This window comes from Primulina eburnea, chromosome 16 (genome assembly GCF_022965805.1).
Source record: "Primulina eburnea isolate SZY01 chromosome 16, ASM2296580v1, whole genome shotgun sequence".
Taxonomy (NCBI): domain Eukaryota; kingdom Viridiplantae; phylum Streptophyta; class Magnoliopsida; order Lamiales; family Gesneriaceae; genus Primulina; species Primulina eburnea.
In genome coordinates, this window is record NC_133116.1 from 10,450,162 (window position 1) to 10,585,436 (window position 135,275).

The 135,275-nt window shown below is 37.0% G+C and overlaps 7 protein-coding genes and 3 pseudogenes across 9 annotated transcripts in view; all 10 read left to right on the forward strand.

Annotated features, from left to right (window-relative positions):
- LOC140817221 (PP2A regulatory subunit TAP46-like) overlaps positions 1-1,331 on the forward strand; it is a 1,924-nt gene extending 593 nt beyond the window's left edge. The window contains exons 3-7 of the mRNA XM_073176866.1: positions 1-36; positions 135-234; positions 340-506; positions 1,120-1,155; positions 1,251-1,331. The exon at positions 1-36 is cut by the window's left edge and continues 51 nt beyond it. Of these exons, the coding sequence (XP_073032967.1) occupies positions 1-36; positions 135-234; positions 340-506; positions 1,120-1,155; positions 1,251-1,331 (420 nt within the window). The remainder of the gene's footprint in view (positions 37-134; positions 235-339; positions 507-1,119; positions 1,156-1,250) is intronic.
- A 3,113-nt stretch (positions 1,332-4,444) lies between these two features.
- Positions 4,445-22,288, forward strand: LOC140817222 (PP2A regulatory subunit TAP46-like; annotated as a pseudogene).
- A 17,886-nt stretch (positions 22,289-40,174) lies between these two features.
- On the forward strand, positions 40,175-77,926 carry LOC140817548 (PP2A regulatory subunit TAP46-like). Its single transcript, XM_073177302.1, has 10 exons — positions 40,175-40,274; positions 40,375-40,497; positions 40,713-40,799; positions 40,898-40,993; positions 57,818-57,826; positions 75,761-75,922; positions 76,536-76,571; positions 76,658-76,729; positions 77,102-77,382; positions 77,485-77,926. The coding sequence occupies exons 1-10, from the start codon at positions 40,194-40,196 to the stop codon at positions 77,732-77,734; spliced, it is 1,197 nt and encodes a 398-aa protein (XP_073033403.1). The 5' UTR covers positions 40,175-40,193; the 3' UTR covers positions 77,735-77,926.
- On the forward strand, positions 63,326-73,575 carry LOC140817549 (uncharacterized). The gene is made up of 6 exons (XM_073177303.1): positions 63,326-63,538; positions 71,514-71,690; positions 71,757-71,864; positions 71,946-72,009; positions 72,101-72,199; positions 73,400-73,575. Exons 1-6 carry the CDS (start codon positions 63,357-63,359, stop codon positions 73,496-73,498), a joined length of 729 nt encoding a protein of 242 aa, XP_073033404.1. The 5' UTR covers positions 63,326-63,356; the 3' UTR covers positions 73,499-73,575.
- Positions 77,927-78,935: 1,009 nt separating the features above from the next.
- Positions 78,936-81,401, forward strand: LOC140816015 (phytolongin Phyl2.1-like; annotated as a pseudogene).
- Positions 81,402-83,701: 2,300 nt separating this feature from the next.
- Positions 83,702-86,588, forward strand: LOC140816016 (nicotinamide/nicotinic acid mononucleotide adenylyltransferase-like; annotated as a pseudogene).
- Positions 86,589-88,978: 2,390 nt separating this feature from the next.
- Positions 88,979-98,140, forward strand: LOC140815866 (lysine-specific demethylase JMJ27-like). 2 transcript variants are annotated; one of them, XM_073174867.1, is made up of 11 exons: positions 88,979-90,185; positions 91,274-91,401; positions 91,668-91,767; positions 91,873-92,005; positions 92,088-92,157; positions 92,568-93,279; positions 93,557-93,886; positions 94,570-95,118; positions 95,196-95,268; positions 95,347-95,432; positions 97,975-98,140. In XM_073174867.1, exons 1-11 carry the CDS (start codon positions 89,124-89,126, stop codon positions 97,996-97,998), a joined length of 3,267 nt encoding a protein of 1,088 aa, XP_073030968.1. In that variant the 5' UTR covers positions 88,979-89,123; the 3' UTR covers positions 97,999-98,140. The 2 variants fall into 2 exon arrangements, with proteins under 2 accessions (XP_073030968.1, XP_073030967.1); XM_073174866.1 differs by lacking the exon at positions 97,975-98,140 and adding an exon at positions 97,719-97,907.
- Positions 98,141-99,581: 1,441 nt separating this feature from the next.
- LOC140817309 (E3 ubiquitin-protein ligase SINAT3-like) lies at positions 99,582-101,985 on the forward strand. 2 transcript variants are annotated; one of them, XM_073176951.1, is made up of 3 exons: positions 99,582-100,370; positions 101,155-101,632; positions 101,717-101,985. In XM_073176951.1, exons 1-2 carry the CDS (start codon positions 100,161-100,163, stop codon positions 101,596-101,598), a joined length of 654 nt encoding a protein of 217 aa, XP_073033052.1. In that variant the 5' UTR covers positions 99,582-100,160; the 3' UTR covers positions 101,599-101,632; positions 101,717-101,985. The 2 variants fall into 2 exon arrangements, with proteins under 2 accessions (XP_073033052.1, XP_073033051.1); XM_073176950.1 differs by having other exon boundaries at positions 101,155-101,985.
- A 7,466-nt stretch (positions 101,986-109,451) lies between these two features.
- On the forward strand, positions 109,452-110,591 carry LOC140816017 (probable pectinesterase/pectinesterase inhibitor 61). Its single transcript, XM_073175081.1, has one exon. The coding sequence runs from the start codon at positions 109,689-109,691 to the stop codon at positions 110,589-110,591; it is 903 nt and encodes a 300-aa protein (XP_073031182.1). The 5' UTR covers positions 109,452-109,688.
- Positions 110,592-110,821: 230 nt separating this feature from the next.
- LOC140817183 (prefoldin subunit 5) lies at positions 110,822-113,359 on the forward strand. Its single transcript, XM_073176820.1, has 3 exons — positions 110,822-111,184; positions 112,518-112,595; positions 113,027-113,359. Exons 1-3 carry the CDS (start codon positions 110,894-110,896, stop codon positions 113,108-113,110), a joined length of 453 nt encoding a protein of 150 aa, XP_073032921.1. The 5' UTR covers positions 110,822-110,893; the 3' UTR covers positions 113,111-113,359.
- The last annotated feature ends 21,916 nt before the right edge of the window (positions 113,360-135,275 follow it).

The following is a 135,275-nucleotide window of genomic DNA, read 5'->3' on the forward strand; positions in this document are numbered from 1 at the left end:
ATTCAGATTCTTAAAGCTTCACTAGCCAAGCTAAAGGTACTAGTTTTAGATTTTGGTCACACGATAAGGCAATGTGCTCAAGGAAGCTATTGATAATTTTTTGAATGTCGAATTTTCATTTGGCCATATTCTAGGAATTTATTCCATTTTGTGAAGCTATCGAACTAGTACCAGAACATGAACTGGAATCATCTATGCAATCAAGGAGCAATTCATCTGCTGATCAAAGAGCTAATTAAGAAGGTTGGCATTATTCCTCGGACATGTTTCATTGAACTTCATAATTCCATTTGTTGAATAAGTGACAGTACTCCTCTGCATCTAATACTAGGGATTTATTTCAGATTGCTCGGTTAAAACGCACAAAAGCGGCCGAGTCAAAATTGCTTGAAATAAAGGAACGGAAGGAACGTCGTGGGCGCTCAATTAGAGCATCTGCACTATCTACTCCCATTGAGAGGGGGGAACAAGATTTAGAGGATGATGACGGAGAAGAGGAAAGGGAAGTAAGTTGTTTATTGAGAATTCATTTAATTAATGTGATGTTCTTTATAGAACAGGTTTCTAGCGTGAGTTACAATATGTCTCCTGGCTCTCCTTAATGCCAAAAGCACATAATATACAATTTTATGATGCACATTTCACTGCTGCTTGTAATTAGAATACATGTGGCCAATCTATGTAGCTGCTCTGAATCGTGATAAAGAGGAAGAATTCACCATTTTATGGTCGTAATAACTTGAACAGACATATCTGGACTGGGAATTCACCTCTATTTAACACCAGCACTTTCTTGTTGGCTTTAAGGCTTATTTTTTGCTGGTCATTTATTTTTCCTCTGTGTCAGTATTATGGGGAAAATTCACCCTCGCAATTGCCTATGTCACCATCTGATACGTGCTTTTCTATTCTATTTTGAAGCATAAACATGTTAAATTGTTTGTTAGAACACATTTTTCCCTGATTGTTGTCAAAATTGTTGAAATCAATGCCCTAATTCTAAAAGGCATCCCTCAATGACACTGCTCAATTAAGAACCATTGTTTTGATTTGTTCCTCCCCTTCCCTCCATACCATTGCATGGATCATAATGATGATTGTTTGGTTACATGCCTGCAGGCATGGATAACCACCATCTCCTTGGCACTATGTAAGGTTGGTCTGGATGTTTCTGATATTTGGAGACTGTCCTTTGTATTTTTAACTTCTTTCTCTTGTTTCCTTGGTACTTACTCACATGCCTATAACAGTCGTTTGATCTGTCAGAGATGCTTAAGAAAGAGGAAGAAATGCTCTTAGATCGGCAACGGGTTTTGCGTTCCCGTCGCTAATATAGCGACGGGTTTTCTTTAACCGTCGCTATATAGCGAAGGTTTGGGCAAAACAATCGCTTATTAAATTAAGCGACGGTTTTCTTACACTGTCGCTATATAGCGACGTTTTTTTATTAAAACCGTCGTCTATTAAATTAAGCGACGGTTTATGAAAATTTGTCGCTATAATAGCGACGGTAGGATACAAGACCGTCGCACGTGGGGACGTGTAAAATACACGTCGCACAAAATGGCGATGGGTTTGTGGAACAGTCGCAATAATAGCAACGGTGTATTGTAAACCGTCGCTAATATAGCGACGCCTTTAATAAGACCGTCGCTATTATAGCGACGGGTTTAATTAAATCGTCGCTTAATTTAATATGCGACGGTTCTAATAAAAACCGTCGCTATATAGCGACGGGATATAAAAACCGTCGCTATTTGAGCAACTGTTTTACTAAAACCGTCGCTAATCCTTCCGTTTTTTTGCAGTGGGTGTACATTTTTCCAGGGACTAAAATCTACTCCTGATTTCTGAGACTTAATTCCTCTATTTTGCACAAAGGATATAATTGTAGATATGATTATCAGTTGATGAAGTGTTATGCGTTGCTTTAAAAAAATTAATTATTCACTAATCACTTGAATATAAATTTTAATATGGTACAAGCTCTAATTGTTCAGACCATTGCTAATCAGCGATACAAAAACATAAAGAGTGTTCTCAGTAAATCTGTTTTTTTTTTTTAAAAAAAAAGGAGAAACAGAATGTGCACCTAAATTTGAGGGGTTTTTTTAAAAAATAATTTAATTTTAAAAAACTTTTTCAAAAATAATTTAAAAAAAAAACATTTGCAAAACTAATGTAATCCGCGCTCACGAAGCGCAGACGCTGCTCAAGTGGAGGAGCGTCCGCGCTCCGTAAGCACAGACGATGGTCCATGTCAACAACATATTATTTTAGCGACGGAATTTATAAAAACACCGTCGCTAATTGCCAACGGTTTTTTATACCGTCGCTAGTTTAGCGACGGTTATTAAACCGTCGCTGTAATTGAATCAGCGACGGTTATTAAACTGTCGCTGATTAGCGACGGTCTTAAAACTGTCGCTAAATGCACATAAAACCGTCGCTAAAAGCGCATAATTTCATTAGAGAATTTGCGTGCTGCGAAAAACCATTTTTGTTGTAGTGAGACAGATCTAAAAACAGACAAAAAATTCATCAAGAAATAGGGGTGTTCATCGGTCGGTTTTTTTCTCTATCTTCACTAGGCACTAGGGGTATTCATCGGTCGGTTCGGTTTGGTTTTTCTATCAAAATGGTTATTAATCCGAACCATTTTTCTTCAGTTCGGTTCAATTTTCTATCAAAATGGTTCGGTTATTTCGGTCGGTTAATTAGATTTTGATATTATTATTTAAATTAATAATATAAATATATTGTAAAATATAATATGTTAACTTTCTACATGTTTTCTTAGTAAAAGCTTTAAAGATAAGGTCTAAATTAATTAAGAAAACAACAGCAAACTAAAAATTATTCAAAATAGTTCTTCATTCACTAAATATCATATCAAATTAAATAATATAAATAAAAATATAAAAAAATTTATTAATTTAATGAAATTTAGGTTTTGATATATATAATCCGAAATCGAACATAATAAGCTTCGGTTTTAGTATTTATATCCGAATTACAAAATTCAAAATCGAACCGACCGATGAACACCCCTATTTATTGATGAATTTTTTGTCTATTTTTTATTATGTCTTCACTACAACAAAAATGGCTTTTCGCAGCGCGCAAATTCTCTAATGAAATAATGCGTTTTTAGCGACGATTTTATGCGCTTTTAGCGATGGTTTTATGCGCTTTTAGCGACCGTTTGAAAACCGTCGCTAATTGGCGACGGTGTGATAACCGTCGCTGATGCAATTACAGCGACGGTTTATTAACTGTCGCTAAATTAGCGACGGTGTCTAAAATCGTCGGCAATGAGCGACGGTTTTATTATGAATTCCGTCGCGCACAAACATATTGTGAGAGACATTAAATTTTTGTGACATGTTCATTGATGTTTGAAATATCAAAATTATATTTACAAAAATGAGTTGTTATCATCCTTCTTGTCTATTCATATACTTTGATTTCTTTTGTTAGTCTCTCGATGTAATCATCTATCCAGCTATCTTGTGAATTAAATTGATTATCATATTTAAATATCTTTAAAACTCGAAGTTACAAAATTCATAAATACATCAACTAAATTCTCAAGTAAAAAATGTTATATCTATTGAAATCCTATCTACATTGACAAGTTTTCAAAGCTCTTTGATGACACTAATATTTTAAATGCTCTTACCGATTATTTAATGGTTCATATTACAACTAATATTTATTGATGTTAGCGTCAACTATATCAATAAGTGAGGCACCCTTACAACTACTACCCTGATTTATTTATTGATGTTCTTTTTTCGAATTTATGATAACAAATTTATGGAGTAGATCTATGATTAAATTTTAATATGAACAAATACGTTATGTCCAATTTGAGACTTGTTATCAAAATTCTCCTATTTTAATACCAACTCAATATTTTCCTTAACTATTTTCAATTTTATAAATTCTTTGTTTTTCCATTTTTTTTTTACTTTGTTAAGCATAATGTCACCTTGAAATAGACTACAAATATAAAAGTAAATAAAAAATTACTATAACCAAAATATTATGGCTTTTAAAATTAAATTATTAAATAAGACCTAAAAAAATATGAACATATGATTAATTGATCTTGAGATAAATATAAATGCTTATATGTTGGACTACAGAGCTGGGTAAGACACCTCAAGAATTGAGGTGCCGCCCTTACTTATATATATATAAACACATTAAAATCCCCAAATAGTACTTGGGTTTATTTTATCAAAAGCCTAGCACATTTAGAATGCAACCACAACGGAAATGCGATGGGCCTAGGCCCAAACGAATGAGATAAAGCTTCTCTTTAAATCCACCTAGGGCTTCTCATATTCACGGCACCATAGTAAAATAGAATAGATAGAAATTTTCGTATTCAATTTCAGAACTTGAGTGACAAAACCTAATCAGCTTTGTGGAATTGCAGATGGAGGATATTACGTTGCCGATTCTATTCGAGCAGGCTCAAAAGATTCACCAAATCGCCTCCGATTCTTCAATCGAACAGGTTTTACAGTGACTGTGTATTAGATGTGTGTTATATACTGCTATCTTTTCCTTTGAGTATTATTTCATGTATATGTTTCATTTTTAATAATTATTGTCAGAAAATGTGAGAAACGGTTGCGAGCTTTTGAGGAAATGCGAGGATATGATTGGAAAGTTGGGGTTATTTTCATCTAATGAGACGAAGGATGATATCAGTACTAACAACCTCAAATATCTTCTTGTAGGTGTTGTTCTGGTTTTGTTTTCCGCTTTAATCTTTAAACTCACTTTCTTGCAAATGTGATAAAAAAACGTGAGCTGATTTTCGTTTCTGTGATAATCTGATGCATTGGTCGTGTCTGAAAGTTATCATTTAAAAGTATTTAACTCATGGTCTTAGATGCAGGTTCCATATTATCTCGGTGAGCTAACAGAAAAAAATTCACAGGAGAACCGGATTCAGATTCTTAAAGCTTCACTAGCCAAGCTAAAGGTACTAGTTTTAGATTTTGGTCACACGATAAGGCAATGTGCTCAAGGAAGCTATTGATAATTTTTTGAATGTCGAATTTTCATTTGGCCATATTCTAGGAATTTATTTCATTTTGTGAAGCTATGGAGCTAGTACCAGAAGATGAACTGGAATCGTCTATGCAATCAAGGAGCAATTCATCTGCTGATCAAAGAGCTAATTAAGAAGGTTGGCATTATTCCTCGGACATGTTTCATTGAACTTCATAATTCCATTTGTTGAATAAGTGACAGTACTCCTCTGCATCTAATACTTGGGATTTATTTCAGATTGCTCGGTTCAAATGCACAAAAGCGGCCGAGTCAAAATTGCTTGAAATAAAGGAATGGAAGGAACGTCGTGGGCGCTCAACTAGAGCATCTGCACTATCTACTCCCATAGAGAGGGGGAACAAGATTTAGAGGATGATGACGGAGAAGAGGAAAGGGAAGTAAGTTGTTTATTGAGAATTCATTTAATTAATGTGATGTTCTTTATAGAATAGGTTTCTAGCGTGAGTGACACTGTGTCTCCTGGCTCTCCTTAATGCCAAAAGCACATAATATACAATTTTATGATGCACATTTCACTGCTGCTTGTAATTAGAATACATGTGGCCAATCTATGTAGCTGCTCTGAATCATGATAAAGAGGAAGAATTCACCATTTTATGGTCGTAATAACTTGAACATACATATCTGGACTGAGAATTCACCTCTATTTAACACCAGCACTTTCTTGTTGGCTTTAAGGCTTATTTTTTGCTGGTCATTTATTTTTCCTCTGTGTCAGTATTATGAGGAAAATTCACCCTCGCAATTGCCTATGTCACCATCTGATACGTGCTTTTCTATTCTATTTTGAAGCATAAACATGTTAAATTGTTTGTTATAACACATTTTTCCCTGATTGTTGTCAAAATTGTTGAAATCAATGCGCTAATTCTAAAAGGCATCTCTCAATGACACTGCTCAATTAAGAACCATTGTTTTGATTTGTTCCTCCCCTTCCCTCCATACCATTGCATGGATCATAATGATGATTGTTTGGTTACATGCCTGCAGGCATGGATAACCACCATCTCCTTGGCACTATGTATGGTTGGTCTGGATGTTTCTGATCTTTGGAGACTGTCCTTTGTATTTTTAACTTCTTTCTCTTGTTTCCTTGGTACTTACTCACATGCCTATAACAGTCGTTTGATCTGTCGGAGATGCTTAAGAAAGAGGAAGAAATGCTCTTAGATCAAGAACGGGTTTTTTGTTCCCGTCGTTAATATAGCGACGGGTTTTCTTTAACCGTCGCTATATAGCGACGGTTTGGGCAAAACAATCGCTTATTAAATTAAGCGACGGTTTTCTTACACTGTCGCTATATAGCGACGTTTTTTATTAAAACCGTCGTCTATTAAATTAAGCGACGGTTTATGAAAATTTATCGCTATAATAGCGACGGTAGGATACAAGACCGTCGCACGTCGTGACGTGTGAAATACACGTCGCACAAAATGGCGACGGGTTTGTGTAATAGTCGCAATAATAGCAACGGTGTATTGTAAACCGTCGCTAATATAGCGACGCCTTTAATAAGACCGTCGCTATTATAATGACGGGTTTAATTAAACCCTCACTTAATTTAATATGCGACGGTTCTAATAAAAACCGTCGCTATATAGCGACGGGATATAAAAACCGTCGCTATTTGAGCAACGGTTTTACTAAAACCGTCGCTAATCCTTCTGTTTTTTTTTTTTTTGCAGTGGGTGTACATTTTTCCAGGGACTAAAATCTACTCTTGATTTCTGAGACTTAATTCCTCTATTTTGCACAAAGGATATAATTGTAGATATGATTATCAGTTGATGAAGTGTTATGCGTTGCTTTAAAAAAATTAATTATTTACTAATCACTTGAATATAAATTTTACTATGGTACAAGCTCTAATTGTTCAGACCATTGCTAATAAGCGATACAAAAACATAAAGAGTGTTCTCAGTAAATTTGTTTTTTTTAAAAAAAAAAAGGAGAAACAGAATGTGCACCTAAATTTGAGGGGTTTTTTTAAAAAATAATTTAATTTTAAAAAACTTTTTCAAAAATAATTTTTAAAAAAAACATTTGCAAACCTAATGTAATCCGCGCTCACGGAGCGCGGACGCTGCTCACCTGGAGGAGCGTCCGCTCTCCGTCAGCACGGACGATGGTCCATGTCAGCAACATATTATTTTAGCGACGGAATTTATAAAAAAACCGTCGCTAATTGTCGACGGTTTTTTATACCGTCGCTAGTTTAGCGACGGTTATTAAATCGTCGCTGTAATTGAATTAGCGACGGTTATTAAACCGTCGCTGATTAGCGACGGTCTTAAAACTGTCGCTAAATGCACATAAAACCGTCGCTAAAATCGCATAATTTCGTTAGAGAATTTGCCTGTTGCGAAAAGCCATTTTTGTTGTTCATCGGTCGGTTTTTTTCTCAATCTTCACTAGGCACTAGGGGTATTCATCGGCCGGTTCGGTTTGGTTTTTCTATCAAAATGGTTATTAATCCGAACCATTTTTCTTCAGTTCGGTTCGATTTTCTATCAAAATGGTTCGGTTATTTTTGTCGGTTAATTAGATTTTGATATAATTATTTAAATTAATAATATAAATATATTGTAAAATATAATATGTTAACTTTCTACATGTTTTCTTAGTAAAAGCTTTAAAGATAAGGTCTAAATTAATTAAGAAAACAACAGCAAACTAAAAATTATTTAAAATAGTTCTTCATTCACTAAATATCATATCAAATTATGGAATATAAATCAAAATATAAAAAAATTTATTAATTTAATGAAATTTCGGTTTTGATATATATAATCCGAAATCGAACCTAATAAGCTTCTGTTTTAATATTTATATCCGAATTACAAAATTCAAAATCCAACCGACCGATGAACACCCCTATTTATTGATAAATTTTTTGTCTATTTTTTATTATGTCTTCACTACAACAAAAATGTCTTTTCGCAGCGCGCAAATTCTCTAATGAAATTATGCGCTTTTAGCGACGGTTTTATGCGCTTTTAGCGACGGTTTGAAAACCGTCGCTAATTGGCGACTGTGTGATAACCGTCGCTGATGCAATTACAACGACGGTTTAATAACTGTCGCTAAATGAGCGACGGTGTCTAAAACCGTCGGCAATTAGCGACGGTTTTATTATGAATTCCATCGCGCACAAACATATTGTGAGAAACATTAAATTTTTGTTACATGTTCATTGATGTTTGAAATATCAAAATTATATTTACAAAAATGAGTTGTTATCATCCTTCTTGTCTATTCATATACTTTGATTTCTTTTGTTAGTCTCTCGATGTAATCATCTATTCAGCTATCTTGTGAATTAAATTGATTATCATATTTAAATATCTTAAAAACTCGAAGTTACAAAATTCATAAATACATCAACTAAATTCTAAAGTAAAAAATGTTATATCTATTGAAATCCTATCTACATTAACGAGTTTTCAAAGCTCTTTGATGACACTAATATTTTAAATGCTCTTACCGATTGTTTAATGGTTCATATTACAACTAATATTTTAGTTAAAGTTGTCACGTTCGTAAAACCATTAGCTTCAACTATATCATTAAGTGAGGCACCCTTACAACTACTACCCCGATTTATTTATTGATGTTCTTTTTTCGAATTTATGATAACAAATTTATGGAGTAGATCTATGATTAAATTTTAAGATGAACAAATACGTTATGTCCAATTTGAGACTTGTTATTAAAATTCTCCTATTTTAATACCAACTCAATATTTTCCTTAACTATTTTCAATTTTATAAATTCTTTGTTTTTCCATATTTTTTTTACTTTGTTAAGCATAATGTCAACTTGAAATAGACTACAAATATAAAAGTAAATAAAAAATTACTATAACCAAAATATTATGGCTTTTAAAATTAAATTATTAAATAAGACCTAAACAAATATGAACATATGATTAATTGATCTTGAGATAAATATAAATGCTTATATGTTGGACTACAGAGCTGGGTAAGACACCTCAAGAATTGAGGTGCCGCCCTTACCTATATATATATAAACACATTACATTCCCCAAATAGTACTTGGGTTTTTTTTTTTTATCAAAAGCCTAGCCCATTTAGAATGCAACCACAATGGAAATGCGATGGGCCTAGGCCCAAACGAATGAGAGAAAGCTTTTCTTTAAATCCACCTAGGGTTTCTCATATTCACGGCACTCTAGTAAAATAGAATAGATAGAAATTCGCGTATTCAATTTCAGAACTTGAGTGACAAAACCTAATCAGCTTTGTGGAATTACAGACGGAGGACATTACGTTGCCGATTCTATTCGAGCAGGCTCAAAAGATTCACCAAATCGCCTCTGATTCTTCAATCGAACAGGTTTTAGAGTGACTGTGTATTAGATGTGTGTTATATTCTATAACGGTCCTAAAACTCCTTGCTTGAAAATTTGCGGAAAAATTAAAAAATTTCTTTTTAAAAGAACTTAAATGACCTCATTCATAAAATCAACTGATAAATCGAGTTCAATGTTTAAAATCTAGTAGCGGAAGAAAATAAAGTTTTGCCAAAAATAACAATTTAAAGAATATCCAACAACTGATAAAAATGTTTGAGCATAAAATGGCAACTGCTGAAACTGAGGTCCTCGGGTGCCACTACTGCCGACCCAAGCTGGCTCACTGGTCCCCGCCCTCGGCCCCCTGCTCATCAGTACCTACAACAATCAAGTCTAGTGAGCCTAAAGACTCAGCATGCATATATCGCAGGTAACGAGTAAAATCTGAAGTAAAATATGCATGGGATAAAATATCATGTCATGAGGCATGCTGAAAATAATCTGTACTGAGCAATTATATTACGTGCATAACTGAACTGAAAATCACAGTAAAAATATTTGCTCCTTGGAGCCCTGTACTGAAATAACTGGTAAAATTTTCTGTTGAGATTATGGTGTACGCCTGTGGCCCCTGCACTAAGCTGAACTGATCGGTAACTGGCTACCGGGGAGTCTGAAACTGAACTGAGCTGGCCGGTCACTGGCGACCGGGTGGTACCAAACTGAACTGAGCGGTCACTGGCGACCGTATAAAATAATACTCCCACATAGTGAATGAACCACAAGCCATATCGCTTAAATTTCAAAATAATCATTTTCTATTTAATGCACGTAAAATAATTAACTGGCATAATGAAAATTCCTGTAATTTTACCAACTGAATTATATTGGATCGTCCCCAGGCTTGCTGCAACCTAACGGTGTCATGTAAATATGCAATATATTTTTCTTGACCAAATTATGCAATTAAGTTTGAAAATGCGACAATCACGTCCAACGTCTTCGTATTTAATCATGACCCCGAACCGACCCGAACCAACACTGAACCAACGTGACGTCATGATTAAAATACGCCTAAAATTATGAATTTATGCTCCTAATATGATGAGGGTCGAAATCTAGGTGAATGGAGGCCAAAACATGAAACGCTCTTTCGAGTGTCAATTTGGCACATCGCACCGTAAATTCTCGTACGACCTCAAAAATGATCCAAATCACGAACGGTCAAAAACATGACCTTTCTAACTCAATGGGGCACTGTCCAGTCCAAGGCCATAGGCTAAAATCCAACCGAGAACTCGAACGAGCCACCGAACCGACACAGCAAGTTTCTGTCCCAAAAATAAAGCAACTTTGCTTGGCTTGCTTGCGTCATTTGCAAGGCTAATGGCCATTGGGGCTTGAACCACCGACCAAAACCTCTCCAAAACGTCCCAAGGAATGATTTGAATCATGGATAAGGGCCCTAGGCCAGCCACAATCCGCATCACACCATAACTCAACCGAAACTCCAACCGAGAACCAACGTGCATGCGTGTGTAGTGTTTTGCATTGATCGATGTCTTGCGTCGTTCCAGTGGCCATTTGATTGACCATGGCACGATCTAGACATCTAGGAGCATGGTATGAACTGTGGCTAAGGGCCATAGGCCAACCAATATTCATACCAAGCAACCCAAAACCGAAACCGTATGCTGAAAAATGGAAGGGGCCGAAGGGATATAGGGGCTGTTCTTGATGTTTTGATTAAAAACCGAGGAGCCATGGACCAAGCCACCAAAAGGGCAACTTAGTCACGTCTTAGACATGCTAGGGGAGTGATCTAACCATGGCTATAGGCCCTTGGGGCAGCCAAGATCAGATCCTTCCTCCTTGCCAACAAGCTGAATTTCGAAACTCAAATGGACCAAATGAGAAGTTGCTGTCCATTTCTGAATTTCCAGCAACCATGGACTTGAACGAATGGACCAATCTGATCCTAATGAATCCTATTACGTGTATGGATGTCGCCTTGGGATCCTGGAGTCGAACTATCACCTGAAACTAACAAACAAAGAAAAACGTGAAGCTTGCCAAGGAGTATAAAAAATTCTGCATGCATTTATTTTCTGAAAATTCTATCATGTTTCGGTTTTATGCACAAAAAGATGATCATGTAACGTTAAATAGATGATAATAGGACTTGATTGAGGTTTTGAAAGGATCTAGACATGCCTTGGTTATCGTTTGAAATAGAAACGAAAAGAAGAGACGAGACGGCGCGGAGGAGACGGAGTTGCTTGCTTTTCTTCCTTCCTAAGCTCTCGATTTTCTCTCTTTTTTATTTTCTAGCTATGCCTCACGACTTTCTAATCTGAAATGGGTCTGAATTTTCTAAATAATGGAGGGGTGATAGTGGTTAAGAGGGTGAGGAGAAGGGGTGCACAAAATAAGGGAGGATCAAGACCAAGTCTTCTCATTTGAATTTTGAATTCTAGTTTGATATCAACTCTTCTTGGGTGATTCTAGAATGGTGTATTGGCCGATTATATCCATCCTAATCTAGACTAGGATCATGCTAATTAATTAATAATGGAGGTTGATAGATAATTAGAATTATTAGCATGCTAAAAGATGGCAAAGAATTGGTCAAGGGTGAGTTGGCAAGAAATTGTTTGATCTTCTAGGGGGGGTGGTCGAAATCTTCAATTAAAATGGATGGGGAGGGTTATTTATCTAGTCAACTAATAATCCTTAAAAGCCTTACTAATACTTTAATTAATTTAGTGAGCTAACCCCTTAATTATGCAACTTAAATGGGCTTATTTCTTAATCACTTCAAGCAACTTAAATTAAATCCTCAAAGCTCCCTTTTTAACTTAAATGAACTTACTTGCTAGCTAAATTAACTTCTGGAAATATTTCTCGAATCTTAAATTCTATCTCAAAACTCCAACTCCAATCCGGCCTCACTGAAATAACTGAAATGCTAAAAAATCAAACTACTAAACTGAAATAATAAAATAATTAACTTCAAAGAAATGCATTTAAAATAATCATGCAATGAAGTCAATTAAATTTAAAAATCTAGAATTATGCATGGCTTATACGTAGACTGATTTACGGGTTCTACAATCCTTTCCCCCTTAAAAGAAATTTCGTCCTCGAAATTAGAACTCACCGAATAACTCTGGGTAACGATCTCTCATCTCCGGCTCAGACTCCCACGTAGCTTCCTCCTCAGAATGGTTGAGCCATTTGACTTTGACTCGCTTAACCAGCCTGTTACGAAGCTTCTTCTCCTGCCGGTCTAGGATCTGCACTGGTCTCTCCTCATAAGACAAGTTCGGAGTAAGTTGCAACGGCTCAAAGTTCAGCACATGCGAAGGATTTGCCATGTACTTTCTTAGCATGGAGACGTGGAACACAATGTGTACTCCGGCCAGATTCGGCGGAAGAGCCACACGATAAGCTAGCGTTCCAACTCTGTCAAGGATCTCAAACGATCCAATGAATCTCAGACCGAGCTTCCCTTTCTTGCCAAATCTCATGACACCCTTCATAGGTGCCACTTTCACAAAGACATGATCTCCCACTGCAAACTCTAAATCTCTCCTCCGCTGATCGGCATAACTTTTCTGTCGGCTCTGAGCAGTCCTCATCCTATCACGGATCTTGACTACTACATCTGCTGCCTGCTGAACAATCTCGGGACCCAACTCTGCTCTCTCTCCTACTTCATCTCAATGAACAGGAGATCTGCACTTGCGGCCATACATTGCTTCATACGGAGCCATACCAATAGAAGACTGGAAACTGTTGTTATAGGTGAACTCTACCAATGGTAAGTTCGACTCCCAACTCCCTGAGAAGTCAATCACACAAGCACGGAGAAGATCCTCCAAAATCTGAATGACTCGCTCTGACTGTCCATCTGTCTGCGGATGGAAATCTGTGCTAAACAGCAACTTCGTACCCATGGTCGAATGTAAACTCTTCCAAAAGGAGGAACTAAATATGGGGTCTCTGTCAGATACAATCGAAATTGGAATACCATGAAGTCGGACTATCTCCCGGATATATAACTCTGCATACTGAACCATGGTGAAAGTCGTCTTAATAGGCAAGAAGTGCGCTGATTTGGTAAGACGATCTACAATCACCCAGATGGCATTCGATCCTCTGGCTGACCTCGGCAATCCGGTCACAAAGTCCATGGTAACATTCTCCCACTTTCACTCGGGAATGGGAAGAGGCTTGAGCAAACCTGCTGGTCTTTGATGCTCGGCCTTCACTAACTGACAAGTCAAGCACTCGGATACAAAACGCCTGATGTCCTTCTTCATCCCAGGCCACCAGTACAATAGCTGCAGATCTTGGTACATCTTGGTAATCCCAGGGTGAATAGAGTACGGCGACATATGGGCCTCTGATAAGATGTCTGCTCAGATAGCATCACTGCTAGGAACCCATATCCTGTCTCGGTATCTCACAATACCGTCGCTGACTCTATACAAGACACTGCCCTTGGCTTCATTTCTCTTCTTCCACTGTGCTAATTGCTCATCTGCTGACTGATCACTGCGAATACGGTCAAGAAGAGAGGACTGAATGGTCAAGGTAGATAGACGAGGAACTCTACCTTGAGGATATGACTCTAGATCAAACCTCTGCATCTCAATCTGAAGAGGTTTCTGAATCGTCAAATGAGCCATCACTGCGACTTTTCTGCTCAGTGCATCTGCAACTACATTAGCTTTACCCGGGTGGTAGCTAATGTCACAGTCGTAGTCTTTCACAAGCTCCAACCAACGCCTCTGACGCATGTTCAGCTCCTTCTGCGTAAAGAAATACTTGAGGCTCTTGTGGTCGGTAAAGATCTGGCATTTCTCTCCATACAAATAATGCCTCCAAATCTTCAAGGCAAAAACTACTGCGGCCAACTCTAGATCATGGGTGGGGTAATTCTTCTCATGGACCTTCAGCTGTCGAGAAGCATATGCTATCACTTTCCCATGCTGCATCAATACTGTGCCAAGACCGAGCTTCGAAGCATCGGTATAAAGGACAAACTCGCCGGGCCCTGATGGCATGGCCAATACTGGTGCGGAGATAAGAGCTTGCTTCAAAGTATCGAAGCTCTTCTGATAGTCATCGCTCCACACAAACTTCACATTCTTCTTTGTCAATGACGTGAGTGGAACGACAATGGAGGAGAATCCCTGAATGAACTTCCTGTAATATCCTGCTAGCCCCAGAAAACTGCGGATCTCGGATGCATTTTGCGGCACAACCCAATCTCTGACTACAGCGACTTTCGCTGGGTCTACCTCAATGCCACTATTAGAAACAATGTGGCCTAAGAACGCCACCTTCTCTAACCAGAATTCGCACTTACTGAACTTTGTGAATAACTTGTGCTTCTGCAAGGTCTGCAGCACTGTGGTCAGATGTTTGCTGTGATCCTCCTGATTCTTGGAGTAGACGAGGATGTCGTCTATGAATACTATCACAAACTGGTCAAGATACGGCTGAAATACGCGATTCATGAGATCCATGAAGATCGCTGACGCATTCGTCAGACCGAACGGCATCACAAGGAACTCGTAGTGACCATAACGAGTCCTGAAAGATGTCTTCGAGACATCAGCATCTCTCACCCTTAACTGATGATAACCAGAACGCAGATCTATCTTGGAGAAAATCGAAGCTCCCTGCAACTGGTCAAACAGATCCTCAATCCTCGGCAGTAGGTACTTGTTCTTCACTGTAACCCTGTTCAACTCCCGGTAGTCAATACAAAGCCTCATAGAGCCGTCTTTCTTCTTAACAAATAAGACTGGCGCGCCCCAAGGTGAAAAACTCGGGCGAATGAACTCCTTGTCCAGAAGTTCTTGTATCTGCTTCTTAAGCTCTGCCATCTCTGTCAGTGCTAATCGGTACGGCGCTTTGGAGATCGGAGCCGTACCTGGCATAAGCTCAATGGAAAACTCCACCTCTCTCTCGGGTGGCATACCAGAGACGTCTTCGAGAAAAACATCTAGGAAATCTCGGACAATCGGAACATCTGAGGCTGACTGGTTGGGTTTATCGGGGACAGATAAAAAGGTCGCTAGAAATGCCCGACACCCTCTATGCATGAGCTTCCTAGCCTGAACATAAGGAATAATGCGCGGTAAAAGAAAGTACCTGTCCGGCTCAAATAAGAACTGCGCCATTCCAGGCGGTCGGACAAGAACAGATCTCCGCTGGAAGTCTATCAACACTCTGTTCCTCAATAGCCAGTCCATCCCTAGGATGATGTCAAATTCTGGCATCGGTAGCACAATCAGGTCTGCATAAACAAGATTACCGTGCAGCTCCATATCTATATCTCGGATAACATTGGTAGCTGCCATCTCCTCGCCTGACGGAAACACTACTGAAAGGCTATGTCTAGCCCAATGGTCTTGATCTTGAGAAAGTTTGCAAAGACCTCCGAAATAAACGAGTGAGTGGCCCCTGAATCTATCAAGGCCTTGGTAGCGGAACCAGATATAAAAATTCTCCTTGAAAGGTCGGAACTCTAAGTTGAATCCAATAGCTACAAGAACTAAACTTATAGACATGCAAAGGTCAAAGGTCTTCTAACTTAATTCCCCAGAAATAAATATGAGTAGAGCATGCGATCCTATAACCGTTCTAAGTTCAAAAATATTAATCCCGATCCCCAAAACGCTGAAATTCGAATAAAATCTTAATGCTTAAAGGTACCTGTCAACAACATAGTCTCCGGGTTTGTTTCCGCGGCATGGAGAGCAAAAACTCTGCCTTGAGTAGGCAGATTTCTCTGAGGGCAATGCAGCAACATGTGGTCTGGGCTGCCACACTTAAAACACTTTCCTGAGCCAGACTTACACGCTCCAGGATGGCGGCGTGAGCACCTGGGGAAAACTGGGTGCTCAAAAGTCCTCAAGGCTGGGCGTCCATGCTGCTGCTGCTGCTGGCCTCTGTTTCTCGGCGGTCCGTGAAAAGGCCTCTTATTCTGCTGCTGATGCTGATGAGGAGGAGGGCGGTGCGGTGCCTGGACTGGGCGCTTGCCCTGGCGATCCCTCTCGATATCCCGCAGATCCTGCTCTGCGGCTAAGGCCATGGAGACGGCAATCTCATAATTAGCAGGGTCAGACACCCTAACATCCCGGCGCAAGATCGGCTGTAAACCCACCAGGAAATGCATCAACTTGGCCCTGGCATCATTCGCAATCAGGGGCACAAAGTGACAGCCCCTCTCGAACTTACGGATGAACTCCGTAACCGTCATATCCCCTTGTCTCAGGCTCATGAACTCGATGGTCAACCTGGTGCGAACTTCCTCCGCAAAATACTTGGAGTAGAAAACCTCCGTAAAGCGTACCCAAGTAAGTGTAGCCAAGTTCAGGGCTACTGCTGCTCCTTCCCACTATAAGCGGGCATCTCCAGTGAACAGATAGGTGGCGCATCTAACTCTGTCTGCATCTCCAAGCTCCATAAACTCGAAGATGACCTCGAGGGATTTGATCCATCCCTCAGCAATCATGGGTTCCGACGTCCCAGAAAACTCCTTCGGACGCATTTTCATAAACATCTCATAAACAGCCTCGGGCCCTGTCGGCCTGGCTGCGGCTGCGGCTGCGGCTGTGGCTGCGGCATGGTTCCCCGCAAACTGTGCGAAGAACTGCGTCATCCCAGCTAGCATCTGGGCATGCATATCCGGTGGAGGTGGAGGAGGAGGAGGAGGAGGAGGAGGTGCCTGCCTCTCCTGTCCCTGATCATCATCGTCCTCGCGACGGTGCTCGCCACCACCTCTCGGGCGTCCAACTTGACGTCTAGGGGGCATACTGTTCCAACATAACCCATAATTCCATAATTTCTTTTAAATGAACACTGAAATACTGAAAATCTGATCGAAACTATTTCATGGAAGCATGCTGTCAAAATAATTCGTGCTTTAAATAAAATGCTGAAATGTAAAACTTACAGACCGAAGACGTGACTTCGTGAGCTTCTCGTGGTCAGTAGTATTGTAACCCTTTACAAGAACATAGGCTCTGATACCAGCTATAACGGCCCTAAAACTCCTTGCTTGAAAATTTGCGGAAAAATTAAAAATTTTCTTTTTAAAAGAACTTAAATGGCCTCATTCATAAAATCAACTGATAAATCGAGTTCAATGTTTAAAATCTAGCAGCGGAAGAAAATAAAGTTTTGCCAAAAATAACAATTTAAAGAATATCCAACAACTGATAAAAATGTTTGAGCATAAAATGGCAACTGCTAAAACTGAGGTCCTCGGGTGCCACTACTGTCGACCCAAGCTGGCTCACTAGTCCCCGCCCTCGGCCCCCTGCTCATCAGTACCTACAACAATCAAGTCTAGTGAGCCTAAAGACTCAGCATGCATATATCGCAGGTAACGAGTAAAATCTGAAGTAAAATATGCATGGGATAAAATATCATGTCATGAGGCATGCTGAAAATAATCTGTACTGAGCAATTATAATACGTGCATAACTGAACTGAAAATCACAGTAAAAATATGTGCTCCTTGGAGTCTTGTACTGAAATAACTGGTAAAATTTTCTGTTGAGATTATGGTCTACGCCTGTGGCCCCTGCACTAAGCTGAACTGATCGGTAACTGGCTACCGGGGAGTCTGAAACTGAACTGAGCTGGCCGGTCACTGGCGACCGGGTGGTACCAAACTGAACTGAGCGGTCACTGGCGACCGTATAAAATAATAATCCCACATAGTGAATGAACCACAAGCCATATCGCATAAATCTCAAAATAATCATTTTCTATTTAATGCACGTAAAATAATTAACTGGCATAATGAAAATTCCTGTAATTTTACCAACTGGATTGGATTGGATCGTCCCCAGGCTTGCTGCAACCTAACGGTGTCATGTAAATATGCAATATATTTTTCTTGACCAAATTATGCAATTAAGTTTGAAAATGCGACAATCACGTCCAAAGTCTTCGTATTTAATCATGACCTCGAACCAACCCGAACCAACACTGAACCAACGTGACGTCATGATTAAAATACGCCTAAAATTATGAATTTATGCTCCTAATATGATGAGGGTCGAAATCTAGGTGAATGGAGGCCAAAACATGAAACGCTCTTTCGAGAGTCAATTTGGCACATCGCACCGTAAATTCTCGTATGACCTCAAAATTGATCCAAATCACAAACGGTCAAAAACATGACCTTTCTAACTCAATGGGGCACTGTCCAGTCCAATGCCATAGGCTAAAAGCCAACCGAGAACTCGAACGAGCCACCGAACCGACACAGCAAGTTGCTGTCCCAAAAATACAGCAACCTTGCTTGGCTTGCTTGCGTCGTTTGCAAGGCTAATGGCCATTGGGGCTTGAACCACCGACCAAAACCTCTCCACAACGTCCCAAGGAATGATTTGAGCCATGGATAAGGGCCCTAGGCCAGCCACAATCCGCATCACACCATAACTCAACCGAAACTCCAACCGAGAACCAACGTGCATGCGTGTGTAGTGTTTTGCATTGATCGATGTCTTGCGTCGTTCCAGTGGCCATTTGATTGACCATGGCACGATCTAGACATCTAGGAGCATGGTATTAACCGTGGCTAAGGGCCATAGGCCAACCAAGATCCATACCAAGCAACCCAAAACCGAAACCGTATGCTGAAAAATGGAAGGGGCCGAAGGGATATATGGGCTGTTCTTGATGTTTTGATTAAAAACCGAGGAGCCATGGACCAAACCACCAAAAGGGTGACTTAGTCACGTCTTAGACATGCAAGGGGAGTGATCTAACCATGGCTATAGGCCCTTGGGGCAGCCAAGATCAGATCCTTCCTCCTTGCCAACAAGCTGAATTTCGAAACTCAAATGGACCAAATGAGAAGTTGCTGTCCATTTCTGAATTTTCAGCAACCATGGACTTTAATGAACGGACCAATCTGATCCTAATGTATCCTATTACGTGTATGGATGTCGCCTTGGGAGCCTGGAGTCGAACCAATCACCTGAAACTCACAAACAAAGAAAAACGTGAAGCTTGCCAAGGAGTATAAAAAATTCTGCATGCATTTCTTTTCTGAAAATTCTGTCATGTTTCGGTTTATGCACAAAAAGATGATCATGTCACGTTAAATAGATGATAATAGGACTTGATTGAGGTTTTGAAAGGATCTAGACATGCCTTGGTTATCGTTTGAAATATAAACGAAAAGAAGAGACGAGACGGCGCGGAGGAGACGGAGTTGCTTGCTTTTCTTCCTTCCTAAGCTCTCGATTTTCTCTTCTTTTTTTTTTCTAGCTATGCCTCACGACTTTCTAATCTGAAATGGGTCTGAATTTTCGAAATAATGGAGGGGTGATAGTGGTTAAGAGGGTGAGGAGAAGGGGTGAACAAAATAAGGGAGAATCAAGACCAAGTCTTCTCATTTGAATTTTGAATTCTAGTTTGATATCAACTCTTCTTGGGTGCTTCTAGAATGGTGTAGTGGCCGATTATATCCATCCTAATCTAGACTAGGATCATGCTAATTAATTAATAAATGGAGGTTGATAGATAATTAGAATTATTAGCATGCTAAAAGATAGCAAAGAATTGGTCAAGGGTGAGTTGGCAAGGAATTGTTAGATCTTCTAGGGGGTGGTCGAAATCTTCAATTAAAATGGATGGGGAGGGTTGTTTATCTAGTCAACTAATAATCCTTAAAAGCATTACTAATCCTTTAATTAATTTAGTGAGCTAACCCCTTAATTATGCAACTTAAATGAGCTTATTTCTTAATCACTTCAAGCAACTTAAATTAAATCCTCAAACCTCCCTTTTTAACTTAAATGAACTTACTTGCTAGCTAAATTAACTTCTGGAAATATTTCTCGAATCTTAAATTCTATCTCAAAACTCCAACTCCAGTCCGGCCTCACTGAAATAACTGAAATGCTAAAAAATAAAACTATTGAACTGAAATAATAAAATAATTAACTTCAAAGAAATGCATTTAAAATAATCATGCAATGAAGTCAATTAAATTTTAAAAATCTAGAATTATGCATGGCTTATACGTAGACTGATTTACGGGTTCTACATATTCTGCTATCTTTTCCTTTGAGTATTATTTCATGTATATGTTTCATTTTTAATAATTATTGTCAGGAAACTGTGAGAAACGGTTGCGAGCTTTTGAGGAAATGCGAGGATATGATTGGAAAGTTGGGGTTATTTTCATCTAATGAGACGAAGGATGATATCAGTACTAACAACCTCAAATATCTTCTTGTAGGTGTTGAATATTTTTTTAATCTTCATGAAAGGCAAAGTGATCTAAATTGATGAATGTTCTGGTTTTGTTTTCCGCTTTAATCTTTAAACTCACTTTCTTGCAAATGTGATAAAAAAAAACGTGAGCTGATTTTCGTTTCTGTGATCATCTGATGTATTGGTCGTGTCTAAAAGTTATCATTTAAAAGTATTTAACTCATGGTCTTTGATGCAGGTTCCATATTATCTCGGTGAGCTAACAGAAAAAAATTCACAGGAGAACCGGATTCAGATTCTTAAAGCTTCACTAGCCAAGCTAAAGTTACTAGTTTTAGATTTTGGTCACACGATAAGGCAATGTGCTCAAGGAAGCTATTGATAATTTTTTGAATGTCGAATTTTCATTTGGCAATATTCTAGGAATTTATTTCATTTTGTGAAGCTATGGAGCTAGTACCAGAAGATGAACTGGAATCATCTATGCAATCAAGGAGCAATTCATCTGCTGATCAAAGAGCTAATTAAGAAGGTTGGCATTCTTCCTCGGACATGTTTCATTGAACTTCGTAGTTCCATTTGTTGAATAAGTGACAGTACTCCTCTGCATCTAATACTTGGGATTTATTTCAGATTGCTCGGTTCAAACGCACAAAAGCGGCCGAGTCAAAATTGCTTGAAATAAAGGAACGGAAGGAACGTCGTGGGCGCTCAACTAGAGCATTTGCACTATCTACTCCCATAGAGAGGGGGGAACAAGATTTAGAGGATGATGACGGAGAAGAGGAAAGGGAAGTAAGTTGTTTATTGAGAATTCATTTAATTAATGTGATGTTCTTTATAGAATAGGTTTCAAGCGTGAGTTACACTGTGTCTCCTGGCTCTCCTTAATTCCAAAAGCACATAATATACAATTTTATGATGCACATTTCACTGCTGCTTGTAATAAGAATACATGTGGCCGATCTATGTAGTTGCTCTGAATCATGATAAAGAGGAAGAATTCACAATTTTATGGTCGTAATAACTTGAACAAACATATCTGGACTGAGAATTCACCTCTATTTAACACCAGCACTTTCTTGTTGGCTTTAAGGCTTATTTTTTGCTGGTCATTTATTTTTCCTCTGTGTCAGTATTATGAGGAAAATTCACCCTCGCAATTGCCTATGTCACCATCTGATACGTGCTTTTCTATTCTATTTTGAAGCATAAACATGTTAAATTGTTTGTTATAACACATTTTTCCCTGATTGTCGTCAAAATTGTTGAAATCAATGCGTTAATTCTAAAAGGCATCCCTCAATGACACTGCTCAATTAAGAACCATTGTTTTGATTTGTTCCTCCCCTTCCTTCCATACCAGTGCATGGATCATAATGATGATTGTTTGGTTACATGCCTGCAGGCATAGATAACCACCATCTCCTTGGCACTATATAAGGTTGGTCTGGATGTTTCTGATCTTTGGAGACTGTCCTTTGTATTTTTAACTTCTTTCTCTAGTTTCCTTGGTACTTAATCACTTGCCTATAACAGTCGTTTGATCTGTCGGAGATGCTTAAGAAAGAGGAAGAAATGCTCTTAGATGGGCAACGGGTTTTGCGTTCCCGTCGCTAATATAGCGACGGGTTTTCTTTAGCCGTCGCTATATAGCGACGGTTTGGACAAAACAATCGCTTATTAAATTAAGCGACGATTTTCTTACACTGTCGCTATATAGCGACGTTTTTTTATTAAAATCGTCTTCTATTAAATTAAGAGACGGTTAATGAAAATTTGTCGCTATAATAGCGACGGTAGGATACAAGACCGTCGCACGTGGTGACGTGTAAAATACACGTCGCACAAAGGCGACGTGTTTGTTGAACAGTCGCAATAATAGCCACGGTGTATTGTAAACCGACGGCCTTAATAAGACCGTCGCTATTATAGCGACGGGTTTAATTAAACCGTCGCTTAATTTAATATGCGACGGTTTTAATAAAAACCGTCGCTATATATAAACCGTCGCTATTTGAGCAACGGTTTTACTAAAACCGTCGCTAATCCTTCCGTTTTTTTACAGTGGGTGTACATTTTTCGAGGGACTAAAATATACTCCCGATTTTTGAGACTTAATTCCTCTATTTTGCACAAAGGATATAATTGTAGATATGATTATCAGTGGATGAAGTGTTATGCGTTGCTTTAAAAAAATTAATTTTTTACTAATCACTTGAATATAAATTTTAATATGGTACAAGCTCTAATTGTTCAGACCATTGCTAATCAGCGATACAAAAACATAAAGAGTGTTCTCAGTAAATCTGTTTTTTTTTTAAAAAAAAAGGAGAAACAGAATGTGCACCTAAATTTGAGGGGTTTTTTTAAAAAATAATTTAATTTTAAAAAACTTTTTCAAAAATAATTTTAAAAAAAAACATTTGCAAAACTAATGTAATCCGTGCTCACGAAGCGCGGACGCTGTTCACGTGGTGGAGCGTCCACGCTCCGTCAGCATTGACGATGGTCCATGTCAGCAACATATTATTTTAGCGACGGAATTTATAAAAAAACCTTCGCTGATTGCCGACCGTTTTTTATACCGTCGCTAGTTTAGCAACGGTTATTAAACCGTCGCTGTAATTGAATCAGCGACGGTTATTAAACTGTCGCTGATTAGTGACGGTCTTAAAACTGTCGCTAAATGCACATAAAATCGTCGCTAAAAGTGCATAATTTCATTAGAGAATTTGCGTGCTGCGAAAAGCCATTTTTGTTGTAGTGAAGACAGATCAAAAAACAGACAAAAAATTCATCAAGAAATATGGGTGTTCATCGGTCGGCTTTTTTCTCTATCTTCACAAGGCACTAGGGGTGTTCATTGGTCGGTTCGGTTTGGTTTGGTTTTTCTATCAAAATGGTTATTAATCCGAACCATTTTTTTTCAGTTCGGTTCGATTTTCTATCAAAATTGTTCGGTTATTTCGGTCGTTTAATTAGATTTTGATATAATTATTTAAATTAATAATATAAATATATTGTAAAATATAATATGTTAACTTTCTACATGTTTTCTTAGTAAAAGCTTTAAAGATAAGGTCTAAATTAATTAAGAAAACAACAGCAAACTAAAAATTATTCAAAATGGTTCTTCATTCACTAAATATCATATCAAATTATATAATATAAATAAAAATATAAAAAAAATTATTAATTTAATGAAATTTCGGTTTTGATATATATAATCCGAAATCGAACCTAATAAGCTTCGGTTTTAATATTTATATCCGAATTACAAAATTCAAAATCGAACCGACCGATGAACACCCCTATTTATTGATGAATTTTTTGTCTATTTTTTATTATGTTTTCACTACAACAAAAATGGCTTTTCGCAGCGCGCAAATTCTCTAATGAAATTATGGGCTTTTAGCGACGGTTTTATCCGTTTTTAGTGACGGTTTTATGCGCTTTTAGTGACGATTTGAAAATCGTCGCTAATTGGCAATGGTGTGATAACCGTCGCTGATGCAATTACAGTGACGGTTTAATAATCGTCGCTAAATTAGCGACGGTGTCTAAAACCGTCGCCAATTAGCGACGGTTTTATTATGAATTCCGTCACGCACAAACATATTGTGAGAGACATTAAATTTTTGTGACATGTTCATTGATGTTTGAAATATCAAAATTATATTTACAAAAATGAGTTGTTATCATCCTTCTTGTCTATTCATATACTTTGATTTCTTTTGTTAGTCTCTCGATGTAATCATCTATTCAACTATCTTGTGAATTAAATTGATTATCATATTTAAATATCTTAAAAACTCGAAGTTACAAAATTCCTAAATACATCAACTAAATTCTCAAGTAAAAAATGTTATATCTATTGAAATCCTATCTACATTAACGAGTTTTCAAAGCTCTTTGATGACACTAATATTTTAAATGCTCTTACCGATTGTTTAATGGTTCATATTACAACTAATATTTTAGTTAAAGTTGTCACCTTCGTAAAACCATTAGCGTCAACTATATCATTAAGTGAGGCACCCTTACAACTACTACCCTGATTTATTTATTGATGTTCTTTTTTCGAATTTATGATAACAAATTTATGGAGTAGATCTATGATTAAATTTTAAGATGAAAAAATACGTTATGTACAATTTGAGACTTGTTATTAAAATTCTCCTATTTTAATACCAACTCAATATTTTCCTTAACTATTTTCAATTTTATAAATTCTTTGTTTTTCCATATTTTTTTTACTTTATTAAGCATAATGTCAACTTGAAATAGACTACAAATATAAAAGTAAATAAAAAATTACTATAACCAAAATTTTATGGCTTTTAAAATTAAATTATTAAATTTATATGTTGGACTACAGAGCTGTGTAAGACACCTCAAGAATTGAGGTGCCGCCCTTACTTATATATATATAAACACATTACAATCCCCAAATAGTACTTGGGTTTTTTTTATCAAAAGCCTAGCCCATTTAGAATGCAACCACAACGGAAATGCGATGGGCCTAGGCCCAAACGAATGAGAGAAAGCTTCTCTTTAAATCCACCTAGGGCTTCTCATATTCACGGCACCCTAGTAAAATAGAATAGATAGAAATTTGCGTATTCAATTTCAGAACTTGAGTGACAAAACCTAATCAGCTTTGTGGAATTGCAGATGGAGGATATTACGTTGCCGATTCTATTCGAGCAGGCTCAAAAGATTCACCAAATCGCCTCCGATTCTTCAATCAAACAGGTTTTACCGTGGCTGTGTATTAGATGTGTGTTATATTCTACTATCTTTTCCTTTGAGTATTATTTCATGTATATGTTTCATTTTTAATAATTATTGTCAGAAAATGTGAGAGACGGTTGCGAGCTTTTGAGGAAATGCGAGGATATGATTGGAAAGTTGGGGTTATTTTCATCTAATGAGACGAAGGATGATATCAGTACTAACAACCTCAAATATCTTCTTGTAGGTGTTGTTCTGGTTTTGTTTTCCGCTTTAATCTTTAAACTCACTTTCTTGCAAATGTGATAAAAAAACGTGAGCTGATTTTCGTTTCTGTGATAATCTGATGTATTGGTCGTGTCTGAAAGTTATCATTTAAAAGTATTTAACTCATGGTCTTTGATGCAGGTTCCATATTATCTCGGTGAGCTAACAGAAAAAAATTCACAGGAGAACCGGATTCAGATTCTTAAAGCTTCACTAGCCAAGCTAAAGGTACTAGTTTTAGATTTTGGTCACACGATAAGGCAATGTGCTCAAAGAAGCTATTGATAATTTTTTGAATGTCGAATTTTCAATCGGCCATATTCTAGGAATTTATTTCATTTTGTGAAGCTATGGAGCTAGTACCAGAAGATGAGCTGGAATCATCTATGCAATCAAGGAGCAATTCATCTGCTGATCAAAGAGCTAATTAAGAAGGTTGGCATTCTTCCTCGGACATGTTTCATTGAACTTCCTAGTTCCATTTGTTGAATAAGTGACAGTACTCCTCTGCATCTAATACTTGGGGTTTATTTCAGATTGCTCGGTTCAAACGCACAAAAGCGGCCGAGTCAAAATTGCTTGAAATAAAGGAACTGAAGGAACGTCGTGGGCGCTCAACTAGAGCATCTGCACTATCTACTCCCATAGAGAGGGGGAACAAGATTTAGAGGATGATGACGGAGAAGAGGAAAGGGAAGTAAGTTGTTTATTGAGAATTCATTTAATTAATGTGATGTTCTTTATAGAATAGGTTTCTAGCGTGAGTTACACTGTGTCTCCTGGCTCTTCTTAATGCCAAAAGCACATAATATACAATTTTATGATGCACATTTCACTGCTGCTTGTAATTAGAATACATGTGGCCAATCTATGTAGCTGCTCTGAATCATGATAAAGAGGAAGAATTCACCATTTTATGGCCGTAATAACTTGAATAGACATATCTGGACTGAGAATTCACCTCTATTTAACACCAGCACTTTCTTGTTGGCTTTAAGGCTTATTTTTTGCTGGTCATTTATTTTTCCTCTGTGTCAGTATTATGAGGAAAATTCACCCTCGCAATTGCCTATGTCACCATCTGATACGTGCTTTTCTATTCTATTTTGAAGCATAAACATGTTAAATTGTTTGTTATAACACATTTTTCCCTGATTGTTGTCAAAATTGTTGAAATCAATGCGCTAATTCTAAAAGGCATCCCTCAATGACACTGCTCAATTAAGAACCATTGTTTTGATTTGTTCCTCCCCTTCCCTCCATACCATTGCATGGATCATAATGATGATTGTTTGGTGTACATTTTTCCAGGGACTAAAATCTACTCCTGATTTCTGAGACTTAATTCCTCTATTTTGCACAAAGGATATAATTGTAGATATGATTATCAGTTGATAAAGTGTTATGCGTTGCTTTAAAAAAATTTATTATTTACTAATCATTTGAATATAAATTTTAATATGGTACAAGCTCTAATTGTTCAGACCATTGCTAATCAGCGATACAAAAACATAAAGAGTGTTCTCAGTAAATCTGTTTTTTTTTTAAAAAAAAAAAGGAGAAACAGAATGTGCACCTAAATTTGAGGGGTTTTTTTTAAAAATAATTTAATTTTAAAAAACTTTTTCAAAAATAATTTTAAAAAAAACATTTGCAAAACTAATGTTATCCGCGCTCACGGAGCGCGGACGCTGCTCACGTGGAGGAGCGTCCGCGCTCCGTAAGCATGGACGATGGTCCATGTTAGCAACATATTATTTTAGCGACGAAATTTATAAAAAAACCGTCGCAAATTGCCAACGGTTTTTTATACCGTCGCTAGTTGAGCGACGGTTATTAACCGTCGCTGATTAGCGACGGTCTTAAAACGGTCGCTAAATGCACATAAAACCATCGCTAAAAGCGCATAATTTCATTAGAGAATTTGCGTGCTGCGAAAAGCCATTTTTGTTGTAGTGAAGACAGATCAAGAAACAGACAAAAAATTCATCAAGAAATTGGGGTGTTCATCGGTCGGTTTTTTTCTCTATCTTCACTAGGCACTAGGGGTGTTCATCGGTCGGTTCGGTTTGGTTTTTCTATCAAAATGGTTATTAATCCGAACCATTTTTCTTCAGTTCAGTTCGATTTTCTATCAAAATGGTTCGGTTATTTCGGTCGGTTAATTAGATTTTGATATAATTATTTAAATTAATAATGTAAATATATTGTAAAATATAATATGTTAACTTTCTACATGTTTTCTTAGTAAAAGCTTTAAAGATAAGGTCTAAATTAATTAAGAAAACAACAGCAAACTAAAAATTATTCAAAATAGTTCTTCATTCACTAAATATCATATCAAATTATATAATATAAATATAAATAAAAATATAAAAAAAATTATTAATTTAATGAAATTTTGGTTTTGATATATATAATCCGAAATCGAACCTAATAAGCTTCGGTTTTAATATTTATATCCGAATTACAAAACTCAAAATCGAACCGAGCGATGAACACCCCTATTTATCCGAATATTGATAACGTTGATTAAAGTACAGTGGAACAGACATGGTGTCGAGGAGGCAACTTGGGAATTAGAAGATAAAATGAGACAAAAATATCCAGAGTTATTCAAATGAAGTACGCTTCTATTCTCGGTTTTAATTTCAGTATTGATTATTACATGTTAGACTTGAAAGAGATGATTGATTTCGAGGACGAAATCTATTTTTAGAGGGGAGGAATTGTAATGCCCGAATTTTGATATAATATGGCAGTAGTTGTGATGGTTCTTGTCTTAACGTTATGGTATGAATGATAATGATGTTATAGAATGGAATAGATAATGGATGGGTAGAATCAAAGGTGGAATTTGAGCTAAATAGGTAATGGAAGTACAGAAACGGTATGAAAAATATGGCACAAGTTGTGGTTTTTAGAATAATGTTTTGTATATTGATCCAATTGATGTGAGGCCACTTCCATTATAAAGATAAGACATAAGGCTATAACTTTGCAGTTTTGAGTTTTGTTCAAATCATTAGGGAAGACGAGCCAAAAGCGCCCCGAAGTGTGTCGTGCGTACCGTCGTTCCTAGAATGACACATGTTGGGAGAATTGGCATAACTTTTTACTCAGAGCTCCAAATGATCTGAAATTTTGGGAGATGAAATCTTAGTTATAGGGCTACAACTTTATAGTTTACCACTTTTCCTAATTCCGAAAGGAAGAGGCGTTTCTGAAGCAATCTTTGAGGTGGCTGTGCGCAGAGTGGCGCCCGAGCGGTAATCTTTGACCGCCCGAGCGCGCCCCGTTCTGAAATTTTGAGTTTTGGGCAGTAAGTTCGGCGCTAGGGCGGTAATATGTGACCGCTCGAGCGCCCATCAAGTTGAAAAAACGTGTTTTGGTGTTTGGGAAAGCATAAAATCGAATGGGGTCATTTTTTTACTCATTTTCCTTCTCCTTCTCTTCTCTCTATTGGTTAGAAGCTAGGGTTCTCTCCTTCCTTCCATTTTCTAAATTATTCTTAAATCTATTGGAGATTTGTTCAAGAAAAATATGAAATAAGTATAGATTTGTGATCCTCTCTTCAAAATCTTCAAGATGTTGTAAGTATTTCTCATTTCTATTCAAGTTTGGATATGGGTTGAAGTTAGAATTGATATTTGAGTTGATATTTGAGATATTGAGATGTTGGAGATGTTGTAATTGTGTTGGTTTCAATTTAAAATGGAATTGAAGCCAATGGCAAAGTAAAGGAGCTAACTCTTTGGCACGTACGTCACGTGTTTGACAAAATGATTCAATGAATGTTTTTATGACATAGTACGGTTAAGAAATTTACGGATCTTGATTCGAAGCAGTATTGAATTAATTATGAATTTTGTACAGAAACAGCTCTGTTTTGATAAGTGATCCGAGTTCTTGAGTTATAGTAGATTTCAGAGGTTCAAGACTTCTCACCTACACATTTCGATCTTCCTTTGGTAATATTTGAAAGGTATGTTACGGTCGGTAACATACGAGGTAAAAGTATCATTTTATTTTAAATTGAAAACTCTATGGCTCAATGAATTATTGGTGATTTGATGATGATTGTTGTATTGAGATGAGTTGATTATGATATCTAAATGATAATATTGATTTGCATCATTACATTGCATATTGAGCCAGTTTTTTATTCAGATTTGATATGGCGGAGGTCGCCTTGATATATTGATTTGTTGGACGTATGGGGCTATAGTTGAGTTGGCATAGTGTATGCGGAGGTCGCTGCTATGGCCTGAACACTCTCTATAGGCGCACCATAGTCCCGGGATTGTAGAACACAGCACTCTACCCCGAGCGGATGAGTCGGTGGATGTTGCTTGGTGATTCTATTCCCTTGGGTACCCTATGACCAGATGATTCACTTGATCTTGAGATTTATTGATAGCCCACAGCTTCTGATCATGCATTGCATTATATTGCATCTTTATGAATTTATATAAACTATGTGAAATTTTAATTCTCATATGTTATGGATTGTATCATATTGGGTTTATACTCACCGGCATGTCGGCTACCTCTTGTTTTCATGTGCTTGACGGTAGGTGAGGCGAGGCTTGTGATGCCAGAGTCCAGTTCCAGGCGATGAGATACGAGTTAGAGTGGGATTCTCGGGTCTTAGGAGCTATGTGATGATGTTTGGATTTCTTTGATTCACTACTTTATTTTGGCATGTTGAAAATTATATTTCAAACATTGGAGACAATTAAATTATATTGACGATGTTTGTGTGGATTTGTGAACTACAAATTATGTATTTTATTAAATCATTTGGTGTGTAACAATTATAATTATTAGTATTAGATATCGGACCCGGGGCCCCACATTAGGTGGTATCAGAGCGTAAGATATTTGGGAACAGGGTTGATCGAGTCAGTTTGAATTGCTTGATCATGTGATATATTTGTTAGCATTTTTATTGTGCTATGATGTGAAATACATGATTTAAATTGAGATATTATATTGTTGAGTTTTATTAGAGATTTTGAGATTGTTGAGTCTCAAGAGCCAGAGATGATTGATACAAGATTGAGATGATTATGATATTGTGATTTTATATGTGTTTGATCTATTTTATATCAGACATGGCTACTCGAGGTAGAGGTCGTGGTAGACCTAGACAGGACATACCAGTGGCACAAGATCAGGGCAGTGCTACTCATACTCAGATGGATATAACTCCGACTCCGATGGAGATACTGTTAGCCAGATTTCACTCTTTGCACCCACCGATGATGAAGGGTACAGAGAATGCATTAGAGTGTGAGAACTGGTTGGAGAATATGGATTAGTTATTTGAATCTCTTGAGTATCCAGATGACCGTAGAATCAAATTAGTTGTTCATCAATTATTGGATGTTGCTAAGAGTTGGTGGATAATGACCAAGAAAGCTTTAGAGGGTCGAGGTACGATTGTTACCTGGGATATTTTTAAATCTGAATTTTATCAGCGTTTCTTTCCTACATCTTACAGGAAAGATAGGGGAGCCGAGTTTGCAAATTTAAAGCAGGGAAATCTGAATATTGAGGACTATGTTGCTAAGTTCTCGAATTTACTGAGATTTGCTCCTCATGTAGCATCCGATGAAGAAGCTAAGGCCGATCATTTCATAAATGGTCTTAATCCTGATATATTTACCCTGGTTAATACTGGAAGGCCTAATACTTTTGCTGAGGCTCTTGATCGAGCCAGGGGAGCTGAAACCGGAATCATTAGGCAGAGAGGTTCTCAGATGCAACGACCCCAACAGCCATAGTATAGACAACAGTTTAGACAGGGTAATAATGGCGGTAACAATGGAAACATAAGAGAACATTTTCGGGCTAGAGGCAAGCAATTTAAGAGGCATGGCAGTAATTTTTCGAGTTCTAGTGGATCGAGACAGTCTGGTTCAGTTCAGAGTACTGGTTATTCAAGTCCGACTTGTGGTCAGTGTGGTGGTAGACATTTTACCGATCAGTGTAGAGGAATATCGGGAGCTTGCCACTTGTGTAACCAGGTGTGACACTATGCTCGAGTGTGTCCTAACTGTGGCAGTGATATGTCTCAGAGTGGTGGATCATCGAGACAGACAACTCACCAGAATCGTCAGACCCCTACAGTTCATTCTTATCAGCAATCAAATCGGTCAGATCAAAACAAGCAGAGTGGTAGCCACAGGGTAGGACAATCACCTAGACAACAGCCTCGAGTTTTTGCACACACTGAGGATGAGGCACATAATGCTCCAGATAATGTCATTGCAGGTAATTGTTTTCTCTCAGGTTATCCTGCTTATGTTTTGATGGATACTGGTGCATCACACACTTTCATAGCTGAGCACTTTGTCACATTGCATTCGTTGCATTCTATACCATTACCGTCTACATTATCTATTTCTACTCCAGTGGGCAAAGTGATGAGGTCTGTTGAAATGATAAGTGGTTGTGAATTTTGTTATGAGAATAATGTCATTGAGCTTGATTGTATTGTATTGGAGATGTCTGATTTTGACTGCATAGTTGGTATTGACATGTTGACAAGATACAAGGCTACTGTAGATTGTTTTCAGAAGGTTGTTAAGTTTAAGCCTGATATGACAGATCACTGGACATTCTATAGTAAGGGTTCTCGAGCTAAGATTCCTTTGATATCGGTTTTGTCCATGACTCGTTTGTTGCAGAAAGGAGCCGAATGTTTCTTGGTTTATGCGATTGATATTTCAAGATCAGTACCTAAATTGGCAGATATTCCAATTGTTAGTGAATTTTCAGATGTATTTCCAGATGAAATTCCAGGATTTCCTCCAGTCCGAGAGGTTGAGTTCAACATTAAGTTGATGCCCAAGTACACAGCCTATTTCTAGAGCTCCTTATAGGATGGCGCCAATTGAACTGAAGGAACTAAAGGAACAATTTGAGGATCTATTGGCTAAAGGATATATAAGACCAAGTGTTTCACCTTGGGGTGCTCCGATTTTATTCGCGAAGAAGAAAGACGGGTCTATGAGGCTTTGTGTCGATTATAGACAGTTGAATAAAGCCACAGTAAGGAATAAGTATCCTTTGCCAAGGATTTATGATCTCTTTGACCAGTTTCAGGGTTCTTCGGTATATTCTAAGATTGATTTAAGATCCGGATATCATCAGTTAAGAGTTAGAGAGGCAGATGTGCCTAAGACTGCTTTTCGTACCAGGTATGGGCATTTTGAATTTTTGGTTATGCCTTTTGGGTTGACCAATGCACCTGCGTTATTTATGGATTTGATGAACCGTGTGTTTCAAAGGTATATAAATCAATTTGTTGTGATCTTCATTGATGATATTCTTATTTATTCAAAATCTGAAATTGAGCATGTCGAACACTTGAGAGTTGTACTGCAGATTTTGAGAACTGAAAAGTTGTATGCTAAATTATCCAAATGCGAGTTTTTGTTGGATAGAGTGGTATTCCTTGGACATGTGATTTCGAGTGCTGGTATATCAGTTGATCCGAGTAAAGTTGAGGCAGTCATCAATTGGTCTAGACCGACATCAGTTCCTGAGGTACGTAGTTTTATGGGTTTGGCAGGCTATTATCGCAGATTTATTGAAGGATTCTCACAGATTGCGAGGCCAATTACCCAGCTGACACAAAAGAATGAACCATTTATTTGGTCGCAAGCTTGTGAGGCTAGTTTTGTTGAACTTAAGAAGAGATTAACTACTGCTCCAGTTCTGACTATTCCATCAGGTGTAGGAGGATTTACAGTGCACACTGATGTTTCACTTCAAGGATTGGGTTGTGTATTAATGCAACATGGTCGTGTGGTTGCCTATGCTTCACGACAGTTGAAGCCACATGAGTCTAGATACCCAGTGCATGACTTGAAACTAGCAGCAGTGGTTTTTGCCTTAAAGATTTGGCGTCATTACTTGTATGGTGAGACATTTGAGATATTCACTGATCATAAGAGTTTGAAATACCTCTTTTCACAAGCGGAGCTGAACATGAGACAGAGACTTTGGTTAGACTTGTTGAAAGACTATGATTGCGAAATAAAATATTATCCAGGAAAGTCTAATGCAGCAGCCGATGCTTTGAGCAGAAAAGTATGTAATATGTCCTTGATCACTAGCAGTGTATCTGATTTAGTAGAAGAATGTTGTCTTTCTGGTTTGGATTTTTTGGTAGATACTCAACCTGTAAGAGTATTTATGATTCAGGCAGAACCCGAGTTGTTTGTCAAAATTAGAGAGGCCCAAAAGTTAGATCAAAGCATTATGAAATCAGTTGAACTTGTCAAATCAGGACATCAATCAGAATTTCAGGTCAATAATGAGGGTATTTTGTTTGTGAATGATCGTATTGTAGTTCCTGATATTTCAGAGTTGAGGATGCAGATTTTGCGTGATGCTCATTGCAGTAAGTTCAGTGTACACCCTGGAAATAAAAAGATGTACAATGATTTGAAGAAACAATTTTGGTGGAAAAGAATGAAATCTGACATAGTAGAATTTGTATCTCGTTGTTTGAATTGTCATCAAGTAAAAGCAGAAAGAAAGCGACCAGGAGGTCTTTTGCATAGCCTTAAAGTTCCAGAATGGAAGTGGGATCATATCACCATGGACTTTGTCACGAAATTGCCGAGGTCGTCGAGGGGTTGCGATGCAATTTGCGTTATCGTTGACAGATTAACCAAGTCTTCGTGTTTCATTCCTTATCAGATGACATATAGGCATGATCAGATGGCCAGATTGTACATCAGAGAAGTCTTGAGATTGCATGGTGTGCCTAAGTCAATTGTATCAGATCGTGATCCCAGATTTTCTTCTCATTTTTGGCAGAGTTTACAAGAGCCCCTTGGTACTCGTTTGCATTTGAGTGCAGCATATCATCCTCAGACAGATGGACAGTCAGAATGTAGTGACCCGTTCCAGAATCACCTACTAATGAAGAACTAAGCATGCAATTAACTTAATTAATAATAATCAGAGATAACAGCGGAAATATGGCCAACGACAGTAGTTATACAACCCAATCGAAATCAGAACAACTCAAAATATATTCGGTACAACCATATCGAATAGAATAGTACTGAAAACTAAACCAACCAGCTACTCACTGTCCTCCTCCTGCTCTTCCTGAGCCATCCAACCTGAGACCTGCCCCATGGGAATGGGGTGTCCAAGATAAACAAAACCGAGGACGTGAGCGATAAGAACGCCCAGTACAAAAGCATGAGTATACAAGCCTATATGAAATGCACATGCTATGATATGATACCAGGGTAGTCAAGAAACAGGAGTAACAAAGGATCTCAAAATGCTCAGTCTAGAGGCGCCAAGTGGATAGTGCCGCGCGGTACTCCTCTGGGTCACTGCATCCACTACAAGAACAGACGTGGACCTAAAATGTCCCGGATCACCGAAGCCCTCCGGACCCGTCGGCCACTGTGTACTCTCGGTGTCCATGCGTCCACAAGACAAGACAGGGCTGAGCGGCCCCACAAGATATAGCTTATCTCGAAAGAGATACAGCTCAACAGTAAAGGCTATCTCGAAGGAGATACGGCTCAACATGAAATGCAACATGCATCATAAAACGTGACATAATAGCATGCATCATATGACATATATCAATGCACCACATAATCATGCAACACATATAAGGATGTATACTCGACCATGATATCTCGGATAGTACTTTCGTACCTCTATCACTGCAATCCTAATCCACTGGAAAACCAGACAAACAGGTCTATTCCAAGCCTATTCATCAAGTGAAAACCATCACTAAAACTTATCTACCAGACTTAACTAGATAATCCTGAAATAATAATGATACAATTCCAAACCTTCGTCCGTCGCTAGCCCGCTGATGCCGCTAGCTCCCAACTAGAGCACAGCTCCGCTACAAAGCCAGTAGCTCCCTGCTAGTGCCTGAACCTCGGGAAAGACTAGAAACCTCTCAGAAACGACTAAAACGCTCTGGAACGCTCTGAAATGGCGAGTAAGAAATGAAGCCTCGCGCCTCTATTTATAGCCAATGTTCGGACGATCCGATCCACTTCGGAAGCTCCGATCCGGTACACTTCGGACGATCCGAACCCACTTCGGACGATCCGAACCTTGCATGCGTTCTACGTGTCCAGCCACCTGTCTCGGACGATCCGAACCCTTGCTCGGACGATCCGAATTCTGCTTGTCTGCCACGGGTCCAGCCACCTGGCTCGGACGATCCGACATCTGGCTCGGACGATCCGAACCATGATCGGACGATCCGAACCCGGTTCGGTCCTTCCGATCCCACCGAAAATAATTAATCCAATAATTAACTCAAATTAGGAATCGGGATACTACACAGAACGTACTATTCAGATATTAGAGGATATGCTGAGAGCTGTAGTGATGGATTTTGGTATTGGTTGGCAGGATTCGTTACCACTAGTCGAGTTTTCTTATAACAACAGTTATCAAGTGAGTATTGGAATGTCACCATTTGAAGCACTATATGGCAGAAAGTGTCGATCTCCTTTGTATTGGGATGATTTATCTGAAGCACCAATTGTAGGACCTGATATGATAAGAGATATGACAGAGAAAGTGAAATTGATTCAGAGTCGTATGAGAGCTGCTCAGGATAGGCAGGCTAAGTATGCGAACATCAGGAGACGGCCGTTGATTTTTGAGAAAGGTGACAGAGTTTTTCTGAAAATATCTCCTTTTCGTGGTACAGTTAGATTTGGAAAGAAGGGTAAATTATCACCGAGATTCATAGGTCCCTATGAGATTTTGGAACGTGTTGGTGATTTGGCTTATAGATTAGCTCTTCCTCCTGCGTTATCAGGTGTTCATGATGTTTTTCATGTGTCCATGTTGAGGAAATATCATCCAGATCCTTCTCATGTACTTCCACCCGATGAAGTTGAGTTAGATCAGAATTTGAGCTACATTGAGAGACCGATTCAGATTCTAGACAGGAAAGATAAACAACTCATAAATAAATTGATAACGTTGATTAAAGTACAGTGGAACAGACATGGTGTCGAGGAGGCAACTTGGGAATTAGAAGATAAAATGAGACAAAAATATCCAGAGTTATTCAAATGAAGTACGCTTCTATTCTCGGTTTTAATTTCAGTATTGATTATTACATGTTAGACTTGAAAGAGATGATTGATTTCGAGGACGAAATCTATTTTTAGAGGGGAGGAATTGTAATGCCCGAATTTTGATATAATATGGCAGTAGTTGTGATGGTTCTTGTCTTAACGTTATGGTATGAATGATAATGATGTTATAGAATGGAATAGATAATGGATGGGTAGAATCAAAGGTGGAATTTGAGCTAAATAGGTAATGGAAGTACAGAAACGGTATGAAAAATATGGCACAAGTTGTGGTTTTTAGAATAATGTTTTGTATATTGATCCAATTGATGTGAGGCCACTTCCATTATAAAGATAAGACATAAGGCTATAACTTTGCAGTTTTGAGTTTTGTTCAAATCATTAGGGAAGACGAGCCAAAAGCGCCCCGAAGTGTGTCGTGCGTACCGTCGTTCCTAGAATGACACATGTTGGGAGAATTGGCATAACTTTTTACTCAGAGCTCCAAATGATCTGAAATTTTGGGAGATGAAATCTTAGTTATAGGGCTACAACTTTATAGTTTACCACGTTTCCTAATTCCGAAAGGAAGAGGCGTTTCTGAAGCAATCTTTGAGGTGGCTGTGCGCAGAGTGGCGCCCGTGCGGTAATCTTTGACCGCCCGAGCGCGCCCAGTTCTGAAATTTTGAGTTTTGGGCAGTAAGTTCGGCGCTAGGGCGGTAATATGTGACCGCTCGAGCGCCCAGCAAGTTGAAAAAACGTGTTTTGGTGTTTGGGAAGGCATAAAATCGAATGGGATCATTTTTTTTACTCATTTTCCTTCTCCTTCTCTTCTCTCTATTGGTTAGAAGCTAGGGTTCTCTCCTTCCTTCCATTTTCTAAATTATTCTTAAATCTATTGGAGATTTGTTCAAGAAAAATATGAAATAAGTATAGATTTGTGATCCTCTCTTCAAAATCTTCAAGATGTGGTAAGTATTTCTCATTTCTATTCAAGTTTGGATATGGGTTGAAGTTAGAATTGATATTTGAGTTGATATTTGAGATATTGAGATGTTGGAGATGTTGTAATTGTGTTGGTTTCAATTTAAAATGGAATTGAAGCCAATGGCAAAGTAAAGGAGCTAACTCTTTGGCACGTACGTCACGTGTTTGACAAAATGATTCAATGAATGTTTTTATGACATATTACGATTAAGAAATTTACGGATCTTGATTCGAAGCAGTATTGAATTAATTATGAATTTTGTACAGAAACAGCTCTGTTTTGATAAGTGATCCGAGTTCTTGAGTTATAGTAGATTTCAGAGGTTCAAGACTTCTCACCTACACATTTCGATCTTCCTTTGGTAATATTTGAAAGGTATGTTACGGTCGGTAACATACGAGGTAAAAGTATCATTTTATTTTAAATTGAAAACTCTATGGCTCAATGAATTATTGGTGATTTGATGATGATTGTTGTATTGAGATGAGTTGATTATGATATCGAAATGATAATATTGATTTGCATCATTACATTGCATATTGAGCCAGTTTTTGATTCAGATTTGATATGGCGGAGGTCGCCTTGATATATTGATTTGTTGGACGTATGGGGCTATAGTTGAGTTGGCATAGTGTATGCGGAGGTCGCTACTATGGCCTGAACACTCTCTATAGGCGCACCATAGTCCCGGGATTGTAGAACACAGCACTCTACCCCGAGCGGATGAGTCGGTGGATGTTGCTTGGTGATTCTATTCCCTTGGGTACCCTATGACCAGATGATTCACTTGATCTTGAGATTTATTGATAGCCCACAGCTTCTGATCATGCATTGCATTATATTGCATCTTTATGAATTTATATAAACTATGTGAAATTTTAATTCTCATATGTTATGGATTGAATCATACTGGGTTTATACTCACCGGCATGTCGGCTACCTCATGTTTTCATGTGCTTGACGGTAGGTGAGGCGAGGCTTGTGATGCCAGAGTCCAGTTCCAGGCGAGGAGATACGAGTTAGAGTGGGATTTTCGGGTCTTAGGAGCTATGTGATGATGTTTGGATTTCTTTGATTCACTACTTTATTTTGGCATGTTGAAAATTATATTTCAAACATTGGAGACAATTAAATTATATTGACGATGTTTGTGTGGATTTGTGAACTACAAATTATGTATTTTATTAAATCATTTGGTGTGTAACAATTATAATTATTAGTATTAGATATCGGACCCGGGGCCCCACACGATGTCTAAAACCGTCGGCAATTAGCGACGGTTTTATTATGAATTCCGTCGCGCACAAACATATTGTGAGAAACATTAAATTTTTGTGACATGTTCATTGATGTTTGAAATATCAAAATTTTATTTACAAAAATGAGTTGTTATCATCCTTCTTGTCTATTCATATACTTTGATTTCTTTTGTTAGTCTCTCGATGTAATCATCTATTCAGCTATCTTGTGAATTAAATTGATTATCATATTTAAATATCTTAAAAACTCGAAGTTACAGAATTCATAAATACATCAACTAAATTCTCAAGTAAAAAATGTTATATCTATTGAAATCATATCTACATTAACGAGTTTTCAAAGCTCTTTGATGAGACTAATATTTTAAATGCTCTTACCGATTGTTTAATGGTTCATATTACAACTAATATTTTAGTTAAAGTTGTCACGTTCGTAAAACCATTAGCGTCAACTATATCATTAAGTGAGGCACCCTTACAACTACTACCCTGATTTATTTATTGATGTTCTTTTTTCGAATTTATGATAACAAATTTATGGAGTAGATCTATGATTACATTTTAACATGAACAAATACGTTATGTCCAATTTGAGACTTGTTATTAAAATAGGAGAATTTTAATACCAACTCAATATTTTCCTTAACTATTTTAATACCAACTCAATATTTTCCTTAACAAAAACGTTATGTCCAATTTTTTTTACTTTGTTAAGCATAATGTCAACTTGAAATAGACTACAAATATAAAAGTAAATAAAAAATTACTATAACCAAAATATTATGGCTTTTAAAATTAAATTATTAAATAAGACCTAAACAAATATGAACATATGATTAATTGATCTTGAGATAAATATAAATGCTTATATGTTGGACTACAGAGCTGGGTAAGACACCTCGAGGTGCCGCCCTTACCTATATATATATAAACACATTACAATCCCCAAATAGTACTTGGGTTTTTTTTATCAAAAGCCTAGCCCATTTAGAATGCAACCACAATAGAAATGCGATGGGCCTAGGCCCAAACGAATGAGAGAAAGCTTTTCTTTAAATCCACCTAGGGCTTCTCATATTCACGGCACCCTAGTAAAATAGAATAGATAGAAATTCGTGTATTCAATTTCAGAACTTGAGTGACAAAACCTAATCAGCTTTGTGGAATTACAGATGGAGGACATTACGTTGCCGATTCTATTCGAGCAGGCTCAAAAGATTCACCAAATCGCCTCCGATTCTTCAATCGAACAGGTTTTAGAGTGACTGTGTATTATATGTGTGTTATATTCTGCTATCTTTTCCTTTGAGTATTATTTCATGTATATGTTTCATTTTTAATAATTATTGTCAGGAAACTGTGAGAAACGGTTGCGAGCTTTTAAGAAAATGCCAGGATATGATTGGAAAGTTGGGGTTATTTTCATCTAATGAGACGAAGGATGATATCAGTACTAACAACCTCAAATATCTTCTTGTAGGTGTTGAATATTTTTTTAATCTTCATGAAAGGCAAAGTAATCTAAATGGATGAATGTTCTGGTTTTGTTTTCCGCTTTAATCTTTAAACTCACTTTCTTGCAAATGTGATAAAAAAACGTGAGCTGATTTTCGTTTCTGTGATAATCTGATGTAACGGTCGTGTCTGAAAGTTATCATTTAAAAGTATTTAACTCATGGTCTTTGATGCAGGTTCCATATTATCTCAGTGAGCTAACAGAAAAAAATTCACAGGAGAACCGGATTCAGATTCTTAAAGCTTCACTAGCCAAGCTAAAGGTACTAGTTTTAGATTTTGGTCACACGATAAGGCAATGTGCTCAAGGAAACTATTGATAATTTTTTGAATGTCGAATTTTCATTTGGCCATATTCTAGGAATTTATTTCATTTTGTGAAGCTATGGAGCTAGTACCAGAAGATGAACTGGAATCATCTATGCAATCAAGGAGCAATTCATCTGCTGATCAAAGAGCTAATTAAGAAGGTTGGCATTCTTCCTCGGACATGTTTCATTGAACTTCATAGTTCCATTTGTTGAATAAGTGATAGTACTCCTCTGCATCTAATACTTGGGATTTATTTCAGATTGCTCGGTTCAAACGCACAAAAGCGGCCGAGTCAAAATTGCTTGAAATAAAGGAACGGAAGGAACGTCGTGGGCGCTCAACTAGAGCATCTGCACTATCTACTCCCATAGAGAGGGGGAACAAGATTTAGAGGATGATGACGGAGAAGAGGAAAGGGAAGTAAGTTCTTTATTGAGAATTCATTTAATTAATGTGATGTTCTTTATAGAATAGGTTTCTAGCGTGAGTTACACTGTGTCTCCTGGCTCTTCTTAATGCCAAAAGCACATAATATACAATTTTATGATGCACATTTCACTGCTGCTTGTAATTAGAATACATGTGGCCAATCTATGTAGCTGCTCTGAATCATGATAAAGAGGAAGAATTCACCATTATATGGTCGTAATAACTTGAACAGACATATCTGGACTGAGAATTCACCTCTATTTTGTGAAGATCCGATTTTTCCTTTACCATACAATTAAATAATTGCAAGGAAATCTCCTAGGTTTGGTAAAGACCATGCATGGCTAAAGGAATCAAATCATAGATGAGGCAATTTTCAAAAATCCCATGAATTTGGTGCATAAATATTGTGGCACCTAAGGATATAATCACATGCAAGAATAAACTACAAGAAAATTGGAAGTAAATCCCTTCACTTGGCCACCATATTTTCGAGATTTGGAAAGGAAATTAGAGTCAAATATTGAGAGATTTGAAGCAACTTTTGGTAAGGATTTAGCCACCAAATTTAGCTTAACCCTCTCCCCTATAAATAGTGCACCATACCTAGCCATTCATCACACTTAAAATTCTAAAATTCCCTTGCTGAAATCTCGGAATTCAGCAGCTTTTCCTAGCCAAACTCTGTCGAAATCTTCCAAGAAAAATCGAGCCGTAGTACCGCCGAGTGAAGAACAAGGAACGATCCACTTCCCGAAACCGAGCACCCACGTTTTAGCATCAATAATTATTGTAAGTGGGCTGTTTTAAAGATTAAATCTCGTTATTCATATTATCTTATTCGTTTTAAAAATACGGTCGAGTACCGTCGTTTTGTCTATACGTTTTTACGAAAGTTGGTACGTTTTTGTTTGGCAATGTGAGGATTCCCTGAAAATGGGTGGAATTCCAACATATGGCCCTTAACAGTGGGATAGAACTCTTTTACGGCCTCGCCCCCTTAGAGGATCAAAACTTAGGGACTTATATCAGTAAACCATGAAAGGTGAAAAATCGCAGTGTTATGAATATGATGTTACGATTATGAAAAGCATGCTATGTTATGATTCGAAATTGTTATAAAATGTTATGTGGTATTTAAATTCCCCCACTTGCTGAGTGACGACCATATCACTCACCCCTTACAATCTTCCCCAGATAAATCCGAAGAACAGGTTGAAGAAGAAGAATCTGAACAATTTTGGGGATGGTGATTCTTCGAGATTTAGTATTAATCATGTTATCATTATTTCGAATTTCGTTGTTTTTTTTTTAATCTCATGTAAGACGCTTCCACATTAGTTATTTCAGTTGTAAAGACTTTGGTTTTTGAGATTATGATTAATAAATCGGTATTTCAGTTTATACTATGCTACGAGGCTGGTTGTTTTCAATTGTGTGATTGTTAAACAACGCCGATGTCGACTAATCCCGGTCTCGGGGCGTTACATTTAAGTGGTATCAGAGCCGCCAGGTTCATAATCCGAGTGGGAAAAAAATTGAGTTTCAAAAAAAAAATCGAATTTCGAAAAAAAAATATATATTTTTCGGAAATTTTCGGCCAAACAGGCCCTTAGCGCGTGCCGCCGCTTCTTCGCCGATTCCAGCCGCTTCCGGTACCCTTTCTTCGATCGGCGAACAGTTCCAGAATCTTCTTGAAGAGACGAACAAAAGCCCTTAACCAATTTTAGATTTCGCGTTCAGATTCAACCGGAATTTTGGATCTACAGTTTGGGCGCACAAACCCTAACGCCGAAATCTTATTTTGTCCAATTACCCTACCAATCCTACTCCGATTTTCAATTAATTTTACCCAAAAAATCTAAGATCCATGGGTAAATTTTACCAGGAATCAATTTTGAGTTCAGATCAACCAATCGGGAACGCCCAATTTCGAGTGAGTCAACCGATTTCTCGCGAGTTCCGGCCAAATTAAGTAGCTTTCCGACCAATTCTGGTCGTGTCACCACCGGTTCCATGATCCTGACCCCTTCCCCGACACACGTCTTTGCTCCGACCATACTTCGACGAGTCAACCCGGGTCGAGTTAGCGAGTCAACCCGCCAACATTATCCTTCTATTTTTTGGAAATTTTCGAGAATATATACATATTTCGATACCCTGCTCTATTATTTCTTGATATTTTATTTGTTCCTACTTTTCTTTTTTGATATTCTGAGCATTTCCTTTTTTTTGTTTCCAGAAAATGGAGAGATATCGGATTAGAGTGTTTTAGTGAACCGTTCTTAGTAGTTAATTTCTATTGTCGCTACATTTTTCTATTCAGTACATTCATTTCATTAGATTGGTCAAATACTTTTAATTCATTTGGATTGGTCATGTTCATTTATTTTCCTGCTTGAGAAATCAATAAAATATTTTATTTGCTCCATTGATTTCAAATTTCTTCTACGCAATCTATTGCATAAATCCTACTCGTACAAATTCTTAGAACTTGCTATTATAGGAAATGGCTGGTAGACCCCCAAGACAGAACCGCAACCCGCGCTACGCTAATGCCAACCGTGAAGGCGGACAGGAGAACGAGCAAGGGAATGGACCCCCGCCTGCAGTCAACTTAAGCCAAGCTGATCTTATGGCCATAGCCACTATTGTGGCGACAACACTACAAGGATTGGGAAATCAGAACGTCAATCAGCCACCATCACCTCCATCACCAAATGGAATCAAGTTCCACTATGAATCACTCCGCAAGAACAGATGTCCAACCTTCAGTGGAGCTGCTGACCCTGAAGTTAGCCAGAGCTGGCTAAAAAGTGTAGAGACTCAACATCGACTATTGGAAGTTCCTGAGGCACTGGAAGTGGACGTGACTGTGCCGTTCCTGGAAGATAAAGCAGGAAAATGGTGGGAAGCAATCTCGCCAGCCATGACAGCTGCAGGACCAATGACTTGGCAGCGATTCCGAGAAGCCTTTCTGAAACAGTATTATCCCGAGGTCAGACTGCAGAAACTGAGTTTGAAAACCTCACTCAAACTTCGGATATGTCAGTTGTGGAATACACCTCCCAGTTCAATGCCCTTGGATCTTATGCTCCGGCAATCATGGCGGACGAAGTTTTGAAATTGCACCGCTTCAAGAAGGGATTGAACAGCAGGATCCCATCAGCACTAGCAGTCTACCAACCCGCGAATTTTTCAGATCTTATGGGTGCAGCTATCCGAGCTGAAACTGACATCTAGCGCATAGAGAAGGAATTCAAGAACAAAAGGCCTATGAATGATCAGTCCTCTCATGGAAGTCAATCGTTCAAGAAACCGAACCATTCCGGTGAACCATCTAAAGAAACTTTGCCTGCCTCAGGCTACCAAGCCATTAAGCCTTGCCCAACTTGCCACTTACGACACCTGGGATAATGTCGTTGAGCCAGCGGCGTCTGCTTTGGATGCGGAAAACCAGGACACCGTATGGCAGATTGTCCAACCGCCACCAACAAAACAACTGGACCAGGTAAAGGGAACGGGTCAAGCTCAGGGGCGAATGCCAACAAACCACGCGAGAACAAACCAAATGCCAGGGTGTTTGCCATGACTCATGAGGAGGCAGATGATGCAAGCGATGTTGTGTCAGGTACCATATTTTTTCAACAAGCGCCTGCTTATGTGTTATTTGACTGTGGCGCTACACATTCTTGTATATCTAAGAGATTTGGTAAGAAGTTAGGACGTAAGCCCGATAAGCTAACCGAACCTTTCCAACTAGCCGCGCCTACTAGTAGAGCCATTGAAACTGACGAAATTTACAGTGATTGAAAAATCAGTATTGGTAATTAGATTTTTAGAGCCGACCTGATACAATTGATCATGGTCGATTTCTATATCATCTTAAGAATGTATTGGTTAGCAAGAAACAATGCGGTAATAGATTGTAAGGGAAAGGAATATCCCTACCTATTTGGAGACCAAGCCAACTCAAGTTTTGAGGACGAAACTTCACATAAGGAGGGAGGGATGTGAAGATCCGATTTTTGCTTTACCATAAAATTAAATAATTTCAAGGAAATCTCCTAGGTTTGGTAAAGACCATGCATGGCTAAAGGAATCAAATCATAGATGAGGCAATTTTCAAAAATCCCATGGATTTGGTGCATAAATATTGTGGTACCTAAGGATATAATCACATGCAAGAATAAACTACAAGAAAATTGGAAGTAAATCCCTTCACTTGGCCACCATATTTTCTAGATTTGAAAAGAAAATTAGAGTCAAATATTGAGAGATTTGAAGCAACTTTTGGTAAGGATTTAGCCACCAAATTTAGCTTAACCCTCTCCCCTATAAATAGTGCACCATACCTAGCCATTCATCACACTTAAAATTCGAAAATTCCCTTGCTGAAATCTCGGAATTCAGCAGCTTTTCCTAGCCAAACTCTGTCGAAGTCTTCCAAGAAAAATCGAGCCGTAGTACCGCCGAGTGAAGAACAAGGAACGATCCACTTCCCGAAGCCGAGCACCCACGTTTTAGCATCAATAATTATTGTAAGTGGGCTGTTTTAAAGATTAAATCTCGTTATTCATATTATCTTATTCGTTTTTAAAAATACGGTCGAGTACCGTCGTTTTGTCTATACGTTTTTACGAAAGTTGGTACGTTTTTGTTTGGCAATGTGAGGATTCCCTGAAAATGGGTGGAATTCCAACATATGGCCCTTAACAGTGGGATAGAACTGTTTTACGGCCTCGCCCCCTTAGAGGATCAAAACTTAGGGACTGATATCAGTAAACCATTAAAGGTGAAAAATCGCAGTGTTATGAATATGATGTTACGATTATGAAAAGCATGCTATGTTATGATTCGAAATTGTTATAAAATGTTATGTGGTATTCAAATTCCCCCACTTGCTGAGTGACGACCATATCACTCACCCCTTACAATCTTCCCCAGATAAATCCGAAGAACAGGTTGAAGAAGATGAATCTGAACAATTTTGGGGATGGTGATTCTTCGAGATTTAGTATTAGTCATGTTATCATTATTTCGAATTTCGTTGTTTTTTTTTTAATCTCATGTAAGACGCTTCCACATTAGTTATTTCAGTTGTAAAGACTTTGGTTTTTGAGATTATGATTAATAAACTGGTATTTCAGTTTATACTATGCTACGAGGCTGGTTGTTTTCAATTATGTGATTGTTAAACAACGCCGATGTCGACTAACCCCGGTCTCGGGGCGTGACATATTTAACACCAGCACTTTCTTGTTGGCTTTAAGGCTTATTTTTTGCTGGTCATTTAATTTTCCTCTGTGTCAGTATTATGAGGAAAATTCACCCTCGCAATTGCCTATGTCACCATCTGATACGTGCTTTTCTATTCTATTTTGAAGCATAAACATGTTAAATTGTTTGTTATAACACATTTTTTCCTGATTGTTGTCAAAATTGTTGAAATCAATGCGCTAATTCTAAAAGGCATCCCTCAATGACACTGCTCAATTAAGAACCATTGTTTTGATTTGTTCCTCCCCTTCCCTCCATACCATTGCATGGATCATAATGAAGATTGTTTGGTTACATGCCTGCAGGCATGGATAACCACCATCTCCTTGGCACTATGTAAGGTTGGTCTGGATGTTTCTTATCTTTGGAGACTGTCCTTTGTATTTTTAACTTCTTTCTCATGTTTCCTTGGTACTTACTCACATGCCTATAACAGTCGTTTGATCTGTCGGAGATGCTTAAGAAAAAGGAAGAAATGCTCTTAGATCGGCAACGGGTTTTGCGTTCCCGTCGCTATATAGCGACGGTTTGGGCAAAACAATCGCTTATTAAATTAAGCGATGGTTTTCTTACACTGTCGCTATATAGCGACGTTTTTTATTAAAACCGTCGTCTATTAAATTAAGCGACGGTTTATGAAAATTTGTCGCTATAATAGCGACGGTAGGATACAAGACCGTCGCACGTGAATGGCGACGGGTTTGTGGAACAGTCGCAATAATAGCAACGGTGTATTGTAAACCGTCGCTAATATAGCGACGGCTTTAATAAGACCGTCGCTATTATAGCGACAGGTTTAATTAAACCGTCGCTTAATTTAATATGCGACGGTTCTAATAAAAACCGTCGCTATATAGAAACGGGATATAAAAACCGTCGCTATTTGAGCAACGGTTTTACTAAAACCGTAGCTAATCCTTCCGTTTTTTGCAGTAGGTGTACATTTTTCCAGGGACTAAAATCTATTCCTAATTTCTGAGACTTAATTCCTCTATTTTGCACAAAGGATATAATTGTAGATATGATTATCAGTTGTTGAAGTGTTATGCGTTGCTTTAAAAAAATTAATTATTTACTAATCACTTGAATATAAATTTTAATATGGTACAAGCTCTAATTGTTCAGACCATTGCTAATCAGCGATACAAAAACATAAAGAGTGTTCTCAGTAAATCTGTTTTTTTTTTTTAAAAAAAAAAGGAGAAACAGAATGTGCACCTAAATTTGAGGGGTTTTTTTAAAAAATAATTTAATTTTAAAAAACTTTTTCAAAAATAATTTTAAAAAAAACATTTGCAAAATTAATGTAATCCGCGCTCACGGAGCGCGGACGCTGCTCACGTGGAGGAGCGTCCGCGCTCCGTAAGCACGGACGATGGTCCATGTCAGCAACATATTATTTTAGCGACGGAATTTATAAAAAAATCGTCGCTAATTGCCGACGGCTTTTTATACCGTCGCTAGATTAGCGACGGTCTTAAAACTGTCGCTAAATGCACATAAAACCGTCGCTAAAAGCGCATAATTTCATTAGAGAATTTGCGTGCTGCGAAAAGCCATTTTTGTTGTAGTGAAGACAGATCAAAAAACAGACAAAAAATTCATCAAGAAATAGGGGTGTTCATCGGTCGGTTTTTTTCTCTATCTTCACTAGGCACCAGGGGTGTTCATCGGTCGGTTCGGTTTGGTTTTTCTATCAAAATGGTTATTAATCCGAACCATTTTTCTTCAGTTCGGTTCGATTTTCTATCAAAATGGTTCGGTTATTTCGGTCGGTTAATTAGATTTTGATATAATTATTTAAATTAATAATATAAATATATTGTAAAATATAATATGTTACCTTTCTACATGTTTTCTTAGTAAAAGCTTTAAAGATAAGGTCTAAATTAATTAAGAAAACAACAGCAAACTTAAAATTATTCAAAATAGTTCTTCATTCACTAAATATCATATCAAATTATATAATATAAATAAAAATATAAAAAAATTTATTAATTTAATGAAATTTCGGTTTTGATATATATATTGATATATATAATCCGAAATCGAACCTAATAAGCTTCGATTTTAATATTTATATCCGAATTAAAAAAATTCAAAATCGAACCGACTGATGAAAACCCCTATTTATTGATGAATTTTTTGTCTATTTTTTATTATGTCTTCACTACAACAAAAATGGCTTTTCGCAGCGCGCAAATTCTCTAATGAAATTATGCGCTTTTAGCGACGGTTTTATGCGCTTTTAGCGACGGTTTGAAAATCGTCGCTAATTGGCGACGGTGTGATAACCGTCGCTGATGCAATTATAGCGACGGTTTAATAACTGTCGCTAAATTAGCGACGGTGTCTAAAACCGTCGGTAAATAGCGACGGTTTTATTATGAATTCCGTCGCGCACAAACATATTGTGAGAAACATTAAATTTTTGTGACATGTTCATTGATGTTTGAAATATCAAAATTATATTTACAAAAATGAGTTGTTATCATCCTTCTTGTCTATTCATATACTTTGATTTCTTTTGATAGTCTCTCGATGTAATCATCTATTCAGCTAACTTGTGAATTAAATTGATTATCATATTTAAATATCTTAAAAACTCGAAGTTACAAAATTCATAAATACATCAACTAAATTCTCAAGTAAAAAATGTTATATCTATTGAAATCCTATCTACATTAACGAGTTTTCAAAGCTCTTTGATAACACTAATATTTTAAATGCTCTTACCGATTGTTTAATGGTTCATATTACAACTAATATTTTAGTTAAAGTTGTCACGTTCGTAAAACAATTAGCGTCAACTATATCATTAAGTGAGGCACCCTTACAACTACTACCCTGATTTATTTATTGATGTTCTTTTTTCGAATTTATGATAACAAATTTATGGAGTAGATCTGTGATTAAATTTTAAGATGAACAAATACGTTATGTCCAATTTGAGACTTGTTATTAAAATTCTCCTATTTTAATACCAACTCAATATTTTCCTTAACTATTTTCAATTTTATAAATTCTTTGTTTTTCCATTTTTTTTTACTTTGTTAAGCATAATGTCACTATGTGAAAAATGACATTTTACTTCGCCAGACGATACTTCGGCAAAAATAAATTACGAAGTAATACGTTACCAATAACTTCATTAATAACACAAGCGAAGTAAAATAATATATTTTACTTCGGTTGTGTAAAAACACGGGCTTCACTTTAAATTTTTTTCTTATTTTACTTCGGCATATTATTTTTGATGAAGTAACAAACCAATAAAAAAAGGTCTTACTGAAGTAAAAAACTGAACCGAAAAATTTTATTAATTTAATATCGAATTTGAGCGACGGTTAAAGAAGAACCCGTCGCGATATTATAAATCAGCGACGGTTTAAATTCAACCATCGCTAAAAATAGCGACGGATTGGCATAAACCGTCGCCGATCTGAAACACAAGCGAAGTAAATAGATGAGCCGATAAGTTCTACGTAGGGTCTCAACTAAGTAAAGAGGTTGTGCCTGTCTGAGAGGTAAACAAGTCACTTCGTTCTTTCCTCCTAAATTTCTGTCGTTCCCGTCTGCCTTACGCCCATCTCTTTCTATTGTCCTATGCGCGACTCAATCTCTTTTGCTACTCTCCTTCGCCTCGGAAAGCGATATTTGGGTGTGTGTTTGCCTTGGACTTGCTCGAATATGGTTTTCGACTTGTGTTAATTTCGTTACCCAGCGCGTTCTTCCTTCTTAATATTTTTATTTTAGCGTTGCATAAATTCGAGATTATGTGCTTATATGTTTTCCTCTGTTCTACTCATATGTTTAGGGTTTTGAAGCACCGGTTTCCATTTTGCTGTGGAGTGGAAGAGAAAAATAAGTGAGTTAATCCTACTGCTGGCTTGCTCCTAAAATGAACTACTTTGGTATATGATTTGGTTTGGTGTTCTGCTTGTGTTACTTCCTCTACCAGACGTGTGCGTCCCTTAAAATTTTTTGCACTTAGTGTTGCATTATATTCGAGATTCTGTGCTTATATGTTTTCCTACCAATGTCGTTGTATTCGAGATTCTGTGCATTATGATTTGTTTTGGTGTTCTGCTGCCTTGTTCCTAAAATGCACCTCCTTTATATATTATTTTGTTCTGCTGCCTTGTTCCTAAAATGCACCTCCTAATTTTTAAATATCAGTCATAAAAGTTAGACATATATGCTTCAGTTTTAAAAACACAGATATGCAGAAGAAGGAAATTAAGAAATTCAAGAACTTATGGGTAAGATTGGTTGTAGAAATTGTTTTTGGGAAAATAAGCTTAAAATTTTTGAAATTATGTTAAGGGAAACCAGTAGAAGGAAATTAAGAAATTCAAGAACTTATGGGTTAATCGTAAGATTTTCGAAATTGAGGACCAAATAAGATAATTTTGAGGAAATTAAGAATTAATTTTGCAATTTTTAAGGAATTTGGGAACTAGTTTAGCAATAAGTGATAACTGAATGGGTTAAATGTTAAGAATTTTGAAGATTTAGACTTTTAAGAATATGTAGAACCTTGGGATATCTCGGTTTCAGTATTATAAGAAATTTTAATCAAGGGTTTTTAAGGATGAATCGATACTAGGCTTGAAAATTTAAAGCGTTAGCGGATGCGTTTGGGATTTTAAGATCAAAATTGGATAAGTCGACAAACATTTTGAGTATAAATTAAGGAAAGAAATAGACGATAAGTTTGGTTGTTAATATTTTAATGATGGGAATCGTAAGGAAAATTAAAATTCGAGGTTATAATAGTAATAGCACTAAGTATTTGGGTCTTTTAAGTTGGGATTTGAAAATAAGGATTTAAGAAGGAAAATTTAATTGGGATCAAGGAGACGTAAGGACACTCTAGAGTTTAAGTTTTATCAGAGTAGCGCAGCCGAAGCGTGGATTTTTGGGATATTAGAACAAACTCTAAACTTGGGGCTATCTAGAATAAGCGAATTTCGAGGACGAAATTCAATTTAAGAGGGGAAGATTGTAACGCCCCGGAAATTTTAAGGTCCACGTAAACCACATGCGTGCAATTATTAAATTATTTTAATTGCATAAATTAATTATGTTGTGCATGTATGTATATTTAAATTATATTTTCTACATAGTTGCATTTAAATGGTATTTTTAAGGATTATTCAAGCGACGATCGAGGAACGGAGACCGGGGGCTGTAAAATGTGTAAAATGTTTTATTAAATAATTAATTTTAATTATTTAATTTAGGGGAGATGTCTTCTCATATTTTTGAAATCAAGGAATTTTGAGGTGATTTAATACGCCGGGACTAAGTTTTTATCGGTGTGGGATTTTCAACTAAAATTCGATCCTTCAAGCAGTCCGGCTATTTAATTCACTAAATATTTTTATGAAAACCATTTTTATAATTTTATTCAAGCCTAACTTGCACTAGTGGGCTTAATTAAAATTTATTAGGCCTTAAGCCTAATTAATAAAATTTGTTAGCATATAAAACAAATTAAAACCTAAACTAAGCACTCAGAATTCACGCACACACACTTTCACGCCGCCAAAAGAATTTTCAGAAACCAAAAACTCTCCTCGGCACACAGAAGGCTACGGCCGTGAGGAAAATAGCCTTTTTCCTTCAAAGTTTTAAGAGTTTCAAGCCTCGGTTCTCCCCGTTCTTCGTCGCCATCGGTATATCGTGCGTTTACGACGCAAAGGCACGCCAATATCTTCCTTTTCTCGTCCATTACATCATAGTATTGATTTAATTTATGTATGTGCGAAGAACATGAAGCCTTATTTCGGAAAAATTCGGTTTTTACGTATTCATGCTATGAACTAACGTTTTCTTATGTCGATTCATGTCTTGCATGGTTTAGAGGGCTGCCATGACTTAAGGTTTCATCACACACGGTTTTACATGAGTTTGGAGGCCTTAGAAACCAACAAAAACACCACAAGCATTAGAACAAAAGTTGTGCAGCAACTTGCTGTCATGGAGCATAGGGGTTCGGTTCTATTGTTGCAGGGGCTAGGGCTTGGTTGGCTGGTTCCAGGGGCTAGTCAAGGTCGTGGGTGAGTCAGGGAGAGAGTCCTAGCCATGCTAGGACTCGCGCTCAAGGGCAACCCGAGAATCAAGGGAAATCGCGTGCAGGGTCTGTGCTTGTTGCAGGCTCGTGGGCGCTGTCCAGGGGGCCTGGGCTGGGTCGGGTCGAGTCCTAAGGGTCCTAGGCGAGTGCTGGAGAGGCTGGTTAGGGAGCCCAGTCATGGGCTAGAGTCCTAGACACCAAAAACGTAAGAGTCATGCACATGCAATTCTCGGCCAGCTTAGGGTAGGTGTGTCAGGGCTTCGTTTTTCTTTTGGTTGTGTTTTCCGTGGGTTCTTATGGGTCAGTAAAGTTCCTAAGTGTGTTGGTAAGGTTCTGGTTCGTTATGGTTCGAGGGTGGCTCGATAAAATCGAAAGATGGCTCGGGTTGAACCTTCAAGGGTCAATTAAGGGTTTTAATTACTAAATTAATTGAAACACGGCTCACGGGGGTCGAGTCATGGTTCATAAAAGCTAAAATAATATAAAAAGACTAAATTTTGAATTTAGGAATTTTATGTTAAAGTTTGGGATTTTTTTCGGGATTAAAACACCGTCAAAACAGTTATTTAAAGATAAATGAAAAAGTCTAATTTTTAAGCTTAGTAAAATTACGAAAAAATTCATGTAAGCTTAAATAATTATTTGGGACATGTGAGAGTCAAGAAATCAAGGAAAAAGTCAGAACGTAAAATGTCACGATTAGGGGTAAAACGGTCTTTTTACACCTAAAATTAGTAAAGGTCATGGCAGTGCCCTAAATGCTGTTTTTATGATATTATGTTCATGTTTAAATGTTTACCAGATGTTCATGATTTATTTATGATTTATTTTAAATGTCCATGAAATTTTATGATTAAAGTTGACATTTAAAATACATGGTGCATGCTTGGTTTCAAAAGAAAATATATTCATGCATGATTTTATACGGTGATGAAAACATGGAAACATTGATGAAAGTGAAGTAATTGTGACTATGAGGAATTCAGGATTTGAGGTTATGATCAAGAATAGGCCAAGGCTCAGTTGACGATCTTGTGTCGCTGATGTCCCCGCCGCCCAGTACTGTGGTTTCATGTAGATGGTACCATCGTCATGTCATGTCATGTCATGTCAGGAATTGAGGATTTGAGGTTACGATCAAGAATAGGCCAAGGCTCAGTTGACGATCTTGTGTCGCTGATGTCCCCGCCGCCCAGTACTGTGGTTTCATGTAGATGGTATCATCGTCATGTCATGTCATGTCACGTCAGGAAAGTCACAATTAACGATCTGGATTCAATCAAGAAAAAGATAATGTTACGATCATGAAAAGAATCACGTCATGTTATTATATCATGTTATCATGTCATGTTATGATCAAGGAAAAAGGTAAAGGTTCAGGTTCATGATTATGCATTTCATGAAAATATTTACGAAAATGTTCATGCTCAAGTTTATGCATTTTCATGAAATGATATTTTAAGTACAAGTATTTTCACTGTTGCATGTGATTTTATATCTATTACTCGTTACAAAGATTTGGTGTGTTGAGTCTTTAGACTCACTAGGTGTGATGGATGCAGGTGAGGTTGAGGGAGGGCTTGACGCATGGGATGACTGGACTGAAGGTGCACACAACCCGAGGACCAACGCTTCTACTATTTTTCCGCACTCATGATTATGGATTATGATTTCACGTTAAAAGATTTTTAAAACCATTTATTTATGCTTTAGAGTGGTTTTGGAGAGGAAAATGCGTTTCACGATTATTGCTATTTAGGTTTGGTAACTCATGCGATTATTTTATTTTATGACGATTGCAATTGATTTTTAAATGCTAGCTAGCGAATGTTCTAGATCATGGACAAAAATATTTTTATTAAAATATTTTTCAAGGACCGAAAAAAAAAAAAAAATTAGTACATTTTAAACACAAGAACATGGGACGTTTCAGTCATGTGAGGCCCGGGGCCGAAGAGGGCGGGGGGTGAACGCCGGTGCCATCAGTTGCACGGACAATGAGCGGCTCCTGGCAGGCTTCTAGGTGAAGGGAACATGAATGAACCGACCCACACGGGAATGAGAGGGATTCCGAGACTGGGCAATGTAATGGACTGAACAGTTGAAGAGGGCTTAAAAGATTTGATTGGTACTACTCATATCACGAAGGTGCATCTTCTTTTCGGTAGCTCATCACATAAGAACTCCAAAGTTAAGCGTGCTTGACTTGGGGCAATTTTGGGATGGGTGACCTTCTGGGAAGTTTCCTATGGTGCGTGTGAGTGAGGACATAAGCACGCTGGAAAGACTCGTCTTGGTACAGTGAGGACAGTCGTCAAATCTGGGACGTTACAAGTGGTATCAGAGCCGACCTCTCTTAGTACGGTGTGGTTCGGGGACGAACCAAGCGGAAGCTGGTGGGCATGTGAGGCCCGGGGCCGAAGAGGGCGGGGGGTGAACGCCGGTGCCATCAGTTGCACGGACAATGAGCGGCTCCTGGCAGGCTTCTAGGTGAAGGGAACATGAATGAACCGACCCACACGGGAATGAGAGGGATTCCGAGACTGGGCAATGTAATGGACTGAACAGTTGAAGAGGGCTTAAAAGATTTGATTGGTACTACTCATATCACGAAGGTGCATCTTCTTTTCGGTAGCTCATCACATAAGAACTCCAAAGTTAAGCGTGCTTGACTTGGGGCAATTTTGGGATGGGTGACCTCCTGGGAAGTTTCCTAGGGTGCGTGTGAGTGAGGACATAAGCACGCTGGAAAGACTCGTCTTGGTACAGTGAGGACAGTCGTCAAATCTGGGGCGTTACATATATAAAAGAGAGATTGCATCCGCAATGGTCGTGCATGTGAGGACTGAGGAGGTGGTGGGGTTCATCGAGGACGGGATCCCAAAGATATGTTGAAATTATGAAAAAAATAAATTAATTGCCAGGAACTAATTTGGATTTTATAGAAGGGGTTTGAAGTCTTTATTTTGCTTGTAAAGGTTTTTAAGCTAATTGTTATTGATCTGTAAAATTCGCCTTCGTTGTGTTTGAGGAAATAAACCATTTAAGTTATTTTATTGTTTTTGTATTTTTCTTAAAGAAAATGTATAACTTTTTCTTTTTTCGGAATCGGCATGATTTGTGTTCTAATTTTTCTGATTAAAATGTCTACTTACCAATGTTGATTTATTTTCATCAATAGGTAGTCTTTTTTCGTTTTTTTTGCGTTCAACAAATTAAATTGAAAATGACATTTAAATGTAATATTTTCAGGTTTAGATCAAATTTATTGTTATATATTTCTGGTATTTTGCTGTATTGAAATGGATAAATCTTGGATTCACTTGGATAGAAGGTCAAAACAGTACGAGGAGGGTGTGGAACTGTTTATCAGAGGTTGTTTAGAGAAATCTCATATTGACCCCAATTTAATTCATTGTCCTTGTTGCAAATGTAAAAATCTTAAAAAAAGACCAGCTAAGTCCATTCGAGAGCATCTTTATTTCCATGGTTTTAGTCAAAATTATGTGAATTGGATTTGGCACGGTGAGTCTGCTGAAAGTGACAAAGTAAATTGGAGCACGAACAAGGAGCCAATTGGTAAGTATCACGGAAACTTTGAAACCACTAATATGTGTGAGGCAGCATATGATAACTATACAGAAAATCCAGAAGCGTTTATGGAATTTTCGGAGGAAGCAGAGAAACCTTTGTATAATGGATGTAAGCGTTACACAAAGTTGAGTGCAATTGTGAAACTATACAACACCAAAGCAAAGCATGGGATGAGTGACGCTCTATTTTCCGATCTACTAATGGATTTTGGGGATATGCTACCAGATAATCACAACCTGCCAACCAAAATGTATGATGTAAAAAATACATTGAGTTGTTTGGCGTTGAGTCATGAAAAGATTCATGCTTGTTCCAATGATTGCATTCTTTATAGGAAACAATATAAAGATTGTGTAAACTGCCCTAAATGTGGCTTGTCACGGTGGAAGCTAACCAAGAAGAACGTTGAGAAGAAAGGTGTTCCTGCAAAGGTGTTGTGGTATTTCCCTCCCATACCAAGATTTAAGCACATGTTTAAATCTCTACATACCTCCAAAAATTTAACATGGCATGCAGAAACCACAGGAGTTCCCGGTCAGTTGCGTCATCCAGCTGATTCACCATCTTGGAAGTTGGTGGATCATATGTGGCCCGACTTCGAAAGTGAACCAAGAAATCTTCGCCTTGCACTTGCAGCTGATGGCATTAATCCTTATAGCAACCTTAGTAGTCGGTACAGTTGCTGGCCAATTATGTTGGTCACCTATAATCTGCCTCCAAACATGTGTATGAAGAGAAAATTCATCATGCTAATTATGCTCATTTCAGGGCCTAAACAGCCAGGAAACGATATAGATGTCTATCTTGATGTGTTAGTTGAAGATTTGCAACGACTGTGGGATGGAGTTGATGGTGTGTATGATGCTTATCGAAGACAATTTTTCACTCTTAAAGCAGTCTTACTATGGACCATCAATGACTTTCCAGCCTATGGTAACCTTAGTGGATGTACTACACATGGTTATTATGCATGCCCTGTATGCAAAGAAGATACTTGTGCAAAGCATTTGGAAAATGGGAAGAAAATGTCATTTGTTGGTCATAGACGATTCCTACCACGGTTTCATCCATATCGGAGGCAAATGAAAGAGTTCGATGGTATGGAAGAACATGGAGAATCATCTACACAATTATCTAGGGTTGCTTTGTTTGACAAACTTTCTGAAATAAGGTGTGTTTTTTGAAAGAAGATTAGTGTGAAAGGTAAAAAGAGAAAGAATGCAAAGGACAATAATTTGGAAGATAGTAAAGAAGAAAAAGATTTTGGATCAACAGATTTCAGAAAATGTTGGAAGAAAAAATCAATTTTTTTCAATCTTCCTTATTGGAAACACCTGCATGTTAGGCATTGTCTCGATGTGATGCACATAGAGAAAAATGTCTTCGAATCTCTCATTAATACTTTGATGAATGTTAAAGGAAAAACCAAGGACAATGTGGCAGTTAGGTTGGACATGGTTCAAATGGGAGTTAGGCCTGAATTGGCACCTAAATTTGGTGAAAAAAGAACATATCTTCCTCCTGCTGCATGCTCATTCACAAAAAAAGAAAAGTTACAAGTTTGTTAGTCGATAATGGATATAAAAGTCCCAGAAGGTTTCTCATCGAACCTGAAAAATCTTGTGTCCTTGTCTGAGTTGAAATTGATTGGCTTGAAATCTCATGATTGTCATGTTCTAATGCAGCATTTCCTGCCAATACTCATACGTGATGCATTACCAAAACATGTTAGATATGCCATTATAAGACTATGCTTCTTCTTCAAAGATATTTGTTGCAAGGTGATAGATGTAGCCAAGTTAGATAAGCTGCAATCTGACTTGGTTGTTACACTCTGCTTATTGGAGCAGTATTTCCCCCCTTCTTTCTTCGATGTCATGCTTCACTTAACAGTTCATCTTGTTCGAGAAGTTCGATTATGTGGACCAGTGTACTTCCGGTGGATGTACCCGTTCGAAAGATCCATGAAGGTGCTTAAGAGTTATGTAGGCAGTCGTAAACATCCTGAAGGTTGCATTGTGCAGAGATATTCAGCCGAAGAAGCAATTGAGTTTTGTTCGGAATACCTAAATGACCTTGATCCTATTGGGTTGCCTCAATCATTGTAGCCTGCAAAACACCAATTGTAGTGCCACAAGTTGACCTTCAACAAGCACATTTGACTGTGCTGGAAAATACAGAAGAAGTATCTCCATACGTTATGTAAGTGTATTGCATTATTCTATAATTCTGCACCCATGTGATTGTCAATATTTAATATCCAACACAAATTGCTATATAAATATTTCCACAGTGAACATAAATATTTCCTGAAGTCAATGTTTCCGAAAAAAGAGAAAGATGAAAGGTGGATACAAGATGCTCACAATAAGAAGTTCATTGACTGGTTTCGTGCAAAGGTTAGGTGTATAAATCTGCTTTATGCATTTTGCGGTGCACAGTTTGGAGCAAGTATTTTAATCACCCTATTCTAATTGTATAAATGTCAGGTGGATGCTGAAATAGATAGCTGCAATGGTGGAACGAAATCAACATTGACATGGCTGGCTCATGGTCCACGTGGGCAAGTCATTAAGTATAGCAGTTACGTGATAAATGGCAATTTATACCAAACAAAGGCACGGGATGATGAGAGAGTTTGCCAAAACAGTGGGGTTTCTCTAGTTGCTACCACCATGCTTGTCTGTAGTGCCAAAGATAAGAATCCCTTGATGACTGATGTGACTTTCTATGGAGTGATTGAAGAAATATGGGAGTTGGACTATCATCAATTTCAAGTTCCTCTTTTCAAGTGTGCGTGGGTTGCAAATGACAAAGGAGTTATCAACAATGATGAATGTGGATTCACCTTGGTCAATATGAACAAAATAGGGCACAAGAATGACTCATTTGTCCTTGCAAGTCAAGTCAATCAAGTCTTTTATATTGATGACCCATTACAAAAAGGGTGGTCAATTGTACTCCCTGTGCCAAATCGATGTTACGAGGGAGATGATGATGGTTGGACTAGTATTCCTGATTCTCGACCAATTGATGATGTTGATACTCATTGTATTCCGGCTCATGAAAGTTACTTTAGATCAGAAACTGAGGGTGGCTGGGAAACGAACAAGAAAAAATGATGTGTTTCACTTTCATGTCATGTTTTTTGTTATGCTATAAACATAACCTTATTGCTATTATTTATGTCATGTTTATTATTTATGTCAAGTTTCTACAAGTCATGTTTATTATTTATGTTATTATTGTTTGTGTTATTATTTATTTCATGTTTATACATGTCTTATTAGAATTATTGTTTATGTTATTTTAATGGTTAATGTTATTGTGTAGGTTTTAACATTTGTGTCATTAATGTAAATATGTAGAAAAAGGCTCAATGGGTCGTAAAAAAAATGGCACAAATGCTACAGTTGAGATGATACATGATGATAAGCTAAAGGAAGTTACTAATGCAGAGCACCCTATACTTACTGATGAAGAAGAACATCATGTAGATGTGCAGAGGAACAAGCGAGGCCCTACGTTGATGGGTAAACTAATTGCTACTGCCAGATGGGGGAAAAAAGCGAAGATTGATTATGATGACATGGGGCGGCCAGCATACAATGCAAATGGAAGGGCTTTACAATCATACATTGGTTCTATTGCTAAAGCCATGGTGCCAATCAGTATAAAGTCATGGCCTGAAGTTCCAGAAACCATAAAACAAAAACTGTGGGAAGAGATTTCGGTAAGTACAAGCTTCAATTTGAATTTACAATCATACTTGCACCTCAAAATAATCTTTTTTGTTGCAGAATGTCTTTGAACTAGCGCCTGAAAGTCAGTATGCTATGATGAATTCAGCATCTCAGAAGTGGAGAGATTTCAAAAACAAATTGACTAGTAGATTTGTTTGACCAAACAAAGATAATCCTGAAAAGTTGATTTCTCCACCAAGTCAGTATCAACTTCCACTAGCGGATTGGAAAGAATTTGTGGATGCGAGACTGGATCCATCATGGGAGGTACTTTAATAATTGATATGTTTCCTCACGAATGTATTAAATTCAATACTTAACTGAGCCAACATAATGATGCAGGTTACTCATGAAAAACAAAAACAACGGACCATGCATTGTAAATATCACCACAGAATGTCTCGCAAGGGTTACATCGGATTGGAGGCTGAACTGGTAAGAAACAGAGCAATATGTTTGTAATTTTTAGCATGTTCTTCATGTTATTAAACATATGAGTTTTAAAATTGTAGCGGAACAAAAAATTGGTTGCTGAAGATGAGGAAGTTGATAGATCTGTGCTTTGGCGTAAAGCTCGAGAAGACAAATCCGGCAACATAACATGTTCGGAGACATCCGAAGTAGCTGAAAAAATTGTAAATGTTTAGTTTTATTCAATCGCCATATTGCCTAGATAAATAACACTGTAGATTGTGAATTGATTTGTCATGTCTCCAATTGTAGGATGAATTGTTGGAAAAGAAAGGCAAAGGAGGGTTCAAATCTTCTGGAATGAATGACGTGTTAACCGCTGCCTTAGGAAGCCAAGAACACTATGGAAGGGTTCGAGGTGTGGGAGGTTTCGTAAAACCACAAGTATACTTTAAAACTCCAAGGAAGAAGAGAGAGACAATATCAAAAGCTGTGATTGAAAATGTAAAAGCACAATCGGAGGAGACTAAAAGTTTGAAAGCTGAATTGGAGATGCTGAGGTCTCAACTTGCTGCTGTGCTTCCATTAATCAATGATCGATCTTCTGAAACTGTAGCATCAAACAAGTTCTCAAGAGTGAAAGACTCAAAATTGTCAGATGATGTGCAAGAAGTTTATGATTGCGGCACTTCAAATATGAAGGTTGTATGTTTCTGAATTTTGATGTCAATTAAATTCTATTCACCTCCATATCAAAATATATCATGTCTTTTTGTTCTTGACAGGGGAAAAAATGTCACCTGGCTGTAAAGGAACGCGAAAACGTGATGGCTTATGGCACAATAATATCAGAAGGAGGTCCAAATGTTATGATTCACCATGTTCCACTTGGGGAAGAGAACTTCAAGGTATCTGTTGATGTTGTCTTAGATGCAAAAGCACAGCTTCCGATCCCAATTAAGTTTGGACCAACAATCATCAATGATGCTGTTGGAGTCATTGTTGGTTGGCCTAAAGAGTTTGTTATTTTTCCAACGACAAAGGTACTTTCAGTTTTCATTTGACTTTGTGTGGGGACCCGGACGCTAATCATCTTTTTAATCATGATTGGGACTAATTAATGAAGTATAATAAATAGGGTCTAATTTTTTTTTCTTTTAAAAAAATGCGGAAGGTAATGGAATCAAACTCCTATACATATCAGTATAAAAGTGTAAATCTGATAAAATATACAATCATACATACTCAGGTTCAACAACTACTATCAAGTGTTTAAACCCTAGCTCTAGTCCAAGTCCGGTATCACCACTCTAATCTCAGTCTGTCTTCATCTTTGTGACCCTGTACCTGTCCCACCTGTTGTCATGCACACATACAAACAAGACAACAGCCGAATAACTCCGGTGAGATATAAATATCCCAGTATAAACAATGTATTAAATGCAATCATATAAAACATATATAAAAGCATAAACAAACATCAACGCATGTATCTAATCTGATTACATGAATCAATGACTCGTGATCTAATCTTATCTTATCTCAAATCTAGGGATCCCAATCTAATTTAGACTTTGGTATGCTGTATCGAATGTGTCTGAGATAGACGTCGATCTACATCTGAAGCTCTTCGATACACCGTAAGTCTAGAGTCTTATCGGTTCTGAGAAAGACTCGGCGGTTCTGCCCTAGCTAGGCTGTCTGCCCTAGACTCGGACTCTGACTCTGTTCTAAGTCAATACATTAACATATCAATCTGATAATCTGCAAATATCAATGCAATAAAATAAAGTATGTGATTTAGGGAAACTCAAGTCAAACCTCACTTGAGTTGTGCAATCCCAACTCAACATTAATTTATACCTTTCTTGCTGTCGTTCTGATACAATCAAAGTCTTGATTCAATGTCTGTCACTGTTCAATCTGGCAATGACAATATCAATATTCTGTATCAATATTCAAATCAAATCACAACATCTCTGTTTTATCAAATTCTGGCGGTACAACAGCACAATCTTGCGATACTGATAATACTATATCAGTCTATATCAATTCCAATCATTTACAATCAACCACCACGCAAATCTGATATCAATTCCAGTCAATCCCATTCTGAAATTCATAACAATTCCATATTCAGTCTGTTTCTTAATCTGACTTCGATTCTACGCTGTCTAACATGTCAAGAACAACATATATGATGTGTATTCAATTCTAACAACATCATAATTTCAAAACATGTCAAAACGTAATAAAACTTACGTCCAATCGTAGCCTACGTCGATAGGAGCTCGGTACCGAAGTCGGATTTAAAATCTAACGGACGGTTTGAAATATAAAGGCGTAAGGATTTTCACGGAGAGTCTCGGTGCTTTCTCTTTCTTCCTTATTCTGAATTCTGAGGAATAATTTATATATATATATCCACTTTGCATGTCCAAGCTACGTGTTTACTTTTCGTGACTTTCGGTCGGCGCTCGAGCGGTAATAATGTACCGCTCGAGCGCGGCCCTCTCGGCTCGAGCACTACAGATTTGCTTCTTTGGCGCTCGGGCGGTAAAAATCTACCGCCCGGGCGCCAACTCCTCTGCCCGCGACGTATTTTTCATGGACACTGGCGCTCGGGCGGTTAAAAACTACCGCTCGGGCGCCAGACTTTCTGTCCTCATGTTATGTAATTCATATACTTGGCCCGATTGGTCTCGTAATAGCCCTTTAATAATCACATTAAATTAGTATTCCATACTCATCTCGATTAAAATCTATAATCGTATTTTAACATGATATAATATCTTGGGCATTACACTTTGTGTTTGTAACTGTCATATATGTTGCTCGAATAATGTTTTATTTTAAAGCACTTTTATGAATAATATTTTAAATTGTAGAGGAAGGGGAAACCTCAATCAGATGTGCTCGCGAATGTTCCTGGTCAGCGCGACAATTTCAAAGAAATTGAGAAAACATTACCCATGTCGTGCAAGTATATCTACTCTCATGTTGTTCGATTGCTGAATGAATCGGATACCATATGCATTAATTTTGAGGACGCTATGTTTGGACGTCCTAAAAGCATAAGGTTGCTAAGAGAAGATATCGTACGCTTTATGGAGATGAGGGAGATCGGTGCCAGACAAATTTTAGTTTACATGGGGTATATATGTGGGGGCCATTAGCTCCTAATCGTTATTACAATGCAATCAGATTAGGATTTAATTAATCACAGCGGAAAACGGGTTTAAAATTTCTTTTACGACGAGCCCAAAACATCTCTTCTAAATTTATAATACTAAAAATAGTATTTAATCTCAAATCATAAAACATGCCCACACGAAATCAAAACCAATCATATACAAACAACTCATATCCTCGGGACACGCCCCGGTATATAGATATATATACATATATACTGGGAACAAGACATAACATAAAACCTCAGACCAAGTTGTGGCTCCCTCCAGAAGTACCCTCTCTGGTCTCCTGATATCCTGGAGTACCTGCCATTGTCCACACACAAAGACAACAACAGCCCCCTTTGGGGTGAGCAAAGCTCCGTATGGAACAACCAATCATATATACCACAGATATCTAAATAATGATATATGGTATGCAATGCATGTATGTCGTGGAGGTATCAGGTCAAATGCCCATCCACTGAGCACATGTCAGAATCAATCGAATCGCTATCAAATCAAATCAATGCTCGAGCTGGCACACCGGCCGATATGGGAATACACATATGATAGCGTCGACGAAGCGCCATCAATCCCACATCTCATATCCAATCATATGGGGCCACAATTGTCTATGCTTTACGGGTCATATAATACCGGCATAGCGATTGTGTTCACAAACCCCGGAATCCAATCAAATCATATCAGGGTATCCAAGGATCATAGCTCAACGTGCATGTCATGTATCGATGTATGCATAAAATGATGTGTGTTAAAAAAACATTTATTTTATACATCGATACTCAAATCTCAATATCATGTATGTCACATCAAATCATCAAATAGGCACATAGACACGTATTCCAATCCAATCCAATCAATCTAATCATATATCATATAATACAGATACCTGTCGTATGTTACCCGGTCGCAACATACCTCAATTCTTCGTTCCAATTGATGTAGCTGGAAGATACACTTTATCTACATCAATTACATACTCATTTCAATCAATAACATACTCCAAAATCATTAATATGAGTTTCAAATATCATTTGAAACTTCAAAAATTCATATCAAATCATAATCATATCATAATTCAATTCCGACTTCGGATACGAGTTTATTGTCGGATATTCTACTACATATGAGAAATTCAACTTCAAATACATAATATTCCAGCACCTTGATATTTAAAGCTGATGGAACTGGAAGAAAATTACCTCTGTCAGAAGTCCTCGACGCGCAGATAACAAATATATAATTTGTTTCGCGTTTAGACGGCGTTTAAAAGTCAAATCGGACGATAGAAAATCAATTTCTCTTTCTCTCTCTCGAAATTATTATGTTGCAAGTGAAGAAAACGAACAGAAAAAGAGTTCTTATCCTTCCACCGCTCTCGCGCTCGGGCGGTAGAATTCTCGCGCCCGAGCGCGAGAAGTTCTGCCCCCGAGTGTCACTTGCACCGTGCTCGAGCGGTCAAAATCTACCGCTCGGGCGCGGAGGGTTCTGCCTAAAACATGCAGAGTTCCACCCTGGCGCTCGGGCGGTCATTTTCTACCGCCCGGGCGCCACACGTTCTGTACCAATATTTTGTTTTTGTACTTATTGGCGTCCGGCTTCTCAAATCAAATTCGTACAACACCAATTCATATACAGTCTTCATTCTCTCAATTTCATTGTCACGAGAAACATCAAATACATAATCACATATCAAATCCATTAATTATCGATAATCATATCAGATTTACGATAATACGATACACGGTCCTTACATTTCTCCCCCTCTTAAAAGATTTCGTCCTAGAAATCTCAAACATCACTATATACATAACATTGGTAAACATACATATGTCACCAGTTATAGTACATATCAAAACTAAGATCAGAATAAGGATCAGAATACATCGAATACAATGGAACAGATGGATCAGCATCAAATAAATGCGGATATGATTCTCGCATTTTGCTTTCCAACTCCCACGTCGATTCTTTAACACCATGTCGTGTCCATTGCACTCGTACTAGAGGAATCAATTTATTACGCAATATCTTTTCCTTTCGATCCATAATGCGAACAGGTTGTTCAACATAGGAAAGTGAAGGATCAAGTTCAACCTCATCAGGTGCAAGCACATGTGATGGATCTGGTTCATATTTCCTCAGCATAGAAACATGAAACACATCGTGAATAGCGGAGAGAGCTGGTGGCAATGCCAATCGATACGCAAGATCACCAACTCGATCAAGAATCTCATATGGACCAACATATCGAGGAGATAACTTTCCTCGCATGCCGAATCGAACAGTACCTCTAAAGGGAGATATTTTCAAAAACACTCTATCACCTTTCTGGAATTCCAAGGGTCGTCTTCGTTTATTCGCATAACTCGTTTGACGATCCTGAGCAGCTTTCATCCGCTGCCGAATTAACTGAACCTTATCGTTCATTTCCTGTATCATTTCAGGTCCAGTCAATTGTTTCTCACCAATCTCATCCCAGAATAACGGTGATCTACATCGTCTCCCATATAGAGCTTCAAACGGTGCCATACCGATACTCGTCTGAAAGCTATTATTATAAGAAAATTCAACCAATGGTAAGGCATCTTGCCATCCCATTCTGAAGTCCATCACAACAGCACGCAACATATCCTCTAACGTTTGAATCGTACGCTCAGTCTGGCCATCAGTTTGAGGATGATACGCAGTACTCATAGCCAAACGCGTACCCATAGCTTCTTGGAAACTACCCCAGAATTTAGAAGCAAACCTGGGATCACGATCAGATACAATTGAGACTGGCACACCATGCAGTCTCACAATATTCTCAATGTATAAACGGGACATTCTCTTATAAGGATAAGTCCGCTCATACGGAATGAAATGCGCAGATTTCGAATGCCGATCAATAATCACCCAAATAGCATCACAGCCCTTGGGCGAACGAGGTAAATGAGTCACAAAATCCATAGCAATATGTTCCCAATTCCATTTCGGGATTTCAAGACTATGGAGCAATCCTCCAGGTTTCATTCTCTCGGCTTTCACTTGCTGGCAGACAAGACATTTCGAAATAAATTCAGCAATGTCCTTCTTCATACGTCTCCACCAGAATTGAGGTCTCAATGTCAAATACATCTTCCGACCTCCAGGGTGAATACTGTATTTGCTACAATGTGCTTCTCGAAGAAGGGCAGATCTCAAATCAGAATCATTAGGAACTACCAGCCGACCATTAAGTCGTAAAGAACCATCAAAAGAAATCTGAAATCCAGACTGATGTCCAGCAGATACCAGTTCTTTCGACTTTTGGATCTGAGCATCGCTTCGTTGGGCCTTTCGAATCTTTGATATCAAATTTGGCTCAATTTGCAATGCTGAAACAGTGACAGAATTCCAATTCGAGTGAAAAGTCCAACCAGAAGTACATATATCCTCATGTACCTTGGCGACACTGACAGAAGCTAGAACATAATCATGAACTTTACGACTCAGGGCATCCGCAGTAACATTCACCGATCCAGGGTGATATTGAATCTCACAATCAAAATCTTTCAGGAGATCCATCCACCTGCGTTGCCTCATATTCAAATCAGATTGAGAAAAGAGATACTTCAGACTCTTATGGTCCGAATAGATAACAAACTTTTCTCCGTACAAATAATGGCGCCAAATCTTCAAAGCAAACACAATGGCAGCCAATTCGAGATCATGAACAGGATAACGTGTTTCATGAGATTTCAATTGACGAGAAGCATAAGCAACCACTTTGCCATGTTGCATCAGAACACAGCCCAAACCTTTACCAGACGCATCTGTACACACCACAAATCCTCCGGTACCTGAGGGAATAGTAAGCACAGGTGCTGTGGTCAATCTCGTCTTCAATTCAAGAAAACTAGCTTCACATTCATCTGACCAAATGAATCTCTGATTCTTCTGTGTCAGTTGAGTAATAGGTTTAGCTATCTTCGAAAATCCTTCAATAAAACGACGATAATATCCAGCTAAACCCATGAAGCTACGGACCTCAGGAACATTCGTAGGTCTCGGCCAATTCAATACAGCTTCGACCTTCAAAGGATCAACAGATATCCCATGTCTCGAAATGACGTGGCCCAGAAATACCACTTTGTCCATCCAGAATTCACATTTGGACAATTTGGCATACAAATGACTAGTACGAAGAGTTTGAAGTACCAGTCTCAAATGTTCAGCATGCTCCTTTTTCGATTTCGAATACACAAGAATATCATCGATAAACACAATAACGAATCGGTCCAGATAATCTCGGAAGACACGATTCATTAAATCCATAAAGATAGCAGGAGCATTCGTAAGACCAAAAGGCATAACCAGGAATTCATAGTGGCCATACCTCGTACGAAAAGCAGTTTTGGGCACATCTTCATCTCGAACTCGAACTTGATGATACCCAGAACGAAGATCAATCTTCGAGTATACAGAGGTACCTTGAAGCTGATCAAACAAGTCATCGATACGTGGAAATGGGTACTTGTTCTTCACAGTAGCCCGATTCAGTTGTCTATAGTCGATACACATTCGCATCGTACCATCTTTCTTTCGAACAAATAAAACTGGAGCTCCCCAAGGTGATACACTCGGTCGAATATATCCCTTATCGAGAAGATCCTGTAATTGTTCTTTCAATTCTTTCAATTCCAATGGTGCCATACGATAGGGAGCTTTAGAAATAGGCGTAGTCCCCGGCACATGATCAATACTAAACTCAACTTCTCGATGAGGAGGAAAATCAGGAATCTCATCGGGAAATACATCTGGAAACTCTTTCGCAACAGGAATCTCAGATAAAGAAGACTCCTTCTTCGAAATATCAATAGCGTAGATAAGATAACCCTCATCTCCGCTATTCAACAATCGAGACATTTCCAAGGAAGATACCAATGGAATTTTGGCTTGGGAACCCTTGCCATAAAAATTCCACTTGGGTCCATCAATCGATCGAAATCGAACTACTCCATGACAGCAGTCAACAGTAGCTCGATTCGTCATCAAGATATCCATGCCAACAATACAATCAAAGTCGTGCATTGGGAGGACAATCAAATTCAAAAATATCACATTATCCTCGTATATCAATACACAATTCTGTAAAACTTGCTCAGACAAAATAATCTTTCCTGCTTCTGAGTCGCAGGGCAGGCTGCTGAGTTGACACTTAAGGTGGAGGAACATACTGAGGACCTCCTCGCCTTAATCCAGCTTCAGCTGCCTTGGCTCATTCAACTACCTCTGCGTAGCTGGTAGGCAATCCAGAAACAACATAAGTATACAAAGTAGGATGTAAACCATTTACAAACCTGTTATATTTTGCCCTCGCATTTCCAGCTACGTGAGGTGCATACTTCAATAACGTAGAAAATTTCGAAGCATACTCTGCAACAGTCATCGTTCCCTGCTGCGGATTATTGAATTCATTCTCCTGAGCAGTATAATAGGAAGGATGGGAATACTGCTCCAAAAACTGGGCCTTGAAGACATCCCATGTGACTTCAGTCCCGGCCTCTTTCAATCCAATCTCAGCGGCTTCCCACCAAGATTTAGCTCGGTCTTTCAGCTGATACAAAGCAAGTTTCAGTCTCCGAGCCTTGGAATACTCCACAATATTAAACAAGTGCTCGATATCCTTCAGCCAGGCCTCAGCTCTTTCAGCACTCTCAGTGCCAAAGAACTTCGGTGGTTTGAGATCCTGGAATCGAACCATCACAACATCCATGGACAATCCTTCAAATTGCCCAACAATCCTCTCAGTACTGCTACTCGCAGTTTCATTTGTGTGATCCATCTACAAATCAAAAGATGAATATCACAATTTCATATCAATTTCATAATCTCATCGTCTCATATCATTATCTCATATCATCAATCTCATCAGATACTTACTCAAATCAAATCACATAAGAGCAAGTAATACAAATAAGGCAAACACATACGCACAATTCATTTGTGCCTATTCAAGTGTACACAAGACTCAATAGAGCATTCCCAGCTATGCTCTGATACCATCTAGTGTGGGGGCCCTTAGCTCCTAATCGTTATTACAATGCAATCAGATTAGGATTTAATTAATCACAGCGGAAAACGGGTTTAAAATTTCTTTTACGACGAGCCCAAAACATCTCTTCTAAATTTATAATACTAAAAATAGTATTTAATATCAAATCATAAAACATGCCCACACGAAATCAAAACCAATCATATACAAACAACTCATATCCTCGGGACACGCCCCGGTATATAGATATATATACATATATACTGGGAACAAGACATAACATAAAACCTCAGACCAAGCTGTGGCTCCCTCCAGAAGTACCCTCTCTGGTCTCCTGATATCCTGGAGTACCTGCCATTGTCCACACACAAAGACAACAACAGCCCCCTTTGAGGGTGAGCAAAGCTCCGTATGGAACAACCAATCATATATACCACAGATATCTAAATAATGATATATGGTATGCAATGCATGTATGTCGTGAAGGTATCAGGTCAAATGCCCATCCACTGAGCACATGTCAGAATCAATCGAATCGCTATCAAATCAAATCAATGCTCGAGCTGGCACACCGGCCGATATGGGAATACACATATGATAGCGTCGACGAAGCGCCATCAATCCCACATCTCATATCCAATCATATGGGGCCACAATTGTCTATGCTTTACGGGTCATATAATACCGGCATAGCGATTGTGTTCACAAACCCCGGAATCCAATCAAATCATATCAGGGTATCCAAGGATCATAGCTCAACGTGCATGTCATGTATCGATGTATGCATAAAATGATGTGTGTTAACAAAACATTTATTTTATGCATCGATACTCAAATCTCAATGTCATGTATGCCACATCAAATCATCAAATAGGCACATAGACACGTATTCCAATCCAATCCAATCAATCTAATCATATATCATATAATACAGATACATGTCGTATGTTACCCGATCGCAACATACCTCAATTCTTCGTTCCAATTGATGTAGCTGGAAGATACACTTTATCTACATCAATTACATACTCATTTCAATCAATAACATACTCCAAAATCATTAATATGAGTTTCAAATATCATTTGAAACTTCAAAAATTCATATCAAATCATAATCATATCATAATTCAATTCCGACTTCGGATACGAGTTTATTGTCGGATATTCTACTACATATCAGAAATTCAACTTCAAATACATAATATTCCAGCACCTTGATATTTAAAGCTGATGGAACTGGAAGAAAATTACCTCTGTCAGAAGTCCTCGACGCGCAGATAACAAATATATAATTTGTTTCGCGTTTAGACGGCGTTTCGAAGTCAAATCGGACGATAGAAAATCAATTTCTCTTTCTCTCTCTCGAAATTATTATGTTGCAAGTGAAGAAAACGAACAGAAAAAGAGTTCTTATCCTTCCACCGCTCTCGCGCTCGGGCGGTAGAATTCTCTCGCCCGAGCGCGAGAAGTTCTGCCCCCAAGTGTCACTTGCACCGCGCTCGAGCGGTCAAAATCTACCGCTCGGGCGCGGAGGGTTCTGCCTAAAACATGCAGAGTTCCACCCTGGCGCTTGGGCGGTCATTTTCTACCGCCCGGGCGCCACACGTTCTGTACCAATATTTTGTTTTTGTACTTATTGGCGTCCGGCTTCTCAAATCAAATTCGTACAACACCAATTCATATACAATCTTCATTCTCTCAATTTCATTTTCACGAGAAACATCAAATACATAATCACATATCAAATCCATTAATTATCGATAATCATATCAGATTTACGATAATACGATACACGGTCCTTACAATATATAATGTCTAACTTACAATATTTGTGCATTTATATAATATTTTTTGTTGTAGTTGTTCATATTTTGAAAATTTTCTAAACGATATATTTGTGCATCTATATCATGCAGTCACCTCTACAAAGATTTGAAGAAAAAAGACAAGGCTGATTTTTTTTCGTTTGTGGATCCCGGTAATATTCCTACATGCCCGATTGGCACAGATGGCCGTGACTTGTCACAACATATTGCTGACCAATTGGAAGCAGTGTGTAGAGATAGCATATGCTTCATCCCCTACAACACTGGGTAAGAATTTAGTTATTTATAGATGTCTACTTCATGGTACTCAATGATGTAATTTCATTTTTCCAGGTATCATTGGATCTTGACAATCGTTAACGAAGATAAGAATATGGTATATTTATTGAATTCTACGTCTAACAGGATCCGAGATGATACATGGAAAACTATTGTGACAAAGTAGGTAGTAGCTTATGTTGATTTCGAATACATTAACTTAAAAATATGCAAAAAAATAACTTCTTACTTTTTAAAATGTAGTGGGGTGAAGATGTACAATGCCTCTCAGGGTATTTCTAAAGGGCCAGGTTATAAAATATTGACGGTATGTATCGTACTTATTTGTGAATACATGAATTGGTAGTGGTTATTAATTAGATTGTGATTGTTGCATTAACTTTTCAATTCCATTATAGGGTAATATGAAACAAAGTGGTTCGGTTGAGTGTGGATATTGTGTCATGAGGTACATGAAAGAGATTGTCGATTGCGATGATCCACACTTGGAGAAAATGGTGAGTTTCTTCTTCGGATAAATTTGTTGATTGATTGAGATGCATTGTTGTCATTAAGATATATTTTATTGTTGAGATAATGTGTTGCCATTGGTCAATATTTTATTGTTGAGATAATGTGTTGCCATTGGAATATGCTTTATTGTTGAGATAATGTGTTGCCATTGGGATATATTTTATTGTTGAGATAATTGCTTGAGATGAGTTGTTGCCATTGTGATATATTTTATATTAGTGTTAAAAAAGTTAATATATGTTAATATATTTGATACATTGGGGGTTGGTTTGGGATCACGTCTCTGGGACATTGGGAAAATGCTATCATTGTAGTTGATAGAATATTATAATATTCATTGTATCCTTTATGTACGATGCGAATCGTTTCCATTGCTGCTACATAATTATAGTCAATGCTTTATAAGAACTGGTTTTACTTGCATGATTTGTCCACTGTGCATATGGGCGATAAGGTAGTGGCCTAATTCTAGCATTTTCTTCGGGGAAATGATAAAATGTTCATCTTAAATCTACTCAAGTGCTTACATTCATTTTTCTTCCAAGTTCCAATGAAGCAAACCTGTCATTGACATCCACGTGTCCTTTATTTTGTTCTAGTAATTTGCTTAAACAAAAAGCACTATTGAATGCATAGCCAAATAATCACTGTCTATTGGTCTTCCTTTCCTGTTTATGTATGTATTAATATCCAGTCCAGCATCTACTTTCCATATTTTCTTTGTTTATTTTTCTTCTTCTCTGTCTTTTCTGGTAAGACTTGTTCATATCGTTTCTGTTTTTTTTTTCCTTCTGTTTTTCCTTATTTTTCTTCTCTGAATGCATGGTGATTGGGGTGCAGTTGAAGGGTCAAACATATGATAAAAGTTTGAATTCAACGTATGATTTGTGATTGATTGCTTGTTTTGGTGGAAACAATTTGTGGGCAAGTGCAAAAGTTTAGTGTTTTTTTCTTTGATTGGATGGATCACTCTGTTCTTTCATAGATCAATGCTTCCATTTGCCACCTTGTTTTATATTCCTCAAAACTGAAATCGAGTTGGTTGAATTTGTTTCCCTGTTGTGCGTTAATGGTCCATGGATAAATAAATTTGCTTGGTGTTCGATATGCTACATCATTTTTCTATTAGGGTGGTTTTTATTTGAAATAGAAGAATCTAATGTATTTTCTTTTTCAAATTTCAGTTTGCAGGATGCATCAAGAATCAATATTACACCCAATGTCAATATGACGAGGTCAGAAGTGAATGGAGTGAATTTGTTTACTCCCATGTAGGTGCTTAGATGGAAGGTTTATGTTGGGATAAATATTTTGTTTGTCATTGTGGATTTTTGGATATAGTTTTGGTTTTCTGGATGCATTTTTTGGGTTACAATTGTGGATTGATGAATATGTAATTACGGATTCGTGGTTATTAATTATTTTTAGATGGATAATTTATGAATTTAATTATAATAGTGTATTAAGTCATATATTGCAATTATAGATTCTGTACAAACGAAGTTGTTTTGCGCAATTACTTCACCAAAATATTAATTACTGAAGTATTTAGAACTAATTACTTCGTCACTAAATGATAATTGTGAAATACCATCATATAAGATGAAGTTATATATAATATATTACTTCATTATTCACTATAATCAATGAAGTAAAACACATTTATTACTTCGTCACTAAATGTTACTTGTGAAGTAACATAATATAAAATACTTCAACAAATAGGATAAATGCTGGAGTTATAGAATAAATTTACTTCAACAAATAGGATAAATTGTGAGGTTGTTTAAATTTATTACTTCATTAAAATACATAATTACGAAGTATTTCAGCTGAATTACTTCTTCTATTATTGAAAATAATGAAGTAAAATATTATAAATTACATCGCTAAATAATAATTAAGATGAAGTTATATATGATATACTACTTCATTATTCACTATAATCGCTGAAGTAAAACACATTTATTACTTCGGCACCGGTCCAATTCCGGACCGGTTTCCTCCCAAAACCGGCCAAAAGACTTCGGTATTTTCAATACTACAACTTCGGGTATTATGCAAAGTAAAAGGTACATCTATTACTTCACGTCCATATACTTCGGCACTTAACTACCATATTACTTCAGATAATATCCGAAGTAAAAAGCCTTTTTTCACATAGTGTGTCAACTTGAAATAGACTACAAATATAAAAGTAAATAAAAAATTACTATAACCAAAATATCATGGCTTTTAAAATTAAATTATTAAATAAGACCTAAACAAATATGAACATATGATTAATTGATCTTGAGATAAATATAAATGCTTATATGTTGGACTACAGAGCTCGGTAAGACACCTCAAGAATTGAGGTGCCGCCCTTACCTATATATATATATAAAAACACATTACAATCCCCAAATAGTACTTGGGTTTTTTTTTTATCAAAAGCCTAGCCCATTTAGAATGCAACCACAATGGAAATGCGATGGGTCTAGGCCCAAACGAATGAGAGAAAGCTTCTCTTTAAATCCACCTAGGGCTTCTCATATTCACGGCACTCTAGTAAAATAGAATAGATAGAAATTCGCGTATTCAATTCAGAACTTGAGTGACAAAACCTAATCAGCTTTGTGGAATTACAGATGGAGGACATTATGTTGCCGATTCTATTCGAGCAGGCTCAAAAGATTCACCAAATCGCCTCCGATTCTTCAATCGAACAGGTTTTAGTGTGACTGTGTATTATATGTGTGTTATATTCTGCTATCTTTTCCTTTGAGTATTATTTCATGTATATGTTTCATTTTTAATAATTATTGTCAGGAAACTGTGAGAAACGGTTGCGAGCTTTTGAGGAAATGCGAGGATATGATTGGAAAGTTGGGGTTATTTTCATCTAATGAGATGAAGGATGATATCAGTACTAACAACCTCAAATATCTTCTTGTAGGTGTTGAATATTTTTTTAATCTTCATGAAAGGCAAAGTAATCTAAATGGATGAATGTTATGGTTTTGTTTTCCGCTTTAATCTTTAAACTCACTTTCTTGCAAATGTGATAAAAAAAACGTGAGCTGATTTTCGTTTCTGTGATAATCTGATGTATTGGTCGTGTCTGAAAGTTATCATTTAAAAGTATTTAACTCATGGTCTTTGATGCAGGTTCCATATTATCTCGGTGAGCTAACAGAAAAAAATTCACAGGAGAACCGGATTCAGATTCTTAAAGCTTCACTAGCCAAGCTAAAGGTACTAGTTTTAGATTTTGGTCACACGATAAGGCAATGTGCTCAAGGAAGCTATTGATAATTTTTTGAATGTCGAATTTTCATTTGGCCATATTCTAGGAATTTATTTCATTTTGTGAAGTTATGGAGCTAGTGCCAGAAGATGAACTGGAATCATCTATGCAATCAAGGAGCAATTCATCTGCTGATCAAAGAGCTAATTAAGAAGGTTGGCATTCTTCCTCGGACATGTTTCATCGAACTTCATAGTTCCATTTGTTGAATAAGTGACAGTACTCCTCTGCATCTAATACTTGGGATTTATTTCAGATTGCTCGGTTCAAACGCACAAAAGCGGCCGAGTCAAAATTGCTTGAAATAAAGGAACGGAAGGAACGTCGTGGGCGCTCAACTAGAGCATCTGCACTATCTACTCCCATAGAGAGGGGGGAACAAGATTTAGAGGATGATGACGGAGAAGAGGAAAGGGAAGTAAGTTGTTTATTGAGAATTCATTTAATCAATGTGATGTTCTTTATAGAATAGGTTTCTAGCGTGAGTTACACTGTGTCTCCTGGCTCTTCTTAATGCCAAAAGCACATAATATACAATTTTATGATGCACATTTCACTGCTGCTTGTAATTAGAATACATGTGGCCAATCTATGTAGCTGCTCTGAATCATGATAAAGAGGAAGAATTCACCATTTTATGGTCGTAATAACTTGAACAGACATATCTGGACTGAGAATTCACCTCTATTTAACACCATCACTTTCTTGTTGGCTTTAAGGCTTATTTTTTGCTGGTCATTTATTTTTCCTCTGTGTCAGTATTATGAGAAAAATTCACCCTCGCAATTGCCAATGTCACCATCTGATACGTGCTTTTCTATTCTATTTTGAAGCATAGACATGTTAAATTGTTTGTTATAACACATTTTTCCCTGATTGTTGTCAAAATTGTTGAAATCAATGCGCTAATTCTAAAAGGCATCCCTCAATGACACTGCTCAATTAAGAACCATTGTTTTGATTTGTTCCTCCCCTTCCCTCCATACCATTGCATGGATCATAATGATGATTGTTTGGTTACATGCCTGCAGGCATGGATAACCACCATCTCCTTGGCACTATGTAAGGTTGGTCTTTCTGATCTTTAACTGTCATTTGTATTTTTAACTTCTTTCTCTTGTTTCCTTGGTACTTGCTCACATGCCTATAACAGTCGTTTGATCTGTCGGAGATGCTTAAGAAAGAGGAAGAAATGCTCTTAGCTGTAAAGGAGAACCAGTCCAAGGTATGTAGTCGATAATATATTTTCTCTCTATCTTGTTCATGCATCGTCTTGGGAATGCATTCTTTCATGAAATTATATTCCACGGGTCTGGCAACATTTCCTTCTGTTCCCTTCAGTTCTCTTACAATGTGACTACTGTATAGGTGCTTCCCCGGCCTTCTGTTGTCAAGTTCATGGTTGCTTCGATACTACATTTTATTGTTTTCCTCGCGTGACCTGAATCCTCCTGTTGTCAAGTTCATGGTTGCTTCGATACTACATTTTATTGTTTTCCTCGCGTGACCTGAATCCTCAACTCTGTGTTTATTTCATATACCATATTCAACTTTCACAATTATGTTCTGTGTGCAAGTGATACTACGCCTTTTATAGGAAGGGGACGGCAACTATTCACAATCTACTCTGAATGAGCGCACCCACAAAGCTGAATCCTGGCATCGTGATGCTGCGGCAAGGGCTCGATATACTAAACCTGCAACTCCTATTACATGTGCTACTTTTGCTCAAGATGTTTTAGAAGGTCGAGCAAAGGTGTCACGGTTTCACGAGCACAAGCACCAACGTATGATATTCGGACCCGCTAGCCTTGTTTCCAAAAACCCAACAAGCGAGAGAGAGAGAATGGCAGCCCAGGTTTTCCAACCTCATCACAGGTATGCTGCTGCTAGTCTTAATAACTCAAAAATCACCCGACTCTTCGCTTTGAACACGCACTTGAGGAAAAGAAAATAAATAAATATGGTTCGCATTTACAGAATGCCAACTATGAGTATCGAAGAAGCTGGGCTGAAGGAGATGAATATTATGAACAAATGGCAAGAGAATAATGCAAAGCTCATGGAAGAAGCGAACTCATCATGGTACAAGGATAATCGTCAGTCAAAACCAGGCGAGGACGATGAGGAAGATGATGATGCGGCACAAGAGAAGGCAAGGGTGTGGGACGACTGTAAAGACGACAACCCTCGTGGGGCAGGCAATAAGAAGCTCACACCCTGTGGCTAAGACTGAAGATATTGTTGAAATTTCTTTCATGTCACTAAGTAGAATTACACAAATAAAATTGGCGGATGTTTGCTTCGGTTTTCCGTGTCTGCCTAGTGATTCAGTTCCAGTTTTGTGGTGCTGCTGTTATAAATTATGAACATTTCCTTGTATGATAGACGTAGCCGATGAGTAATTTAAACTTAAAATAAATTCTATTAATATAATTGGAATTTCAAATCATTGTGTTTGGGCTAAAATTATGCAACTACAATTAGTTATCTCAGCCCATGAATTTATATCAACAAAGAAGTTAAAGAAGCTCATGAATTTAAAGCGTTTGAATAAATCAAGAAACGCCCAAACATGATAAGATCGTGGATAATGAGAAAGAGTATGTTTTTTGTCACGAATATTTATCTGTGAGACGAGACAATATCAATAAAAAGTAATATTTTTAGCATAAAAATTAATACTTTTTCATGGATTACCCAAATAAAAGATCCGTCTCACAAAATACGACTTATGAGACCGTCTCACACAAGTTTTTGCTAATGAGAAAAATGAAGGAACCATCCAGAATTTGGGAAAAAAAAAATTAATCGACATAAATAAAAAGAGATAATATAGACATAGTACAAACTCTGATAACTCCATGCAAAAATTCATAGATAGCCAGAGACGGATTTACGCTAGCGCTGTACTGGGCTGTAGCCCAGCCCACTTTTTAATTTAGCGACGGTTTTTCAATAACCGTCGCTATTAGTTGTGACGGTTTTGTAAACCCGTCGCCGATGTGGATCGGCGACGGTTTTAATTACAACGTCGCTAATAGCGACGGTTGTGTCAAAAACCGTCGTACATCGATGTCTTAGTCCAATCAAGTCTCGTCCATTTACAAGGATGAGACCAAATTCATCCCATATCCTCTGATCCGCCCCACCTCAATTCTACAAAATTTCTCTCCCAAGTCCCAAGTCCCAAGCCCTTTAGCGACAGAATAGAATTGTGGACTCTCGAAGAAATCGAATTGCTCATCGGCAAAGCAACAATCCAGGTAAGAATCGGCTATACATTTTTTATTTTGTTTTTTATAGCTTCTATGTGTGTGATTTGTGGTTTCTTGATTGTTTGTGGTTGAGTTGTTGATTGACTATTACTTGTTTATTTGTTTAATAATTATTTTATTCTTGCTTAGGAGTATAACTTGAACTATTTCAAAATGGAACATCAATCTGCTGCAAAGAAAGGAAAAACATTGATATCATCTTTCTTTAAGAAGAAAGATCGTCAAGCTAGTGAAGATACTTCAATTCCTACGGTCCTTACAATGCAACATCAATCCAGTGAAAGTTTTCTATTTCCCAATATCCAAATTCCTTCATGTTCCTCTCCTAGAGACGATCATCAGTCTTCGTCTACTTTTATTGAACGAGATCCGGGAAAAAGAAAACAGATATGTGAATATCATGATAATGTACGAGATGAGATAAGACGTTCATATCTAAATATGGGGCATTATCAACGAGATATGTTGGAGTATCCAGGTACAAAATTTGGAAGCCAGAATCGTCGTTTTCAGAAAATCGTTGTAGGGCACAACTTCTTTGAACGATATAATGTAATTTTTTTTAATAATATATAACTTATCATATTGAGTTCAAGCCCCCCCAACTTTTATTCCTGGATCCGTCCCTGTAGATAGCTCAAGCGTTTTCATAGTTTTGTTACAAATTTCCAACATATTTTATTTTAAAGTTCCATGATATTTAAAATCCTACTATTTCGTATATACATAATAATATTGATATTTTATTTCTTCAAGTTTGATTTTCATTCTTTAATTTTGAAGGTGTATTTGTTTAAGAGATTCGTATCAATCCTTATTTTATTAGCTTAAATTAAAATATTCAAATACAAATTATGTAATAACTCACAATCAATCCGGTTGTTATGGACTATGGTGGACCAAACTCAGGTACTCTTCGAAGTTCTATCCATATGTTTTCATATAATATATTATTATTAAAAATAAATAAATTAATGTAAATTAAAAAATTTATGGATTGCTTTGAATACATTTAAAGATAATTATAAAAATATATTTTAATTAAAATAAGAGAGAAATAATTCCTGATAAGATCGCACCGTCCCCACCAGCCCACGCCAGCCAATGGAGAAGTTGTTCGAGGCTTCTTCTCCTTTTCCGGCGGCTGAAGCGACTTCTTGCAATCCCTAGAGTTGTTTCTTTCGGCGTTTTTGACGCCGTTTCCGCATGTTGCCCTACCTCAAAGGGGTTGATTTCGATAAACCCACAATTGTATGCGTACTTGAAACAACCATCCAATTGGATTTTCCTTTTTCAGGAATAGAAGCGAAAAGGGGATTACGAAATAAGAAATTTGTTTTGGGTATTAAGGGTTGCATGGGATTTGTACGATGGTGCTGTATCCGATGTGCTACACTACGCCTGCATTGCGAAGGGCACCACCGTTTTGGCGGAGTTCAATTCCAGGGACGAGACCCTTGGTGCTCTTGCCGCGAAATACTCCGGCTTTTCATTCCACCTTCTCCCACACCGTCCGCTCCCGCACCTACTCTTTCTTGATCGAGGACCCTTTCGTTTATTTCGCGATTTTCGATGTGAAATTGGAGAATTCGGAAGGTTGGGCATTTTTGAAGAGCGTGAAAGAGTCTTTTGAGGACGTTTTTAACGGGGATCCGGGGAAAAAGAGGTTGGAACTTTTGAGCTCACATTGTTTTCAAGGTGAATTTAACCCGGTTTTCCATCAACTTCTAGGTCATGCTCTCGGCACAGACGTGGAGGGCTTCGGGTCTCCCGAGGGGGATGAGAATGAACCCAAACGGGATGTTGTGGTCGGGGCCCTGTTCGGTGGGAAGACATAATTCAGATGCTGCCATGAGGTTCAAGATGATCAAGAAAAAGTGGTTCGGAGAATTCAAGGAAAAGGGAAGAATGAATACCGAAAAAGGAGAAAACCGAGTTTGTGAAGAAAATGAAAATCATGGGATAGGATCTGGCCGAGAATTTTCTCTTGTTATGCACAAGAATGGAGTTTATTCTACAGAATTACTGGGGCTACACAACCATCACAAGGCAAAGAATGTTTGGAAAAAGCAAGTTTGGATTGTTTTGTCCCTAGATCTGATCATTTGCACCATCTTGTTTGCAGTTTGGTTGTGGGTTTGCAGTGGGTTTAAATGCGTTGACCGCTGACAGCTGAACAAATTTGGAAAAATATCAAAGGTTTTTTTGTCTTGTTTTTGTATTACACAGATAAGATGCATTGGCATATTTTGGATGCAAATCGACCGCAAAATGTGGTTTTTTGGCGTTTGCTGGTAAAGTTGATTTTTTTTACCAATGACAATCAAATCTGTGTTATAGCACAGGACGAGTTGATTTATGCTGCTGTTGTAAACATTTTGTGTTGAAGGCTTCTTCAGTGTGTATAGTAGGTGTTGTATAGAATTCATATGCAAGGCGGTGGATTCTGTATGTTTTCTTGAACTTGGTTGGTGTGCAATGAATTGTTTTTATATATTTTTTTTTATTTGTCTGAGTCTTAATTATGGCTTTTTAGAGGTTTCGTTGTTGGAGTCGAATTCGTATGTTCGTCTAGAAATGCAATCAACTTGGCTCTTTGGAGTTTCAGTGTTTTTTGAATCTTAGTCTAGGTGATGTGTTTGGTTATTGTGAAGGCTCAAGCATCATGACGAAAATGGACTAAATGTCACTTGTGTTTTGCTTTCTTCTTGATTTATTATTGCCAAGACTTTTAAAATAGCCATGTCATCTAGATCCTTATATAGTGTCCAAGACAGGTTATTCACTTCAAGGCAATGTTTTGATTCCATCGAAGCCCTTAATGCATTGTTCCATGGATTCCATGCGCAAAATTTATACTGTGTGAAGTTAAAAATATGGCCCTAGCATGCATCTTCATTAATCATTAGCGAAACAATCAATGACAGGAGATGGTCAAGAGAGACATTTCCGGCTCACTTCGAAATTTTTCCAGCAGCTTAAAGTTGAACGTTATCCATCTTATTGTTAATCGTCAACAATGTTGATGCTCTGGTGCCGTGCGACGCCTTAGCTTTGTTGGGGGCGATCATAATTCAGTTTTTGGTTGTGTGAGTTTCTTAGATAGCCGAATACTCGTATTGATTCTGCATTCACTTCATGTTAATCTAAGGAGATCAGTGTCAGTTTTTATGTGTCCTAAACTTACTGTGACGCGTTAGCTGTTGGTATACTTGCACGTCCAAACATTTAATGGCAATTGCTTTAAAAAAAATGAAGTTTTCAATTTTATTTTTTAGCATATAGAACGTCAAACAAACAAATCTTATCATATAAACAACTTCATTGGTAATCAGGGGCGGAGGTATGGTGGGGCTGGGTTGGGCTCCAGCCCCACCTAATTTTAAAAAAAAATTATATATATATGTTTTATTTTAAAAATTTTATTGATAGCCCCACCTAATTTTTTAAAATATATATATGTATATGTTTTATTTTAAAAATTTTATTGATTAGCCCCAAAACTCAATTTATATTCTCTTTTTTTCACTTGTCCATCTTTATTATTTTCTCTCAAACTATCACAATTTTCATTATTTCAAATGGCCGCAACTTCATCATCGATCACCATTTTTCAAAATTGATTGTAGATTCGGAAAATCCACGGCATAAGCTTTCTTTTAATACCGAAATTTCGAAGTTTCTTTGTCGTCTTGAAATCAGCCGTCGCCCATCGGTTGCCGTTTTCATCGAAAATCATGAGGAAATCTTAGTGTTAGACTTTCTACGGTTCGTTCTTGTTGTTCTTAGTTAGATTTCAAATTTTAAAGGTAATTTCAGATTTTAGTGTTTCGAAATTTGGGTATTTTGGTTTTCTTGAATTTCGATAATTGATATATATTAAATTGTTGATTGTAAATACTATATTTGAGCCAATTGATTGTATTTACAATTTTTTGGAATTTATTTGATCATTATTTCGAATTTTCAGATTTTATTTTGGGGATTGTCGATTTTTAATTTTTATTATTTATTACTTGGATGTTTAGATGCTATAGAAAATATCAATGTGAATTTATGGAATTTTGTAGGAATTGTTGAAACTTGTTAAAACAGCTCTTCGTAACAAAATGGAAGCAGAGTTTTTTGGAGATTCTATGGTAATCTACATCGAACGAGATTTGGTTGAAAAAATTGATAACGATTTAATAATTAATGAGTTTTATTCTAAGAAGAATCGAAGAGCACAACTTCAGTAGTGTTTTAGCTTCATGTTTTTTAAGGTATTAATTATTAAATACTCTTGTTCTATGTTTTCATGAAGACAGTGTTTACATATTTTTTATTTTAAATTTTTTATTTAATTATTTATTTTATTAAATACCATATGGGACGGAGCCAGCCCCAGGTAATTTTGTATCCTGGCTCCGCCCCTGTTGGTAATGATGTTCACTACTGCATCTTACGACTGTATTATAGTAAGATCTGCATCTAATTATATCACTGTAATTATTTAATCACTCAAATTTCGGTAAAGGGGTTATTTAAAGTGATTCACAGTGTTATCAAATCTTTTGTAAAATTTAAATTGTTCCAAATTATCATAATTAAGCTAAAAATACTCAAGCCAACATATTTATGTATTGTTGGATTGGACTAATGATCGTTGGCCCGTCTTTGTTGAAGATCAATTGCAAACGAATTAAGCAATAATTTTTTATTCGAGCAAAACCAACGCGGGTGATTAAACTGGTTGTAGTAGGAGTCCTTCTCTTTTCCCTGTTCATAGCAGCGATAGACGACAAGGTATTTGTACAGACTTTCCAAATCCAAGCGTCAAGAACACGCTAAAATATTAAATGACATTTTTTGTTTGCTTAAGATTCTACAACCGGGGGCCAATAGCTATTTGTTGATCCTTATTGCCACTTTTTTATTATCATCTGCTAAAAGGTTGAATTTTTGCTTGTGATAATCTCTAATTTTTACCAAATTTGTCAATTTTCGAAGTGGGCATACATTTCATATGTTCGGAAAAGTTCCATTCTGTCATATTTCTGTGTTAAAAATTGCAACAACTGAAATGGAAAGCGTTGAACGCATCTCAGCATCGTATGACGTTGCAGATGAAGAGTCGCAATCATTAGTGTCTTCTAGCCCCCATTTGATGTCAGCTCTTGATCCGGGTAAATTTGATATCTTTCAGATAGCGAATGTTAAATATGTAGAGCTTTAGTCTTTTGTTGCCTAAGTTCTTCTATTGTTTTTGCCATGTGATTTATTATTTCCTTTGCTGTTATAGATATAGCTCTACCGCGGGATAAATTAACCTTGAAATCCATCAGTCAAGATGGTTTATCTAGTTCTTAGACACAGTAAGTTTGTCGCTCGGCCTTTTTGTTACTTATTTTAATTTGTTTCTTGCTTTTCCCTATTATAATTTTTCTGTTTCTGAATCAAGAATTTACTTCAGCTAAATTTAGTTTAATGACTTGCATAGCGATTCTGACTTTTTCGTATATTCCATTTTGATAATTTAGTTAAAAATATGGGTTGATCGAATCCTAGCTCCCTTCTGGTTGTTTTTCCTCTGGTTATGTCTTCTTAAAAATTGAACTATTTGTCTCAGGAGAAATGTTTATGTGGTACTGGTAGCAACTGGAAGTTTCAATCCTCCCACATTCATGCATTTGCGTTGTGTAAGACATCTAATTATCAATGATAAAATCTTGTTTTGTTCATACCCCACCTTTATCCAGTGATGATAAATTCTTGTATTGTTCCGATCCCAGTTTTATCTATTGTTTCTTGCCTTTATTTATTTTTTTCCCTACCGGTAGAGGTGCTCCAATAGTTTGGGTTAGTTGCGGTGGAATACATGTTCATGCGTGTTGTTCTGGTGAAATGGGTAGTTGTGCTAATTGTTATCGCTGGTTGCATATTTCCACGAAGTTTTGCCAACAATCCTTGTTCTTTTTGTCAGAGCTTGCAAGAGACGCATTAAATTCGCAAGGGTTTTGTGTCATTGGTGGTTATATCTCACCTGTGAATGATGCATACAAAAAGAAGGTAATATGGATATCTGTTCCCTTATTTGCATAAAAGAAAGTACAGCTTGGGCGACCTACCATTCTTAGAATAAATTTTAACACTAATGAAGATGTTGATTGTTAAGATGAAAAAACACCAAAGAAAAGGTGTTATAAGATTATCAGTTGCTGAGGCTACTTGAGAAATAACATGGATAGTGTGGCACATGGCTAGTTCCCTGATAAGAACGGTGGAAACGGTTTTTACTTGTTTGATCAGTAAATCCATGCCGTTTTAATTTTTTCCTTTGTCGACCTTTTGGCTTTTTAAACTCTTCAAATACTTCATCAACTCTATGATCAAAATGTTTCAGAGCAGAGTAACTTCAACTTATTTTTTATTTTCATTTTTAATGATTTTTTTATGCCTGCTTGCCATGGGTGTATGGAAAAGCAACTTTCACCAGATCTCAATATATGCATCAGGATTGTGTACAAATTAGTTGCTTATGTTCTAACCTCAATTTCAGGGTCTTGTACACGCGCAACATCGTGTTACCATGTGTGATCTCGGTTGTAGAAGTTCCAACTTTATTATGGTGGATTCATGGGAGGTCTCTCTCTCACTCTCGCACACACATTGCACATGAACAGACTAAGAATAATTAGCACAGAAAACATTAAATTTCGGAAAATTTGAATTACTTACTCATGCTTCTGCTAGTGTAATTAAATTTGTACTTTTTCCTGTCGTTTTTACTATTTCCATCTGTCGATAGGCAAGTCAGGATACCTACCAGCGCACATTGACAGTTTTGTCTAGAGTTAGGACTTCTCTATGCAAGAGCGGATGTGTACCCCATGGTAAACTGATTTATTTTTAAGCTAAATCTTCCTTACAGTTACAGACATTATAGCTCTTTTACATGTCAAGTTAATGAAATTGTCTTATCTTCGTAGAGTCTCTCAAAGTCATGCTTCTTTGTGGTTCTGATCTATTAGAATCTTTCACCATTCCTGGAGTTTGAATCCGTGAACAGGTAAAGTTGCGCAGTACGGTCGGTAGAGGAAGAAGCCTGATACAGAAACGTGTATGTTTAAAATAATTTGTAAAAGCAAACTGTTAGAACTTTTGATTTATTTTCAGGTTAAAACTATATGTAAAGACTTTGGATTGGTTTGCATTTGTAGAGATGGCCAAGACATCGAGAATATCATATTGAATGATGATACTTTGAATGAATTCAAGGTAATCGTTTTTCTTGTGTCTTCTGGTCAGCTCAAATTTGCTTTCGAACAAAGGGGAGTGTGTCATTTTTCAAAAGTCTTGAAAGTCTCTCTCTCTATCATAAACGAACCTTTTTGTTGTTCAACATAATTCATTGCAGGATAATATCAAGATCGTCGATGAAGTAGTACCGAATAGAATCAGTTCGACGGGGTTGAGGTAAAAACGCCCACTCTGAACATGCATGCATCAATTTTCTTATATATGAATGTGGCACAAAAGTTTGAATCTTGGTCATTGATCCAATGAATTTGAGTTTATGCTAAACGAGTTTCCATTCCCAGGGATTGCATTTCAAGAGTGCAGTCTGTGAAGTATTTTACGGCGGATGAAGTAATTGATTACATCAAACAAAATAACTTGTACACAAGACAGAGAAAAGATGATTCTACCAGTGTTTTTTTGTTTGGAACTCTTTTCCCAATAAAATCACTTTGTCGGATCATTTCATTTATGAAAGTTAATTTAATAACCTTATTTCTGATTTGTTGTGAACGAAATGATAATTAGTATAATACATATAATTTCTTATATTTTCCACTAAAAATTTATAGCTGGCTGTTTATTTAATTAACAAGTTGGCAAAACCAAAACGAAATCCATGTGTTAAAACTTCAGTGACATTAGTTACTTTGCACACGCGATGCGTGTGTACAATATTTTTTATCATTATCGAGGGACTAAAGTGAAATTTGACAAATTATGGAGAGACTAAATTGATATTTGAATGGTTGAAATTAAAAAATAATAATAAGTGTGTGTTGAAATTTAAAACAAAAAACAAAAAGGTTATGTTAATAGGGGAAGTTGGTGAAAAATCCCCAATCAAAACATTTTTTTGGGTTCACTCCCTACCCACAAAATTGTGGTACTGTGTCATACAAAATGTGGTACACATCATGTGAAAATGTGGTACAATTCATGTGGAAATGTAGTACACTTCATGTGGAAATGTGGTACTAAAAACGTACCCAGGGACTGGACACAAAAATAATCGACGGCTAGGGACTGGAGGCCAATTTCTCGAAGGGTAAAATTGGGAAAAAAAGTTAGTGTCCTCTCTAGGTAGTTATTATTATGTGATCACACTTAATAGAATACTAGTTACTAGGCACACGCGATGCGTGTGTGTATAATTTTTTTTATCATTATCGATGGACTAAAGTATAATTTGAAAATTTATGGAATGACTAAATTGATATTTAAATTATTGAAATAAAAAAATAAAAATAAAAGTATGTGTTGAAATTTAAAAACAAAAACAAAATAAAAAACCAAACGTGTAATATTAGTATAATATAAGAGTAAATTTGGAAGAAAAAGTTGATGTCCTCCTATGTAGTTATTATCATGTGTTTATTTTTAATATAATAGAATAGATTATAGATTTGCATTTTATAGAAATTTTAGTGCACGTGAAACATAACAAACAATTTTGTTTTTAAATTTAAAAAATAGTATATTTATTGGTGGGCCCCACCACGCGTTAAATTGGAACCATCCGTTGTCCCATTCTTGATTTCTTCATAAAACCAAACCCCCTTCTCCGTCTCTGTAGTCTCGTTCCATGCAATTCCATACAATCCCAACTATTCTCGCACTTTCACTATGAAAAGTCAGTACGCTTCAATGAATCGGACTCTTTCTTCAGTCGTCTGAAAACCCAAAAAATAAATAACATTAATGTACACAAAAATCGAGCGCTGTTGTGCTTTTGAATTTTCCGAGTCAGAATAAAGTACTCCAGCGGAAGATTGTTCTTGAAATACTCGAGAAAGGGTACTGGTAGGCTGCTAGATTACAATTGGCGACTCAATTACTCACGCGCAAGTGGCATTAAATATTGAAGCGATAATGATGAAGTAGCCTTTTTTGCCCGATGATGGGATATATAGTCCCGGTTTTGAGGTTTTCAGAAGGAGGGTTTTTTAGGGTTGATTTGTTTTTCTTTGAAAGAGTTGAAATTTATGGAAGCGGCGGCAGGTGGTGGTGATGAGAAGTTGATATGCGGGAGGGATAGTGCAAGCGGTTTGAGGGGATGCAAGTCGCAGGCTTTGAGCGGAAAGTCCCTGGAAGGGAAAGCTGGTGATTCTGTTGGAAATGAAGCGGAAATTAAGACGGAGGAAGACATGATTATTTGCGGCAGTGGAACTAGTGGAATATCCTTGGAAGGCGAAGCTGGTGATCCTGTTGGAAATGGAGCGGGAATTAAGATGGAGGAAGACTTGATTATTTGCGGCAGCGGGACTATTGGGAAGTCCCAGGAAGACCAAACTGGTGATCCTGTTGGAAATGGAGCAAGAATTATTTGCGGCAGTGGAACTAGTGGAGGCCAAGGGGCGGAGATTGCCGAGGAAAATGGAAGTGAAGGTGTTGGTGGTGGTGGTGGAAATGAAATTGTTGCGGTGCAAATGGGGGCTGTCGGTGGCACTGCCATTATACGTAGCGAGGAGGCTGTTGTGAAGAAAGTTGAAGCCATTGAAAGAGGGGACGCTTTAGATATTGTTGGGTCTAGTGGCGTTGAAGGTGGAGATGTTGGTGCTGGAAAGAAGAAACGGAGGCCCAAAGGTTTGAAATATAGGAAAAAAGTCTCTGTTCAGAATTTAGTCGAGGCTTTGAAGGTGGAAGCAAATGTCAGCGGCCAGGTAGGTGGTGTTGTCAAGGTGAAAAAGTTGGGGAGACCCAAGGGTTCAAAAAACAAGCCGAAAAGTGCTGTTGGCCATGACATTGATGCCCTGCAGGCAGGGAAAGATGTCAGCAATGAAGGTGCTGTTGTAAAGGAAAAGAAGAGGGGAAGCCCAAAGGGTTCAAAAGGTAGGACAAAAATGGCCATTAAGGATCAAGGCGTCTTTGTGCATATGGGGCGTGATGTTAGCAGAACAACTGGTGCAGGGTTTGATGTGAAGAAGGAAGATGTTGGAACAGTCGGAGTTGGCGGAAGTGAGCAAGTTTTAGGTACTTCTGGGATGATGCAGCCAGTTCGCAAGAGGGATAAATTTCGAGGTGTCGGATTATTGGATAAGGATTTCATTAGAAATATTGGCTATGATGGGAGTATTAGAAATTAGAATCCCTGAGTTTAGTGGTCTAGGCAGCCAAGGTTGGGATATGATTGTGAATAAGTGTGGGATTGGATGGTCGATGGGGTTGGACACCAGAGTTACTGGCATTGAACATCAAATTGTAAAGAGGAAGAGAGCCCAAGGGAGGCCAAAGGGTTCCAAGAATAAAAAGAAAATGCTACATGGGACTGATGTTAAGAAGAATCATGGAATGCTCGATGCTACCTCTCAGAACAATTTTGGTGGAAATGAGATTGTGGAGAATATTGATTGTCTAAGAATGCCCACGGGTTACAAGAACCATAAGTCGCATTTGGCTATCTGCGAGCTACAGAAAAAAATAAAAAGTAGTACCACAGATGGAGATATTGAGCACCTTGTAAAAAAGAATGGACTTGAGGTGCCTAGTTACTCAAATGACAGAAGAAAAGCAGCACTCACATCTGAAATTGACCATGGCACCGTTAACACTGGAGATCACTATGGTGTTGGTGAAGTGAGACTTGATACAGGAAAGAACTCGAATAAAGAAAAAAATACCATATCTGATGACCTCAGGGGGATCTTAGGTGATTATTTTGCAGTTGATGGAGATGGGAATGGGGTTAATGAGAGTAAAGATTCCAAAGGTTGGCCGAATGGTTCAAAAAATATGAAACAGAGCATTGCAGTTGAAAAGGATAGCGAAACAACAGTTGATGTTGCTCCTAGTATCAAGCCTGGGGCTGAACTCATTAAAAAGGACAGACGAGGGCGACATCAGGGCTTGAAGAATAAGAAAACACTTGCTGCAGAGAGAGATCGGGTGAATCTTGGTGGTGAGAGTATATACAAAAGCGTTACAGAGAAGGTTAAGTGTGAGCCAAATGGTTTAAAAAGAAAAGAATGGATGGATAGTTCTGGAGAATATATTAGGGCTCAAAAAAGACGCAGTGGGAAGCCTTTGACGTTAAACATCAATGAGGGCTATGAATCTATATTCATGGGAGAGAAAATACCCAATGAGAGTGTGAAAACAAAAGTGCCATCAAGTTTGGGAAACTCAGTGAGTTTCTTCTCCACATTTGATTCCAATTGGAGGTGTTGAATAAATAGCATTATAACCAACCTTGCCTTTATTACCAAATTCGGATTAGGATAGTGGTTCCCAAGTATACAATCATTATTATTGAGTCTATCAAGGGGAAATTTTTAATGGGGACAAACATTTATATGTCTCACTGTTCTTGAAAGCCAGTCAACTTGGTAGCTATTTTTTTCTGAGAACCTACCCGGCTCTTCTGCATTGCTGACATCATAAGGCTTGTTTAAGCATGGGTCAAATTTAAATTGAAATGTTCATGAAAATTTGGCGATGTAAGACAATGAAGCAGTAATTAGTTCATTCAAAGTCAAACACATTTCTATGTTGAGTTTATGACCTCAGTGCTCAAATCTCATGTCCGAGAAACAATTAGACATCCATGTTCTCAGCTTTAAATGTGATAAAGTGACTGTCACGGAGTGCCTTTTGTGAAACTAAATCTAACCGTCGAAAGAGCTAAAATTTGCAGTGACATGATGTAATGCATGTATTTTAGTTTATAAATGATTGCTTATCTTTCACATGTAGGCCCACCACGTGGAACTCATTCAAATTGATATTGTTTGTTTGTTGTCTTGTTGAGTGGGGGAATCAAATGTCTGGCATAAATGCAGCTTGCAAGGCATGACTGTTTTTTGGTAAATATAGAAGGAATGTCGATTTAAATGAAAAGGACAAATCTTAACTTTACCATGCTAAATCCTTCATTGGTGCTATTTTTTTAATCTATTATTTCTTTTGTATTTGCTCTCATATGATTTTCTTATCTGCTTTTCATGGAATGCATGTTGGTGTTTATCATTCACTGCATCATGTCATTATGGGGCTTTTATATTGTAGCCATCTTGTAACTTTCAAATTCTCGAATGTCTTTGATTCCGATTATTAACTTTTGTTGAGGACTGAAACAGTAGGATTAATTAATTAGCCAAAAAGTATTTAATAATTGCCAAAAGGTTGAGGGTTTTCAAAATTAATCTGGGCTATGCCAGATTCTTCCCTTTTTGTACCTGAATTGAATTGTTGTTGTTTGATAACTATTTATTCAGGGATCTACCATACGGAACAAGCAGTGGAAGTCAATGTGTCACCAATGCTTCAAAAGTGATAAAAAAGGTGTTGTCATCTGCTCAAATTGCAACATGAAACGTTACTGTTCTGAATGCATCGCAAAGTGGTAAACAAAGCTCCTAATTTCTTCCATATTCTAGAATTTACTGAATAAAAAAATTGCAGTTTCAGAGTGGTAACTGTATGACCTGCTTGTTTAACAATAGATTTTTCTTGCATAACAAGTGACTTCATAAATATTATTCAAGAGATGTGCATTTGAAAATAAAATTCTAAATGGTACATTTCCACTGATGTACATTGTTCATATAATCACCATTACCGTGTTGGCTAGGAAAATATTGGTTAAAATAGGAATTCTCAATGGTATAGGTATCCTAAGATAAAGAAGAAAGAAGTGAAGGAATCATGTCCATTTTGCTGTGGGAATTGCAATTGCAGAGCTTGCCTTCAAGCAGATGTGCTCAAAAAGGTATGATGGCTTTATGTATGATGTAATAAGTAATTCTTCCGTTCTTTTGTCACACATCATATCAAAGTTCCAAGAATTCTGAATTTTTTTTTTTGGTTCTTTTAGGATGTTGAAAACGAAGTAGGTGAGAATATCAGATTGCAAAGATCCCTATATTTGCTCGTCAACATTCTGCCTCTCCTAAGACATATACAACAAGAGCAGAAATCTGAACTAGATGTCGAAGGCACGATACGAGGTACCACACAAAGTAGCTGGATCTTATCTTTCTAATTCATGATTACACTTTTAAAACCTCCCTCGCGTTTCTGCTATATAAGGTGTTCCAGTGAATGAAGAAGATGTGACACTGGGAGTATTTGAAGAAGATGATCATTTAAGAGTATACTGGTATGCTTTCTCTGCAAATAAGGCTTGACCATTTTTTCTCTTTACTCTTAAATAGAGGATTTAATTTTAGTGAAAACCAAGACGAATTTAGTATGCTTTTCGTTCACATTTTTAACTTTTGGAGGAGAGTTGACTGTCTTTATTGTTCGCTAGAGATAGTCTTATTTTGATATTGTGTATTTGATTGAATCTATACGCTTTCTATCTGAAATTTCTTTTGTGCTATACCTCTGCTCTATATTTTAGCTTGATCTCAAATCTCATGACGTAATCTTTTGGATTACTTAGTAATGTCGTTTTTTCACTAATCATTTAAAAAGTGTTTCTAGAATTGTTGGTGTCATTTCTATTAACAAAATGTACTTCTCGATGCCACAAAATCTGAAAAGGAAATCCTCTTTATTCAACAGTAACAACTGTGAGACATCCATTGTGAATATCCACAGAAGCTGTCCCAATCCTGACTGTTCGTATGATATCTGTCTCGATTGTTGTTACGAGCTCAGAAAAGGTCTTCACCTTGGAGCTATTCAGGAAATCATTATTCCCAAGTCTTCAGATGGTACAAACCTTGAAATTCCTCCGACCAATGGGATAATAGAAAATGTGTTTTATGGCTCCCCTAAGTGGAAAGCCAAAATTGATGGCAATATACCATGTCCTCCCAAAGAGCATGGTGGTTGTGAATCTGGGAATTTAGAGTTGAGACGGGTTCTTGATGCTAATCGGGTGGAGAAATTAATTGGGCTCACTGAGGGGCTCATTACTAATTATCAGTTATCAGATGTAGGCTTCTCGCAAAAATGTGATTTTTGTGTTTCAGTTTCTTCTGCTCAAGAGGACCATGTCTGTTGTAATGTAAGACAATCAGCCTTTCGGGAATACAGTCAAGATAACTTTTTGTACTGTCCTAATGCTATTGATCTTGGAGATGCTGAGTTTGAACATTTTCAAATGCATTGGAGGAAAGGTGAACCTGTGATTGTTAGGAATGCCATGGCAAAGGCCTCTGGTCTTAGTTGGGAGCCCATGGTTATGCTGAGGGCCTTCAAGAATGCGAGCAAAAAACTAAAGGAAGAGACTTTTTGTGTGAAGGCTATTGATTGCTTGGATTGGTGTCAGGTACTTCTCGTGTACGTGTATCGATGCATGCTTCATGAATTGTACGTTTTTCATCTTTCATACACACTTCTGTGTACTCCTCCTTGGACTCTCTATTCCTTCAATCTGTTACAAGTGTAATTTATGATGATAGAAAGTGCTGTTTAAAAACATTCTACGCCAGTTCTGTCCTATGGCAAATCGCATTCTGGCAAATAGTACTAGACATCAGCAATTGCAGTTAACAGCTCTATGTTAGACACAGAAATTTTGTAATATTTGGTTTCAAATGTTATAGGTTGAGATTAATATTCGGCAGTTCTTTGAAGGCTACTTAGAGGGACGCAGTCATCAAAACGGATGGCCTGAAATGCTGAAGTTAAAGGACTGGCCACCTGCAAGTTCTTTTAAAGAATGTTTGCCCAGGCATGACGCTGAGTTTATGGCCATGCTTCCCTTTGGCGATTATACACATCCTCGATCTGGTTTCTTGAATCTTGCTACAAAACTTCCTGAAGGTGCTCTAAAACCGGACTTGGGACCCAAGACCTACATTGCCTATGGATATCAGAGAGAACTTGGAAAAGGCGATTCTGTTGCAAAATTGCACTGTGACATTTCTGATGCGGTATGCTGTTGTGAAAAGTCTGCTACTATTCATGTTTTGTGGTTGGTTGATGCACCTTTTTATTTTTGGGACCTGCATTCTCAGTATTTTTGTGGTTGTTTCTTTCCTAAGAAAACTAGAATCTGGAAAATATGTGATCGTGAACTCTATGAGTTAGCTTATCTATGCTATGCAATGACTGATTTTAAGATCATTCACCGATAGCTAATTTCTTGAATATGGACGAGATGACACTTAGTCTAGCATCCGTCGGGCCTTGCTTTTAAGAGTGAAATCAATTATAGAATCTTCATTAACGTCGTCAAATGGTCTGCACTTTTTGTTTTCAATTTTCATCTGCATTCTTTGAATCCATTTTTTGAACATTTTCCAAATTTGGAGTCCAAAACACCTTCTTTGTTTCTTAAGTTAGTTTCACTACAGATCTTATCTTTGTAGATAACATGTTCATCAAATTTTCTGTGGGACAATTGAATTGCTTGCATTGCAAAACTGCTTCAAGATCTTTAGATATTTCTGATCGTTCTATAAGTTACGAAACAGACCTTGGTGCTTTTTGATGCGTTGGCTTGAATTTTAGTCATGATATTTGCAGTTTTATGATTATGCTATATTATAGTTATATTTTACTGATTTTATAGTAACTTTTCTTTATGTCATGACGAATATGTGGATTTGTTCAGGTAAATATATTGACGCACACAGCGGAAGTGAAATATACCTCGTTTCAGAGCCAAAGGATTGCTAAGTTGAGGACAGAACTTGAAAATAATTTAAAGACATTTTGGCAAGGCACACCAGCCATCAACACTGATATGCAACCCACAGAAATTGCTATTCTGTCACACCAGATTTGTGAAAATGCTACCTTTGATACTCACTCTCCATCTCAGTTTCTGAATTCTGAGAAAAGGGAAAATAATACACATGAATTAAATAAAGCCTGTGGTCTGAATAGCACTTTAGATGATCGTCTTGATTCACTCAGCTATATTGATACTCATCAAGTACAGCATCTCGATTGCTTGAATAACAAATGCGATGCCAATAATAAAGATCGAATCGAGTCTTCTGTGATGGATTCCACTCCAAATGGGATGAACCGTCCTGAAATAGCTAGAGGTGGTGCTGTTTGGGACATCTTTCGTCGGCAGGATGTGTCCAAAATAATCGAATACTTGCTTAAGCATCAGCAAGAATTTTTTGATCTTGATCATTCTCCTGTGGCCTCAGTAAGTACTTTATCTTGGAAATTTCTTGCGTATTCTGAAATCCAATATTTCACTTGGCCTATTGCTTTTGATTTTAGGTTGCACATCCTATCCATGACCAGGCCTTTTTCCTGGATGAAAGGCACAAAAAACAGTTGAAATTGGAGTTCAGTAAGTTTTTCTTTGTGAGACTGATTTAATTCAAGTTCAGACCAAGCAGTTCTAATATGATTTTTACGTCATTTTCAGATATTGAACCATGGACATTCGAGCAATATCTTGGTGAGGCTATATTCATTCCTGCAGGGTGCCCCCACCAAGTGAGGAATAGACAGGTATATCTCTTACAGAATTTTCTTAGAGGATTATGAGTGATGAATATGTTGAACTCTATGTTCTGCACTTTTATAACTTTTATTCGCTTGAGTTTGATTTCTTCATTTCAAATTCTATACCTGTAAGTTTATTCTCGGTTCAGATTGTAAACTCTTGTTCCTATGTTGCTTTGATGGCTAATGTACTCTTTACTGAAATCTTATTATTTATATATGTGGGGACCCGGACGCTAATCATATTCTTAATCATCATTGGGACTAATTAATCAATTATAAAACAGGGTCTAAATTTTTTTTTTAAAATGCGGAAGGTAATGGCATCAAACTCCTATACATAACAGTATAAAAGTATAAATCTGATACAACATACAATCATTTACATCTCAGGTTCAACAACTAATTATCAAGTGTTCAACCCTATCTCTAATCCAAGTCCGGAGCCTCCACTCTAATCATGATCTCTCTTCATCTCCTCAACCCTGCACCTGTCCCACCTGTTGTCATGCACACATACAAAACAAGACAACAGCTGGATAACTCCGGTGAGAATAAATCCCAGTATAAACAATGTATACATGCAATCATATAAAAACATATATAAAAGCATAATAACAAATATTCATAACATGTATCAAATCAGAAACATAAATCAATATCAAACAAAGAATCATACTCAGACTCCAACTCAACTCAAACAACGCGTCATCTCAGACTCGACTCAACTCTAACCTAGGGATCCCGATATCTGGATATTGAGAATTATATCGAATCTCCGTAGATAGGAATGACTCAAACCTAAACGGCATCGATATAATTCCTATATCCAGTGTCTGGGCGAAACAGCCACAGAATTGACGAATCAGTCAAGAATTAAGCGAATCAGCTATAGTTTAGACGAATCAGTCGGTAATTAGACGAATCGGTCAATAATTAAGCGAATCAGCCAATACATAGACGAATCAGTCAATAATTAGACGAATCAGTCAATAACCAAACGAATCAGTCGGTGACTAGGCGAATCAGCCAATGACTCAACAAATCAGTAATCAATACATGCAGTGACTATAAATCAATAGACTACAAACATCAATCTCATCCATTACAAATATCAATGTAATAATCTAAGTATGTGATTTAGGGAGACTCGAGTCAAACCACACTCGAGTTGTGCAATCCCAACTCAACATTAATTTATACCTTTCTTTCTGATACTCTGGCTCTGCCGAAGTCTCGAACCCCAAGCCTGTCAATACTCAGTCTGACAATACAATATCGAGGGTACGGTATCAATACACCACTCAATCAATACTGGATATAATCAGAATTCAATCAGATTCTGTTTCAACAACATAACGTCATAATTTCAATATATCCAGCCATATCATATCAGTCAGATATAAATCTCAACAGCTCATGATCTATAACAACTCAATTCTGATATCAAATCAACTCCGAAATTCATAACAATTTCATATGGTATTTGTTCCTCAATCCAGTTTCAATTATACGATGTCTAACATACCAAGAACATCATATATGAATCATATCAGATTCTGACAATACCATAATTTCAGAACATATCAAAACGTAGCAAAACTTACGTCCAGTTGTAGCCTACGTCGATAGGAACACGGTACCGCAGTCAGATTCAAAATCAGACGGACGGATTTCTCACAAAAGGCGTAAGGATTTTTCGTAACTTCCCAGGAGCTCTTCTCGTTCTTCCTTATCGTTTCCTCTGAAGATATGCAATTGTTTATCTGTATATATATATATATATATATATACCAACTTGCATGTCCGAGACTAGGTGGCACATTTTCGTGTTTCCCAAGCGGCGCTCGGGCGGTAAGAAAGTACCGCTCGGGCGCGGCACTTTCTGCCCGGATTCTTGGCTTATCACTCATTGGCGCTCGGGCGGTCGAATCTTACCGCCCGGGCGCGAGCTCGGCGCTCGGGCGGTCAAGATCTATCGCCCGGGCGCGGAAGGTTCTGCCCGCGATGCTAGGTTCTGGCGCTCGGGCGGTCATAAACCACCGCCCGGGCGCCACACCTTCTGCCCGAACATCATCCTATTGAGCATTGGCGCTCGGGCGGTCACTTTCTACCGCTCGGGCGCCACTAGTTCTGCCCGAAACTCACATAATTCATATGTGTTAACCAATTTGATCTCGGAGTGGTCCAACTATACTCCCATCCGTTCATAATCAATAAATCATCTCAGATTACGGAAATCATTTCAGATTACGTTAATCAAATTCTTGGGCATTACAATATATTTATCAGTCCTCCATGAAAGTCGCTTTGGACTTTGTATCCCCTGAGAATATCCAAGAATGCATGCGTTTGACTCAAGAATTTCGGCTACTTCCAAAATCTCACAGATCCAAGCAAGATATTCTAGAGGTAGTGCCCTCTAAAGTCTTTCTTCGAGGGAAATATTACGAATCTTTTCTTTTATATATGTGATCAACTTCTGACTTTTTAACCTTGGCCCCTGTTTTCGCTCATCTTGATACTGTTTTTGACTACCTTTTTACAGTTCGGTTGCGTCGAACTCACCTAAAGGTGCTGCAGCTGAGACGGTTGGTTGAAAAAGGCTGGGACTGTGTAAAGAATGTAGCCAACGGTTATATAATATGGTTGCTCTGAACTTCTGTGGCCGCGTATCTTTCGCACAATAGTTTGTATATAGAGTAGGTCTCATGTGAGACCGTCTCACGGATCACAATCCGTGAGACGGGTCAACCCTACCCATATCCACAATAAAAAGTAATACTCTTAGCATAAAAAGTAATACTTTTTCATGGATTATCCAAATAAAGATCCGTCTCACAAAATACGACCCGTGAGACCGTCTCACACAAGTTTTTGCCTTGTATATAATATCTCTGATCTATAAAATTTATTTATTTTATATAAAAAAAGGGACAATAAAAACTGGTTTTATATTAGCGTTTATAAAAATAGATTGTTTGAAAAAGTTATTATTTTGAAAAATTAAACATATCATGCCATATGTACCTTTTGAGTGAGATTTTGAGAAGAGTTGCTCTTTGGAGAGCACAGTACGATGAAATTGATTCTATTACAAGTTATTGGAACGATATGAGTTTTTTTACGAGTCAACCGAAGGAGTAGGTTTTTTGTGAGACGGTCTTACAAATCTTTATCTGTGAGACAGGTCAATCTTATTGATATTCACAATAAAAGTAACACTCTTAGCATAAAAAAGTAACATTTTTTCATGAATGATCCAAATAAGATATTCGTCTAATAAAATACGATATCGTCTCGCAAAAATTTTTGTCCAACCGAAGTGGTCCCTGCTATCATTTTGTTGATTCACAGTTTATATCAAAGATTAATAAAGCATTCCATTTTCAGAGATAAAAAAAATTAATTTCCACATATAATATATTGCCCCTCACTTTTTGTCGCGAATGTTATCTTATCCACAAATACATATACCGGAAATGAGAAAAGAAATGGAAAATATTGGTGGACAAAATGGATAATTATTTTGTCGTCGTTTCACAAACATATATATATCTATACTTCTATACTATTATATTAAGTGTGAAGGCCTTAAAATAACTACCTTTTAAGGACATCAAAATAGTTAATTTCATAATTACTTTTCTTATTCTACTAAAAATCTTTTCAAGTCACTCCATATTTTAAATATTACAAAATCAAAACAAAACTTCCCTTTTAAATTACCCTTCTTACTCTACTAAAAATCTTTTCAAGTCACTCCATATTTTAAATATAAAAAATTCAAAACAAAACTTCCCTTTTAAATCGAACAACTTTTCTAAATCGAAAATAATTTCGTGTTAATTATTTAGTATTATTTAATCAAATTAAAAATAAAAATAGCACATGCAATGCATGTGCATCTTTTACTAGTATATATTATATGTAAGACAGTTTGATTTGATCTGTATTTGTATTTAGAAAAAAAAATAAAATTTTAACTTAAAAAATAGTATTTTTTTGAGTCGAATTAGATTTAAAATATGTCTTATCGATATTGAATTATAAAATAGTGTAGTTTTTGAGGCAATCAACTTTTTTAGGACAAATGAAACTTTTCTTTTTCTAAAAATCACAACCAACATTGTTAATCAAAGAGACAACATAATGAGTGATCCCCCAATTTTCTTTTTCTCAAATCTCAACGAATAAAGGACTACTCTCTCAAAAAAAAGGCGAAACATAATACTATGATAGTATCCGTTGGATTTACATTCTATTTCAAAACCAACGGCGATCCTCATTTCTCTCTCCTGCCAAAAACCAGAAAAAGAGAGAGAAGAAGAAAAGAACCTCTCTCAAGGAAATGATTCTTGTTGGGTTCTTTTGAATCGAACATTATCGATCTCTCTAACGGTTTCCTTCAAATAATTTTTTTTATAGATTATTCAGAAAGAGAAGATTCTGAAGGGACTTATAAGCTAGGAAATATGAGTTTTTGAAAGTGGGCAATTTGGATTTCTGCCAAAGGTTGGATTTTTCGAGGTGGGAAGAAGATATTGCACTCAATCATTAGACTCGTAGATCTGGGCTTTTGAGATTGCCACAAAAGATTGTATTTTCCCTTGTTAGCATCTCTGTTTTTTTTTTTTTTTGCCAAATAATACAATATACGGAGTGTGCATTTTATATATTCGGGGAAGATTGGATCTGTGGGATCTGTTGTCATATTTCTGTTTTTGTACTTAAATGGCAACAATTGAAATCGAGAGCGTTGAGTGCTTTTCTTCATCGGATGACATTGAAGATGAAGAGATGCAATCATTAGTTTCTTCTCACCCCCATTTGTTTTCTTCCAAGAATCTTAATGTGGTGCCCTCTGGAATGGCTCCGACAAGCGTCCATGAATTGCTTGAATGCCCTGTCTGTACTAATTCTATGTACCCACCCATTCATCAGGTATGCTGTTTCTATTAGTTCTCTTATTTGAGCTTTTTGGGGGTATATCCTTTTCTTTGGGTGTATTGTTTATTCAATCTTGTGATTCAATATGCATACCGTTACGTGTTCATTCGAATGTGATGCTTTGGTTTTACTTTTTTGAAACTGAATTATATTAATTGGATTTGTCGTAATTTACTAGGGTTATTCACAGGACACAGCATCTACGCAGTCATGATAATCTTGGTTGCATTATTCTTAGGTGAAATATATTAATGTACTTTTGGCATTAGATGGGGAGAATTTTCTAGTTCAGATGATGATTATGCAAAAAAGCTAAATTGCACTCCCGCAAGCATAGATGTTTTTCTTCATTCAGAATCGGAATTCTATTTCAATATTTTGATTGGCTTGTGCTGTAGTTTTTGTAAATATACAGTTGTAGTATCTAAGTCTGCATTATTTCTCTTTCAATTTCAGGATATTTATGTATGAGATACCTGGAAATTGAGAAGTTATGCTTCGTAATACATTAAAATTTGTGTGAAACAGGACACAACAAACTTAGTCGTGTATACTGCTACTGTATTAAAAGGCTTGAGAGTTGAGAGGATGTTTTTGCATTTGGGATTTTAAGATTCTGATAATGACATTGTCACTTTTCGTTTTATCCAATATCGTTTTTAGTATTGCCATGATTTAGTGTTCGGACCTGAGCTTTGACTAATAGAGAACTTTACAAGCTTTCCTGTTTATTTGTGTAACATGAAGCATGGTTGATTGATAATGTGCTCTTTTACAGTGTCACAATGGGCACACACTCTGTTCAACGTGCAAGACAAGAGTGCACAATCGATGCCCTACATGCAGACAAGAACTCGGTGACATCCGGTGCTTGGCACTGGAGAAGGTTGCAGAATCACTAGATCTACCTTGCAAATATTATTCTTTGGGATGCCTGGAAATTTTTCCATATTATAGTAAACTCAAACACGAAGCAGTTTGCAATTTCAGACCATACTGTTGTCCCTATGCTGGATCGGAGTGCTTGGTTACTGGGGACATTCCCTTCCTCGTATCCCATTTGAAAGATGATCATAAAGTGGACATGCACACAGGTTGTACTTTTAATCATCGCTGTGTGAAGTCAAACCCTCGTGAAGTAGAAAATGCCACTTGGATGTTAACAGTGAGTTCACAGTCCCTTTTAGGTACTTTGGATTTGATTTGGGCAACAGTAGCATGAATCTATGATGTTCTTGATTTTCTCCTGGCTTCAGGTCACCTCTAATTTATTTCTTTTGTGAACTAGATGACTTCTTGTGCATATATTGTAGTGTTCTTGAATCTTCTATATTCAGCAGAATATGGAAAGAACAGCAGAATCCAGATGCTGGCGCCTGCATACCAAATCTTTGTAGTTGATTGAGCTCGTTGATTTTTGAGTAAGATTTTACGTGTTTTCTGGCTTTTGTGTGTCTGCTTAAGGGATGTGTTGTAGTGCTAAACTTCTGCTGTTCAACATATCAAGTATAGCTTGTTAACTGATTCTTGGAAATCATTTGTAGTTTCCTTATTAAATGGGCGTTTCGATCAGTTATTTGCATGATGAATGGGAGATGATCATTATATTTGGGTTGTGGCTTTGAAACAAGCAACCTCTGAGAAAGGACCCATAAGCATAAACAAGTTAGGGAGCGTTTGGTACGCTTGATTAGGCGGGATTATTTTTTTTATCCTGCCTAGTCAGCTGTTTGGTACGCATGATTATTTAACCAAGTCAATCCCTCCTATGAATGATTAGCTTATATTAGGTAGGTTAAAATAATACCTCATCACCTCCCCTATGATTATTTATCCAACTCTTAATACCTCTTAGTTTTTCAATTTTATCCCTTCTCTTATATTCAAATTCACCACCACTTCCCGCCACCGACCACCTCCGCCACGACCGCCGGCTGCCGGCCGGTGCCGGCCGATTTTTCCGGCCGCCGTCCTCGTCAACCGTTTCCGGCCGACCATGTCCGGCCAGCCGCTGCCGCGAATGGGAAGGGCGATTTTGTCTTTTCATCAAAAAATTCAAAATTATCCTACACTTAAAAATCTTACCAAAAATAATATTATTTTACACCATATATTACAATTCTACCACAATCATTTTCTTTATCATTTACATACTAATAATTAGTTTATCCTATCCTTCCAACCAAACGTAGCCTTAAAGATAAATATTATTTTTGGACAAATCCAAACACCATTCCTGTACTTCATGTTTTAACAAAAAATTTACCTTTTCAATGGACTTCATTTATTTTATATCCATTTTTCTTTTTCTTCTTTTGTATAGTTTTATAAATTATTGTTTTAGAAATCTTTATTATCAAATAACATTAAAAAAATTAGGTATTTTCTAAAATATTATCAATTGTGTATTTAAATTTATTGCAAGTCTAAATGATATCTGTCTCCAAAAATAGGGGAAAATGAAATTTTAATCAAGGAAATTGATATGTTTGGAATTTTTTATATATAATTTGTCAATATTTGATTTTCATTCAATAAATTGAATTTTATTTTTAATAGTTTTTACCAAAAACTATTAAATTAATCAAATATTACTTATTTACATTGATTTTATGGATGTACGTCATGTAGCGGGAATACAAATATATTATATAGATTAAAATAATTATAAACATAAATGAAGAGGAAAAATAAAACAAAACGATGTCTAATATTTCAAAATCGTTGGAAAAAAGCTTATCGTTTTTCTTTATTTGTTGAGATATATTTTAATTTATATAATATAGTTTTTTTTCTCCTGATATGAGTAATGTAGAATATAATCGATATCAAATACATTATACATATAGATATATATAAATTGTCCATATGCTTTAACATTTTTAAAAATAATACCAACATTTTTTTAACATGCTATAATTTAATTTAATTAAATTATTGAACGTGTTATTATGTCTAATTAAAGAAGTTAGAGATGAGCATACTTTTGCAAGTGTAGTATAGGAAAGATACAATAATGGTGCTCTCATTTTAACTTTAACTCTTCACAATATAAAAAGTTCATCTATCCATGCAAACAGAGGCGGATTTAGTGTAGGGCGAACGGGGGCCACGGCCCCCCCAAAAAATTTAAAAAAAAATTTTAGTATATAGCGACGGGTTTAACCAAACCGTCGCCGATCTAGATCGACGACGGTTATTGTGAAAACCGTCGCTATATTGCGACGGTTATTGTCAAAACCGTCGCTATATTGCGACGGTTATTGTCAAAATCGTACGTTGTTAAGAAACGTACGGTTGATGTTTTGTTCAATGTAACCCGTAGAATTTTTGTCTTTTCCCTTCTAAATTTTTGTTGTCTTTTGTAAGCGGCCCTCCAATATCGAAATCCTAGATCCGCCCCTGCATGCAAACATATATATTTTTGCGACTCTTTCGAACCCCTTTACGCCTTATTCTACACTTAAAGGAAATGGAACCATCCAAAGTAACAAATGCGTTCTCTTTTTTTTTTTTTTAATTATAATTATTCTAAAGTTGCAAAAGCATCTGCTTCGGTTTCCTTCCCTTGTTGAAATTAAATTAATTTAAAATGATTTCGCCATACTTTTTTTGGAATTCTCAATTATGAAGTTAATTTTCTCTTCTCATATAATTACGGTATTACACATGAAATAACACTCTCACTATATTTAATACAACAGTTCATCTAACTTCAAAATAAAAATACGCGACATATTGTATTAAAACATATAAAATAGGGCAAAAACTTGTGTGAGACGGTCTCACGGGTCGTATTTTGTGAGACGTATATCTTATTTGAGTCATCCATGAAAAAATATTACTTTTTATGCTAAGAGTATTATTTTTTATTATGAATATCGGTAGGGTTGACCCGTTTCACAGATAAAGATTCGTGAGACCACGTCACAAAATACCTGCTCATAAAATAGTGTTACTACATATATAATACAGACTCAACCCATAGTTGTATAAATGCAGAAAGAGGGCACTCACTTTTATATGTAGATTCTCGTGCTTTTAAATATAACACGAGCTTATGATTCCCTTTTGTTTGCTTTTTACTACTTTCTCAAATGGAATATTTACAATTTTTTAGGTGTCCATTTAATGCAATAGAGGATTGAGGAATAATGAAGCAAGAGAGTAGAAATGGTATTTTCCACATTCTTTGAGGTTCAAAACTTTATGGTTTAGACAAAAATATGACTATGGAAAAAAAATTTGCTAGAGAGTGAGGGAGGCTACATGCATGCTAGTGGATCACCGGGGCATTCATGTATATCGGGTGAGTTAGGTGGACTACATGTGGTTGGTCATATACGTGTCGTCATTCACATCAGAATATGATGAAATACGCGTCATACATATTAGTAAAAGATACACACGTTGCATGTGTTGATATTATTTCAATTTAGAAGAGTTATTCGATTTAAAAAAGAAGGGAATGACTTGAGTAGGATTTGAGTATGGTAAAAAAGATAATTATGAGATTAAATATTTTGGTTGATTACCAGAGCTCCAAGACAAACATCAATGGCAGAACATGTATTTCATATTTAATTCCGCAATTTATATACTTGGATCTAATTAAGAAATGATTGAAAAGCTACAAAGAAACCAGTCCTTCGCAAGAGGGGATTTTCTCCTAGCAGAAGCCAGCTAATCCCCGGACATCGACCTCATACCAAACCACCAATTCGAAGAAAATGGAACTCGATAGTGAAAGGAATTTTATTCCTTGATTTATTCCTTGATATATTTTCCTTATCAATTACTTTCCTTTTGATAATATCCTTAGTATTTTTGCCTTTCTGGAGTATGATTTCGTGTGGACTCAAAAGACTCAAGATATTATCTATAAGATATATTATCCTTATTTTCAATAGAGTTTGTTTCCTAATGAAATTGGTTTCCATGTTTAATAGGAAAAAGGATGAAGTGGGTATAAATAAGAGGAGAAGATATTGATCTCGGTGCTTTTGCTTTTTGGAGTGAGAGACGAATTGATACGCAGAGACGTTTTCCGAGAATAGCAAATCTCGTGTCGTTGAAAGCTTGTTGCTGTGAAGTGCTGACAACATCTGAAGACAACACCTAATCACTGTTTTGATTAGAGTGTTGAGTTTTGAAGATTTTTCACTTCTCAGTTGATGCATCCCATATTGTTTTGATTATACGGTTTGTTAGAGGTTTAGGATGCAATTTGTTACTCACCCTTTTAAGGGAGTTGTTTTATTCTTTCACTAGTATTGGTTTTTGTAAACTTACAAGTTTTTCTAGTGAATTATTTTGCCCTAAGGCACCGCACAAGTATTAAATACTTGTGCATAATTAACTGACTCGTCTCTCGTATTACTATTGTTCCAGTTACATGTTGTCGTGGGTTAAAAGTATAATTTCCGCTGCATGTTGTCGTGGGTGTTACAACACCTACGCACAACACCTACATTCTGATACACACAACATTCACCCTCATCACGTTACACTGTGGAAACTCGACTTTCAGATAGCAAATAAAATTTATAAACTACGTCACTCGTCCATGTGCATATGATATCGTGATGATATATAATTGTATTAAAAATAATAAAATATATATGGAGGGTGTGATTTAATTTATAGGTAAAATAAATTCTCCCAAAGTGAGTTTACAAATTGTTGAAATTAAAATTGCCAAAATCTTTATTCTCAATCTCCTAAGACATAACTCATGAAAATACTAAGAGTAGGTCTCTTGTGAGACGATCTCACGAATCTTTATCTGTGAGACGGGTCAATCCTACCGATATTCACAATAAAAAGTAATAATCTTAGTATAAAAAGTAATATTTTTTCATGGATGACCCAAATAAGATATATGTCTCACAAAATACGACTCGTGAGCCTGTCTCACACAAATTTTTGGCAAATACTAAATTTTTATTATTAATAAATTTCAAGATTTTGTAAAGCTTTTGTCTTGAAACATTTTTCTTTTTATCCAAGGAGATTGAGTTGCCAAAGACACAAGCAACGTGAGGTGGTATCTAGTGGACGCCTCACGTATGAACATTCGATCTATAAGTGGATTGATCCCATTTACATGTAAAGTGTAAGATAAATTTTTTACATAAAGATTATATATTTTTATGTATTATATCGGATAAATTATTCGTTTCACAAAATTTATTTGTTAAATGATACTTGATGCGATCCTAGTGAAATGGGTGAGCTGGGTCGGGTGCTCCACCGGATCGAATCAATAATTTATAATGTTGTTCAGGAAAATGAGCAAAGTAGATGAACTTGTGAGCTATAGCTTCCACTATGACCTGCAGAGAAGGAGAGGAACTCGTGAATGGGCGCCGGAGGGGTGTCCGGCGTGACCACTCCGATGCTTAAGTCAGCAGAGTACTCAAGCAATAAAACCAATGTAACCAAGTGATGGCTGTGATATTGGTGTGATGAATCACATGTAAATGTAAAGAGAGAACCTGATATTTATAGTATGAGGAGTAATGATGACCTCGTTCTCCGTGCTACCTACTAATTATAGTAGGACGGCTGAGCACACCCTATATTCTGACATGTTAACTCATCGGCACGGTGTCAGAGATGGGACAGTCGCCCACATCCTATTCTGCTAGTATACTCGAGTGCGGTGCTCATATCGAGGTGGCCGGGTAGAATGCCTCCCTGGAGATTTATACAAGAGCCCGGGCCTATGACTGCCCGGAGAGTAGAGCATGGGCTTGCACCTGCCCGGCTCCAGAAGAATCCACCTGCAGACTTACTCGGATTTGGGAATCCATTTGATATTCCGGGTCATCCATGACTCGAGCTCTTATGGGGGTATCATCACACATCCCTTAAATAGTCGGGCTAGAGTCATACTCGCTGTCCCGATCAGTCATGCTTGGATTCCCAAAGAGATAATCAATCTTGTTCTACAAAAGCATCGGGGGCTTCATGTCTCTCAGAAATGAGATGAAATGCCGGAGTCTCGTGTCTCATGGACTTGAGATAAGATGTCGGGGCCTTGTGCCTCCCGGTCTTTGCATAAGATGCCAGGGCCTCATATCTCCCGGACTTAGGAATGGTCGAGGTACGGAGCTCTGAGCCAGGTTTGAGAACCCTGGGCTTATAAATAACCAAGGCGCGGAGCCTGGGCCTTCATGAATGGTCGAGGTACGGAGCCCCGAGCCAGGGTACGGATCCCTGGACTTAATAGATAACCAGGGTGCGGAGCCCTGGCCTTCATGAATGGTCGAGGTACGGAGCCCCGAGCCAGGTTTGAGAACCCTGGGCTTATAAATAACCAAGGCGCGGAGCCTGGGCCTTCATGAATGGTCGAGGTACGGAGCCCCGAGCCAGGGTACGGATCCCTGGACTTAATAGATAACCAAGGTGCGGAGCCCTGGCCTTCATGAATGGTCAAGGTACGGAGCCCCGAGCCAGGTTTGAGAACCCTGGGCTTATAACCAAGGCGCGGAGCCTTGGGCCGGGGAGCGTGTCCCGGGACTTGGGAATGGTCGAGGTGCGGAGCCCCGAGCCAGGTTTGAGAACCCTGGGCTTATAAATAACCAAGGCGTGGAGCCTGGGCCTTCATGAATGGTCGAGGTACGGAACCCCGAGCCAGGTTACAGATCCCTGAACTTAATAGATAACCAGGGTGCGGAGCCCTGGCCTTCATAAATGGTCGAGGTACGGAGCCCCGAGCCAGGGTACGGATACCTGGCGAAATGGATAACCAGGGTGCGGAGCCTTGGCCTTCATAAATGGTCGAGGTACGGAGCCCCGAGCCAGGGTACGAACCCCTGGACTTAATAGATAACCAGGGTGCGGAGCCCTGGCCTTCATAAATGGTCGAGGTACGGAGCCCCGAGCCAGGGTACGGATCCCTGGACTTAAAATAGGATGTCGGGGCCTCATACCTCCCGGACTTGAGATATAGTGCCGGATGCCGGGGCCTCATACCTCCCGGACTTAAGATATAGTGTCGGGGCCTCGTGTCTCCCGGACTTTCAAGATTTTGATTCTCCTGCTATATTGGTTTAAAAACCAAATTACTAACCTGGAAATATTGAATCCAAATTCATTTTCGGTAGAGTGGAACTTCTCTGGTTGAGCTAAATTAGGTGACTAATATAGCTGTATGCTAATGAGTGCATAGAAAATGTTCTTCCATGCCAATCCGGGATAGCTGCTGAGCTTTGAGCCCATATAAAACCCACATAAAATCTGAGTGCCGAGTTGGTCGGACTTGTATGTTTGCCAAGCAGAGTTGGGCTTACTGAGTGCCGAGCGTGAGGTCGGACTTAAGTTCTGAATGGAAACCATATCTACGTCTTGAACTCACTTTCCCACAGACGGCGCCAATGATGCGATCCTAGTGAAATGGGTGAGCTGGGTCGGGTGCTCCACCGGATCGAATCAATAATTTATAATGTTGTTCAGGAAAATGAGCAAAGTAGATGAACTTGTGAGCTATAGCTTCCACTATGACCTGCAGAGAAGGAGAGGAACTCGTGAATGGGCGCCGGAGGGGTGTCCGGCGTGACCACTCCGATGCTTAAGTCAGCAGAGTACTCAAGCAATAAAACCAATGTAGCCAAGTGATGGCTGTGATATTGGTGTGATGAATCACATGTAAATGTAAAGAGAGAACCTGATATTTATAGTATGAGGAGTAATGATGACCTCGTTCTCCGTGCTACCTACTAATTATAGTAGGACGGCTGAGCACACCCTATATTCTGACATGTCAACTCATCGGCACGGTGTCAGAGATGGGACAGTCGCCCACATCCTATTCTGCTAGTATACTCGAGTGCGGTGCTCATATCGAGATGGCCGGGTAGAATGCCTCCCTGGAGATTTATACAAGAGCCCGGGCCTATGACTGCCCGGAGAGTAGAGCATGGGCTTGCACCTGCCCGGCTCCAGAAGAATCCACCTGCAGACTTACTCGGATTTGGGAATCCATTTGATATTCCGGGTCATCCATGACTCGAGCTCTTACGGGGGTATCATCAATACTAATTAACTCTTACCTCGACCAAATAAAGTATACAATCATACAAATAATTTAAATTTTGTGCATAGAATCGCCGGTCTTTAGAGTTTTGTTTCGACTGGCCGGAACCCCTCCCCCGGCATACGAAAGTTTCTCTTGTAAAAACCACAGCTTCGACTGGTATAAATCAACCTCAAAAAATGTGTCCAATCGCTTACTTATAAAAGCCACAGCTTCGACTGGTATACACCAAAGTCTCTTTCTTCCCTCTCTACATCACTTAGCTCAAGCCGATGGAGTATGGAAGGCTCGGACCCACCGAGCCAAAAGGCTCCTCTGCCCCGATCCTGAACAACGAACCCACCTTGAAACCAAAAAAATCCAAACTCAAGCTTCTGCTGATCCTCGCCGCCACTGTCATGGTAGCGTCCGCCATCTGCGCTGCGCTGGTGGTGACTCTCCGAAACACAGCAACGGCGGAAAAGCTCCGTCGGCGGCATCCCTCCCAAGCCATGTCAAGAACCTGCAGCAAAACTTTGTACCAGTCTCTTTGTTTGGATTCCCTCCTAGATTTCCCAGGCGCACTCGGCGCCTCTGACAAAGACTTAGTTCACATTTCCTTTAACATGACTCTACAGCGAGTGGGCCGCGCTCTGTATCACGCGTCCGGATTCACTAACCTCCCCATGGGTTCTTACGAGAGATCAGCTTACGAGGACTGCCTCGAACTCCTGGACGATTTAGTGGACCTCCTCACGCGTTCACTCGTCTCCGTCTTACCTGACGGGGGAGACGCCCCCGCCGCTTCGACTCAGGACGTCTTAACCTGGATCAGCGCCTCACTGACAAATCATGACACCTGCAATGAAGGATTCGAGCAACTCATAGGAGACTTGAAGAATCAAATGTCGGATCGATTGAAGGATTTATCCGAACTCGTGAGTAATTCACTCGCGATTTACGCTGCAAATGGCGGTAACGACGATTTCTCCGGGATCCCAATACAGAATCGCCGGCGGCGATTATTGAGCAGCGTGGAAAAACACGAGCATTTTCCGTCGTGGTTGTCCCGGAAAGATCGAATGATGTTAGACATGCCGGTGACTGCTATCAATGCCGATATAATCGTATCGCATGATGGGAATGGAACGTTAAAATTCATGAATTTGAAATCTATCGATCCAAAAACAATATAATGGATTAATATCGGTGACAAGTCATACTCATCTGAATAAAATTTTATTGATCCATAAAACTATCTTCCATATTTGGTAATTTTTTATTTATTTATTTATTTTTATCGATTGAGTCGGATAAGATGAGCGAAACTAGTTTATATAAGTTTTTGTGTATATTTATTTTACCCTAAAAAAACTGAAAATTTCAAAGAATTTAATTTTTTTTAAAAAAATTATTGTATTATAATTATCAAATTAAAGTGGGAAAATGGAGACGGGAAACTGAGCAACAGAAGTTAGATCGCAGCAGCGGAGTAGCTATGGCGGCGGCATCATCGTCGAGGATGGAGATAGACAGGATGAGCGTCGAGCAGCTGAGGGGGCTCAAAGAGCAGGCGGATCTCGAAGTCAATCTCTTCCAGGACAGTCTCAACAACATTCGCACCGCCACGGCCCGCCTCGAGCTGGCCTCCACCGCCCTCCTCGATCTCTCCCTCCGCCCCAAGGGGAAGAAGATGTTGGTACCTCTCACGGCGTCGCTTTATGTTCCCGGTACTCTGGATGATGCGGAGAAGGTCCTGGTGGATGTGGGAACTGGTTATTTCATCGAGGTTAGAGTAGTACTACTAGATTGCTCGTTGTGTATTTACCCGCCTGATTCACCTTTATTTCTTGTTTCATATATTAGATTTTGTTCCATCTTGAATTGTATGTTTGAGTTGCAAGTGTCATCTGCTATATATTCAGAAGGGATGTTAAGACAGGGAAGAATTTCACTTTGAGCTGTAGTTTATGATTGTTCCTATCTCTTTTGTTTTTGTGTGTATGTCTCATGGCATTTATCGTTACCATTATGTATTGTGTTGTAGGTATCACATAGATTATTGAACTAATTTATTGTTGATTCAATTCTATATGTATCTTATGTGTTCTGTACAAGGTACCTTTGGAAATGTTTACAAATTATACGGCTAATGAAGAACCTCAATGTTATTAGTCATTCCACATCCGAGAAACTGCACCCATGTTAATACACTATTTGATATGTGGGGCCATGTCGGCGACATTGAACCAATAGTAGACCTTTTTCAATCCCCCTTAACACTGGAACAATTCTCAAGTAAAGCATCAATATTAGACTATGAACTGAAAAGGATAGCCCAAACCTAAAAGGACGAGCTTTCTAGGTGGGATAACAACTCAAGTTTATTATCCACTCTGTTTTTTCTTGTGGTGCCAATATGGGAAATAGTAATATTCTTGAAATAGTTGGACCATTTAATCTTCCGCTGTAACTTCTGTTATTTTCACCTGTAACCTCAGGTCTATTATTGGGCCAACAAGAATTGAAATTTCGTTCCAAATATTGTAGTTGCGTAAGTTTATCTGATGTAGTTGAAGCCTGAAGGACAAAGAAAAAAGTGGTCTGTGCTGACCTAGATCCCAGTTGTTCCAGAACTATGGCCTAGACTTGACTATTGTTAGTGAAGCAACCTAAGCATTTGGCCTTTGGAATATTGAAGCAATTTTCAGAACCATTGGTCATCAATCTTTGTGAATTCTTTAGGGAGTTAGATTTAAGTTCATACAAATGAATAAGAAATTGTGCCTTTTCTGTTAGAGGTGCTGTTGATAGGAAATACCCATTTACATTGTTTCATGCTGATATAACTGTACTTTTACAGGCGACAATTGTGATATTAACTTTTTTAGATCACGCTAAAACTTTGAAGGAAATATTTGAAACTAATAACTGTTGGGAAAATGAGGGTGCGTCAATTTGCTGTTGAAGGACGATGTTGAGCTGATGTAACCAGATTTGAGCAGAAAGCATTCTTTGCTACTTTGCTTGACTGGAATTCTCTTATTTATGGATTTATGTCACTGTTCTATTTGAATCAATATCAAGTTTTAACCTAATGTATCGATCTTCTGTCTGAGCAGAAAACAATGGCAGAAGGCAAAGATTACTGTGAGCGCAAAATTTCTCTGCTCAAGTCGAATTATGATCAACTTCTTGAGGTATGTTCTATTGTCATGTCAACAACCTCTTACACGTCGCTCTGCAAAATTTTGAAATGGTATTCGTGTGCTTCTAATTTTTTTCTAGACTTGTTTTACTTTCCTTCAAGCCCATTGTTTTTATTTTCAAATTCATCGTATAACTCATTTGTGAAAATTTGTGAAAATTGTTTGGAGCGGTTCAACATCTAACTTCTAAGGATACAAGATAAGTGTGAATTGAGAATAGAACGTGTAAACCCATGTTAGCATACTTTATTGGTGCCTATAGACAGTCTGTAAAAGTAATTTGGTTGAAGGGGCAGAATCGTAAGTCGATCTGACATACTGAGATTGGAAGTTGGCACAAATCAGGAGTGTCTATTTAACAAGGCTGAGTGCACATTCACTCTCTGATCTTTTTGTTTGATCATGGCCATAATGAAATGTAGGTTGCTTCTAAAAAGAGAAGCATAGCAGATGAAGCTGGCGCAGTTTTACAGGCAAAGTTGAAGCATTTGGCTCCAGCACAATGACTGTCAATTAATTGGAACTCCGCGTGGTTTTGTGTCAATTGTAGTCAATTAATTGGAACTCAGCTTGGTTTTGTGTCAATATGTTTGCATTTTCACACAGAAGGGAGGCCAAGTACAGCTTGGAGGATCCAATTACTCAGATTGCCCTCCGACCCCTGCTTTGTTTGTGCAATCCTTATCCTTTGTGTTCTTCAAAACATTATGTTGTAGAACTCTTGGGCCAATTTTATTTTCCGATGGTTGAAATGATCTTTGGGTGGGGAAATTTCATAGCAACAAAGAACTTATAAAAATTGATCCACATCATGAATATTGCTTGCAGGCATTTCGGAGTTTTTCTTATATTAGTATCGTTTATCTCATCTATGTTTTGAAAGTAAACGATCTGCCACCAAGTGTACTAAATGGTGGTTTTGGATGTGAAAAAACACTTAAATAAGTTTAGTTTTTGATTAAAAAATAACATAAATGTTTTTTACTAATTCAAACGGCAGTTTTTCATTAAACCCCCAAACACATATTCAACTTATGGGTCAAATAATATATATTTAAGCTCTTTAATGTCATTATTTCTTAGTTTCAACTCCCCAACCGTCTGCAAAATACCCAAAAAATACTCTCGTAAGAATTGCTAACATTTTTATCTTGATTGTTTTGAGTAGAGGTTACATAAAGTTTTTTTTTTTTTTTTTTTACCGAAATTGACATGATAATAACTTAAAGAATCATCACTTGATCATCTTAATTGTTACTAATCGAGACCTGAATTAAGAGTATTAAATTATAGTCTAATAATATGAATTAATTGTCTAATGTTCAATTTATGTGTAATACTACTCAATTATGGTTGGAATTAGGAATGTAAATGAGCCGAGCCGAGCCGAACAGTATCGGGCTCGGCTCGTTAAACTATTTGCTCGGCTCGGGCTCGGCTCGGGCTCGTTACGAGCCTTTGGTTTGAAGCTCGGGCTCGGCTCGTTCGGAAGTTATGAAGCTCGGGCTCGACTCGTTAATTGCTCGTTTATCTTGTTTAAGGAGCCTGGCTCGGGTTCGGCTCGTTAAACAAGCTCGTTAAGCGAGCTCGTTTCTGCTCAGAAGACCTCGCGCATATGCGCGCTCTGTTACGCGCATATGCGCGAGGAGGCCAGTAGCTACGATGCGAGAACAGAGGCACTCGCGCATATGCGCTGAAGTGTGCGCGCATATGCGCGAAAAAACCGTCGCTATTAGCGACGGATTGTTTGAAAACCGTCGCTGATTAGCGATTAAATCAGCGACAGGTTGTTTGAAAAACCGTCGCTGATTAAATCAGCGACGGTTTGTTAGCGACAAACCGTCGCTAAATGTTCAGTATAGTTTAGCATCCTTTGTTAATCTGCGCGGTTCATCTTATTACTTAAGCATGAACTTATTTTTCTTATTTTTTTACTTCGTCAACATTTATATGCCGAAGTAAAATATAATAAAAAAATATAGTGAAGCCTTCGCTTGTGTTATTACTGAAGTTATTGGTAATGTATTACTTCGTAATTTATTATTGCCGAAGTAAAGCATGTCGAAGTAAAATCCGATTTTTCTACTAGTGTTATAACATTGTAATTTCTGTAAGATACAATTTAGAATTTTGAATAAATGAATATTATATATATATAAATATAATGAATTACGTGGGCCTATATAATTTTGGACCATATCATATTATAATATGATACTATATAATGTATCACGTACGTGGCCTTGTATTTTTGGACCTCACAATGCTAAGGTTTCTTCTATGCGGCGACATTAGATATCTAGTCGGTTGCCTTTGATGTCTGATATTCAGTTTATTATATTAAAATATTTTAATTTTTTTTATATATTTACTTTAAAGTATAATTATTTTCAAACCATAATATTTTTAAATAATAAAATTATATACATATAATCATATGTAGAATTAATTAGGAGTGAGAGTGCATACGCTAGATTCATTGCCGTAGCAGCAATAACAGATTGAAACTTTTGAACTTTTGTCTGTACATACACTAGAATTAATTTATACGGAGTGAGAGTGCATACGCTAGAATTAATTTATATCATTGCATTAACATATATTTATATCATTGCATTAACAATCCAACAAATATGAGTTTCTTAAGTAGACTAAATTCATTGTCGTAGCAGCAATATTCAAACACACCTGAGAGGCTGAAACTTTTGAACTTTTGTTTCTAATTGTTTTGCCCACTGTATTTGGAGATGAAACCAAACCATAATCAGAGCTAGGGTTCGCAACCTATACGATCTCCAAACTCTCGATTCACGCCTCAATCAAAGTCGACCCAGACGGTACAAGGATTTTCAGCCCTCGGCGCCGGCGGAAGAACGGAGAATCGTCGGAAATCGTACGCGGTTTAGAGGTGGACTGGAAAGGGGTCTCGCTACCTATACACGCTCAAATCTGCCGATTTCTGCTTCGATAATGGTCGACCGGACCTGGGCTACGACCGGAGACCCTCGGCGACGGCGGGCGGAGGTCGGGAGGCGCGGATTCGGGGGGAATAGGTGAGGTTACGGGAATAGCCGAATAGGGTTTGGGATTTGGAATAGATGAGGATGAGGTTACGGCAATATGCCATTATTGCCATAACATTCACATTTTTAATATAATTTTTAATTTTTAATTTATTATTATTTATCATACATAATTATTTTAATATTATCACTCATTAATTATCTCAAATTCGAGCTCACGATCTACCTAAACGAGCCGAGCTCGAGCCCGAGCTCGTGAACCACTTAAACGAGCCGAGCTCGAGCTCGAGCTCATGAACCAGCTAAACGAGCCGAGCTCAAATTTGAGCTCACGAACCTATTATCGAACATGTTCACGAGCTAACGAGCCGAACATCATTAATCTCAAGCTCGGCTCAACAAAATTGTCGAGCCCAAAATAAGGCTCGGGCTTGGCTCGATAAGCTTAACGAACGAGCCCGAACGAGCTTTTTAACGAGCCGAGATCCGAAAAGCTCGCGAACAGTTCGGTTCATTTACATCCCTAGTTGGAATGACCATATTATCATAACATAAATTTCGCTAGACTTAATTTAGAGTACCCAATTTCTGAAAATTAAAGCTCAATTATTGTTCCATAGTAGTTAATAATTTTATTAATGACCAGTTAATGTACAAAAGGTACTCACTATTACCCTAGACATAATTTAATAATTTTTTTAATGAAGATCATTCCATTAAATAATGTAAAAAGGAGTAAAATACAAATACAAATACGCCGGATAACCTCAGGAGATAATGTCCGTAACTTACATGCTCTACACCATCACAAATTGTACATTCAAATCAGAGTTTCAATAAAGCTTGGAAATAAACGAAACATTTGAACTTTGATTTTTTTTTTCCACAGTTGTTTTGACATCCGACTTTATATTTTCAAAAATGGCACGATTTCGTACTTTCCAAATATGGTATACCGTCGCTGCTAATGACGCGCTTCTCATCATGGTCAGCGTTGAGTTGCCACGATATACCATTCGAAATGCTCTAATCACGGCAACACTTGAACCCAAGTTCGTCATGTGTGTTTTTTTTAAAAAAAAAATCATAGTAGAAAGATTAATTGTGTATTAAAAACGATTGTTTGGAGTTAAAATAGTACTTAATTAAGAGTATTCAATTATTTTCTAATAATATATACTTATTTTATATTAATCCCTAATTTTTGTGTAATAATAGCAAAATATGGTCAGAATTATGATATTCACTAAATTTAATATAGACTATACAGTTTCTGTCTATTAAAACTCAATTATTTTTTAATAGTACTTAATTATTGTTTATTAATGATCAAGACCTATATTATCACGTAAGTAGCAACAAAATTAAATTTAATGATTGAATTGATACGAGAATAAGATGAATTTAGTATGAGAATGAATTATACAATACTTTGAGTTGAACCTATTAAGTAACTAATTAAATTCGAAAAATTACAATATTAAACTCATAATTTCGATGATTTCAACAGAATCATTCATCCAACCAATGAAAATGTGTAGTTACTTCAAAGCGTTGTTACTCGAAATTATTTCTATCCAAAACTACGATCAAATTCACGGAATAAAAAATGTCGACAGAGTGAAATAAAACGCCAAAATAATTTTTTTTATATCAAGAGCAAAAAAGGACGCTACAGCACCCTCAGATAAACTTATGATTCAAACAAATAAGTTTCTGGAGATAGTACCGGATTCCTCTAAGCTCTCTTCGGATATTAGGAAAATCCAGAAAACAGTACAAAATTATTATAATATGCTATACTTTGTACCTCAACGAGTAGAAAAAATCCTTGAAAACCAAGAAGAAATTTTTGAAATATTAAAGGATATTCAAAGAAGAATTAAAAAATTAAAACAACAACCAAGTTCTAGTAAAAGAACATCAGGAAGATGGTTACCACCATCATTTGGTACTGAACCTTTATTACATCAACAAAGAAAGACTAAAGTGGTGTCAAAACCTTTGACTGAAGAAGAAAAATAAGACTTTCATTTGAGAAAGATGAACATATAAAATAATATTATTAATAAATAAATATTAATACGAATATTAATATCAATAAAATTATTCTAATTATTATTAATTTTCACTGTAAAAAATAACAATAATAAGAAATAATTAATAATAAATGCAAATAAAATTAATATTGTCAATAACATTCATAATAAATTATAATAACAAATATATTTATAAAAATTTGAAAAATATTCTGGTAACAATAAGAATAATAAATGAAAATAATTAATAATATGTAATATGGATAATAAGTAATAATGAATATAAAAAATAAATAACAATTGCAAGAAAAAATAATAACTAATATGGTAATTGAAGGAAATTTATTGGCTAAATTTTCATATTTTTATGTGAATGGAGAGTTGAAACTAAAAGACAAAACTTGAAATGGGGATTGAATTAAAAGATTCTGTGACATGGGAATTGATGGCTAACTGGAAGTCGATTTTAGGGATTTCTTTGGTATTTTTTTAAAATAAATTTTGAAAAATATTTAGATAAATTGGAGATAAATCTCCAATTTAAAACAAAAATTTATCATAACACTTTATATATATATTTAAAAAAATTTGTTCAGACTCCCTAAAATGTGAAAAATGACAAAAATACTCTTATATTTGTTGTTTTTATTAATTGATTATTTATTGAGCCAGAAATAATATCAAAGTTGTGGTAATATTATTTAAAACTTACACAATTATTATTATTGTATAATTAAATGTTTGAAGAGGAGAATTTTTTCAAATAATATGGACTCGAACACATGTTCAAGATTAATTATTTGCATGACTAATTTCAATACTTTGAAATATTTGAAACAATCCAAAGGTAAAATTATGATCCAGTCTAATAAGTTCCTGTAAATAATATCGGATTCTTCTAAATTCTTAGGAGATCTTAGAGAAATTCAAAAGTCGACACATAATTATAACAATATGTTGTATTAGGTACCACAAAATGTGGAAAAAAAATCCTTGAAAGACAAGATGCAAGCATATCCCGATGAACATAATTGATAAAAAATGTGAAGATTATTATCAAAAAACATTTGGATCTTGGTTTAATCAAAATAGAAATTTCAGCATATAGCAGTCCATGCTTTCTTGTAAGAAGTCATGGTGAGAAAAAAATAAATAAACCATGATTAGTTATTAATTACCAATGAATTAATAAGATTCTAGAGTTTGATGATTATTTTATACCTAGTAGAGAAGAGTAACCAGTTGCATACGCAATGCCAAAATATTCGAATTTGAATGTATGCCTAGATTCTATCAGATCCATATGCAAGAAGAAAACAAGAAATTCACAGCTTTCTCCAAATCACAGTGACACTATATTTGAGAAGTCTTACTAATGTGATTGACGAATCCACCCTACATGTTTCAAAGAAAAATGAATAATATATTCAAGAATTATTTGAAATTAATACTTGTCTATATTGATGATGTTTTAATAACATCTAAAAATTTGGAGGAACATATAAAACACTTAGAGATTTTTTATAAAGTTTGTAAGGAGGAATTAGTTTATCTTAAAAGAAACATCCATTGCTATAAGAAAGATTGAATTCTTTGGATGCCATTGATATGTTTATACAAGGATTCCAGTGATTATTGGTGGACAACAGTTTTAACAAAGCTCACACCAAAAGAGAACAACTATGCAGGTATTGCAATGATCTATTCACAGAAATAGGAGTTATACGATGACATATCAACGAAAATTAATTTTATACAGTAAAAAAAACTTTTGAAAAATGACTTTTATTTTTACTGGCAAAGAAATTTACTTTAAAAATTGATAACATACAAATAAATCTTTCTTAAACAAAGAGTATAATCTAAATCTGAGAATGTTAGATTATTAAAGTGATAAGCTTTATGTCAAAGGTATATTTTTGATATTGTGATTATTAAATCTCATGAAAATATTTTTGCAAATTTTAAACAAGAGATTGACAACGATGATATCGATGTCATCATAAAAATACAGAGGCATTTGAGAGAACACCTTGAAATGTTTCAAAATGAATTTACAAGCTTGCCATAAATGCCGAAGTTGCGGATAGGCTACAGCAAGCCGACAAGAGAATTGTCTCTGATTGAATTACATGATGTTTAGAGGCTTATACCCAGCTATGTTCAGTAATGCAAATGTCTATTCTCCAAGGCATTGATAAGCCACAGTTTTCCCAAATGGCGAGTTTTCGAGTAAAGAATGAATATAAGCCACTAGTGTTCCCAAATGAATATGCAGTTTCTTCATTCAAGGTATATCAACAGAACTTGGAGAAATTGAAAACGAGAATAAACATTAACCCGGTCACAATTTGGGTTGATGTAGTAGGGAAATATCACAGAGTATGGATGAAACATAGTCCATATCCAAAGGAGATCAATGCAGGATATGAATTCGAGTATCTTGCCTCAATTTATACTACATATCACTCAGTTTTTCAGAAATTTCAGGATTATCTAAGTGGATTCAAGAAGCAGTTCACGAGACATGGAAAAACAATGATTATTTCTCCAAAGTAGATATTCTGGAACTTTATTTGTTTAGTGCAACACAAGAACCAACCGGAAAAGTTTCACACGAATCTTTTCATTTTATCAGATACAAATATTCAAAAATTCCTCCAACAGAAAAAACACACACATTGTTGCTTCATTAATTGAAGATGACATCTTTACCTGAAGAACATGAGGTCTATGGGTCTGGCTTACAGAGATTGACAAAGTCAAGTTTATATTCACATTTTATCAAAAGTATGTAAATGAAACTTTCTTGTTAAACACTATGACATAAAAAATAACAAGTTTTGTAGAATACCTATTTGAAAAGAAAAAAAATCCCAAAATTCGGGAATGATTTTCGGCCAAGATGTGACCAAAAGCATATTACAGAAACAAGTCCAAGTCGTGAAGGACCACACAAATCACGATTTCTCGGAGACCATACAAAAACAGAAGATTCTCCGACAAAGATAAAACATACATGTAATCCAACCACTCCATTAATAGATGATTAACCACCACTAAAAGATGATTCCACTGACTAGTGGAAGATGAACCACTCAACCACCATAAAGACAAACCACTAACTAATGGTTGAAAGGACTACCACTCATAAAATGGTGTTGGCTACAAGTGGCAGAAATTCACAAGATTTGAAGTTCAGATTTCAAATCCACCAAGACTTCTATATATACCAAGACAGTAGGAAGATAAAGACATCATTCAACCTTTAAACTTGTAATAGTTTTTTTATTGCATGTGTGTTGTAATTACGGCTATTATAGGTAGCTAAACAACTTCCCCATCCCTCACAGGAGATTACTATATATTAATAAATTGTATGTTTGAATACAAAGTGAAGCGTCCACTATTTTTTATAAATTTTCGATTTTTTTTAAATCATAAACTCGAAAATTTATAAAAAAAAATAACTTAAAATTTCCTTAACTTATAATAATTTAACATTTAAATATCAAGTGTATAAAATAAATCTGTAAATCGTCAACTAACCAAAAATCATACATCGACCTTTAAAAAGATCAATTAACAAAAAAATAAAATATAAAAATTCCTAATAAAATCATTAACAATAAATTTTTAAATCTTTTATCTATCAAGCGCGTAAAATAAATGTCCCTCGTGAGTAATCTGCCGCACTCAATCCACTCAAGCGTCAGCGCCTCCTAATATAATCAAATCATGCATTATTCAAATCTAGTGAGTCTAATGACTCAGCACATTCTAAACATGAGTAACAAATAATACATATACAATTACATGCAATAAAAATTATATTTTTAATTTAAAAATATATTTTTAGCATAAAAAATCATAAATCGTAAAATCATTTTAATCGTAAAGCTTTCAATCTTTTATCATTTTGGGCGAAGTTTGATACTAAAAAGTGACTAGCTTTTATCCTCTGGTCGACTGATCAGTCTTCAGCTCCATATGGCCCACGGGGGCGGGCAATAGGCTCCGCCATGAAAATACGATCTTCGGGCTCCCTATGGAGTCTTTTCCCGTAAACGGGCTCCCTCTGAAGTCTTTTTCCTCACGACATCTCCACAAAATTGAAAGTTCACCGTTCTTTCTTAAAACGGATCCCCGACATATCATATATCATTTGGCACAGTCAATTCACATCTCTCAAAATATTTTTCGTTTTCTTTTGAAACATAAAATATTATAACTTTCCAAAAATAGCATTTTAACAGTAAAAAATTGCACAACTTTACCATAAATCGTAAAATATCATATTTTAATCAAATCATCATTTTAAATTATTTAACATGCATTATGACCCCTTCGGGACGTCGTCAAGCTTTTACGTATTACCCAAGTATAAAATAACCGTTTTGTCCCTAGACGTAAAATTTCTCGATTTTGACATTTTCTTAATTTTAATGACATGAGATTATCCCAAATAATTATTTCAGTTTAAATCTAATTTTTATAATTTTATTCAGCTTAATTCGAGGCTTTTCATTTAATTCTTTAATTAATAATTCGTTAGACGTTTAATTCCCGAATAAATTCAAACTTTAATATTTTATTTCCAAACTTTAAACATAGACTTTTTATTGCCTAAAATACCTTTGTGAGCCATGAACCACCCCTTTGGATCCATGGTTCAAAATTTTATTCATTTAAATTCGTTTTTTACCCAATATCAAGACCACCAAGCCATCTCTCGATTCCACCGAGACACGGCCGAGCCACCTCAAGCCAGACCCTAGCCAACCCACGTAAGTACCCTCCTGACCAGCCCTGACCCCTAGAACCAGATCCTAGCTCGCGCACGAGCCTTGCAACCAGGACACAAAATATGCGCGTGCTACATCTTCATGCCTATGACTCCTAGCCAACCTAGGACTCTTCTACTCGAGCCACCACTGAGCCCACCTGACCCTCACCAACCCTGGACCACGCTCAGACCCAACCTAACCAAGCCCAAGCCCTGAACCAGCGTTGGGAGCCTTGCCATCCGAACAAGAGCCGAACGCCTCTCCTAGTCTTGACCCTCATTCCCTCGAGCCACCACGAACCATGGCTGCACCAGACCATGTTCCGAACCCTATCCCTCTACCCTGGACCCTACTTGTCCAGCTTGGCCAGCCCCTAGCCACGCTGCACTCCCTCCTGAAGCACACCAGCCGCGAGCATGCATGGGGAGAGTATTTGTGCGTCTGGACTCTTCACTCTTGTTGTTGCCACGTCCAGCCCCACCTAGACACCTCCTAGCGCCTCTTCCAAGCCCTGAACCGAGCCCACAAGCCAAACCTCATAAGAAAACCCTAGCCTCAAGCCTCCTTCATGCACGGTTCCTTCAGCTCTTTCCCAGCCCTCGTTTCCCTTTAAAATTATTCATGTTTTATCCATAAATCATCCCTAGTTGGCAGCATATCCCTTGAATCGTAACATTTTCAAAACAAGCGTAAAAGCATCCAAACTTCTAAAAATATTTGTTCTAACGATGAACCAATCGTCCAAACGTATTTTTCATGCAAGATAATCACTACATGCATAATATTGTTTGAATGATGCGTCAAATGGTTTAGAAAAACGTGCCTTTGCGTTTAAAACGCTCGAATACGTGATCGTCGGCGAGGAAAGACGGACGGACGACGAAGACTCCTAGCTTTTCTTTCCTTGAAACTCTCGAAACTTTGTCTGAAAGCCTATGAGTCTCTTTTTTATAAATTTAATTTGCATGGTAAATGGGCTTTGGTTTTGGACATCCAAGTATATGAGCAATTGAGCCTACTCAATTTAACTAAATTGAGCACAATAACTCTTATTTAATTGAAACGTAAAAGCTTATAAAAATTAGTTTCCAAAATAATACTTTAATCTTTTAAAAATTTCTCGTTTGCCCAAACTGGCTTCCCAAGAAAAAATCGAGCTCGAATCGTAAAATAATTCGAACTCCAATATTTTTAAAAAAATTAAATCATTTTTAATCATATTTAGAAGCCTTGAAAATATTTAGTAAAAAAATATTTATTCTAATCTTGGTCAGATAGAAAAGCTAGGGCTTGTGCATTAATATCATATTATTCATTGCATGTCGGTTTACACTGTTGTTCTTTACATTTATAGTAAAATACAGCAAATGGAAGAATGACACATGGATTTGTTTGTTGCAACTAACATGCCAGACTATCATTCAGTTGGTTAGATTCGTGAGTGGGCATTCATCAGTGTTTTCTTGATGGGCCAGGCTTTGTACACATGATTATGGGCCTTGAATCTTTGGTCTCTTGACTTCCTCCCTCAAGCTCAGCAGTGGTTTAGGAAGAACTCTGAGCTTGGAACGTAATCTGAGAAAAGATGCAGCAGTCAACGGCTTAGTGAGGATGTCTGCTATTTGATCTGAAGTTGGGACATGCCGAACAGAGATAGACTTGGATATTACTTTCTCTCGGACAAAATGGAGATCAAGCTCAAGATGTTTTGTGCGAGCATGAAGTACTGGATTTGCACTTAAGGCAATGGTGCTGAGATTATCACACCATATTATAGGAGGTGTGACAGGTCGAATATGAAGTTCAGTTAATAAAGATTGAATCCAAAGAAGTTCCGATGTGGCATTAGCAAGACTTCGATATTCAGCTTCGGTACTGGAGCGTGAAACTACAGCTTGCTTTTTGGAGCTCCAAGATACAGGAGTGTTCCCAATGAACCAACAAAACCCAGAAGTGGATCTTCGATCATCAATATCGCTGCCCCAGTCAGCGTCGCAGTAGCCAACAAGATTGAGATTAGAAGACGGAGTGAGATGAAGACCAAAATCAAGAGTACCTGTGAGATAACGAAGAATGCGCTTGCCAGCCTTCCAATGTGTATAAAGAGGTCTTTGCATAAACTGACACACTTTATTGCACTAAAGGAAATGTCGGGCCTTGTAATTGTGAGGTATTGAAGAGCTCCGACTGTGCTTCGATATAAGGTAGCATCTTCAAATATATCACCATCATGTGCAGATAACTTGCTGTTGGTAATCATAGGTGTAGACAGAGACTAGCCTTATCCATTTTTGTTTTGAGAAGAAGATCACAGGCATACTTGGTTTGAGTAAGAAATAAAGATTGGTCTGGACCCTTAAGCACTTCGACTCCCAAGAAGACAGACAAATCACCAAGATCTTTGAGAGAGAATCGAGTATGTAGCTGTAAGATCAAGTCTTGAACATGAGAGTCATTATTTCCTGTAATTAATATGTCATCCACATATATAAGAACATAGAGAATAGAGCTTGAATCATATTTGACAAATAGAGATGTGTCGGCCTTAGACGCAGAGAACCCCATTGACAATAGAACACATTTGAGTTTGTCAAACCACGCACGAGGGGCCTGTTTTAACCCATAGATGGCTTTGTGCAATCTGCAGACAAGTTGAGAATTGTGTGATGCAACCTCAAAGCCAGGTGGTTGTCGCATGTAAACAATTTCATCAAGATGTCCATGTAGAAAGGCATTATTAACATCAACTTGAGGAATATTCCAGCCTTTAGAAATGGCAATGGTGAGTACAAGCCGTATAGTGGTTGGCTTGACAACGGGACTAAAAGTTTCGGTGTAGTCTAAACCAGGAGTTTGAGAGTACCCTTTGGCCACGAGGCGAGCTTTATATCGAGCCACAGAGCCATTGGGATTAGTCTTGAGTTTAAAAACCCACTTGCAGCCTATGATAGGGGCATGGATAGGGGCTTCAACAAGTGTCCAGGTCTGATTTTGAACCAGTGCTTCATACTCACTATGCATAGCCTTGCACCATTCTGGAGAGTCTTTTGCCTCATGAAAAGTTACTGGCTCACAAGGTATGGAGCAGCTTGTGACCAAAACTTTGGGCTTAGAAATTCCAGCCTTGGATCGAGTGATCATCGGGTGGCAATTCGTGGGAGAGGAGGCAGAGTTTGAGGACTCCGAAGTGGATGATGGAGACATGGACATTGAAACATACCGTACTTTTACTACTTCAAAATTTGCGGAAAAATTAAATTTTTTCTTTAATATAAAATAATCTTCAATATTTGCCATAAAATACCACAACCAAATCCCCCATAAGAAAAGGTTGTCAAAAGAGTCGTTCATAAAATATTTGAAATTCAACATCACCAATAAAATTTGCTAACAAAATACTTGCTCAAACATCTCCCATCACATCATATAAATCAGAGTATTTTTAAAATTTGCATAAAAACGTAAACATGGCGGTCCTCGGGTTTAGCCTCCCACTCAGTCCAAGCCTGCCACTTGGTCGCCACCTCCTGTCTCCTCATCAACATAAGCACCTGCATCGATCAAGTCTAGTGAGTCTAAAGACTCAACACGTATAAACTGGGAATAACGAGTATTACATAATAAAACCACATACAACTTCAAAATATAACATATATACTTGAAACTTAAACTTTGCGTAATAAACTTGAACTCTTAATAAACTTAAACTTTCATAATAACTTTGGACTCTCATAAACTTCTTTGAACTTGAACATACATACTTTGAAACTTGAACTTGCATAATAACTTGAACTTTCATAAACTTGAGCTTTGCATAAACTTTGAACATACATGCATACATAATATGACGTGCCATCACATAAACTTTTCTTTAAACATGCTTTCATACTTCAACATACTTAAGTTCATCATTTTGCGTAGAGGATGTTTCAAAGCAAGTGACCCATAACATAATAAATATCTGATCAGACAAACCACATTACTGGGCTGACAGAGACGTATCCACTGTCACATACATGAGATCCCTGTTCATAATTTAACAGGCCAGTTGATCCACGTTCATAATTTAACGCTTCACAACCACGATCTAACACGTTCATAATTTAACGGGCGGATTGGTCCCCGTTCATAATTTAACGCTTTCCAATCCTAACTTCAAACCCGTTCATAATTTAACGGGGTGGAGAGGTCCTCGGCCACGTTCACCGACTTCCAAACCCATTCACTTTTGGTCACAAGACATTTAGCATACCTCAAAAACTTCAAATATTTTATTTGCACGTCATACATACTTACTTGGTGTTGAGGGATTCGTTGGATGTCAATCGGGTCGTTGCTGCAACATACTAATATGAATACATAAACTTAACTTGTACAACTTAAACGTAAATGTCATGCTTAATCCCAAGCTAAATAAATTCTTAGAACATTCTATAATTTCCCATGACATAACCTTGTAAAACATCATATTAAACCATAGCATAAAACCTCAAAACAAACCTTAAATAATAAAAGAATATACCTAAAATCTGAAGGTACACGGACCCCGTCCCTAGGTCCGTATCATGGTCCGTGTCCGTGCGCTTAAAAATTGTTGTGATGAAATAAGAAGGCACGGACACCGTGCCTACCTCCGTGTCCGGGTCCGTGTCCGCTCTGTTCGACGAATTATTTTATGAAAATTTTGCGACATGTCTATTCTCCCAATTAAAACATAAGGCATCAAGATTCATCACTATGAGACCATTCTAGGACACCATAACAATGAACTAAACTTTTATAATCACCCTACAATTCATACGACCCAAAATATTGTCATTTATATTAAAGTTTATTTCTTACGACTTCTTAATAATTCAAACTCTTAACGACATGGATCAAAACCTCAAAAATACTCTAAACATCAGTACTAACTTTCTTATATGCAGCAACGATCACCCGTCGATCCCCAACAAAGCATGCAACATAAAAACTTCAAGAACATATTAAAATTCATAACTTTCTTGTAACACGATTTGAGCAGTCATACTAAAAACTCCATAACTCACTCGTTTTTAATCCAAATAACTCTAATTTTATATCAAATCGAACGTATCGAAAAGATCTACATTTTTTTAGTTAAAAGTTTTCTCAAAATCTTTACTGAAAAATCGCAGTATTTTACAGAACAGCAAAAACGTTTCTAAAAAATGCAGTTGGAGCAGTCCTACGAAAAACGCCATAACTCACTCAATTGTCATCCAAATATTTTGAATTTTATATCAAATCGAAGGTATCGAAAAGATCTACGTTTTTGTAGTTGAAAGTTTTCTCAAAATATATACCGAAAAATCGCAGTATTTTATAGAACAGCAAAAAACGTGAATTTGGTGATCCAAAATTTGTTTCAAACTTGATCTAGACGTGATTACTCAAACTTCTACGCATCGCACATATAATTTTCGCATAAATAACAACACAACGCATAATATGACAAGATCGATGCATCAAGAACAGAATATACGTGCGCCTTTTGATATTTAAAAATACCGTAACGACGATACCGAAGCGGAGACAGAGCGAGAGATGATTCCGGACGATCGTGGCTCGATTTTCTTGAAATAAAAGTGAACTAAAATTGCTGGAATATATCATAGATTGAACGTGCTTGTTGGAGAGGAGAGTTTGGAGAGAGAAAGAGAAAATAATGGAGTTGATGATTGAGAGTTTACACAAAACTTCTCTTCCTTCGTTTAGTCAAAGAAATAATATAAAACATGTTTTGTGTGTGTGTGCTATACGTGTAGTTGTGTGTGAAAGTGTGAGTGTGTTTGAGTCAAAGTGTGTGTGCTTAAGTGGTGTGATAGAAATTAGGGAATAAATTACTTAATTGCATCATTAAGGTATTAATTAAAATATTAACTCAATTAACAATTTAAATAAAATATTAACCCCCACTAATCTTTACATAAAATCCTCCAATTAAAATAAACACACACTAATTTTATAAAATTCTCCAATTTAAAATAAAATGCACATTTGCTACACTTTAAGAGTTTTAAACTCTTAAAAGCACTAAATAAATAAATTAGACTTTTTAAAATGCTAAAAACTAATTAAATTATTTAAAACACCCAATCTACTTAACAATAAAATTCCACATTAAAATTTACTAAAAATCGTCCCGGTCTCCTTTCCTCGATCTCGCCTCGAATATTCCCCTGAAACATAAAACTCGAGAAAATATTTTAACGTACATTAAATAAACATAAATAATTAAAATACTAAAATTTCATAAATTATATGAAAGCATGCATTAAAATCATTTAATAAAATATATAAGGAATTTAATAACTTGCACTCACGTGGTTCATGTGGACTTCTAATTTTCGAGACATCACAATCTATCCCCCTTAATTTGAATTTCGTCCCCGAAATTCGCTTATCCTCGGTAATCCAAAAGTTTAGATTCTTAATTCTAGTATCCCAACAATCCATGCTACCGCTGCGCTACTCTGATAAATTAAGTCTTGTGTTGTCCTTACGTCTCTTCAATCCGAATTAAATTTCCTACCAAAAACCTCATTTACGATTCACAACTTATGGTAACTTAGTTTACTTTACTAAAATCCGGAATTCTGACTTTTCTTGTCGTTCTCAATATTAGAAATGGAGGTTCAACCTTATCGTATCTTACCTTCTTTATACTATACTTGTAATGTCAACGACCTATTACATTAGCATTTATGCAGTCCATCTTAAGAATTCTTTGCACCCAAAAAATTTACTGATCAACTCCTATCCTCGGCAATACACTTATAAGTTGAACATTTTTCTTACCTCATAATAATATTGGCCTACAACTCTTAAATCAATTCTTTACCTTACAATACCACCGTATGTAACTTAGTTATTTACAAATACGTCCCAAATATAAAATTGTTGTCAACCTTTAATTTCGAGTAAGGAGTACGATAAGTATAAAAGCTTATAAGATTTTTAAAACAAAATAAATTATGACATCTCATTATAATAATGAGATATGATATACATAATTATTTAAACATATCTAATATTATATACACCATATTTTTACCATAAAATTATACAAATACATACATATACCAACGGTCATAAAACGGTAACAAACGGCTATATTTTTTTTTTTTCTCTATAAATACCATCTCACAAATACATTCAATCACTCCAACTTTCTCTTCTTCTCTAAAACTTATTCTTCATCAAATTTTTCGAAGAAAAAGAAGATGGCTCTTGCAAAGTTATTTTCAATTATTTTAGTTATTATATTTACGATTCTTGTATTTATTGGAGAATATCCTCCTCATGTTTTTTCTTTATTTTTACGATTACTTGTAATTGTTGTTTATCCATTACTTTGTATTGTAATATTCATTAATTAATAAAATGCATCGTGATTTGTCATACCACCATGGCAAAATTTTAGATTTCTTACTCAATAAAAATCTTAATATTCATTGATTGATAACTTATGTTGAACACCACTAATTCCCTTTTGTATTTATTTCACCCACAAAAATTTCCGTACTAACAAATATTTCATACATTTTAAATTCAACTTGCACAATCCAAATAGTTTTAGATAACATAATTCCAATACACATAATTACTTATTCCCAATTTTCTTAATAACTTACAAAAAAAAATTTCTCAAGACCAGATGTCTACTTAAATCTTTTCATACATCTATCGAGTAACCTAACCATCGATCATACTCAACTTTCTAGAAAATAAAATTCCAACAAAAGTATAGTCCTAGCTGTTAAGATCATTGATAAAAACTTATAACACATAAATCTTAAGTTCCCAAAAATTTTGCTAACTCATTGTCTACTCTTATAACTTAGTTAATTGAGCAACTTTTACCTCAAATCGTTATCATTCTAAATTCTTAATTTGCCGCAACATTAATTCACTAGCGCCTAACTTTCGAGCCAAATATCAATTCATATTACAACTCCCTTGATTACCATTTCTTATAATATTATAACCCAAATACTTCAATGTTCTAATGATCTCTTCGAGCTTAAATCCCCGAGATTTCTATCATTTAAACCATTCAATTCTCATTTATCGCTAAACTAGTTCTCCCAATTTCTTAAAATTGTAGCATAAATTCTTAATTTCCTAAAAAAATTACCCAATTGTCCTAAATTCCATAATTACCCATAAGTTGTTGGCATTCTTAATTCCATCTTATAAGTTTCTCGTAACATAAAGTTCGACAATCTTAAGCTTATTAAACCCAAAATCAATTTCCATAACATGTCTTACATTTCTATTAATATTTAAAATCCCAAGTGTTCCTCAAAAGTTCGTATTTAATCCTCAAAAATTTCGGACTTTGCAATTTGGCCCTTAAAGTTCCCAAAATTTATATTTTTGGCCCTACAACTCTTTGAAATTTGCATCTTCATACCCATAAATTTTTCGACTTAACCCCATTAACCTTAAATTCTTGAACTAAAAATTTAATCCCAAAATTTGGTAAATTCGAAAATAACCCCTTAGAATATTGCTTTGCACTTAGGTCTTTAAAATTTTCAATTCGTGCAATTCAATCCTTAAATCGAATTGGGAAGACATGCATCCTAAATAAATTCTACGTCTTTATATTTCTAAAGATCGTCGTAGTCCCGAACCATTAATCCTTTAATGGAGTTCTAAAAGAATCAACTCAGCTAACAACCATGAATCATCAGAAATTTCTTATAAAATCTACAAGTCCCAAAAGCATTCATCATTATCAAGTTTAACTTATGACCCACAAGTATAACATCAGTACTATTAACCAAAAATTAATATAGACAAATCATTTTCAACTTTTCCAAACGCCCAAAAGTAAAATTCTCACTCATGTCCAAGTCCACCACACCAACATGCAAGAAATTAATTACTTTCTCATTTCATGTCATAACATGCATAAAAATTTTAAAGATCCAATCTCAATTCATAACGACAAGTCAGCCTGTACTCTGAAACATATGTCATGTAAACATACAGGTAATAGAATTTAAAGCATACACATACTGAAATCATGACTTGATGTTCATTACTTAAAAGACTTTAAAACTTTAAAACTTACAGACTTGAGGTGTGACTTCGTGAGCTTCTTGCGACTGGCAGTAGGCATAACCCTTTACAAGAACACCGCTCTGATACCAACTGAAGAAAAATCTGGAGTTTTATGATAAAGAAGCGTGAGTGGTATATGACCAAGAGTACCAGAAGTTGGAAGTCTGTTAATAAGATGAACGGCAGTGAGGAAAGCATCTTCCCAAAAACTTAAGGGCATAGAAGCATGGGCCAGTAGGGAAAGACCAATTTCAACAATATGGCGGTGTTTTCTTTCAACGACACCATTTTGCTTGGAAGTGTAAGGGCAGGAGAACCTATGTATTATGCCATGATTGTGAAGAAAGTTAGAAAGAGATCTAAACTCTCCTCCTGAATCAGTTTGTAGGATCTTAATATGTTTCTGGAATTGGGTTTGAACATACTTCTTAAAGTGAAGGAACACGGAATACACTTCAGATTTAAGCTTGAGAAAATAGATCCAAGTGAACCTACTGTAGGCATCAACAAAGCTTATATAATATTTGAAACCATTTCTAGATATAGTATGAGCTGGACCCCAAACATCGGCATATATTAATTCAAAAGGTTCTGAATATTGTGTTAAAGAAGAAGTGAAAGGTAACTTATGACTTTTTCCAAGTTCGCAGGCAGTACAAAAAGTCATGGATTTGATAGGCTCATAATAGTTAGTATTTTTATTTTCATATTTCTCATTATTCCAACCTCCGATATGTTTAATTGATACATTTTTGTGTAATTTTATTGTAGGAGGAACTTTTACGGTCTTGGAGCAAATTTGAGCTAAAAAGGTGATGTTTATCACATTTGAAGTTTCCAAGGTAGAGTTGAAAGTGAATGACCAAACCAGAAGAAGTCCTGGAATAAGGCGTGGCCACGCCTTATAACGATACTTCAGCTGCCAAAAAAATTGCAAGAAGGGAAAATCTAAATAAAATATTATCTATTATTTTATATTTTATAATTAGGGTTAATTAAAGTTAGTGGGCTTTTAGCAATTGTTTTGACCCAAAAAGCCACCACTCACGTAAGGGAGCCGCAGCACAAGAATAAAACAATAAAATTGCAAAATAACTCTCCAATCATATCACTCCATCCTCACGTACGAAGCTGAAGAAGAAGACTTCCAGATTTTCCCAAAAGATTTAGTTTGCATTTTCTTTATGCTTTCTTATTTATTTTTCATGAATATTGTAGATCAAACTATGTTAGGCTAATTTTCTTAGTCTGATTCAAGGGATAGTCTACTATTTTAATTTTATCACTGTGAGGTTTTTTGCACTTTAATTTAATATTCGTGTTTGTTCAAGTATTCGTTGAATTATGATTTAATTATATGAATGTTATATGTCAATTAATCTGACAATTTAATTTGATGTATGATTTTCTAATGCTAACCATGAATTCAGTGATCCGTAATTGTCATGAACGATTGGTACGTGAGTAGCAATAGGTTAGATGTGTTGTGCTATCATAACAGGTGTAATATAAATAAATCGACAGAACTAGATCTTTCAATTGCAGCTATCTCGGTTGTTAGACTTTAGATTAACTGTTTTCACGAAACTAAAATGCTATCTTTAATTAATATGGAACGCTATCATGCCCAGTTGATTATTGGTAAGTTTTGACTGAATGCTGGGTTTGGTCAATTAATTTAGGAAAACACAAGAATTTTAGCGGCTATCCCTATTATTCTAAGGTCAATTGCTTGAAACAACATGAATAAATAATTGGTTAACCGATGAACAGTGAGATAATTAGATAGTAGAATCCCCTTGAATCGGTATTTTTCTCGTATTAAATTCTTCAATTTATTCTCGTCGATTAATTCTCAATTCTAGATTCAACATTTTTCTTGCTTGGTAATTTTAGTTTAGATTATTTTATTTAGTAATTATCAAAACAAATCCCCCCTTTTTATTTTTATTATCAAAAGAAATAAATCTACTGTTCCCTGTGGATTCGACCCTACTCACCATTACACTCGTTATTATTTAAAATAGTAGGAATTAATTTGGTGGTCAACGACATCACACCAGGATTCATTTCTAGAAACAGAGACATTACAAGAAGATAAAATTTTCTTAACAATAGGTAAGCTAGGATGGCCTAGTCTAAGGTGCCACCGATCTAATAGACTCTGAGGTACTTTGATTGATGGCTGGACATGATCCTTGTTAGTAGAAGAGAAGGAAGAGGAGAGACACTTTGCTGAACAAGTGGACTGAGTGAGAAGTTTACCAAGACTAAACTTGTACAGGCCATCATGTAAACTCCCTTTGAGAAGAACTTCCCGAGTTGCTAGATCCTTCACAAGACAAAATTTAGGATGAAATTCAAAGAAAACGTGGTTATCTTGTGCAAACTTGCTAACACTCAATAGATTTTTATTTATTTGAGGAACACGAAGAAGATTGGTTAGCACAAAGGTACGAGATGAAGAGGGGAAAAAGAATTTGGAATGATCGATATGAGAGATAGCCAAACCTGCTCCATTACCCATTTGAACCTTACCACCCCCTGAATACTCAGAACCCAATGTGAGATTTCCTAGTTCTTGAGTGACATGATGGGATGCCCCTGAATCTGGAAACCACCATTCTTCAACAGGAGAGTCAGAGGCAGTAGTGTTGAACGCAGTAGTGTTGAGGGCAGAAGGTGGATGTGGTGGAGAGTACCGATGTTGATACTGATATTGCGGTGGTCTGGAATTCTTTGGCATTGGGACATAATCTTTCTCAAAACGATAATAGCATATTTGTGCTACATGTCCAGTGATACCGCATATTTGACAGACTGGACGACCATTGTTGGGTTGCCAATTTCGGCCCCCTCCTCTCATGTTTCTGCCACGGCCTCGTCCTCGTTGATAAGAACCTCTGGAGGGCTGGAAGGGCTCGTGCTTCTTTGGTGATGTAAAGCTAGAGACATGGATAGCAGGAGTAGGGCTGTTGCCATTGAGATTATAGATCTCAATGCGTCCTTCATGTGACAGGAGTAATGCACTGACATCGGCAAAATTAATAGAGTCGGTGTGTGAGGTAATGTGAACTACCACTGAATCATACTCGATTCCTACTCCTCCAAGGACATATAAGATCTGATCTTCCTCTGTGATCCGATGACCACTAGCCGCAAGTGTATCTATGAGATTTTTCATCTTGCTGAGATAGTCTTTCATGGTCATGTTACCTTTCTTAAGTGTTTGCAATTGGAGTTTGTAGTGCATTACACGTGCTTTTGATCTTGAAGCAAACAAACGGATGACTCTTCCCCAAAGTTGGGATGAAGTTTCACATCCACCATTTGGCTCTGAACGGCTTCTGCCATGGAAGCAAGAAGAAACGAGAAGAGTAATTGATCTTGTCGACACCAGGAGATGTACTGGGGATTGATTGTTTCTTCCCCACCATCGATGGAAACAAGATGAGAAGGAATCGGTGGGTTGTCGACGATGAAAATTTCCAGCCCCAAACCTCGAATGCTAGCTAGAACTTGTAAGTTCCACAACAGGTAATTATCATCATTTAATTTTACTGAGGTAATCTGATTTGCTGGGTTGATGATAAGGAGATTGGGATTAGAAGGAATCTTGTGAATGGACGTTGAGGAATTGGCATCTGCCATTAAAGCTCTGATACCAAGATAGAAAAACTAGGGCTTGTGCATTAATATCATATTATTCATTGCATGTCGGTTTACACT

Bases quoted from the DNA above. Each gene is read 5' to 3' on its own strand.
- LOC140817548 (XM_073177302.1), top strand. From the start codon at position 40,194: ATGGAGGACATTACGTTGCCGATTCTATTCGAGCAGGCTCAAAAGATT. The intron at 75,923-76,535 runs GTAAGTTGTTTA...ACATGCCTGCAG, and splicing joins ACGGAGAAGAGGAAAGGGAA to GCATGGATAACCACCATCTC. The intron at 76,572-76,657 runs GTTGGTCTTTCT...TGCCTATAACAG, and splicing joins TCTCCTTGGCACTATGTAAG to TCGTTTGATCTGTCGGAGAT.
- LOC140817549 (XM_073177303.1), top strand. From the start codon at position 63,357: ATGTCGTGCAAGTATATCTACTCTCATGTTGTTCGATTGCTGAATGAA. The intron at 71,691-71,756 runs GTAAGAATTTAG...TCATTTTTCCAG, and splicing joins TTCATCCCCTACAACACTGG to GTATCATTGGATCTTGACAA. The intron at 71,865-71,945 runs GTAGGTAGTAGC...TTTAAAATGTAG, and splicing joins TGGAAAACTATTGTGACAAA to TGGGGTGAAGATGTACAATG.
- LOC140815866 (XM_073174866.1), top strand. From the start codon at position 89,124: ATGATGGGAGTATTAGAAATTAGAATCCCTGAGTTTAGTGGTCTAGGC. The intron at 92,158-92,567 runs GTATGCTTTCTC...TTTATTCAACAG, and splicing joins GATCATTTAAGAGTATACTG to TAACAACTGTGAGACATCCA. The intron at 93,887-94,569 runs GTATGCTGTTGT...GGATTTGTTCAG, and splicing joins ACTGTGACATTTCTGATGCG to GTAAATATATTGACGCACAC.
- LOC140817183 (XM_073176820.1), top strand. From the start codon at position 110,894: ATGGCGGCGGCATCATCGTCGAGGATGGAGATAGACAGGATGAGCGTC. The intron at 111,185-112,517 runs GTTAGAGTAGTA...CTGTCTGAGCAG, and splicing joins GAACTGGTTATTTCATCGAG to AAAACAATGGCAGAAGGCAA. The intron at 112,596-113,026 runs GTATGTTCTATT...AATGAAATGTAG, and splicing joins ATTATGATCAACTTCTTGAG to GTTGCTTCTAAAAAGAGAAG.
- LOC140817309 (XM_073176950.1), top strand. From the start codon at position 100,161: ATGGCAACAATTGAAATCGAGAGCGTTGAGTGCTTTTCTTCATCGGAT. The intron at 100,371-101,154 runs GTATGCTGTTTC...GCTCTTTTACAG, and splicing joins TGTACCCACCCATTCATCAG to TGTCACAATGGGCACACACT.
- LOC140816017 (XM_073175081.1), top strand. From the start codon at position 109,689: ATGGAGTATGGAAGGCTCGGACCCACCGAGCCAAAAGGCTCCTCTGCC.